This window comes from Rhipicephalus sanguineus, chromosome 1 (assembly GCF_013339695.2).
Source record: "Rhipicephalus sanguineus isolate Rsan-2018 chromosome 1, BIME_Rsan_1.4, whole genome shotgun sequence".
NCBI classification, from domain to species: Eukaryota; Metazoa; Arthropoda; class Arachnida; order Ixodida; family Ixodidae; genus Rhipicephalus; species Rhipicephalus sanguineus.
In genome coordinates this window covers 257,223,913-257,347,985 of record NC_051176.1, presented here as the reverse complement: position 1 = coordinate 257,347,985, position 124,073 = coordinate 257,223,913, and the positions used below count along the sequence as shown (strand labels likewise).

General features: G+C 44.6%; 3 protein-coding genes and 1 pseudogene across 3 annotated transcripts; 2 read left to right on the top strand and 2 right to left on the bottom strand.

Annotated features, from left to right (window-relative positions):
• The first annotated feature begins 24,844 nt into the window (after positions 1-24,844).
• On the top strand, positions 24,845-58,760 carry LOC119378603 (uncharacterized). The gene is made up of 4 exons (XM_049411501.1): positions 24,845-24,992; positions 54,660-54,727; positions 55,829-56,316; positions 57,389-58,760. The coding sequence occupies exons 2-4, from the start codon at positions 54,673-54,675 to the stop codon at positions 57,599-57,601; spliced, it is 756 nt and encodes a 251-aa protein (XP_049267458.1). The 5' UTR covers positions 24,845-24,992; positions 54,660-54,672; the 3' UTR covers positions 57,602-58,760.
• A 5,656-nt stretch (positions 58,761-64,416) lies between these two features.
• LOC119387981 (uncharacterized) lies at positions 64,417-65,110 on the top strand. The gene has a single exon (XM_037655578.2). It carries the CDS (start codon positions 64,612-64,614, stop codon positions 65,050-65,052), a length of 441 nt encoding a protein of 146 aa, XP_037511506.2. The 5' UTR covers positions 64,417-64,611; the 3' UTR covers positions 65,053-65,110.
• Positions 65,111-79,459: 14,349 nt separating this feature from the next.
• LOC119378579 (conserved oligomeric Golgi complex subunit 4) lies at positions 79,460-115,927 on the bottom strand. Its single transcript, XM_037647666.2, has 22 exons — positions 115,813-115,927; positions 115,186-115,268; positions 114,219-114,333; positions 112,559-112,660; positions 112,396-112,471; positions 111,567-111,760; positions 110,350-110,506; positions 106,331-106,437; positions 104,428-104,474; positions 104,253-104,349; positions 102,177-102,219; positions 101,167-101,285; positions 99,298-99,383; positions 98,228-98,456; positions 94,418-94,480; positions 94,250-94,306; positions 93,347-93,493; positions 93,181-93,273; positions 89,965-90,066; positions 87,246-87,374; positions 83,122-83,213; positions 79,460-79,543 (listed from the first exon to the last, which is right to left on the bottom strand). Exons 1-22 carry the CDS (start codon positions 115,915-115,917, stop codon positions 79,501-79,503), a joined length of 2,286 nt encoding a protein of 761 aa, XP_037503594.1. The 5' UTR covers positions 115,918-115,927; the 3' UTR covers positions 79,460-79,500.
• On the bottom strand, positions 106,517-108,569 carry LOC119378591 (tigger transposable element-derived protein 6-like; annotated as a pseudogene).
• Positions 115,928-124,073: the final 8,146 nt, after the last annotated feature.

Sequence of the window (124,073 nt, the reverse complement as noted above, 5' to 3'; positions counted from 1 at the left end):
GAAGCGAAGGCGTAGCCGCCATCGGTGGCGCTGCTGTGCCTTTTTCAAGATCATGTGGGAAGTCGGAAACAAGAAATCAAGTATTGATTATTGTCTCATGACTTAATAAGGTCGAAGTCTGGGTCAGTTGGTACATGACGCTGAGGCAAAAACCAGTAAAAAAAACGCCGGCCAAGGGATAGAAGTGACACACACAACGACTGGAGAAATCGCAAACTGAGAGAAATCAGAACAGATAAGGAAGGGATTAAAAGCTCGGGTAAGTGATCATAAACTAAAAACATTAAAAATGGAATATAAAACTGGAAATAAGAGTATAGAAGAAAACTGTAGCAGCTCGTATTTAAATGTCAAAAATAACAAATATAGCCGCAAGAGTCGAGGAAGAAGTATAATAGTTTTCTTTCCTTTCCTTATCTCTTTCGTCATTATATGTAACACCTCACTATACTCCCAGTCCTTGCCCTAGTATTTTGCCTATAGGCAAAATACCAGGCAAGGACTAGGACTAGGAGTATAGTGAGGTGTTACATATAATGACAAAAGAGGTAGGGAAAGGGAAGAAAACTATTTGCTGGAAAGGAAAGAGGAAGCTACAAAATTGGTGGAACAAGGAAAACAAGGAAAACTGTGTGATTCACGAAAAAAAGAAGGTCGCGCCTAGGTTATCTTGGAGCCACATAAAGGCGTTAGGTAGGAAGTCTGTGACAATGCAACAACATATTGTAGATGAAGGAGGACATCAACAGCGTCTCCAGAATACAAGCACCTTCTATTCCCTTGGCACAGCGATTTAGCTAATTCAGGGTTGATGGAAGCTGCCCTAACAAAAATTCGTTGCCGCGTTACTTCCCTGAATTTTTACTTCCATTGATCAGGTTTTGTAAACTCCTCTCTGTGCCCCTTCTGTAATGAGGAAGAAACGATTAGTCATTTTTTCTTATCATCTCGCCGGTTCAACACATTCAGGAAACGAATACTTGTACCACCTCTTCGAAAACTGGGCCTGGAATTATCGCAATCCATTCTTCTTTCTTTTGGGGCCACTACCCTGGGGTACAGCCACAGGGATGTTTTCTTTGCTGTTCAGGAATACATCATTGCGACTAAAAGAATATCTTGCTAAATTCCATGAGCATTAAAATTTCTCATTACTCATAATTGGCACTTTAATTCAAAACAAATAGCGTAACAAGGAGTCACAACATACAGAAAATATAGGACGAATTCACCATCTACTCGGCCGATCCCCTCCATTGGGTATGTGCCATGACGAGAGGTCAACAACAACAACAACAACAACAAGGAAATCCGGGAAGCGGTCGAGAAGCGACTTGAAGCATCACGGGAGCATAGAAAGGCAAAAAAGGAGAAGCGGCCGCAGGACGAAGTCAACAAATTATGGGAAATATATTTAGAGAAAAAATCCATTGTTCAGAAATTGGTCGGGGCAAAAATTAAAGGTGAAAGTGAACGCTGGGTGATAGAGATTCACGAAAAAAAGAAGGTCGCGCCTATAGGTTATTTTTGGAGCTACATAAAGGCGTTAGGTAGGAAGTCTGTGACAATGCAACAACATATTGTAGATGAAGGAGGACATCAATGGGAAGGGCACGAAGCGCTAGATTACATCCGAAAGGTAACAGCCGATTCATTTAAAAAGATCGTCCAGGGGATTTCCGCGGTGAGTGAAAGTGTGGCGGAGAGAGCAACCGAGGAAGAGCTACTGCTAGTACTTGAGAATTTCAACTGGAAAAAGGCCGAAGGAAAAAATCTAAAGCGCACTGCCCCGGGTTTATATGGGGTTCCCGTTAGCCTCATTAACGAACGAGGACATAACAGCCGACTGTTTGGCGTGTTTCCAGGTATGCTATGGCGATGAAGTTGAGGAGGAAAAACACTGTTACAGAGTATGGTAACATTTAGTCACCCGCAGCTCTCTCCAGGGGCGTGGTCAGAATTTTTTTTTTTTTGGTGGCGGGGCGAGGGGGCACCACTTTGATCTGAAGTGGGGGCCGGGCAGGCAGATGTGGTCGATTGTCGTTTTGGGCTCTGTATGCCATGGTGCCATGGCAAAAAAATTTCGGGGGGGGGGATGGGGCACGGGCCCAGTGTGCCACCCCCTGGCTACGCCACTGGCTCTCTCCATACAAGGTGCTCAGCTTAAATTACGGAGCGAACAATTTAATGATGTTATAGTCTAAGCACATATATAATTAAAATAAGCAAGTTGAGGCACCCTTTAAAGGGGCCCTGCAACGCTTTTTCAACATGGTAAGACAACGCTGCGGATCGGTAGTCGAGGCTCCTGAGAACACGCAGCCAAACATTATAGCGCAGAACGTGGCCTGGAATTTACAATTAATTTTCAAAGTCAGCAAGAAATCGTGCCCTTTTCTCTCGACAAATGATGATGCCATATACCCAAATGACCGCGCCATATGCCCAAATTCACGGTCATTGGCTGATTTGAGCATCGTGAGCTCATAGTTACCGCGACCGCCGTGGGAGGCCGCCACGTGCCCGCGCACGCGCTCGCGATCACACTGAAAGTAAGCCGCGCGTTCGAAGAAATACTACACCATCTCCCGCTAAATGGGACCATGAGGCGATGCGAAGCCGGATCACTTGCACGATCGCGTTCCGTTGGGCATGCTACCGGCCTCGCGTCGTGGAACGCGAAGAGGAACGCTACGCGCGTCGTGTCTTCCCTCTAGCCTTGCCGTTAATTCTCACAGGGCGAGCGAGGAACGCGGTCGTCAGGCGTGCGAGGGGGGGGAGCGTATGAGATGAGAGAGAGGGGGAGGGGACGCGCATGCGGTGGCGCTCATCGCGGCGTTGCGCAGGAGAGGGGCGATGGGAAGCAGCGTTTCGGCATGTCGAGCCCGCGTTTCAGAGGGGCAGTGGAGAGGGGTAGAAGGGGAGGTGGAGGGGAGAGGGGGAGGGGAGGAGGTGTGTGGGGAGGAGGTATGTGGAGAGGGTTTGCGCATGCGCAGTAAGGGTGGTCCCGCCGCACACCACCACCGGTTTGAGCTCCGCTAAAAGAAAAAGAAAAAGTGCTCAAGGTCATGATGTGCGCGTGACGTAACTTCTTTCCCCCGAGCCATCCCTCCCTGCTTAGCTTCCAGCGCGCTCGTCGGAACGAGAGAAGAGAGAAAGCAATTACAGCATGCGACAAATCTCGGTAACTCCGCTCGTACTTGACGGATTCTGCAAATGTTTGCGGCGGTCTATTCGTGAGGCGATAAACGCTTTTAACAAAGCCATTCTGTGGTTACTTGGAAAAATGTTGCACGACCCCTTTAAGTACATGCGAATGTATACAGAAAAAAGGGGGGCCGACAGCTATCAATACGCTTAGGGCCCCTTCTATGACCGAGTATTGTTAAATATATCGTATATTTTAAATCACCCAACGGCAACCCTAGATTTGGTTGATATGCGTTTGCCACTCTATGTCAGAGTAGAATGTGACGAAGTTAACCGAAACTGTAGCGAATATTGCACATTGATGCATGAAATGTCAGAGTTCGCCCATTTCCGTTAAGAAGGAAAAACACTGTATATGTCTAAACAAGGCACTTTCTTTTATAAAAATACCCTATTGACACTTCCTTTTGAGTTTTTGACTGCTGATAGTCGCTAGGTAATATGCACAATCCAACAGGTAGATTGATTTATGGCCCCGAAGAAAGAAAATAAACATATTTATTTACGAGGTAGCTAAGGAGAGGCACGCTTAGACTATAGCATGCCTTCAGCTCGAGCAGCGTCCTAGGCCCTCGCGACCAGACTTAGCTGATCGTCGAGGTTGGAGCTGGCCAAGGCTCTCTCCCAGAGCCCGTCGATGTGGTAAGGGTTGAAGGGTTTTAGTGGCGATTTTCGGCAGCATCCGACCATACGTTGGAGGGACCCGGGTTCTTCTCAGAAGCGGCATTGTGAAGTAGGGGCTACGTGGTGATTTGTGGTTGGTGTGATAATGTGGTGACATGCAGAGCTCGGGGCAATCGCTCCTACTATCTAGGCAGTGTCTTGTGTGCGGGAGGACATGTTTTGCGGGTGAGCTTATAATGCAGTGTAATGTCATGGTACGCGACTGGAGGATGCATGCGCTAGGACTCGGCTTTCTCGGCGTCGGCTTGGTGGGTCAAATCGCGAGCCACGAGGTTGCCGATCTCGTTGCCAGGGACGGCGTGGTGAGCTGGCGCCCTGGCGATAACGACTGGTCTTGTTGGAAGTTTTTGGTTGATGATTTAAGTGCGTTGGTAAGAATTCTGCCGCTAGCGAAGCTGCGACAATCCTGTTGAGAGTGTTGAGAATGGTGACTTTCACCTCAGTTTGAGAGAGAGCAGAATGATGTGTTGAGGATTCGTATGACGTGGTGACATCATTATAAGACTGAATAAAGGCGGTACTTGTATTGTAATAACTTCATATTATTTGGAAGAATATGATGTACCAGTAATACTTAGATTTCATGCAATATGGTCAATGTGTTATTCCCATGGGCAGATAAGTACATAACATCACGCCATGGAATTCGAAGTGGGGTTGTTTATATAGTATAATTGACGCGAATTCAAGAAGTGCAATAATATCATGCATGAACGGAGAAGCTGGTTTAGAGGATGGAATATGAGTGCGTTTACTTTAATTTTTTTTAATATGCATAGAATTTGAAATCGGCCATTTTGGTTGGTCATTGACCGCATTATGTGACGCTTTTAAAAGATCGTAAATGGTAATTCTAGACGGGAAAAACGAGCATTAATACTATAAACGGATGTGTTTTTCTCAGTATTCAACGAACTTTGAAAACAGTGAATATTGCCTTGCGTTAAAGCATATCGGCTGCTGCTTTAAAAATCTTGTCATTACTACTGCTTCAATAAAAGGGTGTAAACTTGAGCTTGTTGGCTTGGCTTCACAGCAGGGAACAGCGCAGTTACACGAGACAAGAGAGACTGACAGGACTTGGCGCTGGCTAACAACATGAGCGTTTATTTCGTATGTGCACAAATATATACGCTTCTTGGGAAACGGAAATAAACCAAAGAGGGAGGGGGGGGGGGGGAGAGGTCAACGCATGCGTCCCAACTAGTCCATGACGGTGCTATGATCACGTGCTGAGATACTTAATTTCCTTGTCGGTTAGTGCGATCGATGGTGTGCTTACACATGATGGCCCAATGGAATGAATTGCGAGTGCTTCGTAGATTTCCCGGGCGCGGCTATCACGATATCTGCGCAAGATGCGCGTCTGATAAAAATTAGGACTGTAGCCACAGTTCTAATACTGCTTCAAGTTTCACACTGTGGTAGTGTACCTGCATGACACGGCATATCATGACAAGCGTTCAAATTATCTCGAAACCACATTAAAAAGATGTCACGTCACAAATTCGTAGCAGCAAGCTATCGCGTAGATACCTGTGAATATCCTCGTGTGCTACGTGTCACAACACAGTGGCAACAAACAGATGCCTTACTAAAAAAAAAAGTAAATTAAAAGGAAAAGTAACGAAGAAGAAATACAGGCAAATCCGACTACATCGAACTCATGTAAATCGCATTATTCTTGATAAAGAACTACTTTCGAACACGACAATGCTTTAATGTCAGTTCATTGGAAAACCCGCGGACACATCGAACAAAAATAGCCGGAACGCTTCATACATCGAGTAGCGCCAAACGCCCCAAGAACTGGGCTTTTCCTCACGAATATTGTCTTTATCGCGGAAGGGGGCTCTCCCGCATGCATTCGGGAGCGCGAGCGGTGCCAAGACAGACTAGAGCCTTCTGGCGACCGACGAGTACGGACAGCACCGCATGAAGATGTAGAGATGCTGTCTACAACCGATACCATATTTTCTCACGTATAACCCGCAGTCCCTGCACCCCCAAGTGCAAAACCGCGAAAAAAATAAAAACTAAAAAATCCCGCGTATTGCCGTGAAGATGCCTTCTTTACATTATCGTCCAGCAGTGCCGTGAAGCCAACTTGCCCACCGAGGTTTGCACCGAAAACACGGTAAATTCTTTAAAAGCTTTGTATCGAGTTATACGATATATAGAACTAATTCCCGTTGTTTGAGAGTTCGATATATGCGCGCTTGACTCTATGTAGGAAGATATAACAGTTTTTTGCAGCATTGGCACACGGGCAGTCCCAAGATTTTTTTCTTAATGTGCGTGCGTAGGAAAAGAGGGCGGGGGGCACATTATAGTCATCCGTTCTTTCGTTTTCGTTGAAGGTGCAGGTTGCCACTCTATCACTTAGTGCTTCGAGGTAATATAGGATACGGCGATGAGCGCCCTCTCCTCTACAGGGGAACGCTGCTTTCAATGCTAAGCAAACCAATGAAAAGGAACACGGATAGACGGGGACAAAGGGCGACACACACACTTCCTTTTCTCCGTCTTCTGTTGCGCTGTGTTCCTTCCAGTGTTTTACCAGCACGCCCAAGCTTCTAGACTAAGCAAAGCAAGTTGGGGTTCGGCGTAGTAATTTGTAGGCGCGCGTAGAACATATCTAAAGCAGCCTGCTTTTTGGGTGCGACAACAGATGGCGCAACAAACCTTATACGAACGCAATGGGCAGTGTCTGTATATAATAATAATATCTGGGGTTTAACGTCCCAAAACCACGATATGATTATGAGAGACGCCGTAGTGGAGGGCTCCGGAAATTTCGACCATCTGGTGTTCTTTAACGTGCACCTAAATCTAAGTACACGGGTCTCTACCATTTCGCCTCCATCGAAATGCGACCGCCGCGGCCGGGATCGAACCCGCGACCTTCGGGTCAGCAGCCGAGCACCGTAACCGCTATACCACCGCGGCGTACAGTGTCTGTATATGAGGCCCGAGCTGGCTGCCGCAGGAGAATAGCATGCAATAAAGTCAGGAAATGCCTGAACGCATTTCAATGGAATGCGAAGATTTTTTACCGAGCAAGAACTGCATGCCAGAGAACGGCCTTCTTCCAGATGCGCTGGGACTGAAAGCATTAACTAGGTAGCAGCTAATTAAGACAGAGAGAGAACAACTTCATTGAAAATGCCTGCAGAATCTATTAGGCTCCCTTCACGCAGGGAGGACAAGAAAAATACCTTTAAGTGTATTCAAGGAACGCAAGCAGGGGATAGATTGATAGAACCGGTGTCGTTAAAGGGGTAGGTAACTGTACAATGCAGTAATTGAGATTTTAATAAATACAAAAAAAAATGAAGCGATGATAGGTATATTTGATGTCAGAACTCTCAGAGGAATACGCTTGTGCCTCGTGATAAAAAATGAGTCTTAGCATGTTCTCGTTGAGGGGGAAGGGGGTACACAGGAGCGGTAGGAAGAGCGCAGTAACATATATCTATATATATATATATATATATATATATATATAATATATATATATATATATATATATATATATATATATATATCTATAATATATATATATATATATATATATATATATATATATATATATATATATCAAGATGGTGCCGAATACAGACAATCCGAGCCTCCTAACTGCAGTATACAACATATTCTTAATCCCCGTGGTAGCCTAGTGGCTAAGTGATCGCTCTGATAAGCTCGAGGAGGGGGGTTCGATTACCGTGGTCACGGCTGCCGCATTTCGATGGCGGCGAAGGGCAAGAAACGGTGATGTACTTATGTTTATGCGCACGTTAAAGAACTCCAGGAGATTAGCTTGTTATTTTGATAATGACATACGTTACATAATAAGTACATACATAAGTCGATAATGACATGCGTTTCTTACCTGTTCTTTTTTTTTATATCATAGCACAGGATGTACACCCATTATTTCTTGACCACACACCACCATTTTTTTAAACGCAACTGCTATTTGGGTTATGAAATATCATCGCAGTCACAGCCTGTGGCGAGCCTTTAGGATCGTTAGATTCTAAAAGGCTTTGACGGGACGACAAGAAGAATTCTGATATCCGTAGCATGGACATTTTTTGCATATTTATAGGTATGTATTTTGCAACCCTAGTGTGACGAAGGCGCGGCACGTACTGCTTAGGTGGCAGCAGCGGTATTCTGGAATCCGTATAATTTTTCTTACCAGCCAAAACCACGATATCATTACGAGTCACGCCGTAACAGGAGACTTCAGACTAACTTTGACCACCTGGGATTGCTTAACGTGATCTTAATCCAAGTACACGGGCGTTTCTGCATTTCATACACACCTAAATGTGGCTGCCGTGGCCGGGAATGGCATCCATAGCCTCGCGCTCAGCAGTACGACACCGTATATCCGCTAAGCTAACATAGCGGATAGAGTTGTCCCTTTTTGGTGTAGACCAGGGGTCTCAAACTCACCTAAGTCAGCGGGCGCCGCAGTCACGCGATTTAGTCCCACAAGGGCCGGGGCAGTGAAAAAGGTAAAAGGAGGGGGGAGGGGGCAGGGGGTTTGTACAAACTGTCAGCAGCAAAACCTTTCCCATATCTCATATACGGGTCATTTCTGAAGGAGATTTGATGCCAGTATTCTAATAACATCTCGACACCGATCTCCAAAATAACGGAAATTTTGACGCCGATTCTGAAATATAGTTTAAGTTTCACGGTTATATATTTCAACACATGGTGACCACATGTGGTGCCTCACGCCGTAACAGGAGCTCAATGCTTTAGACCACTCATGCCTATGTAGTTCACGAGCATGCTTATTAAGAAAAAAAAAAAAAAGCGAGGCGAAGACAGTGATGTGCGGGCCGCAGGTCGCGTGTTTGAGAACCCTGGTGTAGACAGTGAATCGAGGCAATATTCGCATACGTGTTCGAAGGAAAGAATGTAAGTCATCTACAAAGAATATTTGGACTGCTGTCGAACTTACTGTCTATTGATTGAATTACTCACCGTTTGCTCGGCTGATTGATTAACCGAATGATATAGCTTCAATATCAGTGCCATGGTTATGAGAGAGAAGGCAGCAGAATCTTCGGATTAATTTTGAACACTCTGTGACACCTACAGGGACACTATAAAGCAATAAAATATTTTTGAGAGTTATAAATAATCCTTTCAGAAGTTGATTTGGATTTATTATGAGGAAAAGGATTTATCGCTCGCCAATAAAATCGAGACCAACCTTTTTTTTTCTTGAACGTCGCGCTCAAACTGCAGCACTGGTACGTCAGCGTGACGTCAACGGTTTTAAAACTTCGTCTTTTGGACCATTTTTGTAATAAGTTCCGAACACATGCTAGGCTGAGTCTTTGGTTCCTTCGAACTTCAATTTAATTCGCATCTGGGTGTGTCCAGATAAGATCGAACACGAGGTCCCGGTCACCATTCCCGATTTCGATGAAATTTACTGTAGGTCTAGGCATTACACCCAGAACAATGGTTTCGAAGTTACTTTTGCGAAAAAAAAATTTTGTTCGCCTGAAAAAAAAAAATATACAAATTTTGGCCGCAAAAAACACTTTTCCACCAATTTCGCGATTTCTGAATTTTGAGCGCACCTAGGGAAAAAACGGTGCACTTCTTCGTCACAATATTTATTCCCCTTAAAGAAAAAGTGAAATAAAATCTTATGAGTCTATTATTTTTCTTGCTTGTCGACGCACTTTTGAAGAAAAAAATCACAAACTTGGCAAGTCGCACAAAATACCTGTATTTCAGGAATTTATTGTTGCAAACAAGTTAAAGTGAGGATAATAAAAATCGGTACATATTACCTTTGATACTTTCGCTCTCTTTTAAAATAATTTGCGTGGTTTTATCGCGCTCCGTTTTACTCGATAATTGGGCTGAAACGTAAGAACGTAAGTAATTTACCAAAAACGCCGAACTTTGAAAATGATTTTCTCAAAAAGGACATTTTGAATTAAAAAAAATCCCTCTGATTAAAGTCAAGGACGTCATCTACCATTCTGCAGAAAAAAATGTTGCATTATTTTGGTTCCTAACAAGTTATAGTGCGTCAAATGTGACCATGCCATCCTAGCGGCCGCGTCGTTCGTTATGTGCTGAAACTCGGATATAAGTTGTTAAAAATACTTGTGCGTGACATAATCACAAATCAGCAGCTCCACATCAGCAAATGCGCAGCCAGGTGTCATGGTTCAGCAAGCTTTGCCTTGCGATCAGCCGCTTGACAAACCCGCAGCAGCGGCTGCTCGATGCTGCGGGCACTCACATTACATGAATGCCGCTTCGACTGCGGATGAGCTCCGCTTGCGCGCCAAACTACGCTCAGAGGACAAAGGAGAGAAGGAATGCATCACTGTGAAAGATAAAGGCTGTTAAGTGCCAAAAAATATCATACTATGCAACGAAAACTCCGCCGGCAATTTCCCAGTGAGCGCCTTCAATAGAGCGCGCATGTATTTTTTTCCCTGCTGTTTTGCCCGAAGCCACAAAATATCGTGATAAACGCTCGACTTGCGTTGAATATTCTACCTGCGGACGCACAACAATACAGTATTGTAAAAGCGGTTCTTTAATGAAGCAATGGACTTGGACACACCTCTTTTCACGGCCGGCTGACACAAGTGTTCTGGCACGAAATGAAGAACAACTGCAGTTTGAGTTGCTCGACCATCGGAAGCACGTATGACAGCTTTCTTTAGATGTCAATGGCTTTCTTTTGTGTCATATGTTGCTCATAGAATGAACCTAATTATCTTTGGGCCATCAGAAGAGAGAAAGCAACACATGAGCGCACTACTGGAGGCGCTCACTGGGAAATTGCCGGCAGAGTTTTCGTTGCATAGTATGACATTTGTTGGCACTTAACGGCCTTTAACGTTCACAGTGATGCATTCCTTCTCTCTTTCGTCCTCTGAGCGTAGTTTGGCGCGCAAGCGGAGCTCATCCGCAGTCGAACTGGCACTCATGTAATGTGAGCAGGGGCGTAGCCACGTTAGGGCACACCGGGCCCGTGCACCCCCGAAAAAATTTTTTTTTTGCCATAGCATACAGAGCAGAACATGACACTCGACCACATCTGCCTGCTCGTCCCCACTACAGATCAAGGAGGTGCCCCCCCCCCCCCGAAAAAAATTTCTGCCTACGCCCCTGAATGTGAGTGCCCGCAGCATCAAGCGGCTGATCGCAAGACAAAGCTTGCTGAACCATGACACCTGGCTGCGCATTTGTTGGTGTGGAGCTGCTGATTTGTGATTACGTCATGTACAAGTATTTTTAGCAACATATATCCGAGTTTCAGCTCATAACGAACGACGCGGCCGCTAGGCTGTCATGGTTACATTTGACGCCCTATAACTTGTTAGCAACCAAAATAATGCAACGTGTTTTTCTGCAGAATGGTAGATGACGATCTTGACTTCAATCAGAAGTATTTAAAAAAAATTAAAAATGGCCTTTTTGAGAAAATCATTTTCAAAGTGCGGCGTTTTTGGTAAATTACTTACGTTTCAACCCAATTGTCGAGTAAAACGGAGCGCGATAAAGCCACGCAAATTATTTTAAAAGAGAGCGAAAGTATCAAAGGTAATATGTACCGATTTTTATTATCCTCAATTTAACTTGTTTGCAACAAGAAATTCCTGAAATACAGATATTTTGTGCGATTTGCCAAGTTTGTGATTTTTTTTCTTCAAAAGTGCGTCGACAAGCAAGGAAAATAATAGACTCATAAGATTGTATTTCACTTGTTCTTTAAGGGGAATAAATATTGTGACGAAGAAGTGCACCATTTTTCCCTAGGTGCGCTCAAAATTCAGAAATCGCGAAATTGGCGGAAAAGTGTTTTTTGCGGCCAAAGTTTGTATATTTTTTTTTTCAGGCGAACAAAATTTTTTTTTCGCAAAACTAACTTCGAAACCATTGTTCTGGGTGTAATGCCTAGACCTACAGTAAATTTCATCAAAATCGGGAATGGTGACCGGGACCTCGTGTTCGATCTTATCTGGAGTCTGGACACACCCATCTGCTGAAAAGTTAACTAGTTCTGTGCAGACGCTCTCGACGATGGAACCGCTGTGATACGGCACGGTTCCGGCTATGCGCCTTTTATTCTTGGGTGTAATTTCCAGCTCACCAACTATCTTTCGAGAGCAAAAGCGAGGAAGACGACTCTTGTTCGCTTTTCATTTTAAGCAGTAACCGGGCAACACGTTTCGCTCGCATAAAGGAGGGAGAAGCACTGTATTGTCATCCGTCACGTATATTCCTCTTTCTGTGCGCGCCAGCTATCGCGCATATTAAATAACTTCTCGAGTAAGTGATTACTATTGCAGAAAAGTTTTCTAACAACCAAACTTAATTTAATGTTCATACAGTAAAACTTCGGTGATACGAATGTCGCGGGGTTGCCAAAAATATTCGTATCATCCGAAATTCGTATGACCAGAAAACATGGAAAATTAGTATGCGATAAAAGAAAGCTGGCATACGTTTTGATTTAGTGTTTCTCAGGGCCACAGCGACGTAATGAACAGCTCTGAATGATTGCCAGTAAAGTTTTTAGACGTCAGCGATCATACTTGTACTCGTAAATATATGGTGCATGCGCGCGTGCGTAATTAATGAACTAGATGTGTTGTGCCCCGTGACCACTAGTAGACCCTTCCTAAACTTACTACGCTTTTCTGCATGACACCTAGTACTGCGGCGAAAGTGACTTAAGAAGCGCTTTGCACACGATAGATAGAGGCCAGGCTTCTTCGCCAAGACCGTCCGCTTCGTCTCTTGGGGTCTCCGTCCACCTTTAATGGGACTTCATGACGGACCCGCACCCCAAGTTTCTGTCTTGTTTCATAGAACGTCTGATTGTGGGGACATGGCTCGCATCGACGTGGCAGGCACGTGTTAACACTTGGTTAACACAGTACAAAGACGCTGCTGCCTTGAGCACAGGCACACGCGTCAACGCGTCAAAAAAAGAAAAGGCGCGACGTCAACGTCATCTGTAATCTAAACGCGAAGGCGCCTAAAGGCCTCCATGATTCGCGCGCACTATCTCGGAGGTAACGACGCACCGTTGATGGTTGCGCAGCGCGTATGCCCGCGCCAGCGCGTGACTGCCGGGTTTTCCGCGACAGCGCGGGCAGTACCTCTTCGTACCTGTGCGCTGGCGTACGTTCGTATCAAACGTCGCGCCGTGCAAATCGGTTCGCAACAACCGCACTCCAATACATTGCAGGCTAATGGGCCTTGGCCGGGACCACAGAAAAATTCGTATCACCCCGAAATTCGTACGAGCCGTGATCGTATCACCGAGGTTTTACTGTATTGAACGAGCTCTTAGAAAAATGACCTCGACCCCTCTGTAGACAACCTATATAATTCGTGTCAACCCTTTCTGCAGAATAGACCTGTATACTGAGCCTGTAAATTTCCTGCATAAATCCTGCGGATCTTGCGTAGAATCCATCCTGCGCACATTCTGAGGCCTGAGTATACAGACATTCTGTTCCCTTTGTGCATTTGATTTCTATAGACTGCAGGATTTCTGTTGCCTTGGTATACAAAAATTCTAAACGCTGTAAGTTGTTAGCAGATGCTAATTTTGAAACGTTTTACTATTAAGCTGATCTCTTTGCTACCTTTAATTAAAAGTTGCTTGTTGATTCTCGAACTGCTTTGATTTCAAAGAAACAGAACTCACAATTCGAAGGGGAGTACAGATACTCACTGGGCCGCTTGAAGGCGCCTCAGCCGTGGCTATATCGATAGCGCTACTACTTGTTGAGTGCCGTGTGTGTATGGAGTGTTGGACGGCTTTAAAATTCTGTGCTTGGCATTTCTGTAGTGTTCATATATCGCGCTCTATACTCCTAAAGTATGTGTGGTCGTTATGAAAGTAACTATGATGCTATATTAGCAAAATTTACGCTGTTCTTCAGTCCTCTGTCAACGTTTTAAAATTTGCCCCAGACTGTGCAATCCTGTTCGCAATGTTTTATTATTATTTTTTACTCCTTGAGAGTTGACTATTAGACGGGAAGCCACTGGAAGCGATTTACTCTAATTGCAGCTTTCATTTTTTTTTAATTACAGTGAAGGCTCTGCAGAATTTCTGCGGAAGAATGTGTTCCAATTAGTAACAGGGAGGTGACTGAAAGACATCTGGAGGTCATCAGCACGTCTGCAGAAATTTCGCTTACCAGGATCGTCCGCAGAGTTCCTGCAGAAAAACCTCCACCCTATTTGCAAGGCAGTGTTCCCTTTGCGTGCAAACAAATCTAGACACACAAGCTGTTTTTTTTTCATTTCGCCCCTATCGGAATGCGGCCGCCGCTGTCGAGAATCGAGCCCTGCATGACATATTACTTAGCAAGAGAGCCCCATAGCCACTCAGTCACCGCGGCTGGTCGCACGGCCGTCAAAGGGGTGGCTATCAATCAAATACTGATTTCACGGTTTGCCGACGTTCGCACCACCGGGTTAATAACATAAATATCTCGGTGGAGGCAACATGCAGACACCAGCGGAATTCAGTGTGTCGGTGGTACCCGTACGGTCGACCTTGATCACGGCATATTACACAGGGAGAAAGGAACGCAGAAGAAGCTGAAAACGAATGACAGGACGAAATGTAGTACACGTGAAAGAGCCGCAGAGTGATAGGTACACCGATGCCACTTTGTGTCTCACGACTCGACTGGGAATCATTCGAGGAGAGGAAATGCTAGGCTTTCTGCGCCGAATCAAATCTGTTCGTGTATCTCTGACACCACATTAAAATGCCTAAGGGCAAACTGTCGAAATAAAAAAAAAAATTGCAAGTCCAGAGTAGACAAGTCGGGCCCGGTCACAGGAGGAAGACCGAAAAGGACTGCACCGAGAAGGAAGGGGGCGACACAGCTTCAGTCTTATAGTCTTCTGCTCGCTAAAGAGGTTTTAACGGACTTTTCTTTTTTTTTTTTGCGGGAGTCAAGGCGTGAAGTGTATACTAAATATGTGAGGCATAGAGCGTGTTTACGGTAGCACAGGCTCGCAGTTATTGCCACATTCCAGCTGGTTGCCTTACGTACACCGGAGGACGAAAGAAGTCGCGGCTCGCGCACTGGTGGCTGTCGAGCCGACATCTTTGTTTTCTAAATACAACGTAGTGACAATGCAGAGGCAAATATAAAAAAAGGACCTCGCAGGGAATTTTGATTCCGTATTTGCTGCTATCCCATGCGCTCACGGTATATCTTTACTAAGGCAGGAGTTAAAAGTCCGATACGTAGGTTTGGCGCATCCATCCGTCCGTTTTTCCAGTTATACACCGTTGTCATCATAGGCGTGCGCAGGGTTCTACATCAGGGGGGGGGGGGGGCGAAGGTTCATTGCGCCCCCCCCCCCCTTGTAAGTAAATGGACGAGACAGATTTTGCACCCCCTCCCCCTCTTAGGTGACTATAGGGAATCATTGTATGGGCAGATTTTGCGCCCCCCCCCCCCCCACTTAGGTTATTAGGGGGGGTGGCCACCCCCCCCTGCCCCCCTGTGCGCGCGCCTATGGTTGTCATATCGCCGTCGCCTTTTCGTATATTATCCGTCGTCGTTAGGCCTCCTCCTCACCTCACGACCTCCTCACTTTCAGAAAAAAGGATTCCTGCGGCAATGTTCAGTTCGTAGTCGTTGGGGATGCACATGTTTAGCTCTCTGTTGCTGTCTTACGCACGGCGCACGCTATGATAGTATGATGGAGCCTATGCATGCATTTGGGAGGCTACATTAGAGTACTGTACGTACATGGGATGAAGGCGACGTTTGCGCACGGTGGAGTCGTTCTCGATAAGTGTTAACGGACCACTTTCAGGTCTCTTCGTTTCATCAAGTTGTGTCTCACAAAAGAAAAAAAAAATCAGCCCTTGATCTATTCCAATTCTTTCGTCCACCCAATTAATAATTACGCATTATTCGATTATTTCCTATTTCACTTTTAACTAACTCTCCTATTCGTTGCCGCAGTTGTTATGACTGCTTACAACGAGTACAACGACTGCTGGCCTCCCATTGTGAACACGTGTAATTTTTTAAAGAATTATCATCACTGACATCCCAATCATCATCCCCAGCATCACAATAAGATGGCCATATGCCACCTATAAATAATCATCATCGTCATTATGAGACAGCCACGGCCATGTCCACGGTGAAAATCTTGCGCATTAATGTGCTTGCGGCTTTGATGAGACTCGATTAAAATACGCTATGACAACATGGCCGGCGTTTGATAGCGTGCTTCCAGCGCATTGAATGCTCAGTAATACTCTCAGCATTCTTTTTTGCGAAGATGTTCCTTCGCCATCTTGGATGTCAGTCAAGGTGGCGCCGTCATCAAGCTGCAACCGTCATCGATTACATCCTGTAGTCCTCATCATTGTTATAAGAACAGCTCGCTGTTGGGGACCCAATGATAAAAGGAATATTGAATAACATGGGGGAGGGGGGGGGGAGGGTTTTGCGTCTAAGTTTGACCCCATGTTCTTCCGTAGGAATTAATAAGAAGTTAGAAAATTGAAATTCTCGGTGAAGCCAATCACTGCACGCCTTTGGGATGTCTTACTCAAGCACCGTTCGTCTGTATAAAGTTTTCCATCCTCGAGCTAGTTCTCAAATCGGGTGCAGACAACAATGAACCGGCCGCTCGGCTCTGGCAGGCGCTCTGTTTACGGGCCAGGCGCTGTGTTAGCCGACACCGGGCGACCAACGCATTGTCGGTATTCGATCCCTCATGCGTTCTGCAGTCAGATACAGGAGTAAAATGAACAATCAGCTTGACGGAGGGCTATTTATAGGTGCCCTGAGCCACAATTCGAAAAAAAAAATAATAATTGCTTCAAGAAGAGCAAACTCCCTGCCCATAAAGCATATTAACGAACAGGGGCGTAGCCAGAAGTTTTTTTCGGGGGGGGGGGGTTCAACCATACTTTATGTATGTTCGTGCGTGCGTTTGTATGTGTGCGTGCCTATATACGCAAGCAAAACTGAAAAATTTCGGGGGGGGGGGGGGTTTGAACCCCCCCAACCCCCCCTTGGCTACGCCCCTGTTAACGAAATAATATCTAAGTATACTACTTACCATGAGCGAGTATATTACGAACGGAGCGTTTGTCTTTCGTTTCGTTTCGATCTCCTTTTTCTGATGGCGCATACTCCTTGCGTGGGACTGGCCAATATTCGGATATTACTAAGCGGATGCTGATTTATCACTGTGATCAGCAAAAAAATTACAGAAGGAGATGAATGAAAGGTGACACATGAAAAACGTATCGCGAAAACGCCCTGAAACAATCGAGTTCCTCACGGCTGAGCGAACATGTCTGTGGCAGTGTTCAAGAATGAGAGGAGTCGAAATGTTTATATCAGTTTGCCAGAACCGTGTTTCCAGAATGTTTTTCCTTAAATACGGAAAGCGGTGACAGAATAAAAAAAGAGTGGTTGATCTGCATACCTACTTCCCATTGACCACGGTGGGTGCCCTGAGTCGACAAAAAATTAAGGTAGCTAGGCGCCCGACCATGTCAGCGAGTAAAAGTTACTTAAGTTTTCTGGTTCGGAAATAATTCTTGTACCAACGAAGTACGTGATGACGATACTTTGCAGAATTAGCTATAGCCATGGGTTAAAGAAATATTTAATAATTGGACGTTTCCTAAACCTCCAGTAGTTATGTAAGTTCACGTAGGAATCACTGTAATAACGGGCCGCTCTCGCCAAGCTGTCTTCCATCTCCTTCATAAATAATCTTTAACGGTCAGGAACCGAAATCAAACCAATGTGATTAAGTTCATGTGAGCAGGCGCTAGAGAATGGAATCAACGTAGAAGGCACGACACATGTTGAGAACTGACATCTCTTGCGAGGATAATATGCGTCCCTAACAAGCCAAGACACTATCTAGGGCGCGTGTGTCCTGTGCGCCGGAAGGAAAATACGTATAGATAATGTTAAAGGGGTCGCATCCAGGAAGACTGATGCCTTCCCATCCCTTCTAAACTTCCTCCATTCGCCCATAGGCGGTGTCACGTTCATTCCTGTAAGACGGGCGCGGCCGAGCGTGGGCAGGCGATAGACTGTTTCTCTCAGAAGTGGACAGTCATCATCAAAATTCCAGATTCATACTGTCAACTGCATCAATTAAAAACGCCAGTCCTGCATGGAAAGCGCAGCACAGTCACAGCGAAAGCTGGAAGAGCGGCATTTCTAGAGCCCGTTGTAAACTCTCGTGGGGCTACTAATACAAGTACACTTGAGAGGTATACGCTATAAATAATAACTTTTAGTGAAGTTGAGAAGCACGCACAGCGCAATTATTCGTCATTACACAGAGAAGCGAGCTACACGCTACACATCTGTAAAGCATTACGCGCACTTCGTTAGTGCGGTGGCTGACGACGACGAAGAATTATGGCTGAGCCCTTTGTAATGGGTTGGAAGCTTTAAACGACCCACTAGCTACGCAATCCGCATTGTGTGACGCCCAGGTCGTTACTTTACTCTCCTACCACGCTACATTACATATGTTAACGTGAGAGAGAGAGAGAGAGAGAGAAATTACGCAGGTCCCACGCCTTGTGGGAATCGGCTTCATGCGAAGCAGGCAGCGAGTGGTTCTATGCTTCACTTCGTTTGGCTTTGAGCCAAGCGTTACGAGGTGGATCGAAGTGTTTTCTTAAGTGTAGTAGTTGTGTGCACAGGGGCGGATCCAGGCGGCAACTTTGGGGGGGGCGGTTCCTTCGTCTGACCGGGGGGGGGGGGGGGTTGGTAGGGTAGGGATGAGGAGAGAGACAGGCACTACAGGCGGGGGGGGGGGGTGACACATGCTTTGGGGGGGGGGGGGGGGGGGGGGGGGGCGATCGCCCCTACCTTTGTTACCCCGCCCCCTCCTCCCCATTGCCTTTTTTTCTGGCCGGTCGTGTTGCCAGAAAATGCCCTTTCTATCTCCGCAGCCTAAGGACGGTCAAACGGAGCTTTCGGAGTCGCGCTCGATTATACCCCGCGCACGTGCTCTCGGAGGCTTGCTCGGTACTTCGGCGAATATAATTCACAGCACCACTGCCTGCCTTCCTTCTTTTTTTTTTTTTTTTTTTTTGACCAGCCGCTGAAGGTTGACTAAAAGGTAACTTGTTCTGCACGCTTTGTGGGACCACGGCCGGGCTAGACTGCACGTGCGCGCTCAAGCGCGCACGTGCAGTCTAGCCCGGCCGTGGTGGGACGAAAGATGCCAGTTTGAATGACACAGAACAGACTCCTGTCTCTGAGAAAAAGATGGGAGAATTTGAAGACCCCTCGCTTTGCTGAAGAGCTGATGGCCCTGGGAGTGGGGAGGAAACTTTAGCTCGCTTCCATAAAGGCAGCAGTTGCTTTAGCAAAATAGTTGAGGCTTGTGCTCGTCGGTGCCTATTTGAAAGATGCAGGACGCAGAAGAAATCTTTTCTAGAAAGCCTGTTTCGCTCTTAACAAAAGCGCTGGGCTGTGTGAGGGGTGCTTCCCTAGTCACGGATTGGGATGGACACAGCGATCACCTGAAAAAATTCTACGTTCTGAAAAATGGCCTTCGGTGAGGTGAAAAGCGGGGGGGGGGGGGTTGGGTTGGCTTATAGCTTTGGGGGGGGCGATCGCCCAATCGCCCCCCCCCCCCTGGATCCGCCACTGTGTGTGCACACCATGGGCTTAACACACACGTCGACATCACTGGCGTTTTAAGGGTAACTTAAAGTCTGACATAACGTCAGCGCTCACATTAGAGCACATACGTCAGAATTATCGAAACGAAGTGCACTTTACGGTGCGATGATGTGAATATTGTACGTATATTTCGTTAGCGTAGTCCTCCGGGGTCGAGCAACGCTTGAATATAGCTTGCTGAATCATAGAAATACAAATGTAATGTTTACTAGACTGCTATAAGAGAGGAGCCAACACTGGAACCACATACGTTAACCTGATATGACGCTTAATTGTACCGTAGGAGTACATACGTAGTGTTTATTGCTTTCTTATAAAATTAGAAAGCCAGCACCACGACCACAATTGACGCTGCACTGACATTACGCCTGCATAGGGTGTTATTCCAAAGCAATTCTAGCCCTGGCGTGGCTCTGTGGTAGAATACCTGACTGCCACGCAGAATGTTTGGGTTCGATTCCTGCTGCGATCCAAACTTTTATTTTTTTACAGCGAAAGCTGTTATGAGCTCATTTCAACGGCCGTTTTTGGTGCCGTAGTTGTCCGCCGCCGCCGCCGCCGCCGGTGTCCGTAACCACTATCACACAAAATAATAAAAAAAAGGAAATAAGAAAAAATTTCCAGGATGGAACGAGGTTCGAACCTGGGCCCTCTGCGTGGGAGCCGAGTGTTCTACCTCGGGGCCATGCCGGTGCTTGAAACTGCGTTGCAAAAAGACCCTATACAGGCTTCTTGTCGGGAAGGAACCACATTAACATATGTATTGTAGTGTGGTAGAAGAGTAAAATAACAACCAGGCGTCACACAAACGCGAATTCTGTAACCGGGCGTCACACAATGCAAATAGCGCAACGAGTGGGTTGTTGAGTGCTTCCAACCCATTACAAAGGCTTCTACAATAATTCTTCATCGTCATCAGCCACAGCATCAAGAAAGTGCACATAATGCCTTACAGGTGTTTAGCGAGTACCACGGTTCTCCGCAGAATGACGAAAAATTGCATATGGGCTGCCACCCTACTTCACAAAAAGTATGATGATTTATACGTAGTGGGTTCCTGGCAAGTGCACTTCTGTTGGTTGCCAAGGAAGCCCATAAGACTCCCATGATCCATTTCCTCAGGCTCTCAATAAAGTTAATTCCTTCTCTCTCTCGCTCTCCGTTTCTCCGGTTAACGTATGTTATAAAGCGTGGTGGCACAGTTAAATAACGACCGGGCGTCACACAATATGACTTACGTAACTAGTGGGTCGTTTAAAGCTTCCAACCCATTACAAAGGGCTCGGCCATAATTCTTCATCGTCATCAACCACTGCAATAACAAAGTGCACATAATGCCTCACAGATGGTACCTCGCTTCTCCGCAGAATAACGAATAATGTGGCGGGTGCTTCCCAACTTCCCAGAAATTATGATTTGTGGCGTAGTGGGTACGTTGCTAATGTACTTGTATTAGTAGCCACAAGATAGTTTATAACGGGCTCTAGAAATGCCGCTCTTCTAGCTTTCGCTGTGACTGTGCTGCGCTTTCCGCGCAGGCCTGGCGTTTTTTTTTGTGAAGTAGGGAAGCAACCACTATACCATTTTTCGTCATTCTGCGGATAACGATGGTATCCGCTAAACACATGTAAGGCATTTGTGCACTTTATGGATGCTGTGCCTGATGACGATGAAGAATTATGGCAGAGCCCTATGTAGTGGGTTGGAAGCATTCAACGACCCATTCGTTGTGCAATACGCATTGTGTGTGACGCCTGGTTAGAGTATTCGCGTTGTGTGACGCCTGGTTGTTATTTTACTCTTCTAGCACGCTATATTACATATGTTATTGTGGTTTCTTCCCGACATGAAGCCTGTATAGGGTTTTTTTGGGAAGGAGCTTCAAGCACCGGCATGGCTCTGTGGTAGAATACTGGGCTGCCACGCAGAGGGCCGAATCTCGTTTCATTCTGGGTATTTTTTCTTATTTCGTTTTTTTTATTTCGCGCGATAGCGATTACGGACACCGGCGGCGGCGGACAACTACGGCGCCAAAAACAGCTGTTGTTGTGATCTCATAAGAGCTTTCGCTCTAATATATACAGAGACAAAACAACAATAAGACGGAGCGCAATACCCAAGCACCCTGCGTGGTACATCGACTATCGCTCAATGGCAGCTTTCTATAGAAATCTGCCCAATGTCGTAAAAAAGTGTATAAGAAACTGCCTCTTTAATATCGACGTAAAAATAAACCTAAGAAATAACAATAAAAATAAAAAAACAAATGAGAGCTAGCCCCAGCTTCTATTAATGTATGCTCGTGAGCGCATTTCGCGCCGGGTGCTTCAGCAATATTAAACACTTGCTGCAAACCTTTCTAAAAGAAAAATAAAAGGAATGCTTCACTATTATTACGCCATACCCTCTTAAATCAGATTACATTCTGGAAACGCGTTTCACTTACTGTTATGTGAGAAATAAATAAGGACGATTTACATCATTGAGCAAGGTGGGTCGTTGAATATGCGATAATAATCTTATTGCAACATTCTCGATAGCCAAACGGCGTACCAGTTATGTCGCGGATTTGACTTTGGCCTGGCGAGCCGAGAAGTGCCGTGATATTTTGATTTTGCCTCTCCTTTGCGATGCAAGCACGCTCTCGTTCCGACGCGAGACAAACGCCAGGCCCTCAAACATTATAATGAAACATATCGCAAAAACATTGCCGCCAAGTTGGTGCCCACTCAGGACAACAACGAACTGACCTTACATTTTAGTGGCAGTCTGTACGTTCGCGCGGCGATGCATGTGTATTAGCTTCCAAAATTGTCGCAATGGCCGTCAGTTGATTTGAAGTGCTTCGTAAGGTAGTATGCGTTGAATCCAACTCGTGTAATGATGACATTTGCATCACTACCTCTGCCACTATCCACCACTATTCCTTTGGCGTTCGTTCCATTGGCATAATGAGTCTTTCCGATTCGCTTTAAGTGCTTGCATGCATGCCGTCACTTCGACAAGGTAGCCTCGTTCTGACAACGTAAGTTGGCGGCACTTTATGTGGATGAATAGGCTGTGGAACTATAATGCAATATAGCAATAGAACTATAATGAAGAATTAACTAATGTATCGAAGTTTCCTAAGATACAAATAGCGAGTATCGTATCAGATACATTTATTCTGCATACTAGTATCTTTTGTCTATATCTCAAATACTCGTTGTCGCGCTATCTTGTGTCGTATCTCGATACAATTGAAGAGAATCTTTGCTCAGCCCCGGTATACATCCGACAGTGGTATGCTTGACTGTAGCAGTGCTGGTGCGCTGGAGTGCAGGAAAGAGGGAATGGGAAGGGTGTATAGGCGGAGGTAAGAACATCCGCATGCGCTTGTATTCCTAATATACGCGCGTTCGGCACGAGTGACAGTGGCAAGTTGTCAAGTTGGCACACTGCGAAGTCCAGTCTTCAAGGACGTCACGCCTATAACGGTACGCGAGGAACGAAAAAAAAAACAATAAAAGAAGGGGTTCGTACGCAGATGGCTGGTTTCGACAGCGCCGAAAGGCAATTTCTGTCGAGGAAATCCCGCGAACACTCAAGAGAGGGAATGGAAAACGACGAACCAGGTGTATAAGCGACGACGTTCACTTTCGTTACCGGCACGATCACAGGAAGGCGGCAGCATTAGACCGCACCTCGCGTCGACCGGCAGTGCACCAAGTGGCGCGGAAAGGCGGCCCTGTCGACCCGACTTCCTCGTTCACTCTAGCCTCGGTGTGTTGGTAAGTGCGTCGCATTTCGTTCCAAGACAATTCGAAACTGAGGCTTTCTCTTACTACGTACTGCTAGAGAATCTCGGCGTTGTGGAAACTGCTGCTAGTGACAGTCAATCAGAGGTCCGGCTTCAAGACGTTACTCCCGCATATAGAAGAATTCGTTACTGCCCGGCGCCGCCTTGATTGTGGCAGAAATAGCTTCAGCAGTCGTGAGTGGCCTAGCGCACCATTTCACGAGCCATTTTTATGCGCGAATAGCGCTGCATGTGTTTTGTGCCTGACTGACGGAAACCCACCCGTTTTCGCAATGCTGCGCTAATTTAATTACAAAGTGCATTGTGACCATCGCTTTAATCGCGTATTAAGCTTATCTTGACGCGTCGCTTCTATTGTTTTTGACGTGCTAAAACTCTACAGGCGACCGAAGGTGTCCGACTACTTTTGCTACGCGTTTATAGCAAGCAATTTGATACACGAAACAGTAGTGGGCACGGAAGCGGCAAAAATGCTTTCCCGGCACAAGCACCTGTAGAGAAAATAGGGGGAACGATATTCGGAGCGAACGCTTCATGTGAAGCGTCCCATAAGCAAATGAAGGCATAAATGATAAAGGAAGGAAGGAAAACAGGAGAGAGAGGAAAGGCAGGAATACTAACCAGCTAAGCTCCTACGATGAACCATAACGTCAAGCTGATACTATTACTGTGTCATAGAGCTTACGTTAAACAGGTTGGTCAACACAATTTGTCGAAGTCCTCAACCTAATCCTGTTTGGCTAAAATGCGTAAATTCGATTCAAATGTGTCCGTGACCGGCAGCTGTGATCACTACACTATGGAAGGACTTTAATTTTTGAGAGAAGAATTGGATAACTGTTGGTTTCTGCATCTCGAAAAATCACCGCAGTAGGATAACTCCGAAGTGAACGGGGTGCACGGTATATATATATATATATATATATATATATATATATATATATATATATATATATATATATATATATATATATATATATATATATATATAGTTTCCTGCGCCTCCGGCGCCAGGAGCTCTCGACATTATTTTGGAACAGGCGCCGCTCTTGCGGTGGTGCATTCCCCGAAATGCACTGCCGGGCGCGCCGCGTGAGTCAGCGCATGAGTAATAACAGCGTCGCCTTCGTATTTCGCCGTAGCTGGACCCCGGAGCGCACAGGACCCCCTCCTCGGCCTCCATCCGCAGGAGTGGCTGCGGCACGGTCCTTGAGGGTGCGCGCGCGAGTCTTTTTTCGTGTTTCCTTTGTTTCTCTTCGCGTCGCCCGTCGGGAAATTAAAGGATTAGGAGGAGCGAGAGCACACGCACCGACGGGCCGTGAGGGCAAACCGGTCGCCCTCTTTCTCCTTCCGGAGGAACGACGTCAAGGCCACGCGGCGCCCTTACCGCGGCGAGAGTGAACCAGTTTCGTTTTGATCGGAGCGCGCTTCGCTGGGTCAGTGTACCGGCGAAAGGCTCCCACCTCGCGCGCGCGCCGGAACGCTCCCCGCCGGGACTCCGCGCTGCCGCCGCCGCTGCACGACAACGTCCCGCAACCGACGGCGCCCCACAGGTGAGCACGGCCGATGCGCCCGGAACGCGAGCGCCCTGCAGCGCTTGCTTCCGATTCGGGCCCGCTCGGCGTTCGCCGAGACGGAACGCGATGTCCATTCATTGCCGCAGCGCGCGCGCGAAAACCCGAAAGACTAAAGCGCGCTTTGTCTCGTCACCGTTGCACGCTTCGCAAACTATTATCTTCGATAAACACTGTCGACGACTCGCAGCGCAAAGCGTCGCGCGCGACATAACAATGTTGCGCGGTGCGTTCTTTGCGAGCGAGGCCGTTGGTTTCGCCTTAAATGTCTCTTCTCCGCTCAGCGCGCATGCTTTGCGCAGCGCGCTCGCGCGTTGAAAGCGCGGCAGTAACCGACGGGCGAATTGTCCGGTCGCTGTGCGTGGGTGAATTTGGTTCCATTGCGTGCACGTGTATGCCAACGCATACCCTAATGTTGACGTCGCTGATTCCCTGCTGTTTTGAGCATTTTTTTTTTGGAAACCCGTGCGAGACAGAGACTACTTAAAGCTTTTTATTTCCCAGTCAAGTGCCGGAGGCCAATGTACCAGCTAAATTACTCCGTACTTAATTGTGCCTGCTTGATTTGTACTTGTTTCGCTGATTATAGCAAATATTTCATTCTGACAAAAAATACTACTGATGCCAACGCTGCATGCAGCAGCACTTCACGACCGTTGTAGCATTTCAGGGCTGCTGCAAGAGGCGTTAAGTTGGAATATCTAGAAGGAATCATTCAAGCACATCACCGCTACCGCTCCTTTTCTTAATTTTAAGTAACACCATACAATAGTAAATCTGTAGAAATGACACGTTTGTAGAAATGCATCTGTAGAAATGCGTATTACGGAAAATAAATTTTAATGTGTTCTCGTAATAACTTACTAGATCACAGTAGAATTTATTTCCCGTGCAAATTGCGTGCGTTTTAAGCAATAACCTTTTTTCCCATCTCCCTCTATCCGTGCCTGTCGATGTGTTCTTGGGTTTGATGATTTCTTCAGGTTTGAATTATGGTTTTACCTCTTGGCTCGAGTAACCGTACACAGTGACGCGCGCTCACGAGAACAGTTACTTGGATCTTTGGTGGGCACTTTGGATCGGGAAGACGTGTTTATAATAGCGCTGCTGGATAACTCATCTTCCCGTGGGGAATTGCAAATGGAACATTAGCTGAAGCTTGAGTGATGGTGGCAGATTGCCTGGAGCGACTCCAAACCAAACCTGGCACGTCCTACAAGTCGGCAGCGCCTTCCGTCAGCGACCGGCCATGAGTGCTGTAAGACTAGTCCGGGTACCGGTCGCTGAATGGAAAGCCATCCAATCGTGTATTCACAGCTCGCACAGACCCGACCGCTGTAAGTGATCGTGAAAGAAAAAGATACCTTTTCCAATAGCACGGACACGTATTGAGAATCTTGCCGACGTGAGACCTTAGTACGTGCTGTGATGCATAGCCATGTCCTCTTAATCTGTATCTCTCCGAGCACTTAGGTGTGAAAAAAAAAAAAGGTTTTATTTCAATAAACAAAAGAGTCACCTTTATATCTATGGCACGGGGCAGTGAAGGCAAAGTATGCGCATGTTTGTTCTGGCTAAGAAGAAAAAAAAACGAAAAGATTCGGCCGACGGTACACGCGAAAGATACATGCCCATGGAAATGTAAGCTGCTTTCGGTAGGAAAACAAAAAAAAAAATGCGACCCTTTGCTTTCGGAGCGGGCATAGAAAGATAACAAATGTCGGCGTGTTTAGGAAGTCAGTGCTTATTCACCCACATACAAAAAAAAAAGAAACAAGAAAAAGAATGAGAAAAAACTTGGCAGATCCCATGACTTGTGGCAATCGGTTTCATGCGAAGCAATTAGCGAGTAGTTGTCTAGGCTGCATGTTTTGGCTTTGAGCCAAGCGTTAAGAGGTGGATCGATGCGTTTTTGTAAGCGTAGTAGTTGTGTGCACATCGTGGCCTTACCAGGCACGTCGACTAAAATAGCGTTTAAAGGGTAACTTATGGTCTGACGTAGCGTCAGCACACACTTTAGAGCACAGACGTGAGTATTATCGAAACGAAGTGCACTTTACGGTGCGATTATGTAAATATCATGCGTAACTTTCGTTAGCGTATTCCTCCTGGCTCGAGAAACGCTTGGATATAGCTTGCTGTATCATAGGAATACAAATGTAATGTTTATAGACTTCTATGAAAGCGGAAGCAACACTGGAACCACAATTGACGCTAACCCGGCATGACGCCTGTATCATAGGAGTACACATGTAATGATTATTGCTTTGTCACAAAATTAGACAGCCAGCACTGCAACCACAATAAACGTTGCACCGACATTACGCCTGCATAGGGTCTTTTTCCAAAGCAGTTTCAAGGCGTGGCGTGGCTCTGTGGTAGAATACCTGACTGCCTCGCAGAACGCTTGGGTTCGATTCCTGTTGGGATCCTGATTTTTATTCTTTGCATACGTCGGATCAACGCTGCCGATGTCAGTTTTTCTTTACGCTCTTGCATTTAAAGTACCAATGTCTGTTCTCGTCGTTCCTGGGCAGATATAAACTGTCAATCTCCTGTGGCGTATACCCGCTTACCGCGTATACGGGTATGTGCCAGATGTGTCTGGAGGAAAGGGTTTGACGACTTACGCGACAGGATTTTCACGTTATTCATGTCATGACCAGACAGTCATATTCGTCAAACCCTCGTACACTCCAGTTCCAATTTTGGTCTACACAAAGCAAAGGAGGCGATCACGAAAGCACCCAGACGTAGGCAGCTAGATAGATAGATAGATAGATAGATAGATAGATAGATAGATAGATAGATAGATACGCTCAAAGCGCCTTGGTTTCGCTAAGAAATGGTTCGCTATTAAAAGTGCAAGAAACTGGAGTTTCACGAGGACTCAAGTCGAGGATGCCACAAGTTAAAGCCGACAACACTGAGTCGAGGGAAAAAAGTGTCCGCGCCTCGCATTGTTAATAAATGACAGCGCGTGCTTGCATGGACCCATAGCACCTGCGTACCGCCCTCACCGCTATAAGCATCGAGTATGGGCATGTTCGCATATGTGATGAAATGATGACGAGCTATAAGCGCTGCTCGAGGCGCCGCCGGCTCGTTAATCCGCTGAGCGACGAAAAAAAAAATCTCTTTCTCTCTCCCCCAAAAAACCGGGCGTCAGCATCGTCGCATGGAATAACGAGCATTCCTTCACGTGATCGCTGTAGCAAAACAACCCAGCAGCATTTTTTTTATCTAATGGCAACGAAAGAGGGCATCAAAAATAAAAGATCAGGGGGAGCACAAGGACGAAGCATCGAAGTTCATGGGCGTGAATTTCCGGAGCGCGCAAACTCAGCGCTGACGACGTGCGGTGCGCAGTGGGGCGCGCTTTCCGCCAATGCGGGGCGTCCGCGCGGTTGTCGGTAGCGCGCGAATTGGGCCCCGTCGTATAAAGAGGGGCTGCCACCTCCCCGCGTCGTCGGTAGACAACATCACCTCGTGCACTGCATCGACTGTTGGGGCAGTTCGGCGGCTGGTGAGTTACGAGACACGAATAAGAGGTGGCTATGCCAGCTTCCATTTCTTTCTTTCTTTCTTTCTTTCTTTCTTTCTTTCTTTCTTTCTTTCTTTCTTTCTTTCTTTCTTTCTTTCTTTCTTTCTTTCTTTCTTTCTTTCTTTCTTTCTTTCTTTCTTTCTTTCTTTCTTTCAGATATGCGAGAGGTTTTGCCAGTTCCGCGACGTTGCTTTCCAAGCATTCGCTGCTTGCGGAGCAAATTGGTGCGAACGACATATTACAACATATTGTTGATTTGCTGTAGTGCGTATGTTGGCAAGCGCCATGCTTAAGTATACCTGCAACGTTATTTAGTGGCTGTTAAGAGAAATACTGCAGTGCGACGTTGTTTTCGATCGCTTGGTATGACGTTTGAGCAGACACAGATACCACGTCCATCGTCAGCTTAACCTGAGCGCTCAGAATGACCACGTTCTGTGTCATTTCCGGCACATACCACTGCGCTTTTGATCAGCGCAAAAGACATTTGAGAAACGCAAAATAATAATATCCTGTAATCCAAGCCATGATGAAGTACTTCTTTCTTTGGCAGTCACCACTTACAGACACTATTTTACCCTTGTCTATCAGGACCTCATTTGTTTCTGTTTTCTCCTTATTATTTTTCAATATCTGTTTATTTCTGCTCATTTCGCTTTGATGTCACTTCAATATCTGCCATATGAAATGCAAGCCTTGCATAGAGCAGAGGTGACATATTCAGCTCTCATCAATTTCTCTCTCTCTCTCTTTGTTTTACTTCGAAGTGGTCAAGAACAAAAAACTTGTTACTAGGATCAAAGCATTCGCTCTCTGATACCGCGGCCACAATATTTTTTTCCTCGAATTACGTGAAAAACAGTGCGAGCATATTCTGTATTGAAAATTCAAGTTACTCACCAAATGCGGCGGACCCTGACGTTTAGATTTGAGCCATGGCGTGGTTGCCTCACTCGGCGATTACCGCGATGCCCGTGCACTGACCGCACGCACCTACTACGGGTGAAGTCGTGTGCATCCGAGCGGTCAATTCTTAGTCGCCAAGATAACGCTGTCCTTGAGGCGTATATGTTTGTGTGTATGGTGCGAGAGGTAACTAGGAAACGGTAATAGCTCTTATTTGCCAAGCGGGCAGTACGCGACGCGAAATATGTAGCTACGGAATTTGCGCACCGACGCAGCGCAGTAAGGGTGAACTCTCCGCGGACAGAAAAAAAAAAAAGAAGGACACATCGGACGTTACAAAGCAGAGATGTATACTTCTGTGTCACGCGCTAACGGTGCTACAGTAATGACACCACGGGAGACGATCTGCCGTATTTTGTTCGCATGCACGGTCCTGTAAGGGGGTAGGAGTGCAAGCATCGGAAGAGGAAACTAACATACGAGTGTGGAAGGGACGCTCGACTTTTGCGCGGGTCACGCGTAGGTCCCTGTGTCTCGGGGCAGGGCACGAACGACAAGGGGCCTCTAAAAAATTGGCCAAAATATATCCAAAAAACCGGACGCATCCGTGAAAACTACCCCGGTTTGGCAACCGGCGTAACACTCGCCAAACCGGTCACGCACACTTCAGTCGCGCCCGCAGTCGTCCGCTGGAGCAAAAGGCTCGGCGGCGACGCAATAGTTCGGATGTTTCCTTCGGTCAGGTCAGGATTCCCCCTTGTCGCCGTAAAATAATAATAAAGAAATAAAAAAAGGGACACTCCCTGAGACATTGCGAAGCTCGATAATAAACAATAATCCCGTCTTGAGGGGAGTCCTATATAGCCTCAGACGGCGTTGCGTATCGTGCCGTATACTCATCGCCGAGACCATCGTTATACATTGCAGAGGCAGCAACTTTTATTGCTGCAAAATCTGATGTTCTCGCGTAAAGCGTGTTTCCAACGTGTTATCTCCGTGCAGCACAAAGTAACCCCCATCGTACAGCCACGTGGCCTCCTCTTGTCTCTCTGTTCAATCTCTGTCCGGCTAATTTACGGTGGCACCGGACGCGCGTCGAAGCCAAAGGCGCGAGGGTGGTTGCGTCATGCCGAAATGACTCCCGTATAACGGCGGCACACGCAGAGTAATTGCGTGGATTTTGTGCGTGTCTTCTTTATTGTTGTTTCTTCAGAAAAGACTGTGTTAATCGTGCTCAAGACCGCTCAATATTTTTTTATCTAGCCTTGTACTACCCAGTGAACAACGTGATAAAAGAGAGAGAGAGAGAGAGAAATAAACTGTGTATTTTAATAACGACAAGAGATCGCAAGCAGTTCTCAGGCTAGGTTTCGCGTGCACATGAAGACTCGCGGCCGCTACTGGCTTTAACTGAGCGACGCCTTCCCCACCTGTGGCGACGTTGAATCCGAGTGAAGTAACCTCCGGCGATTTGAATTACGAAATCATAACATATTTGGTGTATCCGAGCCGTACCGATAAAACCTAGTCCTTTAAAAACGGTAGTAAAAAAAGGGGGCACAGAAATTATTATCTACTTAGAACGAAGCAGAGGCGATTAAAGTTCCTGACTCCGTATAACTGCGTCTGCACTTAATTGTGCGTGTTGCTATATAGTGAAAGTTTCGAGATTCTTTCGAAACAAATGCGCGTTCAAGAACAACGAAACCGTGCACAGCTCCCATCCAGGTTTGGAAAGGTTTTACCCCGTTCGTTGCCAGAAAAGCCCGCGGAATAACCTTACACTCTTTTCTGAGAATGGCGTCGCCTGACCAAACCAAGTTAGATGCGCCCCCCTTCGCGGCTGCTGCTGGAGTGTGACGGAAGTGGAAAGAGAGAACGACCACCAAGGCTGCCAGGGAGGACTGCGATCTGTCCATCTCGTGAATAAAGATGGCGTAAGCGGAAAGAAACGCTCTGATGGCAGATATTCATCATCGCTCATGCAAAGCTTCGCACGTAGATTCTTGCAGCGTATATATGACACGATGAGACTGAGGGGTGGGGGGGTGGGGGGGGGGGGGGGGAACCAGTTCGCTTTCAAGTTGACGCGACTCATCGCTTCATGGGTTCGCTGAATTGTGTGTTACACTCACTCTGTACCACTTGCATAAACACCGGGCACTACGCACGTTCTTTTAACTGTTCGAAGTTCAATACCCGATGCATGACATAATTCAGCCCATCGGCACACACAGTTATATATGCACGGCAAAAAACAATCCTGGATTTTTATTCGTGAAATTTCGCTGAGAAAAGAAATATTGTCAGAAAATGCTGCACTTTTTATTTATTTTATTTATCTTTTATTATTTAATCTGGTAGAACTGAACTGCAGTATGAAACATACGGCTACATATCTTTTATATTCAAGTGGACAATCAGAATCTCAAGATTTACTTTGTTAGCTTCGTTGGTTTTCACATGTAAACTTTCTTTGGTCCTGATCACCACACCGCGACTTTGGTCACCGCGTCACAGATCCGAAATACTGGTGTCGCCAAGGAGAGTGCGTTCACAGAAACTGTACTTTTTGCAGAGCATGGAAGGGCGTGCTGCTTCTAACGTCTTCAATATGTTTCCGGCAGCCTGTAATTCGCAACCAGTTTTTCTATACATACGTACTTTGCGGAGTGCAGTGATGAAACTGTAATGTAGTGAAAGTTATGACTTCGTTTGGGGAGCATCAACGAATAAAATAATGGAGACATTAAACAAACAATCAATCAAGCACATTTCTCTGTGTATCACTTTTATTGTAGCACTAATAAAAAACTGATCGATCGATTGATTGATCAATCACTAAACTGTCTCGCTATATCTGCCCCTATAGAGTCTCTGAAAAAAAACATGGTTGATCCCTCCGTCACAGGAATCGGAATAACACGAAAGTAAAGCGTGCCCTTACCGAAGTAACTGAATGTTTACCTTACATTGATATAAGATAGTTTGCACAATGTATATTGATGTCTGGCAGCTATAGCGCCGTTTAACGTGGATGTGCCCACTTTGATTATTGGTGGTACATCTCCATCCCGACGACTAAAGTCACTGCTAAATGATTAAACAAACCCTAGGTGTGATAGCCAGAAGAGCGTTGGATATATTGGACGCAGAACTTGGTCGCCATCCCGCGGCATGTTAAAATGTGATTGAACACCACGGCCGGACTAGAGGGAAACGCAAAGCGCGTCGTGCAGCCCCGGTAGCCCGGTCGCAATTTTTCTGTGGGCGAGCGCGTGAGCGGGGAACGCCCTGTTACAGCCAGGTGAGGTAGGCGCGCGTCGCAGAGCTATGAGCGAGGCCAACGCTTTTACGATGCTTGGCTTAGTTTGCCACCTCGCAGTGACAAAATTAAACATCTATTGTAAACGCTCCGAATGACAGGGACGTGTAACGCGTTGCAGGTGCTAGTTGCGGAGGCCAGAGTAATGACGAATTACTTTGCTTTACCGCTCCCAGAGGGCAACACCACCCCGCCAAACGTGAGAGTGGTAGATATAAAAGGCGCGTTTGTAAAGTCTCTAGAGTCCGTGACCGTGGCGCAGTGGATAGCATGCCCGGCATCTGTTGTTGCGGACCGAGCGGTCGTGGGTTCGATGCCCGTACACGGAACTTTTTGCTATCTGATCGCGTATATTTTTTCGACGTCACTTCCGTGACGGAAATACGTCACTGAAGTCTTGGTGGAACCCGGCATAAAACACTTTCGTGTTAAAAAGGACACACGTGTCATAACTTATAAATTAAAAACGATGAGTGAACTGTACGGCATAGGTCGCGCTACACTACGTCAGCGAGAATGGTATTCCTTCGTACCACAGACCACCCAGCAAGGGAGTCAAGAGTGAACATCTGTTGAAGTACCGACGAAGCGCCAACATATATTTGCGACATTTTTTGGCGCGATACTTGGCCTCAGTGAGTGGACGCTCGCCTCAGGTGCTGCAAAGGCTGACCCCCACTATGCACGAAAGGCACCCCCGGGGGAGTATACACTTGCACCATGGGTGTTCGATGGTCTGTCCAATATACGTGCAACAAGGGGCGGCGCACAGGACGGCACGGTGCGCACGCCCGGCAGCGCCAGGCTCGGTGCGCTGCATTCAACTCACGTACACTTCCTTCCGCACGGGCACTCTGCAGCGGCTGCGCAACGCACCAGGAAGACCCTTCTCTTCGGCGCTGAGAGGCCAAAAATTGTTCGCTCCGCTTTTTTCCATTTCGTCAACCTAGAGCTTCTTCATTAGAACGAAGCTTTCTTATCCTCTTCCTGAACTTCGAGGGTATAATCTACCTTCAATCGAATGCGCTGGTACATAGCGACGTCAACACGCGACTCTCCTAATCGAAACGGTACCACAATATATATATATATATATATATATATATATATATATATATATATATATATATATATATATATATAGTTGAAGAAATGAAGGAGCACACTTACGAAAATTGCATATTTTTACTCATTTACGTTTCGGCCGTGGCACGGCCTTCGTCAGAATTTCTGACGAAGGCCGTGCCACGGCCGAAACGTAAATGAGTAAAAATATGCAATTTTCGTAAGTGTGCTCCTTCATTTCTTCAACTACATGTGCACCGGACCTTCAGAACTTTCTTTTGAATTATATGTATGTAGATAGATAGATAGATAGATAGATAGATAGATAGATAGATAGATAGATAGATAGATAGATAGATAGATAGATAGATATACACCCACTCTGTGAAGGCGGGGGAACAGCGGAGCTGACGGGTGCGCTGCTCCTCGGGCGTTCTCATAATGCACGGTCGACCCCTACTTGCCACGCACGACCGCGCCAACGCAGCGCCCAGACTCGAATGGCGTGGCGAAACACGTTCGAAACGCGCACCACTCCACTCAAGCTTTCTGCACCTCACGTAGTGTTGCACTGCGGCCCACCGTTGACAGATCGACGACGTCAAAAGAGGACGTCATGTAGTGAAGCCATCGTATGACGTCACATGATGCTGTCACTGTATGACATCATCGCCCGCTCGGAGGAGGTCACGTGGGTTCTTTTTTTTTTTTTGTGCGTGGACGGACGCTGCAAAATCAAGGAGGTGTGCCATTTATCGCCCCCTTTAAAAACATTTTTTTCGAATCTTTTCCTACTGCGCACAACATGTTGAGTGGAACCACTTTCCTTCCCGCTTAGCATCAGTTGGTGATAGTGAACGTTCTCGCGAGACGGTAACCCCCATTGTACAAGTACTACCCTGTTGAAAATATGTTCATTGTCCTTTTAGCTCACTGTATCTTGTTATTTTACTTTGTTTTTATCCACTCCCGTCTGTAATACCTCTAGCTTTTCGGGTAAATAAATAAATAAATAAATAAATAAATAAATAAATCATATATTTGCCATTTAACTGTGGCTTGAAGACCAAGCAGGAGGAAAAAATTGTGCCCTTATTTCTGTTTTTGCTTTTTCGAAATTTGAACTCTTTTATTGGCAATGCTGCTTATTTGAATGTGAATTTTTGCTTATATAGCATGTTTTTAGAAATGTAGTAATCTTTTGCTGCACTTGTGCGCTTAGGACGGCAGTGGTCATGAATTGAGTCACAGTGTCCAAGCTCTCATAAACCTTCTCCGGCACAACACTCTGCTGGGCAGCGAAGGACTTCACTTTTTCCTAGTACAGCAGTGCTTCTTTAGCTGAAATTCTTGGCGATTCTTCTACAAAGCTTACTTATTCATCCTCCTCCTCTTCTTCCTGAGATAGGATGCTCACTACAATCTTCTGAAGACAGAGTGGCGCATGTCTCAACGCGAGAGTCACAGTTGGCACAGTTTTCCAAACGCAAAGCGTTGTCTGACCCAGTTTTCAGACAATTTCTGATCAATATGACGTGACAGGCATTACACGGTGTCACAAAATATGCTCGTAGAACTAAAATGCGCTCTGCACTAAAGTCGTTAAACTGAAACGCGTTAGCATTGGCGCTTCGACGGGTTATTTAAAAAAAGTTCGTACGACTGAATAGTTCGTTTAACTGACGTTCGTTCAAGTGGTATCTTACTGGTATTTCCAATGGGACTGGTGAGATGAAATTTCAACCAGATTTTTTAAAACTCGATAAGGATTCAGAACATGTTCAAAGAAGAGGAAGTGCCGAAGTATTGCGTGCCTCCGTCTTCGTTCTTTGCCACGTAATCGTGAGGCATTGAGCAAGTGCGCGTGCTGACTCCGTTTTGAAGCGCTGACGTTCCTTAGTTACTGAATTCACAAGACTTGAGCAGGCCACGATCGCTTGGCCACGATCACTCACGGTCGCCGAGGTTTTGGCCCCGTTGACGTCGCGATCACCGTGTTTTCAACGGCGATACCAGACGACAGCATCGCCGCGAAGGATGTGGAACGGCGAAATTTGTTCCCTGCTGCTTCCTACCTGGACATTGGGCCCTACCGCGCTGTTCCCAGGGACCGCGGTGCCCATTGTACGGCTCCGACCCTTCGTGCGCTAAGTCCAGCATTCACTTCATGCAAGCGTCGCTTGATGCAAGTGGACCGACAACGGCGTGCGTTCCTGGGAAGTGCCCGTGCTTGAAAATGCGTCCCGTAACATCGACCAACCACTACATTCAGCATACCATTCTTCCGAAAGGGGGTCAAAGATAGCAGCGTGGACGAGGAGAAACAATGGGGAACTCCCGGATCACGAGTCCAACTGCCGTCCAGCCACCGGCCATGCAGGCAATCCAGACCAACGATCCGCGTTGCGCCCAGGCTGTGATCAGTCATCGTTGGTCCGGCTCGGCTGTCCAGACCCCCGTCGAGGTGAGACAGCAAATGACACCTAGACCCATACCTTGCCGTCTAGGATCCGTCGAGACCGATGCCAGCCAGCCCCGCATGGGCCGCCTGCCATCCAGGAAGCCCAGACCAGCCAGTACCACGGTACCTACGCCTAGGCTGGCCAGCCCCGTTCCCCCCATGCGTCCAGGCCACCCATGAGTGTACTGCCGAGATCAGGGATGCCCATGTCCGCAAGGCCCTGTCTGAAATGGGGAGCAGTGACGTGGACACTCTTGCACGGAGGCTGAAGGGACGCGGAGGTGCTCGACAGTAGTCGAGATGTTCTATCGTTTGTTTTATTGTTTGTTTGTTATTTGTTTTGTCGGCAGTTACAACATCATCGATGAGTTTATGGATGCTGTCAATCAATATCTCGCCGCAGCTCAAAAGGTTTGTTACATCATCGGTTTGTTGATGAATGCTGTCGATTATATCTCGTCGCTGTTTAATGCGTTTATCTTGATTCTTCCAATAAACTAGCGATACTTGAAATCTTTCGCGTTCCAGCTACATGGCATTTGTGTTTCTTCGCAATGAATGTAATTATATGGCTGAAATGAATAGCTGTTCTAGTAGGATTCTCGTGGGACATCTGCCCTTTTGACATATATTATACCGGACTGAAGGTGTCAAGAAGCTCGTCCTTAAGTTATGTGTATGTCAAAAGCTGTTGTAAACAGCAAGCGTTGGTTTGCGCTGTGAATTTTACAAATGGACACATAGGGAGGTTTGCTGACACTTGTGTACTGCGAGCACATAAGTAACGGTCAAGGCGTAAGGTTATGGTCTCTGCGCTAGCCAGTCTATATATACATATATATTTTTTCATGTGCTGGTCAGTCAACTAGTCTCGATACATTTTAAAACTTCAGTCACAGGCACCACCATTTTTTGTTTCTTTTTATAAGGACCATGAAACTGTCTTAAAAGGCCCTTTTAAGCGCTCTGCATAAGCCTCTTTGTGTGTAATCTTTTGATGCGACTTTATGCACATCGCTAGAGGTCGCAGTGACGCTGTCAACCTCGTTTTCAGCCACCGCTGCATGTTACAAGCCGGAGATTTGAGACGTTTCACGCGCTAGGCGAGACGCACGGCGATAATCTTTATTTTATTTGACGTGATTTACTCCCGTGCGACGACGAGGATGTGTATGACCTGTTGCTAAAATGTTCCAAGGAATACCACACGTAGAAGGCGACTTGAACTGGACATAAGTTTGTATGCATTTCGCATCAATTTTTCTCGCTCACCAAAATATTAAACCAATGGTCAACAGCACTTCATGATTAGAAAGCAAGAAAATCCCTACAATGGTTCTTTGATTACGCTGGCATTCGCGATGAGTACCGGCTCGACCACATATTCACAGAGTCTTCTGCTACAGGAACTTTCGAACATGAACTGACCGAACGCAGCGCCATCTTTTTACAGCGGAGCTGTTGAAGCCGAGCTGAAACGGGAGGAGTAACGACCGCAACCTAGAGAAGGAGGGTGCGGAGGAGGGGAGATGTTAAAAGCATAGTAGAGCCGTGTTTAGTATTCGCGGCGAGATCGACCTATAGGTGGCAGCACCGTCACCCCGCTAGTGTGGATACTGGTTTCGTGTAGTGTGTGTAGAAGTGCACGGGGCTTCTGTTTTCACATCGTGATTTTGTGTTCCGTACCCGCAGAAAACTCTTCGTTATCGATGGTGAGGTTTTCTTCGGTGCCACAATGCCGCACATACTACACAGAGCGAGGGATTAGCTTCCATTTCTATCCCACCGACGCGGAACGTCGCCGACTGTGGCTCGTTAGGCATTCGTAACGGCAAGACGCCTTCCAAGTACGCGATGGTGTGCAGCAAGCACTTCGACGACGGTGCATTCTAGCGTTCGCGAACGAGAACGGATGGTGAGTAGTCAGCGATAACTTCACTATTGTGTGCATTTATATGCTTGTTGCTGCTGTGCACTACGAGCGCTGAAGACGGTTGTAGTAAGCGAACGCTCGGGGAAGCTTCCATGTGCTCTGATTTTCCTACACTTCCGCAGGAAAATTAAGCGAGAATCAATCGAGAAAGAAGAAAATTAATTCATCGAATTTATTCTGTGTCATTCATGTACCGTCTGCGCTGTGAATGCAAAGTTTGTTCGCGCTTGGACATGAGTCTATTTAAACGAGAGTCCCCGAGCCCTTTTGTAGTTCGCGCATGTTCCATTGTGTTTACACGGCCGCGAGAACAGTCCTCAGTGTTCCGCAGGGCAAGTAAGTACGTGCACCGAAACGCGGCAAGTGTGTATGCATGATCTGGTGCATAGTAAAGGGTATCGTTTTATGAGCCCTCACTCGCCACGTATAAGCGATGAAAATGCGCGAGCGAGTTTATCGCCACAGCTGATCTTGATGAATATATTTTTCTCGCTCGCTCTCTTTTTTTAAGGGTTTTCGCGGAAGAGATTGAGGCCTGACGCACTTCCGACACTGAACTTGCCAAAGCGCATATTCGACAGGCATAAGCTACTTCGCAAGTACACGGGTGTCTTTGTATACATTTCGCCACAAGTTATAATTGCGCAAGGCAACTCAGTTTTGCGATGTCCGTGTCATTCCATTTTCTGTTCTGTTTAGGGGACAATTTAAGTACCGAAGTGTCAGACGTGACTTGACAGAAATATTTCTCTGCAGTGGGACCAGGACCGTACACAACTAAAGCTCGTCCCGTAACCTATAAACGACAGTCCCGAAGTTATACACCTAACCACAACGCGCAAGTGCATGAGAGCCTTTTTTTTAACCACCGAGCCGCTAAAAGGCTATATTCACATGAGATTTAATACTCTCATCTTTAGGACAACGCCAAGTGCACTTTGTAATGCGCTTGAACCACAGAGCGGCTCCTACACTGATATAACTCTCGTGAACGGAGGGTACGACGACCACACACAGCACTCTTGACAAGTGCACTCACTGATCATTATTGCAGTACATATACAGCCGATCAAGGCCAAACGCTCCTTTAAGTCGCGTTAGGCATACGTACGAGCGGTTAAAGTTGCACCGACGCAACGGAACAAACCGCGTTTTGAGGTACTGCATGACGTACGCGCACATGCAAACACAACGCGGCTAGCAGACGACGCATGGAGCAATCCACACTAGGCGCGCTTCAGCCAGTAGCCGCCAGGCGTTGACTCCGCTCGATCTCGCGGCCAATAGTACAGCAAGGGGTGGTAAAGGGAAGTGAGGGTAAACAGGAGTGATGTGAGGGTGAGGAATACTAAAAGGAGAAGGGGGAGAGGGTAGAGCATAGCATATCCATGTATAGTATAGTATAGCAAGGGGGTGGGAACCGGAAGTGAGGGCAAGGAGGAGGGTAGTATAGCAAGGGGATGGGAAAAGGAAGTGAGGTTGAGGAGGAGGACAGATGGTAAAAGCATAGCATAGCCATGTATAATATAGTATAGCAATGGGAGGGAAAAGGAAATGAGGGTGAGGAGGATGAAATGTAGGAGAGGAGAAGGTAAAGCATAACACAGCCATGTATAATAAAGTCTACAGTATATCAAGGTGGTGTGAAAGGCAAGTGAGGCTAAGGAGGAGAGAAAGCAACAGGCCAGAGGGTAAAACATAGTACAGATATGTATAGTATATTATAGCAATGGGTCGGAAAGAAAAGTGAGGGTGAGGAGGAAGGAAAGGTGGAGGGAGGGTATAGAATAGTATAGCGGAGCCGAGTGGAGGACCGAAGCGAGTTGGAGACATGCAAGTGGTCAAGCGGAGAGGAGGTTCCTTCAGTGTTAAACCATGCCCATCTTCGCCTAGCTTTGCATCACTTTGCATTTCATCGCTGATGCTTCCCCTCTGTTCCGCTGTACGTTGGCCTTTATGGCGTTAAGTCAGGTAAGACCACGCATAATTTTTTTCTAACTTTTATTAAGGTGAAAGCCTTAGATGCCTCATCAAACGCGAAAACTGACTGGCGTCCCGTGTCGGCGTCCCACGTCGGCAACACGAGTGATGCAAAAATATCATCACGTGATGACGCCACAGATAACCACAATTTGTGACGACATATGGTGGCGTCATCGCATGACAGCATTGCTTGGTCAAAGGTGGGCCGATCCCGGAGGCAGTTCAAAACAAGGTGAGGTGCAGAGAGCTTATAATGCCTCCGATCCTGGAGGCCCTGTACAAGCACGTTAGTCGCAGAAAGCTTTCGGAGAGGGGCGCGAGAGTTCCAAATACTTCCAATACATCGACTCTGAAGAAAAAGAAGAAGATGGCTTTCGCTTTCGAGTAGACTGAAGCAGATACGTAAGGGACCCTGTGAGTTTGTTTTGTTTTATGCTAACAAAAACCACAAGAAAATGAGAAGCTGTAGTCAGAAAATCATAACAACGTCTCCATTTATATTTATATTCGATAAGGAAAAGCATAACCGCGACAGACGTATATCATAGAATCAATTCCGAACAAAGCCAAGGACAGATTATTGTACGAAATACGATATGCACAAATTCACATCGCTCAGTTTCACTTAAAAAAAAATTACTCCTAAAAAAGTGACGAGACGCTGTCGTCACCGAGATTCGCTGTTCGTCTCCCATCGTACGCTGTCGCTGTTGCGCATTTCTGCAAGCTCAAACATATCGTGTTTTTCTTTTATACGAAACATTTTAATGCTGAATAAAACTTCTCCTTGCTCATCGTGGTAGGCAAAAGATGCGTTCGTTACTGAAATCTGTTGCGCCTCTATTGTCGTATAGCGCCGTTTTTCCTTTGCTTGCTCGTGAACGCGTTGCGCGTGCACCGATTTCCACAGTGCGCGGAATCCGAATAACCTTCTCCCAATTCTCTACGCGGAAGCTGGTACTATTATACCGTAAAGATGTTTAATTCCCACTTCAGAGCTGCGCCGTGAGAGGGGTTGTGGGTGGGGGGGAGGTGAGTTGTCGCAGCGCAGGGCTGTATGGATCGACTTGCACACACACACACAATATATATGCTGTATATATACAATATAGTGCTGAACGATGTGTTCTCTCGGTGCAGTTGCTGCTTAGTAACGCTGAGCCGCGTCGTTTTTCGAGGCTCATTGTCTCTCTCCCCCTTCGTGACCTAATTCTGAATGCGGGCGAGCGGATGACGTCATTATTTTCCAAGAAACTATCCCGACGTTTCTCTCGGTTGAAATTGTAGCTTGCGGAACGGCTGGGCAACGGGCATGACCGCATCGCGGAGCAATCTGGAGCTGCAGAGTGCCGCTATAAAGTGGGGTTCGCAATAACCTTCTTTCTTTTTTCATCCTTTGTGACATAAAAAGGAATTATTCGGAGAAACGCTGCCTTGTGCGGCTGAAATGTAAGCGTAAAATCCGGGGCTCGCTTTATCAGCCTGCTTCTTTCCTCCACTTTCTGTACCCCTCCTATACGCCATCCACAATACGTATAAGCGACCACATACGGTGCTTAAAGAAACGTAAGCAGCGAAGTGCGCAGGAAGGCGTAGTCGCGGCAGATGTGTCAACTTTACTTACACAACAGCGCCACAACGCCAACTGTTTAACCCAATGAAGCTCATTAGCTCCTCCACTCACTCATATGTTTCGTCCTCGGTTTAAAGCTTAGACGTTAACAAGGACGAGAATAAAAAAAAAAAAGAAAAAGAAAAGAAAGAAAAACAGAAGCAAGCGCAGTTACGTGTCGCTATTAAACACGCTAGCAAAGACAGCTGACGCACGGATAAATACGCCCTGTCGACGCATCAGACCAGAGACAAAACCATTAGTAAATCGCGTGGACAGCGTCAATTGTAGCGAGGTCTCAACGAGCATCATTTCCTTTTCATTCGCGAGCTGCGAAGATTCTTCCGGCTTTCCTTGCGACAAAAAAGAACAAAAAAAATCTCAGGTTACTTGGCTCTTTTCCTTCTTTCCACGAAGTGTGGCTAGCACGGCGTCTGCCCGGTTAATCTCCCTGCTTTTTCCTGAACTTTTACTTTCTTCTGAGCGCAACAAGACTTGAAGCTATATGCCAATGAAGCTATATGCCAATGTGCGTGCATGTGTGAGATCATTAGCGCCCGTTAATTGTGCGTGTTCACGAAATATATGACCTCAGCTTTTCGCAGTAAGCATCCAGGCCAGGGTGTCATACCTTCAACCAAGGTTATGTATACATCAAAAATTTTCTCGATGTCAGCATTCCTCTTCATTCTTCCGAAATTTACAACGCCATAACATGCACGTACAAGCTCATTTATAGTGGTAAACATTGCCCTTTTTTATGACATCGTCAAAAAAAAAAAAAAGCGAAGTCGATGCGTTGACGAATTATTTCCAGATCTCATTCTCAGCCATGATACATCGTGAATATACTACAGCCGGGGGTGCTCGATTAATTTAGCCTACCTGGCGTTATTTAATGCTCAGTGCCATTATAGGATGCGTACTACACCGATTCATCCTGTATTTCGCCCACGACAGAATTCTGTCGCCGTGGTGAGCAGTAACCCCCCCCCCCCCCCTCCCGGAAGGTTCTAGAAATGCCATGCATACTTCGAAGTAAGCCAAATTTTCCACTCCGTTTGCTATGCACGCGAACACTATATCCATTGCAGGGCGACCGATATCTTCGAAGCGCTTTCGATGCCTAATCCAACGGTCTTGTTCTTGTCTATCATATACGGCTCACCACGCCTCGTAACAAATGGTGGTAAGTTGTAACAAATGCAAATGGTCTGCTGTTACTGCAAGAGAAATGGCCCAGTATAGCCTCGCCAACATCTAACTATGCCACTTATCTTAGCCTGCTATAGTAAAAGCGGTTTTGACATGGTCTCGTCCCAGATGCATCTCCGTGCTCACTACAGGTTAGCCTAAAAGCAGCCCAATTGTTATTCAGCATTTGTGCCCCTTCTTGTTCACAAAAGCGCAGCAAACAAGTTCGCGGGTTCCCTATGTTATATTTCTCTCAAAGACGGTGTGCATCCTAAGCGCAGGCGCATATGATACATATGGCTAAGAGCAGCAAAATTAATTATTAAGCTGTGTGACATGGCTAGAGAAAGCTGAGAAAAAAATTGGCGAAGGTTGCACTAAGCACTAAGGCGTGCAAACCTTGAAACAGCGAAACTGGACGATCTTGAAGACTAATCTGGTTGCTTCTAGGTTGTTTCTAGGCCTCAGCTAGGTGATGAGGGTTGTTTCTATAGGTTGCTTCTAGATCGTTGCTAGGCTTTAACTAGGTGATGCCAGGTTGTTTCTACGTTGATTCTCAGCGCAGAGAGGTTCGAGTTAAACCACACACAGTCACAGACACGACGCGGATGTCCAAACTCCAGAGAGAGATACTTGCGCTGAAACCAAGCGTTCGCACCTCTCATAGATCTACGGGCACGTGGTCGTTGGTGTAGGCCTTCCATAGCTTCGGGGTCTTCTCGCAGCCGTCGTTGCCTTTCCTGTTCCCTAGTATTGGGCTAACTGTTGTCTTCTTCCTGTTTAGTGGACCAGTGGTGAGTAGTGGGATTTACCCACTTTCTGTGGCACATACCCGTTTATTTTTCGAGATAGGGTCTGACACATTACGGCTAGCTTAAATAGCTTCGTTGTTAAAAGAATGAAAAGGGAGGCTTGGCGCTAATATCTCAGCACAGACACTTACATCCAGATGCCATGTGCGTTCCAGTTGAATTAACCGTTAAGTTGCTCCCCACAAAGGAGGATGCGATGTCGTATCGGCACCAAGTAGCGGAGTCAAGCTAGCAAGTTATATTTGCAACCTGAACAGTCGTCAGTGTTTGATTTTCTACAGGCCGACAAGCTGAGTAAGACCGGATCATTAACAGTGTGATTTAAGCGCTCAGCAAAAGCCTTGTGTGTAATCTTTTGTAAGATTTTAAATATGCGCATCGCTGCAGGTAGGAGTGACGCTGCAAACTGAGTTTTCATCCGCCCCTGTATGTTATAAGCCGGGGATTTGATACGCTTGACGCGCGTTAGCCGAGACACACAGCAATAATTTTGATTTGATTTGCTGTGTTTTATTCAAGTGCGACGACGATGATATGCAGCTCCTGTTGCTTGAATGTTCCAAGGAACACCTACCTGATGTAGAAGGCGACTCGAACTGGATATCAGGTTATATATTTCGTATCAATATTTCTCGCTTCCCTAAGTATTAAACCGGTGGTCATCAGCACCCCATTACACAGCAATGAAAGCCCTACAATGATTCTTTGAATACGCTGGCGTTAGCGATGAGTTCTGACTCGACTACATTGTTTGTCTCTCTACTTGCGTGCCCCATTCACTGAGTCTGCTGCTACAAGAGATTACGTAAGGCGGGAGATTCAAACAGTGTATTGAGAAGGGAGCTGTTGCGCCTGAATTGACAGAACGGAGACTGGGGGTGACATAGCAGTAACCATCAGTCTTGGCAGAAAGACTTAGTAAAAAGAGAGAAGAGTCTAGAGTGACCCACGCCGACCAGAGCTTTCGACTGGAAGTAGCGACCTGACTCAGCTAAAAAAAAAAAAAGAAGCGATATAGAAATGATTTCGAAGTACAGGGGCAAAACCGAGAGAGACTTGAAGGGGCCAAATGAAAGGGGCAACAGCTGTCCGACGGCTTTCATGGCGTGCAACTGGCTAGACTTTTTTTTTTTATTCAAATAATTTCAACGCTCAATAAAACTTCTGCTTTCTCAGCGAGGTCCATCGCGGTAGGCAAGGGAGGCGTTCGTTACTGAAATATGCCGCGCATCTCTTGTCGTATAACGCCACTTTGCCTTTCTTGCTCGCATATATATATATATATATATATATATATATATTCTGAATTAATGATGCGTTTCGTTTCGTTGATGATGTTGCTACTTGCTTGGTAACGCTGAGTCCGAGGCTCATTGTCTCTTTATTGTCTCTTTCCTTCTTTCCTTCATTCTGAATGCGAGCGAGTGGATGACGTCGTTATTTTTCAAGAATCTATCGCGACGTTTCTCTCGGTTGAAATGGCAACTTGCGGAACGGCATTTGATGCATATGACTGACAGCAGCAAAATTAATTATTGAGCTTTGTGACGTGACTATAGACAGCTAAGAAAAAACAAAGAAAAGTGAGCCCTGGTACTAATATCTCAGCGGACAAGGCGCAGGTACAGACGCTTACCTTCAGGTGCCATGTGCTTTCCGGTTGAATGCTCCGTGACATTGCTCCCTGTAAAGTTGGATGCGATGACCTACTGACGCCAAGGAGTAGCCAGTTACATTTGCAACCTGAACGGTCGCCAGTGTCCAGCTTGGACGCGTTTTGATCGCACAACTACACACACGAATTTTCAGAACAAAGCAGAAAAAGTTAAATGGACTGATTACGTCTCTCGGTGCAAGCTACTCACAAAGAGCGACTTCCGGTTGATACAGCGCAGCACTGCGTTTAGACTTCTTAACGTATTCGGCACTCCATTCGGTATTGTTTTTCAAGACAGCGACGGCGAAGCCTTGTAGAACCATTATGAGTAGCTATAAGAGCACGAAAAGAGCGTACTGTGCCAGCTGGCGCTAAGAAACGAACGCATAGGTGCTCATAACGCAACCCCGTTTTAAAGCTCTATGCAGCTGCCTCATAGCAGCCACCTGATACCCGGTTCGCGAAATCGTTTATGCCCTGTCCGTTTCGTGGACGACGAAGCAAAAGTGAGCATGTTTCTCTTTGTTTTTCTCTCCTTTTCTTTTCAAGTTGTAAGGGCCGAAAAAAGAAATAATGCTCTATACATAAATATATCACTTAGAGCGTAGCGAGCGAGTCATGAGTAGATTAAAACGTCAGGAACATCACGAGAATGACACCATTGTGATATGTACGCCTACTAGAACGCATAGTTCACACTTTAAAACGACTTTTCTTTTTTTGCCTATTCCTTAGGGTTTGCCGTTCGACGTTATTACCTCACCTGATATACTTATGATTATGCTACAAACAACCTGCTGGGCCGCCGGGTACTGGCTCGAACAGACAACTTCGGCATTGAGCAATTGTAACTGTGAACGTGCCCGTTCTAGACCAAACTCGCCAGACTCCAAGTGTCACTGTGAAACCAGGGGTATTATGCGTTAAATGTATTTAGGTATGCGTCGCACTTCTACGTGCATGCACTTCTCGTCAAAATTATTCCATAAACAAACACCATACGTCGCCTTCGTCCTCGTAAGTTAGATAGATAGCAACTTTTAATGATATCTGCGGAGATGTTAGCCCGGTTTATCGCCTGGCTTGCTACACCATGTGTCGGGTGATGACTACGGTATATACAATGCCAACATTTTTCTCGTTCGTAACTTAGGCATCGACATCTACTATAGCTATGCAGGCGTGGATGTTGTCTGTCATCGCCTACCGCTTCTACCTCGGGAACTCAAACATGCTTCGCGTATTTTAGAATCCAACATTGCGTTAGATCTTGGCGTTTTTTTTATTGATTGGGTAATTATTATTTTCATTTCCGATTCATTCTCGTTCTCCTCTTCTTCTCACGTTTTTATAGTTTGCGCTACTTCTTAGATTCTTTTGCTTGCTTTAACTTCGGCCAAGCGAGATGGAACAAGAGGCTAAAATCGATATGAAGGTATACTATACTTCGCAGCGATCAAGTGACGAACAGCTTCCATTCCCGAATCATAAATGCCGAAGTAGAGAGACACTGTAGTAAGACTGACAAACGGCCAAAGTTTTTGAAATGCAGCATTCGCAAGTGCGGCAGCGCTGCGCATATCTTCCGCTGATACTGTTGATCCTGCTGCTGCGGATTCGACATAAATTAGTGAAACGGAAGTCCATGCTTATCTAATAACAGAAAGACAACTGATGCAAACGCAATTGCGGCTTGTGACGGGGCTTCTAAAGGTTAAGCATAGAGCAGACGATAGAACAGACTACACACGTATTAGGCTGCGACGTCAAAACTTACAACGTCAAGAATTCGCCTTTTTATTTGGTGACCAACATCCAGTATCAAATGGGCAGTCAAGCGAATCGCAGTCTGTAACTGCCTTTCCCTGACACAGATCTAAGCATGACGCATGCAAAATGCTTAGAAACGCGTGCCTGCAAGAAGCACGCTAAGCGCGATTGATTGCGTGTGGGTTTAAAGAATCCTTGAGACATGCAAGGTCCCGTTAGTAAATACTGCCAACATGTATCTAGCCGGAACAGTTCTAACAAAGCGTGCGTAATGATTGATCGGTGCGCCGTGGGGTCCCGTGATTTCAGTGCGCAAAATACGTTGGTGCGTTCGCTCCCGGCCATTATATGTCACTTTACATTCGATGTGGAAACAATGTGAACACCGCATTTCTCGCTCCTGCCAAATCACTGCAAAGCGTGCGCCGGAAAAGTTGGTCAAGTACACCGTTGCAAGGAAAGAAAGAAAGGGTTGGAAAGAGGGGAGAGGTTAAGGTGCTCATATTACACAGACATACGTTGAGATGTGGTGGGTCCTCCTTTCTTCTCTGTTCCATCCTTCAATGTCCCCCCCCCCCCCCTCTCTCTCTCCCTTAAGACGCTGCGCCATGCTCTCGAGGGTTACAGAAATAAGCGTCTTTCCCAACTTCAAACCACTATCTGCGTTGAGAAGCTGAAGCTCGGTTGTAGAGGACATTATACTGCCTAATCTCTGCCCAGCTGTAAAGACATGGTTCCAGTATGTCAACAGGCGTCATAAAAACACGGTAGGAGCCGCTCTACCGTGTGCATATATGCTGCTGCATACGCGACTGTCAGGGCTAAGCGCTGCATGCATGTTGGGCTTATTCCTGTGCAGAAGTTTCAGTGATCCGAAGTGCAGTACTGTACTCCTGTCCTTCGTCGTCCTCTCGACTCTTCGCCCTCACGATCCGCTCGGTGAGTGTTGAAAATATCATCCACCAATATTGTAACCGTACAGGGGAAGTAAAAAGAAATGCGGGCAGCCCGAACTTTCGTTCTAAGTCATCGCAGCGCGCTATACTCATGTGCCTTGTTCTAAAAGGCTAGACCCTAGTGCGAGATACTGCTTTTATATGCACGGATTTTGAAATATGCAGTTACAGGGCGCGGTAATTATATTAAAATGCACCTAACTAACGCGCACGTTATTATTCCCCCAGTGCAGCTATAGGAGACACAACACCTTATATAGTTGTTTATCCTAAATTCTGAGTTACCTGAAGACAGAGCTTATCGAGGTTTAAAAAGCGAGGAATTTTTTCAAGAAACCACAAGATTCTTCAAGGAAGAGAGACGAAACTGTCTCCATCCTTATACAAGGTCGTAGCGCAAGAAAAAAAGCAAAAAAAAAGAACAGACAGAAAAACCCGGACGTTTTAGCACTGCTTGCTAAAGGAGAAAGACCTCCCTTAGCAAGCAGTGTGGAATACGCGTAAAGAAACGTATCCCAGGGAAGACACGTTCCTTTACGTTCAGGAAGTGTTTCCTTCATAAATTCTATACTGTAGTCATCTACCAGCCCCACTCGTTCATACCACCTCAATAATAGCTATCTCCGAGTGGCCATAGCGTATTCGTAGTAGCCACTCTAGCGTTTCTCATAACAACCTTGACTTCCGAGTGCAATAACAAACACGAGCGCAGATCTTCCTTTTAAGTATTGCGTCCTGATGATGATGGTTGCGGATGTGTTGGACCACAAGCCAGAGTCAGAAAGGCGAGTTCTAAGCCTTTAGTGATGTGTTTCGGAAACAGTTCACGAGTTGAGACTTGCGCTTCTTCTGAAGTCTATAAGTTTTCTACATACAACTTGACGAAATAAGTCGCACCAAGGCACACCAACCTCAAGTTGGGATTTCTTCTTATTTATTCTTTTATTTATTCGAAATACCTCAAAGACCATGTACGTAGGGTTTCACGTGAGGGGTGGGTGAAAACAAAACAAAACGAAACACGTTAGTCGATGTTGCCAAAAAAGTAACTCAATAGCGGCTTTGAAGTGAGCAGGGTTGACGCGAAGAACCATGTATGAGTAATGACAGTTCCAGTGGATGACTGTCGTGATAAAGAGCGCTTGAAAGGTGCGTGCCGGTGCGGGCACGGTGTGCAGCTTTAACATGGCTGATGTGCTGAGAGGCACGATTACCTGGATTGATGAACTGGACTGATGCAACGGGCGACATAAGCTTAATAAATCTAATTAAAAAACAGACACTGATTTGAGCTGTAACTTTGCTAACACAGCATGGAAATCTCGTCCCACATCGTATCGAATCTTGTATCTGCGACTATAGGCGTGGCTAATTTTTTTTTTCGCACCGTGTTCGTATACCATAGACAAAAGGAATCTTCGATTCCTTCTTTTCTGCATGGTTTTGATGCAAGGGCCACGAAAGGACAAAATGCGAGTAGGCACGAAACCAATATCGCCATGACAACGGGTCACCGAAATGGACACGCCTCCTTGCGTGAGTCTTAAGACACGCCGTCTGACAAGCAGAGGTCAGAGGCGTCGCAGAGCGCCATCGAACTTGTACAATCACGTATTTTGTTTCCAAGCTTCAACGGATGTTGGCAAACACTCTACACCGGCGCCATCATCGTCAGAAGAATACTGTGCGCACCTCTAAGCAATGTCTGCAATGTGAGTTTTCTGCTCGTTTAAGGAGTTCGCTAGTTTCTCGAGAGCAATACCGATATCGGCAGCACAAGGAAGGCTTCGCAGAAGTTTTAGACTTGATCAATGGGTCGCTATGCGTTTATGGCAACATAATTTCGCGGGCTAAGTTCGCCGTAATGGATTAGTTTGTTCCCACATGCATGTCTAAAAGTCGCCCACTTGTCATCGTCAGAGTTCTCACCTCAACTTTTGCATATTAATACTCTGCAATACCCAGCAAGTGTTGTGGATTATGCATAAAAGAAAGCTAACGTCAACAGCTGTATCTGAGCATCGATGGTCTCAGGCACATGGAACATCCACCCTGGAGGTAGGCACGTGCGTTCGATGGTAGCCGGTAGAACAGAGGAAATTCACACGGCCAGCGCCAAAAGATACAAACACTATCGCCATTATAAACTCAAGGTAGTGCCGTTTACAGACAGCAAACAACACCGAAAAACTTTATTTTCCGGCCTAAGCGACGACGACGTCCAGATTTTTCGCCAATACGTGTAACTGGGTCCTTTTATCAACAGATTTTTTCAGGTGCGTTCGTGCGTGTGTGTTTGTTCATCACAGGATGTGTGGTATATATTACACGGGCTAAAAAAAAAAAAAAACAGTCGGACTGTAAACAGAATGCATCTAGCCCTCTCCAAAATCGAGAGCTTATGACAGCACATACTTAGTCTATGCACTCGGAGCACCACTAGGGATCTTGCACGTGACATTGAAAGACGCATACATTTTGGATCAGCTTGTTGAAAACATTGTTGAAACTCGCTCATTTCTTCGCAACTACGATTACATGCAGGGTTGCCACTGACTTTCGAGTAAATGTCGCCGAACGACGAGCAAAAAGTCGCCAAAAGTCGCCACTTTTTTACAAATTTCGCCAAAAAAGTCGCCATTCTAGATATGTGCGTCATACCTAGTAATAAAAATGTCCTATCACATATAGCCCCGTAGAATACAGTACCATTCAAGACCCTTAAATTATATTGACGTTTCTCAATGCCAGTCGTATGGCCCGCTTCACCATGGGAGTGCATGGTGCTGCTTCTCCGACTAGCCGCAAGATGTGCATGCGTGGTGGCGCAAGGATGAATGAATGAAACACTCACGATATCCTTCCATCCCTGTCCGCTTGTTTCAAAGGTAGAAGTGTGGTAAACATTGGGCGAAAACCGTGAAAGCGTTGTTTGTGGCCAGCTTTACGCGAACATTATGAATTAAATGGATTAAAAGGTTTATTGAAGGTAAGACGACAGAATTCTTACAGGAACCGATCATTAGTGAGTCTTGCACCTTTGCAGTGTGAACTAATATAATAAAGGACGTCACCGACCCTTTCTTAAAGTCCCTTATATCTACACGCGTCAATCCGATGCGTTATTAATGAACAGGCGAGCAATGTAAAATGTTATATAGCAATTGTTTTCATTGCACACGCTCACCGAGAGCAGTGGAAAATGCCTGAGTAAATAATTTGTTATTGCACAAACAGCCGCGTATCCGCCTCTCTTCACTATTCCAAAACAGTCTTTACGAGCTGAATTAGGGGTACTGCAACAGCGAATAAGTCGCCGAGCTATTCAGAACATTTGGAGCTTTGACGGAACAGATGGTTGGAACCTTCAGCCCCTTCAGAAGCGAAACTTTAGAGAAGCTTAAAGCGCCGAAAGCTATTAACTTATAGTCGAAGACTGCCCCCTCGCGGTTTACATTTTGCTAGAATGTCTCTGGGGGAGGTTGCCGTATCTCCTGCCTCTAGATGAATTCAGGAGATACGCACGAGTTACAGGACGGACATACGGAATGACGCGTAATGTGCACATTCTACTCTTGGGTCTAAAACCAAGAAAAATACAAAGAATGTTGCCGCTCATTCATTGGGAAGGCACTGAGCTCAGGATGTATAACTCAGTGGAGACCTAAGCCGAAAATCGCCAAAAATTCGCCATGTCGCCATTCATCATTTTAGGTCGCCACGGGCCCCTCAAATTCGCCAATTTGGCGAAAAGTAGCCACCATTGGCAACCCTGATTACATGCGATTACGTGATCGAAGTACGGAGTAACGCGCCAAAGCAACCCCCCCCCCCCTTTTTTTTTTTAGCTTTACCAAACTAACGCCGTGTAGCCCGTACGTTTCGCTGTCTCCGTATGTGCCCAGCGCTTCTTGAAGATAGCTTTAGCGTATCTTCAAGACGTTTCAGTTCGACGAAGCATTACTCATACGCCGTTCAAATCAGGTCGACGCATCGGCAAACGAGACATTCAATATGAAACAGACCCGACTGCTCTCGGACCGTATTCAACCGAGCTGTGTGGCCTTTTATAGGGAGCTTCCGGAGATAAGCGTCTCACCGGTGCGTCCTGTGCATTCATAAACAGCGTGTCGCATTTGCTGCCTGCCTATAAAAAAAGGAGAGACGACGGATGGTGGGGAAAGAGGCTTTAAGAACAAACGTTCGTTCCAAGCGAGGCGCGCGCGCATTTGACCTTGGCACTCCGGTGCCGAAGAGCCGCTCTCCAGCGCTGCTCATTAGTCCGCTCACGTGAAACGAGTCGCCCGAATGGTACGTCGCAGTCATTTGCGGACTCAGTCACTCTCGCATAGCATGAGTCAGCCTAGTCGCTCAAGCGTGCTAACTTGTTAGTAAAAATTACAGCAGTGTACTGATGCGGACTCGAGAATCTCCGGATCATTTGAAAGGTATCAAATTGCTCAAGACGGACAAACGGCTACGGTCCGCGTAAGTGAAATGTTGCTATAAATTTCTTGCTATTCGGGTCTTTTTTATTCTTCACACGTTTATTTTATTTATTTATTTATTTTGAAATACCCGCAGTGCGAAGTGAGCAGCAGAGCATGAGCATAATTCTAACAAGAGAGTAACTTTGTTGTTTATTATTTAACTAACGTCCACTGTTCTGCGAGTAAAAATTACAGCAGTGTACTGATGCGGACTCGAGAATCTCCGGATCATTTGAAAGGTATCAAATTGCTCAAGACGGACAAACGGCTACGGTCCGCGTAAGTGAAATGTTGCTATAAATTTCTTGCTATTCGGGTCTTTTTTATTCTTCACACGTTTATTTTATTTATTTATTTATTTTGAAATACCCGCAGTGCGAAGTGAGCAGCAGAGCATAAGCATAATTCTAACAAGAGAGTAACTTTGTTTATTATTTAACTAACGTCCACTGTTCTGCGAGGCAGCTTGCTGTTCACTGATTCGATTATGGCTGCTCTAAGGCGCGTTCATCCGCTCTAACGCAATTAATTTAATTAATCGCGAGCAGCGCCGTTGTCGGTGGCACCTCGATGTTCATTCGCCGTGCTTCGTACGTTTGTATAGAACCTAAGTTCTACAGAGCTGCCCGAAATATTTTTTTATGATTTCTCGATGCCTGTAGCTTTAGTTGAGATATTTAAGTAAACGTCAGAGGCGTTGCAGTAGAGAACTTCGGAATAATTTTGCTTTCATTTCGGAGTTCTTCAGAAACTAGCAGTACATGAACACTTTAAAGTGGCAGCTTTACATCTATAGCTTTCTCGTAAGCCTCTTATCGCAAAATTTTTCACACATTCGCTTCATAGCTGCGCAGGTAAGAGGCGAGGAACATAACGCAAAAGGTACTGCTGATGCCTAATTGACAATTTAGTCGTGGGAATAAGAGCAGAGTGACAAAAAGTGTGATCGTTTAGCTCCTCACAAGTACATCTTATCTGCGAAAAAAAATTTTGTAGTCACACTGCGGTATGTGGGGAAGCCCAAGGCATTACATGCATTTACGATGTATTTAAACGTTGCTTCCAGAGTTGTGGTGTTGTACATTTGAAAGCACGGCGACCGGCTGGTTCAAGCATGGCTAAAGCGTTACTGAAGCGTTACTGAAGGAAGTCTTCGAAGATCCTGAGCATCAGCTTTTAAATAGTGCGGCGACTGCTTTGCCTCGCAAATTTCTGCTGGCACGAAGCGAAAAGCGCGCGTTATAATGCATGTAAACCACTGCGAGGGATGCGCGTTTGACAATCGGATTGCATTGTAGTTCCTTCTCATTTTCAGCAGTTGTATTAAGTGCCGATCGATCAAGCATTTTGGCGCATGGTTCTGCTCTTTCGGGCCTTCAAACTTCACTTAACATTTAAGATTACATTCTGCAGCTCACAAAGCTGTCCCATACTTTTTCCTGACTGCACGAGAACTAAATATAATAGCACAATACTTACTTAGGAGATCTGAAATCGCCTTATAAGTAGTTGTTTGTCATGTTTAGATCTCATAGAGGCATGCATCAATGCGTTGTGGGGTTCTAAATATCCTCTTTTTCTTCTTTTTACAACAACAACAACAACAACAACAATAATAATAATAATAATAATAATAATAATAATAATAATAATAATAATAATAATAATAATAATAATAATAATAATAATAATAATAGCACATCTCTAAACGAAGTCATCACCATTTATTTGAATCGCTATAGCGACAGAATATCTTACACATTTCGCTGCAGTATTGCTACTTCTATTCTTACGAATAAGCCTGTACGATCGTTGGCCCACAAAAGCATCCTTTACTGTGCCCTCATTTCCTCCACATTTTCTAAATTTGTTTATTTATTTGTTTTTTTCGTTAGCGAGCCGATGCCTAAAGAAGTTGTACTTCTCTCTCTATTGCAGATTCCACATAACCATGATACTACGATTGATTCTCCTTAGCTGGCTAGCAGCCAGCGGTCTCTGCCAAGGTAATCCATTGTTTTCTATACTTTGACTTATTATGCATCAAAAGGGTGGGAAAAGGGCCGATGATAAGAAGTGACTTACGTTACACACACTGCCTTCCTCAACCCTCGCACTGACTCGAACGTTATAATCATCGTAAAACAAAATTAGGAGCTTATAAAACAAGGACTTCAAGAGCAGTGCGGAGTTGAAGAAACATCGCACCGAGGTTTATTTTACTGTACCCAAATCCCTCTCTCCATGCTTATTGTACGCCAGGCGGCTTGCGTCCTATATATTTGACTGCGTAATACTATAGAACTCCCAAATACTTACTCAAAAACAAACGCTAGCACCGCCTGTGCTCTGAGTAATCAATTCCTTGCGACCTTCAAGAAAGAATACAAAGCGATTACCAACAGCTCGTAAACGTGCACGTGTCTAGAATTTCAACCTTTTTACGAGCACCAGCTCTGTCTCTAGACATCAAGAAATCCTTGAAAACTTCAACATTTCAAAAAAGAAAAAAAATTACGCCAGTGTATGTTAAAGTTGGCACGAAATAGAACACGCTTCTCACGGACGGCTCAGGTCCGTGCACAACAGACACGAGCTGCAGCGGCCTTGAGCTGAAAGCAAGCGTGGTTTGTATACAACAGATGGTCTAGTTTTAGCAAATAACTGAACTTATAAGGCAGGAAATAGACGCGTGTGAAGGAAATATATTCTATGTCCGTCCACTTTCTCGAAAAGAAAGGCACAAGAACAGTTTACTGAGTTCTCTGTTATAGCTGTTGGTGTTCAAAGCGCGTGTGCAGAAATGACTTTACCGCAGGTGTTTTTTGTTTCTTCATTCCTTCCTAAGAGAGTGTCTAAGTAAGCAACAGTGAAATGATTAAGCCAGAGCGTGAGATTAGTGCTTCGGGTAGCCACAGACAGATTGCCCAATTGTAGGGCTGTGTCTCACAAGCTCTTGACAACTCTCACGCCACTAGAGGATGTTCACTCTTTCCTGCACATTTTCCTGCACCAACTATCGATGCATATGAAAGTCCAGGCGACGATCTGTAGACCATAAATAAACGTAGCCCTGCTAAAATGCGGCTTAATCTTTTTCTCGCCAGATGAGTCGACCACCACGACGACCCTAGCCAGTGACCTGCCAGCGACGTCGACGTCCACAGCGGCTGGCGACACCACGCAGACCAGCACCGCCAAGCCCAGCGACGATGTCGAGGACGACATCAACGACGCCAACGACTTTGTGGATCAGATCCTGGAGGAGGTGCAGACGAGCGAGACTATCCAGTCCAAGATATCGCCCGCGTCCCTGGGCACACTGCAGTACAACGGCTTCGTGCTTTCCAACGCACTCCTCTACGGCGTGAACTCGGTGTACCGCAGCGACAACTGCACTTTCCGCTTCGGCGACTCCTCGTTTGACGTGCTCGTGCACCTTGGCGCGCGGGACCTGGCACTCGAGTCCGACTGGAAGAGGACCTGGCTCTTCATACCGTTCGGCGGTAAGCTGTCTGCCAAGGTAGAGGACGTCAGCATCTCCATGGACATTAATGTCGACAACAACGGCACACCCTCGCTCCGCAAGCTTAAGGTATGCCTTCTGCAACGGGTGACACTTTCCCCAAGTAGTATGCTTTAATAATAACAATAACGAGACGTATGCAGTGTGAGGATTGCGCTAGTTAGAAACTCATCGTGATATTCATTTCTTTTTAACTTTTTAGCTCGAAAAATATTTGTGTTAGGCAAGTTTTTGTGATTATGTTTGCTGTTTTGCTACGCTAACAATGTTATAATGGCAGTAAAGCGGCATATTAATATCTTTTTAGCCAGGGAATAAAGAGCGTGATCATGCCTAAATTTTACACAGAATGCGAAAGAGTCGGGAAGGTGTAGCTTATAAAAGAGAGAGAGAGAGAGAGAGAGGCGACAGCGTACGTGAGAGTTACTCTGTTCATGCAAATCAACACTCCAACCACGTCAATGTTTATATGGTGTAACATTCTGGGCATGCTGCGATAGCCTTCCAGCTTGATGCACATGATGCGCGTGCAAGTTGTCACATTTTCATGATGTTAAATTTACATACTTCGCTTGCAAAGCGTAATTCTAACCGTCGCCGAATTCAATTCGTGGACGTGCTGTTCTAATCATTAAGCATGAAAAATTTACTCTATGGGTACACCATATACCTAATCAACTTCAACACTGTGTAATGCGATAGCTCAATTACCTCCACACTTTTGTTTGCATCCGCCTTAACATAGCTTACATGCTGGCCCCTACCACAACGAAAACCGAATTTGCGAACCAGCATTCAGTTCAGTTTTGCTAGCTGTTTTTATTCAGATTCAATCAACGTCACTCGGGCGACAAGTTCCGCGTAGCGCAAGGCACAAGTGCGCGCCAATCTTGCTGTTCCGTCGACTAAAACAAACCACATAGCTCATCGCGCGACTTCCCATCGTACGAAGACAGCTTCTGCCAAATGTATGATGTGGCTACTTCAGCTTGTCGAAACGTCTTAATGGTCGGCTCTCAGACGCGCGCAGTTTCCGAGTCGGCTACCGTGAACAACTCGAGCACGTGCAACCTTACAGCGTCCGCGCACTGTTTATATCCGAGCCCGAATCTCGCTGATGCCAGAGCGCGTGTTCACGCAGGTGGCTCGCCTGAGCGACATCCGCATCACCCGGGCAACGGGCGCGAGCGTCCTGTTCAACTGGGCGCTGCGCAGCATCCTCAACTGGGCCGTCAACGCCAACAAAGGCCGCATCATCCAGCTGGTGGAGACCGACGGAGCGATGGCCATCAACGAGGCCATGAAGGACCTGGGCACCAAGCTCACCTCGCTCAATGAGTTCCGCAAGCGCTAGGTCGTGCGCGGCCACGGGAACGAGCGGGGGCGCGGAGGGTCACGCTGCAGAACGCGCCGGCATCTCGAATAAGCGCCCAAGAAAAATCGTGCGGGGCGAGGCACAATAAGCTGCGGCGTTTTCCATCCCCGTGCTCCCGATGAAGCCAAGCTGATACTATAGCCAAGTTGAGGGTCTTCTGTAAAATCCGCGCGTACGTTGTATACTGTGCCGTTATAGACTTTAAGCTGCATGGGCATTACAAATGTGTTCGCGCGCGCCTCCTGCGCCAACCATTAATTTCGTCAGCAATAATTATACACGCTTTGTGAGAGTGCTGGATAATGTTACGATATTCGCAAGAAATCGTAATCAGAAACATTGCACTTCAGCCAATACAGTGAACAGTATGCAAGAACGCCAAGTACATTCAGAAGTAAAGGTAACGGCATCGCAGCGCCGTATGACGGCGCTGCGCTGCAAATCTGTTGTTACTTTGTAGTATCGCAACTTCGAAAAGAAAAAAAAAAAGACTTGATCAGGCTTGGAATGAGACTAAATGCCAAACAAGAGAGCCAAGTGAGAGTTTCAAGACTTGCATTCTTGCAAACACGTATGAAATTACGTGACGCACAAACTTGCCAGAGTTGTATACACAACGGAATGCACGAAAATGGCCGGCCATTCATGCAGTGCCCGTTACAGCAACAAATGCTAAAGTATCTTGACCGAATCGTTGCGAAGGAGCTTCCCTTCTATAGCCCGTTATTTGCCGTTGTGCGCTGTCAATTCAGTCGGTAGCAGTGTGTGCCAACAGTTCGGAGCACACGATTGTGACATAGGATACGTGAGAACGCTGCACTATATCCGTCGCGTTTTTTCTCTTCTTGATGGCGCGATAACTGTGATAATACACAGCTGCGATTCGCGGTTTTTTTTTGTATTTAATGTAATTATATTTTTCATATAGAGTATAGCACACTTGACATATATCAACGAAGCTTTACGCTCAAGCCGGATCATAATCCCATCGCATGCATGATTCACCTGCGCCTTCACGCAAACGAGATGCACAGTGAGACTGGTCAAACACTGTTTCCACGGCACGGAAGCATCAGTGGGAGCTTCTCTACACACAAGCGCTACACACCCGGTGATGTTCTAGTACTTTAATAAATGTATGTGTCATGTGTCCCGAACGTTGAGTTGTACTTCTTTCTTCTTATGGGTCCTGAATCGATAGCCATGTGCTCTCGCTCTCAGCATCGGCCCAACGGTCCTTCAGGCATCCGCTTGGACTAACGGTTTCTGCGGTCTCGCCGCAGCGGCACAGTGTTTTCGGCATAATAATAATAATAATAATATCTTTGGTTTAACGTCCCAAAACCACCATATGATTATGAGAGACGCCGTAGTGGAGGGCTCCGGAAATTTCGACCACCTGGGGTTCTTTAACGTGCACCTAAATCTAAGTACACGGGCCAGTGTTTTCGGCATTGGGGGCTTATGGGATCTATGTTTACTTGAGGGTTTATCCGAAACGTGTCAGAGAGATATTTGAGATTTCTTTGCGATGATCTCAAACATCTGTCTGCCCCCTTCGTGCTGCATGCCTTCTTTCATTGTGCATTGCGTATGTTCTCTTTCCTATCTCTCAGTGAGAGAGAATCACAAACGTCATCATACAAAAGAAAAAAAAGCGAGGTCTCTGTCCACGATTCAAGATGCTTTTTGCGAATGTCAATAAAAATGAGAAAATAAAAAGATGAGGGTATAAAGCGAATTCAACCGTTCCTATATACCTTCCCTATTTTTGGTCGCTGTTTTGCTGGGACATGTGCCGACCATTGAATAGGTAGTACATGATGTACGCTCTTTCCTTCGATTATGCTCCGTATTTCTTCAGCTGTCGACCTCCCGGCCGCCACTAAGCTTGAACAAAACCCAGCATGCGAGCATACGGGACACGGGCGCCGCGAGGAAAACGTTCATTTTCTCGAGGCCTCGCGCTATACGATATATCATGAAATCGACGGGTACATGTCCGGTGTTCGCGCAGTGGATTTCAGGCTGCACCTGCCAGTTCCCATGCAATATATCACAATGTCGCAAGGAGGCAAAACTGTTATATGTATACACCAGCCGCAGTGGCTAGCTCAGTGGCTATATGTCATTACGCATGTTACTGTACAATGTTGCGTTTTCGATTCAGATATCTTCGCGTATTCCTGTCCAAGAATCAAAGTTTCAGAAGTTTCGAATGAGTTTTTGTGTTATAGGGCCAAGCAAACCCTCTGCCTTTATATATATAGTATATATACCGAATACATAACTAGGCATTCCGATTTTGAAAACGGATGCAGCAAGAAGTTGGGGCGCTCTTCAGCTTTTTCGGTGAAAGTGTGCGCAAGATAGCTACACAATTAAAGCCGATAACAAGATGCGTTTTCGTGTAATCGGGATCAGCAGGAAGAGACTCGCGCAGATGAAGTTCTCGCATGCGCATATGCGCGCCGCTGGAAGTAAAACACCGATTCTTTAGAGTCGATCGAGTCATTGTTCATCATAACTGACGGCGCTCTTCGGCAATGCGGGCCCCCTTGTGCGTGCGACAGGCCGGCTGCGTGCTCAGTAGCGGCTACAAATTGCAAGTCAAGCGTCTGCCTTCTACGGCAACAACATGCCACGGTGTTCTACGCTGCGCTGTCTCTTGTTTCTTGCGACATGCATGATGACATCAGGTGAGTGTGCAAAGCAACGCGGTGGCCGTCAGTATGAGAAAAGAAAGACTGCCCTCAATGTAGCTCAGCGCTGTCGAATTGTTATTGATAACAATATCTAGGGTTTTACGAGCCAAAATCATGATATATGATTACAAGGCACGCCGGAGTGGGGGACTCCGGAAGTTTCGTCCATGTGGGGTCCTTCAACGTGCACCTAAATCTAAGTGCTCTAGCATTTCGCCTGCATCCAAATGCGACCGCTGCGGCAGGGATCAAACCCGCGACCTTTGGGTCAGCAGTCCACTGCAGTCGAATTGTTAAGACAGTCGCAGGGTGATTTAACGTCCCGAAACTGTGACACAGTGGGTTGACGCCGTAGTGGAGAGCTCCGAATTTATTCTGACCACCTGCGGTTCTTTAATGTGCGCTTTAAACCTGAGTAAACGAGCGCTTTTGCATTTCGTTCCTATCGAAATGCGGCCGCCGCCCGGCCAGGCATCGGACCTACGACCTCGCGCTGTGAAGCTATATACATCTAGCGATCCAACGCGCTCCCATACATTACCCACTGCAGCCTACCGCCTGCTAAGTCGAAAAGTTGATATCGCCGTAAATAACGTCAGCGAACTCACGATGACTAACAGGAAGCGGCCAAATTAACAGACTCTATCTGAAGCAGTGCAAATGATTATGTATATAAAACCAGTGGATAACACCTTCGTCATGAGGTAAACAAGCTATGTGCAAAGCCAGAAACTTAAACGCGCGTGGAACACGTCTGTTTTGTGGGAGACGGAAAAGCCCTAATGAGAAATGTTGCATTATGTGTACGGTAGGTCGACCATTATTTATTACCAGGGTTTTACGTCCCAAAACCATGATATGATTATGAGGGATGCCGTAGTGGAGGGCTCCGAAAATTTCGACCACCTGGGGTTCTTTAACGTGCACCTAAATCTAAGTACACCGGCCTCTAGCATTTTGGGCTCCATAGAAAATGCGGCCGGCGCTGCCGGGATTCGATCCCGCGACCTTCAGGTCAGCAGTCGAGCGGTATAACCACTAGACCACCACGGCGGGTGGCAGGTCGACCACGTTTAGCAATTAGCCCGGTTAGTTTCTACTTCTATCTATTCTTCACAACAGCGAATGTTTTCTTTTTTTTTAATGTGTGCATGGCCCACTTGGCTTCCTCCCACCCCCACGCACATACACACAAACGGTGTTCTATGTCCTAACGACAAACTTTTTGATCCGTGTAAAACGCGAGGGCCGTCGCCGCCGTTGCCTCACCGTTCTCGTCGACAGGCAGCATTTTGTCTCGTTGTAAAGTCTCGCTTCAGGGACAACCCCGTTTAATTGGACTGCTTTTAATTGCATGCAGTAGAGCGTGGAAAGCGCAAACGAGCCAGCCTTGAACTGAACACGCAGGAGCCATTTCGACACGAAGGGGCGCGCCTTTGTCCGTAAAAACAAGTTGTATTCAACACAGATAACGAAAAAAAGAGTATTAACGAAAAAAAGCTGGAGTTTTCTAGCCTTTACTGACCCGGCCGTTCATATCTGAGTCACGTGCCAGCCGCATTCTAGCCAAGGCCGGCTACTTTGAAATGTAGATTAAGGGGAAAAGCAAACGCTGAAAAACCAAAGGGAGCGGATAGTCGTACCCACGTATCAGGCTTCAGCGGTTTCCAAACAACTATTATTTGCAGTCGGAGGAAAGGGAGAAAAGACGGACGATGGGCGATTGGGGCGATAGAACTGACTGTGTACACACTCACACATGCGTTGACCGGAGATCATCCTTCGACTGCGGACCACCCGCAGTGCATACAGCTGTCAGATATCTTGACCCTGAAGATCAGGACCACCGATGCCCACACATTCTCCATTTTGTTCACCGGTTCAAGATATCTCTACGAAGTGTCAGCTGCCGAAACGCGCAAAGGTGCCTGGCGGTGCCTAGCGGTGCCAGCGGGCACATTTTATCGCGGTTACTGCATTAAGACGCTAAACCAAGACATAGCGCGTAGCGGCTAACGATAACGATCTGGAAAACCGGGCAACACGATGATTTGCCACCAGATCCGATGAGCGGGATAATGATGCCGATTTTAAGGACGCAGCCTCATCAGTCTCCGGAACTTTCTTTTAAACGTTGCAGCCACTTCATGCGCCTTATACTCCCTTCGATTTAGGTGAACTGTCCTACAGGTGCGAAATCCCCTGGATCGCAAAACGAGTGCTCACGAAAGCTGCTATCTTCGCCTGCAACGTTCCGCCAGATATTAGCGCCCTTGCGTTAATAAGACACTTGCTATAGATATTGCCCGGTAAGCTAACTATGTAGTCCGCAACAAGTTTTCCTGACCGTGCTTACAGACAACTGTGGCTGCAGTATGCAAGAGAAAATGTAGGTCGGTAGGAAAGTTTCCCACCCCGCACAATTTTGAGCGCCGTTCCACTGGAGTGGGCTATAACTTGGGGGAAACACGGGGTTACTAGTTCAATAATATAATAATTGTTGGGGTTTCCCATCCCAAAACCACGATATGATCATGAGGGACGCCGTAGTGGAGGGCTCCGGATATTTCGACCCCCTGGGGTTCTTTAACGTGCACCTAAATCTAAGCACACGGGCCTCTAGCATTTTCGCCTCCATTGAAAATGCGGCCGCCGCTGCCGGGATTCGATCCTGCGACCTTCGGGTCAGCAGTCGAGCACCATAACCACTAGACCACCGTGGCGGTTACTGCTTCAATTCCCGGCCGCAGCGGCTGCATTTAGATGGGGCGGAACGTAAAATGTCGTACATATAGTGTATCTAGGTATACATGAACGAAGAGTTCGTCGTTAGAATATATCCGCAAGTCATATAACCATATCACGGTTTCGGCACCTAAAAGCCCAGAACTTAGTTTGAAATTTTGGACAGTGCACTTGCGCCGTGCGCCACTGCACTCGTGTCATTAAATGCGATCCTGTTCGAGTTTCAGTTTTAGGAATTACAACGGTAACCCACCCTCACCTGTACCCCAAAGGTACCCCACCCTTATCAGGTGAAATTAAAATAATCTACATCACCATTGTATAGCAGACGCCGCGCTCCGCTTAGGCTACCGGTGCCCATCCACGGTACTGAATCCACACGAAGCAAACACTTTGCGAGCAGCAGTAAAGGAAGAAAATGCTGCAGGCGAAGCTGAGCTATAGGACTTTTCAGATTCACTGGACTTTGGAAAGCGGTGGACACGAAAGGGAGGGTGCTTGGTGACCGTTCCCAACTGCACCCCCTCCGCTCGCACACACGCACGCGCTCTGCAGAATGACTTCTCTTTCAGATGCAGGTTGAACAATGTAGTGGCATGTAAGCGACTGTTGACTCCCACCCTTTCGCCATCGCCTCCCCATCCGTCTTCACAGTGACTAGTAGATATAGCTTATATATAAGCACGCTTCTGCTATAAGACACAATCTACCCTACATAAGGGTATAATGACAACCTTGTAGGTTCGACACGTTAGCATATGAGTGCAACAAAGTGGATGGACGAATGACGGGAACACGGGACAGGGCGCCAACCCCGAAAGCTTTCATTGGAAAACGGCTTGGTGATGTAGGCCGGTTTTTATGCACTGAGCACAATATAAACAAGGTAAACGAATAAACATAATGAAAACACATTGTCATGTTGCATTTTTCTCTATTTCGTTCCTACTCTGAAAGTACATTGAACTTGCAGTACATCATGAAAGCGTCTTTCAATAGAGGCGCTAGTAGTCAGTCAATGCTACACTTCCCGTCTTCTCGTCCTTCACGACCGTCTGTGCACGTTGTGCCCTCTGCCCTGACTCAGTCATGCAGCGTAGATCACAACTTCGCGGAAGAAACGCGTCAGCCATTGGGAACATGATGGAAACAGCACGCACTAATATACTCGGCAAACAAACAAATAATCATTATTGAGACGTATCATCCAGGAGCTGTTGGCACAATTGCGCGAACTTCTTTTAACCTTCTTTTTTACCTCTGCCATTAGACAATCAATTGTCACTTGCGCGTATCCTGCTAAACCGAGTTTAAATTTACCGTCGAAAAAAATGCTTCCGAAGTTGAATTCCAGAGCAGTGATAAAGCGTGCCCGAGGGGCCAATTTCGGCGCTAGCTGAGTGCGGAAGAGCCTTCGCATCCATCCCGTGCCAGGTGCGCTTTTCTTTTCCACACTCAGTGCACGCAGCAGCGCGGGTCACGCCGCCGCACCACAGGGGGCTGGACACGACGCGCATAGCGAACGCCATCGTGGACGAGATGCTGCGCGTGTTCCGGCTGAACGCGGCGCTGGTGGAGCGTCTGACGCCGCTGCGCGTTCCGGGCGAGCTGCGCTTCCCGGGCGGCCGCGTGCACGACGTGCGCGTGCTCCGGCTGCCGGCGCTCGAACGCCGCGGAGACGTGGCCGCGTCGCTCAGCGGCGGCGTGCTCGTCCTGTCGGGAGGCCTGGGCCTCGACGAGCTGCTCGTGCAGAGCCGGTACAGCGCCGGCCCGCGACAGCCTCTGCAGCTTGAGGGCGAGATCGACGGACGCGTCACCAACCTCACTGCCGGCGTGCAGCTCACAGTCAACGTGGCGCAGGCCAGAGCTGTCCTCGACGTATTCAAGGTGCCTGCCCTTCGCACCGCTCGCGTGAGCCTTTACTGGGACGTCGTGCGCTCGCTGAGCCACTGTACTTCAGTGTGGTTGAAGCGCAGCTAATTCGAAGTTTACGCAAAACTTTCTTTTATCGCAATTACTAAACGGTGCATTTCTTTATTGGTTCAGCTGCGTCCCCGACGTAGGTACGGGCGCAGATAAATCTGATGCTTTTTACTTGGGGTGTGCGAATATTCGAGTTTCGAATTCGAATAGAATAATACCTAATCGAATAATTCGATTCGACTTTCAAATAGCCGATATTCGAAGTTTCGAATAATTCGAAAGGACGAATATCTAAAACGCGACAAACACCAATGCTGCAACTTGGTTAGAGTGGGGTGGCTAAAACTATTGCTAATGTCGTTACAGTAGGCTTTTCGTTGAAACTTTCACCGATATCCTGGTTCAAAAGCAAGCACATGTTTATTTTAAAGACTATTATGTCATTTTCGCAGGTAAAAAAAAAAAAACACGTGAGAAAACTGCCAAGCCCTTCCCAACTTCGCGTCCGAAACGGACTTGCGTAGTTCGGTTGCGTATGGCGCAAGCACCGTAAAACGTCCCACGACTTTGGCCCGCGAAACCCTCTGTGCAGTCGCCACTGCCGCACCACCGAGCATGGATCTGCACTTTATCTATGTGTCGTCGAAATCGCTTTGCGATGTCTTCCCATTCCTGCTACTGAGGTACCCAGTGAGCGCATGTTTTCAAACGCAGGAAACAACGTAACATCACGGCGAGAGAGCCTGAAGACAGGTCATGTGGAACAGCTTGTGTTTCTGCATGACTATTTGTAGTCTTTCGGTAGTAGTCACTCACCGCGTTATGTGCTCGAGGACATGATCAGATTTCACTGCTTTGTCCTTTTCTTTCAATTTTCAATAAAATCTTTTGTATTCGATATTCGATTCGATATTCAATATTTTTGGCCACTATACGGTACTATTCGACTCGAATTCGATTGGAGATGAAATTTAGCTATTCGCACACCCCTACATTTTATTTTGTCTCGCAATACTGCCGTACGTGTCGTGTTGTTTCAGAATTTTACATTTTCTTCTCTGCGCAATGAAAGAGCCTTGGATGGAATTAAACAAGGCTCCCTCTCCAGCGCTGCCATCACCATATTGCTAAAGCAGTTCAACAAAAATTTGCGAAGTGTTCTTCGGTTTCCGCAAACCTTAAAATGCTGCGTTTTAATAATTGTTGGGGTTTAACGTCCCAAAACCACGATATGATTATGAGGGACGCCGTAGTGGAAGGCTCCGGAAATTTCGACCAGTACCTTTAACGTGCATCTAAATCTAATTACACGGGCCCCTAGCATTTTCGCCTCCATCGAAAATGCGGCCGGGATTTGATCCCGCGACCTTAAATGCTACGTTTTCTTCGATAAAATTTATATTCTCTCTCGACCAGTGAAAAGCCGAAATTAGGACCTGAATCAAGAAAGTGAAATTAAGAAAATGGTACTGTCTTGAGTCACATATCATGATCGCAGCATTGAACATTATAATAATATCTGGGGTTTAATGTCCCAAAATCACGATATGATTATGAGGGACGCCGTAGTGGAGAGCTCCGGAAATTTCGACCACCTGAGGTTCTTTAACGTGCACCTAAATCTAAATACACGGGCCTCAAACATTTTCGCCTCGATCGAAAATGCAGCCGCCGCGGCCGGGATTCGATCCCGCGACCTTCGGGTCAGCAGTCGAGCGCCATAACCACTAGACCACCGTGGCGAGGCGCAGCATTGAATAATGTTAAACCGTCGATCAAACGGAAAAAAGATGATCGCAGACGTTATACTTTATTGATATCATGGAAACCTCAACATGATATATAGACGTCGCTGTCTATCTGTTGCATTCGAAGATAACTTTAATCATGATCTTCTGAATTGTATTTATAACGGGAACAACCAGGGTGTCGGAACAAAATGTTTTTGGTTTCGGTTTTAATTTCGTTCCACCGCAAAAAGTTCCGTTCCGTTTCTGTTCCGGAACAAAAAAACGATTGTTCCGTAATGGTTCATAACGGTTTTTATTTTTGTGCAAAAATTTGAATTTAAACTAACGATAAAAAAACACTGGATTTGTGGTATAGTCACTTGCGCTCCTCTTAAGAAAGTGGGACAGGGGTAAAACGCGTTATTCCCACGTTCTCCAGAGCGGAAGTAACTATACCACGAATTCCTACCAACTAGCACAAACAAGCACCCTTCAAAGTCATAGTAATTATTTTCTCAAAAGTCAATTACGAATATTTTGAGCAGGCAGAATGCTTTGTGTCAAGGGAGTGAGCATGATCTCAGAAGCAGCACGTCATCGAGCGTACTCGCTGATGTGCGAGACCGCTGTTCAGATAAAACAAACTTCAACGCCGAGAATGCCCTCTTCACGTTGGCCTGCATGACAGGCACACGAAAGTCCACTTGCGTTAATATAAACGTCCCTGGTTTCCACTGTTTTCGTTTCCCGCAAAATTTCAACACATATTTATTTTGGAATTCCTGCCTGAGGTACGCGCTAATACTGTGCCCCGAGATATGCATTATTGCTCACGTTGCATGACATCGGTTGTTTCGGATGGCCAAGTTTTCCCGTGAATCCAAAAACGATAAAGAAATTTCGGTTTCACTCCGGAACGAAATAATACATACAGTTTCGGTTACGTTCTCGTTACCGTCAGAAATATCGTTTTTTTTTCTCGTTTCGTTTTTGTTCCGTTCCGACACACAGGTAGCAACAACAAGGCTAGCATATTTCGTGTTGTAGTTGTAATAGCTCTAAAACGAGGCGCGCAAATTAGGCAAGCTCGGACGAAGAAAACGGTGGTCCCGTCTCCTTTGTCTAGTAGTTTATAAATTCCGTGTTATTGCAAAGAAAAGCACTCAAAGACACATATACAGTAAAAACTCCATCTAACAAAACCCGATTTCACGAAGCTCCCGATCTAACGAATAAATTTCCATTCCCCGGCAAATACCCATAGGGTTCAGTTCATCAATCTCTGAAGGCGGCCTTGCACCTTTAATGGGACTCGTGTTTAGAACTGCGCGACATATTCTGGGCCAATGGCAAAGCAGCACCTGTGCGTTACGCGCCACGAAAGCGCTGCTGACTTGCTTGCGGGCCACAAGCCTGAACTAAACTTTGTAAACAGTGTAGTCCGTGTGTGGTGTGTGTGTGTGTGTGTGTGTGTGTGTGTGTGTGTGTGTGTGTGTGTGTGTGTGTGTGTGTGTGTGTGTGTGTGTGTGTGTGTGTGTGTGTGTGTGTGTGTGTGTGTGTGTGGTGTGTGTGTGTGTGGTGTGTGGTGTGTGTGTGTGTGTGGTGTGTGTGTGTGTGTGTGTGTGTGTGTGGTGTGTGTGTGTGTGTGTGTGTGTGTGGTGTGTGTGTGTGTGTGTGTGTGGTGTGTGTGTGTGTTGTGGTGTGTGTGTGTGTGGTGTGTGTGTGTGTGTGTGTGTGGTGTGTGTGTGTGTGTGTGTGTGTGTGTGTGTGTGTGTGTGTGTGTGTGTGTGTGTGTGTGTGTGCGTGCGTGCGTGCGTGTTGGCTGTATGTGTTATGTGGTTATCAGTGTATATACCATAATCATCACCCAGCACCTGGAGTAGCACGTGAGGCGAATAGCCAGGCTAACATCTCCAGCTTTTCATTAAAACATTTCTCTCTCAACCCGAATTAACAAACTAACTTGGCCAACAAACCCGATTTAAAGAAGTTTTTACTTAAAAATCGAGTAAAAAAGCAGGATTTTTCTTCTAATTTTGATAGAGCAGGGTTTTTCTTCTAGCGTGCGCTCTAACCCAATCGCGTTAAAACATGTCGGCGCCCGAGTCACGGACATATCTTTATTTTGACGAGGCTTTGCGCCGCACCCATGCACGGAATAACGGACTCGGCAGTCGGTGGCACTCCTACGAGCCGAACGGTGCTATAGACTAGTTTACGGACGGGTTTCGGTGCCGCCATGCTGGGCTGTTAACCTTGCCGTGTTTTACCTTGAACCTAAGCGAACGGTGTTACGGTGGGCGTATACACATGAAAACTGTTGTGTTGGTGCATTCGGCGTTTCCTGACTTCATCAGTTCGCGTCAGATACACAAAAATAAGAAAACATTCGTTTAACAGCCCATGATGGCGGCGCCCATATGCCTTACGTAACATAGTCTATAGGGGCTGCGGCGGTTGCTTTCGTTATTTCATGGTTTATGCGACAGATAGCTCTGATCCTCTCCTCGCATCTTTCTCGCTCGGCCTGCTCGCACAGTCACTGCATTCGTTCTCTGCGTCTTCGCATACCGGTACCGTCTTCACGTGACCGTCTATCCATGACCTGCATCGCGCGGGCATGGTGGCCCCTATGTCTAGGCGACATGGGAGGCTCCATGTTCGGGCTGCCCTCGCGAACTTTTCACACGCGCAGGCGTGGGTTGGCGGCAAAAACAATGCCGTGATAGCTAATGGGTGTCGCTACGTTACAATTTTAGATTTCGACGAACCGAAAAATTCCTTCTCTTCCGAACTTCCCGATTTAACGAAATAACTCTAGCGTAGTCATCACTCCGATAAATCGAATTTCAACTGTAACGGTACACCATTCGGCCAATAAAAATTGCTAGTTTCTGATCAATTTCTGGTAAATAATTCAAATGAAAGGAGCAAGCGATACAGATATTTTGATTTGAAAAAAGTTTCATTCGGTTTGGATTAAATAAATGCTCAAATTTAGACCTGCACTTCTACATACTCCATAGTAACGTTTGGCCATTGAATAGCTATTCATATAAAAGGGGGACCGGTGACTCACAAAGGCTTGCGAGTTGGAGGTGTGATAGCATTATTGGGACACGCAACTGGAATACCTCGTTCATACTCGCGGTCCAGTTGTGCGCCTGGTATATTTTTTCAGAGCCGAATCCTAGTACTATCGGCGGAGGAGTAGCAAGAACGGTGCCTGCGTGGTGCTTTGTGATGTAACATCATTTTGTATTACAGGCGTGTTTCAGAATTCGGCGGACTTTAAACATGCCGCATTAAAGCCTGCGGCAATGTGTTTCCTTCCTAAATAAACAGAAAATGCATGGTTCATTGCTTTTCTGTGTTCTCGTGCACAGCGTCCACAATATACGGTTCTCACTGGAAGTTGGAAGAAACGCTTATGAGAAAGCAAGTGTCAGTGATTGGATGGTTTTAGATATTTGAACAATTAGTAGCGTTAGTTCTTCGTTTAATGCGCCCTATATAAACCAAAACGTCGCAATCTTTCAAAAAAAAAAAAAAGAAAGAAAGAAAAAACGAGGGGGGGGGGTATTGTTTTACGCCGGAGTAAGCACCTCGGCGGAAAAATAAACCATGTCCTGTCGCACCGTCTCGAGAACCTGACAATGCGTTTTAATCCTTCTCTCTTTTTTCCTCCAACAGCGAAGTTCGATACTGGGTTGCAGCTGAGTCTGCTTTTTTTGTAATGTATACGCCTTTGAACTTGTTTGCGCTGTCGCAGTAAACGTGCTCATAGCCTGGGGAGGCGCTGAAGTCTATTAATTCCCACACCCTCTTTCGGCCATAATATTTCCCGCTACTGTCATGCACACATAGCGTTAGCTTTGCTCCGTATATCCTTCACACCTCCTCGCGTCCGCTTCACTTCCTTCTCTTCTCCTCCGAACATACGCGCCGACAGCACGACTCCTTCACAATCTCCTTTCCTTTCTGCTCTTATGCACGTTATTACTCACAGTGCGACGCTGTTGAAGTGCTCTCTATACTGAGAGACGATTACAAGAAACAAAGCTATTGCGCAGTCAACAAGCGACAAGGCAAGCATCGCCTCGCGGCGAAGCCTGTAACCGCTGTCTCGACGTGCGCCCTTCACATGTCCGCTGTCAAACCGCAAGGCTCCGGCGGGAAGCCGGTGCGCTTGCTACAGTAAGCGTTCGAAGTGTGACATAGAAACACCTTTTTTTTATTTCCTTCGCTTTTTCACTGCAGTGATGAAGCGGGACGACCTTGGCTAGAGCTCCCCGTGAACGCACACGGAATAAACACGAGTTTTGCTCCACGCTTCACTACTGCAAATAGAGCAGCGATACATAGAACAAGGGCTAAATCGTTCATTTCCGCAAGATTCGCATTCCACTCCCGTCTAGGTAGTTTCTAAAGTGCACGCGGTACTGGTGTAGCCAGGTGTGTGTGTGGGGGGGGGGGAGGGGGCTGAACTCCCCCTCCCCCTGAAATGTGTCAATTTTGCATGTGTATATATACCCATTCACACACTACAAACGCACGAACGAACATACATAAAGTATGGTTGAACACCATCCCGAAAAAAATTTGTGGCTACGCTATACGCTACTGGCACGCTGTGGTAATGAACGCGTCAATTTCCCCTTGGCGTAATGGCGTAGCCAGGGGGTGGCACACCGGGCCCGTGCCCCTCCCCCCACCGCCCCAGAATTATTTTTTTTTTGCTATTGCATACAGAGCCCAAAATGACACTCGACCACATCTGCCTGCCCGGCCCCCACTTCAGATCGAGGAGGTGACCCCCACCTCTCTCTCCCCCCCCCCCCCCCCTACCCCCAAAAAAAGTTTCTACCTACGCCCCTGCCTTGCAGAGAATGCAAACCATAAACAAATAGTCAAAGTCACAAACCGATTTTGTTGTCAGGCAATAGTAATGTAAACTGACATTGACACGTAAATCAGATGTGTCCCGATTTTCGCAGTGTACTGCCACCTGTTCAGTAACAGGCTAATAATCCCGTAGAACAGTCTCACGGTACTGCACCTGTTGGTACATAGTTCGAAAGAACATAATCGTACGCCACATCTAACTGTTCTTCACACGTGTCGTCAGCCGGTCGGATACCGGAGCTCACACTGAGATTCCGTAGCGGCAGAAAGAGGACCACACGAGAAATGAGTGAACAATTTACGGTGCGTGACAACCCCATAGGAAGGAATCTCTATCAAAACGAAATGTTCAGGTGTTAAAATCATTTTGTTCTGGTTTTGGAGGTCGTGGTCATGCATTAATTTTTCAACCATGCAAGATCGACGCAATGTCGGTTAGTAGAGCAAGCACCTGACGCAAGCCCGATGTCGATCTCCAGCTTAGGCGTGGGCAGGGTTCCTGATTAGGGGGTGCGGGGGGTCCAAGGTTCATCGCTGCCCCCCCCCCCCCTCTATTGGTCGAGTCCAAAAGACAACATGCTTCACATTGGATGAAAAAATTTAAATGAAGCGGCGGTGACATGCTTCTCAGAATGGCCTGTCTTTCCTCCCTGGCTTGCCGGGAGCAAAGATGGGAAGTAAACAGATCTTGGCATGTAACATCAGGGGCCTTCGGCCGCCATTACCGTCAAGAAAATTAAGGCAGCTTCGCCCTGCTGGTGCCAAGCCTGAAGGAAGCTCGGAGCTGGCGAGCTGCCTTGTTCCTCTTTATTATTCTCTCTCTTCAGCTATTTTCTTTCTCTCTGTTTTTGATCTCTTTTTTGTCTCTGTTTATTTCTGTCTTTCTCTTTGTCGCTCTATTTTTCTTTCTCTTTCTTACCTTTCTCTCTCTCTATTTCTCGCTTCCTCTCTTTGTTTCTCTCTTTTTTCTAGCTCTTTTTTGTGTATGTTTCTTTCTATCTCTTTCCCTCTCTAGCTGTCTATTTTTTCTTTCTCTGTCTTTTTATCTTTTCCTCTCTTTCTATCTTCCCCTTTGTTAAACAGTATAGTGACGGGACAGGTCCGACGGAGCAGAGGTATGAGGCAGACTTTGCACCCCCCTCTTAGGCGATAGGGCGGGCGCCCCCCTTCCCCCCTTGTGCGCACGCCTATGATCCACACTGTCCATGGTGCAGTGTGGCCAAGGGGGCAAATGTTACCCAGTGGGATGTGTTTGGTAAGAAAAAGCCATTTGTCGATGTCAAATTTCAAATTTGCTAAGAATTATTATAATTATTTTTTTCTTCGCTTTTTCACCAGGAATATAGGAGCATAGCATACGCAAGAATACTTGATCAACCGAGAACGGTGATGGCTTCTTTTAACCGTTGCGATCACGATGCAGGCGGAATTCTCTTTTCTTCTTATCCAGATACATCGCAAAGCAGCGATACAGGGCGACGGACATCGCAGTGGTTGGTTTGGATCACAAGATCATTTATTCTTGTACAAGTTGGTTGAAACTTGAAGTCATATTTTTGTAGCACAGCTGGGTGTGTCCAGATAAGATCGAACACGAGGTCCCGGTCACCATTCCCGATTTTGATGAAATTTACTGTAGGTCTAGGCATTACACCCAGAACAATGGTTTCGAAGTTAGTTTTGCGAAAAAAAAATTTGTTCGCCTGAAAAAAAATATACACATTTTGGCCGCAAAAAACACTTTTCCGCCAATTTCGCGATTTCTGAATTTTGAGCGCACCTAAGGAAAAAACGGTGCACTTCTTGGTCACAATATTTATTCCCCTTAAAGAACAAGTGAAATACAATCTTATGAGTCTATTATTTCCCTTGCTTGTCGAAGCACTTTTGAAGAAAAAAATCACAAACTTCGCAAATTGCACAAAATACCTGCACTTCAGGAATTTATTGTTGCAAGCAAATTAAAGTGAGAATAATAAAAATCGGTACGTAATAACTTTGGTACTTTTGCTCTCTTTTAAAATAATTTTCGTGGTTTTATCGCGCTCCGTTTCACTCCATAATTGGGCTGAAACGTAAGTGATTTACCAAAAACGCCTAACTTTGAAAATGATTTTCTCAAAAAGGCCATTTTTAATTTTTTTTAAATCCCTCTGATTGAAGTCAAGGACGTCGTCTACCATTCTGCAGAAAAAAACGTTTCATTATTTTGGTTGCTAACAAGTTATAGTGCGTCAAATGTGACCATGCCAGCCTAGCGGCCACGTGGTTCGTTATGTGCTGAAACTCGGATATAATTTGTTAAAAATACTTGTACGTGACATAATCACAAATCAGCAGCTCCACACCAACAAATGCGCAGCCAGGTGTCATGGTTCAGCAAGCTTTGTCTTGCGATCAGCCGCTTGAAAAACCCGCAACAGCGGCCGCTCGATGCTGCGGCCGCTTCGACTGCGGATGAGCTCCATTTGCGCGCGAAACTACGCTCTGAATACCCCTTTCTCAGACGGGGGAGAAATGCTCGGGGGAGACGGGGGGATTGCGGATCACATGACCGCGACGTCACGGATTAGCGAGTGGGCGTGACCCCCCCGCGCCTCCTCGGAGGAGACGGGGACGTTTTCCCCGAAAGGACAAACGATCCCCCTGCGGTGGGGGATGTGGCGGAATTTCGGGCTCTTGTTTGGCCACATTGTTGCACTTGCTCCTGCAGAGAGCGGCAGTGGGTGTCCAGTCTGCAGCTGGATGGTCGTCTCCAGCTCGTCAAACGGGTGGTGCAAGCCACCAGAGTAGTCTAGTAACACTGGTCTCCCCCTCCGTTTGCCTCGTCCGTGTGAGTGGGGGGCATTTGTGGAGACTTCTCCTCGCGAGTTGACGTCACTAGGCTCCGCCTTTACCCCCCGATTATTTCTCCCCCGTCTGAATACCCCTTAATGGTCGTCGCCCCGCGCGTTGCGATGCGAGCGCGCCTTCACAGGGGGTGTCTCTCGTGCGCGCGCGATTATCTCGTGATGAGAGCGGTTCGTAGTACGTCTTGTGCTTTCACTGCAAGCTTCTGTTGACGTTACAGAGAGCCCGAAAGTCACTTCGCTCGCTGCAGCGGTCGCGTTTCCGAAAGGAGCGCGCTGCTCACACACAAAGTAACAATTGTGACAGTTGTTAGTTCGCGCTCGTCCTGTGTATGTTCTTTTCGTGCGTGCTTTCTGCTTTAGAGCGCGCTGCAAGTTTCGAGCTGCTTGCCGTTCTTCGTGTGGCATTACAATTTGTTGCTATAGCATTCATTCCTTCGCCCTTGTGGCGAAACAATGCACAATAAACGCTGAACTACCCCTTTGAAGACATGTTTCACTTTCGTGTTATAATGACTCCTATGAAAGGGGAGTCAGCCATGTATTTTTTTAATTCTTGTCCCTCGCTTGCTTCGCGCTGTTAGCTCAAAGAAAATAAAAAATCACTTGAGTGTAGTAGCGCCCGACCGTGGTGTCCTTCCTGCGCTTGAAGGTTTACCCAGGGGTTTCTTTCCGTTTGTCGTCGCCACTGTTACATCGCTAGCTGGGCACTGCGCTTTGGCGCAAGTGAAGTAGAGACAGGCTCACAGGCTGGTAGGATAGGCGCTTATTTTCAGTGTACGTCGCAATATAAAGGCAGGTAGAGAAAAGAGAGAAAGGGAAACAAGGTAAGCGAAACATTAGATAGCTGTGAGCTACAGCTGAGCCAAGAACTGATAATAAAGTCGACAAGTGTTGGTACAGCGCACCACATCCCGTGATGCGCTGTACCAGTTCAAGTATAAGAAATACACTTTAGTTGCAACATTTCTTGTCCCTCACTTGCTTCGCGCCATTAATTCAAAGAGAAAAAAAAATCACTTGAGTGTAATAGCGCTCGGCCGTGGCGTCCTTCATCGTATTCATTTCTTTTTATTATTATTGAACTGCTTTAGCCCTACTGAAACCGTACAATATGCCCCTAACTGTATTGTGTTGCGATTCAACACTGTGGCGTTGCGCCACATTCAGTGAGCCACTCAGGCGGTGCGGTGTAATATGCGGCCGACCGTACAGCGGAAATACATTGACCCCACGTAGTCAACGGAACCCAGCGCAGTACAAGCTCCTGGACGACGACAACTGCAGCGGTCATGGCTGTGCACAGGGCGCCTCGCTCTCTCCCGCGTCGTGAGGCGAGGAAGAGAGCATTTAGGCACTGTAGAGTTGATCGCGGTGAATTCGAAGTGTTATTCCATGGTGCTTTCATCTAGAACAGTTAAGTGCCCTTTAGAACCGAAGCTTGATAGCTGTATTCCGTGGTCTGGCGCCGTTGACTCAGCCGCGGAGTAAGCGCAAAAGCGCCGCCGTGCTTTAAAGGGACACTAAAGTGAAACAATGAATTAATTTAGACTGATAAACTATTCTTCGATGTCATTATTGTCGTTGATTACGAGCTCACAGGTTCATTATTAAAAGATAAAACGAAGATGAAAGCATTTTTTCTTTTTAATTTTGCGCCGAAATCGCTACACGTTAATGTCATAATTACATTGTTACGTAATTCATGTTATATGAATTATGTAAAAATGTCATCAGTTGAGCAAGTACGCTCAAAATGTCTATTTATTTGAAAAGAACCATGTGCCTTTTCTTCCCTGGGGAGCCACAAATGAATACGGTATCAAAGAGTTCAGCCTTGTATAATGTCTGCAGTAGATAACACGCCTAATAATGTATTAACAAGCCTTATTTGATACAGTGCTAACAAAATCTCTCGTGTCTGGTGCAGTTCAGTGACATCGGCAATATCCAAGTCACACGGATGACAGGAGCAACACCAGCATTCAACTGGCTCGGCGTTGTGATCATGAATTTCATACTGGAGGATCAGGCAGACACACTGCGTCAGAAGCTTGAGGATGAAGCCAAGGCATCTCTCAACGAGTCTCTTGCAAACACCATAATACCATTAACAATAAACTGATTTGGGCATGCCATAGCAGCATCCAGTGTGTGTGATTGAGAAACCCTGAAAAGTGGATACGTGAATAAAGAGGGGTAGGCGGTATCCTTGTCACTAAGAGAAAAAAAAAAGTGAACCTGCGTGGGTCACACAATGCGTAGGACAGATAATCGATGGTCTATGAGTGACAGAATGAATACCAAAGATGGGAAACCTTTCTAAAATTTCATAATTTTCACATCTAGAATAAATACCCACGAAAAATATGGCTCAACAGAATATAGAATATTGCACAAGGAACGTAAACATATACCAACATACAAAAGTGAGCAGATGATCATTGCTGGGCTCCATGGTGGTGAGGAGACGGTCAACACATGAGTACATAAAGAAGCCAGTGGAGGCAAACCTAGAGGCGCCTATATATAGTAGTGGTCCCCACTAGTCTACTTGCTATTCTGCCTGAATGCTAATATATACTACCATTTCATACATAGAAGGCAACACTTCGAACGCTGAGAGACTTTTCTCACTGTTTACATTTATGACCAAAAAATTGTGCATACTAGACAAAAATGCGGGTATTCATAATGAAATTCAATGGAAGCCTTCTGCATCAGATTGTTTTTGCTACTTCGTTATGTATAAACTCATGAAAAAATTACCATAAAATGGACAAAGCACTATGTTTGTGTGACCAGCAGCAGCAGTGCATAACCGGCACTCGCAACTAAAACACTGCGTATTAATATACTACTGGTAGCACAAGGGTGCACAGATAACATGTGATTTAACGTACCCTTGCGTTCACAATTTGCAGTTGTAATAATAATAATAATAATAATAATAATAATAATAATAATAATAATAATAATAATAATAATAATAATTGATGGGGTTTAACGTCCCAAAACCACATTATTATTGAGGGATGCCGTAGTAGAGGACTTGGGAAATTTTGACCACCTGGGATTCTTTAACGTGCCTTTATATCTAAGCACACGGGCCTCAAGCATTTTTGCCTCCATTGCAGTTGTAATCTACACACAATTCATTTCATAGAAAGTGTCCCGCCACATCAAAAACAACTTCATGACTGCACTACTTCCATAACGTCTGGAATGTTGTCTGCTAAGTAGCAAATGGAGTATAGAGGTAAGTACCATTGAATTGCTGGTCATTCCTTGTGACGCTATGAGTGTATAACTGCCAGTATAGTGTGTGTTTTGATATCTAATGATCTCTATCTGTTACCTACCAGCCATACTGCTTTGTCCTCAGTGAAAAAGTGCTGCCCTTCCTCGCTTTGAAAAAAAAAAGGCATGTCAGATGTCTTGCGAGGTAGACATTTTTTGGCAGACGTGGCATATTCAGAAACTATGTTGCTGAAATAAGGAGGGATCAAAGCTTGTTTTCTTGTCAAAATACATGTGCTAAAAAGTGGTTAACAGTTGAGGTGTGGCAGAAATAAGGGGGGGGGGCTATAATTTGCCAGCCTGCCCGGTCAGGTATTTGCAGCAGCAGCAGGAACCATACTGAAGATAAAAGGAGGATAAGCGTAGGGGTGAATGCCCCCCTTGCTTTTAGTAGGCCCTTCTACAGGAAGGTTATGCTGCTAAACAGCATCGTTAAACAAGAGAGCACATGCAAAAGTAGCACATTTTCACCTAAGACATGCTTAGGATGTATGCACCACACGTGCGCTCTAACTGCAGAATTTGTTGACAACGAAACTACTGAATTTTTTGGAAATAAGGAAACAGATGCGCAGCCTTATAGGAGAAGCTTCCTGACAGAATTTTAATAATGAAGCTTGAAGGAGATACAAACATAGCGAAACAGAAAAAATGTTTTCTCTAATCTTACTTGTGCTCATGTGTTCGCTTTCTTTGCCAACTGTTCAATGAAGGACTTAACAATGCAACTGCACAGTGGGTTACGATGGATGCTGTAGTAGAGAGCTCTGGATCAATTCTGACCACCAGGAATTCTTTAATAATGCGCACTGATGTCTAAGTACACAAAAGATGTTTCATTCTACCTACACTGAAATGTGGTGACAGCAACTAGGAATTGAACCTACAAACTTGTGATCAACATCATAATGCCTCAGCCATTGTAGGGGGTGGGCTTCTTGGAGCCCATAAAACAGGGGTGTCAAACATGCGGCCTGTGGACTTTTCCCTAGCGGCCCGGCCATCACATCAGTCTTCGACCCATTTTTAACATTTTATTTACGAGTATGCTTATGAGCCTGCACCCCGCAGTGGGCAGCTGTCTCCACCAGAAAGGAACTTGGCTGGCAAGGCCGATGGATGGGTTTCTCTTCGAATGTTTTTGGCTAAAATGTGATTTCGTAGTGGCCCAAGAAATAGGTTGCCAAAGGCAGTGTTGCCCATCGCGAGAAGGGACTCGACCTGGCGTCTCGCTGCCTCCTCTTCCGGAATACCAGATTTCCCCTCCCTCCCGCCTCGGGAGAAAGAGAAGACAATTTACTTACCCATATACGAAATATGGGAAAGACTTTCTTTCAAATGGCAACGCTAGCTGACATTTTGTTCAAACTCCGAACCCCCCCCTCCACCCACACACACACACGTAACAGCTTACATATGTAACACTAAGTTCATGTGTGTAACATCAAGTTCCGCTTTCTTGGCCAGGTAATTGTGCCTCACAAAGAACTTCCAGGTAAATACAGTCACCCATAGTAGGCCAAATATGGATATCATGCAAACTGAAGGCTGGTTGGAGAGATGACAAAACATACACACCTAACCACAAGAAGTGACCATTTATTTTTTTTAAATAAGCATAGCTAAAAAGCTTTTAGTAGCTTCTCTTTCATGCACCCCAGGTGCACATATATAGAATAACTTTGGTTTATATACAACTCTATAAACAGTGCAATATAAAACTATAGCTTTAGTCTTCTTATATCCTCTTGACGGAAGTCATTCCTGTAAATAGTGAATATAAAATAGTGCTCCATTAACTCACACAGGCTACGAGAGGATGGGACACAGAGACGTGAATGTAGAAGCACAAGTGGCACAAGTCAAATACTGATGCAAAATTGCATGTGATAGATACTAATCTGCAGAGAAGAAAGAAGAGGGTGCACTCAAGTTATTATAAATTTATGGAGTAATTAGAAATATGTCAGTGAAGTACTAAAAGCAAATATAAATTTATGTTGCTAATGTACTAGTAAATCTGATGCCACATCCAAAACAACTCTTTTATATATTAATGGAGCCCATCACACTGAGCTACATGGTGGACACTAAAGCTTTCAAAGTTTAAGACATGCACCTGCAACAGTCAATTTGCCTGCTTTGCACCAAAGATGTGTTGTTAATCTATGTTTCTATGTCTAAAGATATTATGCAACGAATGAAGCAGAACAATACGCCTGAAGTTCCTCAGTACACACTGCTTTTCTCAAACATGATACAACATCCAGCATATTTTTATGTTTATACATTCATGCTGCAGGCCATATGTGGCCCAAGCTGGAATGGATTACTGGAAAAAAAAGGGGGGAGGGGGGGAAGCAATCTGTAAATCAGAAGGAAATCATTTTTAAGCACTGCAGAACTGCTGAAGAGAGTACAGTGCGCTATGTATAATAAATATCTCACGAAAAAATGAGTTTTGATTGCTCAATGTGCATAGAAAAGGTGAGTGTTTAAAGGAGTTAGTAGGTGCAAAAATTGAAGTGAGCCTGTAGGCATGATCATGCCTTGCTTTGCATGTTTTTCTGAAGATGACTGTGTAGATGACAGGATTGTATTTAAAAAAACAACTAAGATGCATATAAACTTTATCCTAGGGTAGGTATCAATGACACTATAAAGACAGTACGTTAGTGGTTTCACCAGTTTGCTTTGAAGGTTATGAAAAGAACAATCCTCTATAAAGATAGCTTAGAGTCCCTTACTTGTTGCTTTTCAAAGTCACTTCCAGTGGAAGAATCCCAGAAAACGTTAGCATATTATAAATGAGACTGTATGATTGGCAAGCAGTTAGCAACAAGGGCAGTTTCTGTTGTTGCAACAGATTATACACAACTGGTGATGTGAAGTGGTGCATATGCAATTGATGTGAGATAACTAACTTAGGTGGTTTGTGAAAATATTATTCCCAATGTACTTCGCCTTTAAAGCTTATTTGGTGCGACAGTAAGGCAGGAAAGAGGAAACAACAGGACAAGTGAAGATGAATGCATATCGACTAGCCCTGTTGTCCATTTTGCACCAATGTAGTACTCAAAACATTCATTATCAAAGAAGGAACTTTTGGAATGATTGACGATATTCAAAGAGATGCTGCTTAATTTGTGATGCTTTAACACATTTTCGGTTTGCAGGTGCAGTTTACACATTTGCAATATCTATTTCTGGTTCAGAGCTAAGCATTTGTAAACTTCTTGCAAATTTTTTTTTACAATGTCCCAATTTTTGCTAATTTTTGTATAATGTATGACATCTAAATCAAATCTATGTTCCATGCAGTTGCCAGGATTTAACTTTCTCTCCTTCTTAAAAGCAACCAATTTCATCCAAGTTGGTCCAGCAGTTGCCGTCCTGGAGCATTTAAGCATTTTACATGTATTGAATAGGAAAATGGAGCTATTCCCCAGATAGGGATTTCTCTTAACATAAAAGTAAAGAAATAGATATAAAGGGGCCCAATCACAATGTCCTGTAAGGCAATAGAATCAAGAGATACAGGAGAGTGTAATGGCCTTCAACATCAACAAACTGTTTACTAAAAGCTACCTATTCTGCTCATTGGCAGGCCACAGCGCAAGATCTGTCTAGTTGCAAAAATAGTGCAACACAAGAGTTTGAATCTGAACCTTCACATGGGAAGTAAGTCACTCCTATTTTAAAAATCAAGAGAATGACAAACACCTCTGCTTAATGTTTTTAACTTTATACGCATATGAACTTTTCTGCAAAGAGAAATAACTTTTTCTCAATTCACATATGACATGCATGATCAAAGTGAAACTGAAAGGCGACTGAAGTGTGCACATTTGTGTGCATGCACACGCACGCATACACATGGAGTGAACGAAAGCTGAACACCATAAATAATCAATGCCGACCCGAGAATTGAGTAAATATTAAAGTTAAATGCAGGAATTTAAACCTGCCCAAGTCCTTGTTCCTATAGCAGTAAGTAAATTTCAAAGTATCGTATTTACACGATTGTAGGTCGACTCCCCTAAAATCGAACGAAAAAAACAATAACAAAGAAAAAAAAATGTGAGCGCATTACCTAAAAGAAATCTATTTACGTAGTCGCTGGATTGACTACACGTGCTCACTCATCATCCCTCTTCATGAACCTCGATGCCCAGGCTCTGCTGGCCTTGAAGTGCATCCTAAGCATTCGCATTTCCGATGCGAAGACGCAGGCATCTTGCGTGACAACTTTGTGTTCCACCAGGAGAGGACCGGAGAGAGAAGTGCATGACAGGACAGGTGCTGACTACACAGTCGGAGTCAGCGCCTGTCCTGTCACACACTGCTCTGTCCTGTCCTCATAAAAAGTAGCGCTGGAATATTTTAAGTAAGAATTCATCACCAACTAGCCCTGCAACGTGTTTTGTAAAGTCAAAACAAAAAAATGCGAATTCCGGTGTGCAAAAATGGCTTCACGGGAGTGCTTCACAGCTATGCAGGGAAGGCAGCTCTGCGGCCATACGCGAAGATCATTTTTAGAAAATTTTCCACGAATTATTGCCGAGGGTGCAGGTTATATGCGAAAAATATGGCATATGTAACAGGTAGAGCCGGAATGCAAACGTAATGTTGTAACCATGCCGCAGTGTCTCTGCTTTCTTGTTTGTCCCGCCGTAACTGGCAGTACTAGCTTCGGTTTCGATTGTAAGTTGACCACCAACTGCGGATTTAAAATTTACATAAATTGGGTCGACCTACAATCATGTAAATACGGTGTAATAGTGTCATGGCCAATTATGGGAACTCCTGTGACATACATGCAAGGGTCGTGGTATGAAGTTTACTTGCTGCGTATTTCAATATGTAGAGTTGTACAAGTTGACATGCGTACTTGTTTTCGTACTATTGTTTTTTTCGTGGTAGCAGGATTTCACTGTCTAAAGCTCTTACAGGTATTATCCTTTGGCGCAGGCCCTGGATGAATGTACAGGAACCTTTGTCAAATGTTTCATAATGTTCTGCTCAAAGAGCATGTCCGATGCACACAGTTGAGTAAATTATGGAACTTATGGGATCATCAGTAATAATGCTGGAATGTACGACGACACATGTACATTCCACTGAATGTACACTGAATGTCACATTTCACCGAAGATTATTGATGACTCACGGCCGCACTCACTGCTGTCATTGTACTGCGAGTGTTACTTCCTTTACTGGGCACAGGTTCGCTCAATGAAGAGTTCAATCTTTACTGGTTTGATTACTGCGTTCTTTACTGTCACAACCACGTGACAATATACTCCTTAGGTTTCATACCAAGCAAAAAAAGTCATCCTCACCTCAGACTCAAGACTTGCCTCACTTCAGTGGGAGTAAGCCTCCATGTCATCGGTCCAGCATTTGTTCCCCAAATGTCAAGAATCTCAGACACCTATGGTTTAGAATGGAACATGTAAAACTGTACACATGACGGAATAGCTCAGAAAACTAATTTTTGATGTAACTAAAACCAGTAAAGCTTTTGTAAAAGAGAATTTTTCATGCAGTTATTAATAAACAGCTCTCTTAAAGGGGCCATGCAACACTTTTTCGGTATGGTCAGAAGACGCTGCCGATCTGTAGCCGAGGTTCCTGAGAACATGTGAGCCAAACATTAGAGCGCCACATGCGGCCTGGAATTTAAAATTAATTCTCAAAGTCAGCTAGAAATCTCACGCTCTTCTCTCGACAAATGAAGCCATAAACCCAAATTACACTGCCATAAATGCTAAGCCCACGGCCACTGGCTGATTTGAGCAGTGTGAGCTGCATAGATATCGCGACCGCCATGGGATACCACGATGTGCCTGCGCTCGCGATCGCACAGAAAGTAAGCTGCGTGCTCGAGGAAATAAAAGGAAGTGCTGACGTGCGCTGACAAATGGACGTAGCTTCTTGCCTCCTTGTCATCCCCCCTTGACCCCCTGCATAGCTTTCGACGTGCTCACTGGTATGAAAGGAGCGACAAACCCCTGTAGCTCCGCTCATACTTGACGAATTTAAAAATTTTTGCAGCAGTCGATTCGTGATGCAATAAACTCCTTTAATGAATAAACTCCTCGGTGATTACATGGAAAAGTGTTGCAGGGCCTCTTTAAGAATACACAGAAGTACTGGAATGTGTAAGGGAGCGAATGATACAACTGTGCATAAGCTGTGTGCACCAATTGCAGTCAATGCAAATGATGCATTGGTTAAAAGCCATGAGAGAAGATGCGAATGACACGTTAATGTGCAGTGAATAAGCAATCAAAGAATACATTGAAAGAACAATGTTGCTCACACATAGAATTTATACCATCTATACCATTGCTAGGTCGAACACGCACCAATGAGGGCACCGAGACCACCAATAAGTGTGAGGCACCCATCTCAACTACAGCATCTCACACAAAACATAGAAGGTATTATAAGGTATATGTGGAAACAAAATTACTAAGGTGTGAAGTTTGCTTATTCATAAGTTTACTTATTTATTGTAATTTAAGGGTGATCTTTTGTTTCTCAGTGGAATGCGAAGCCTAGATGACTCATTATAGACCATCCATGTGAAGTTCTAGGCAACCCTGAGGAATGGCTACAATTGCGTTGATTGTGGCCACTCAGGGCAGGGCTAACATGAAGGAAGTGGTAATGTAAGTAAAATTTATTGGGGGCATGGTGCGTTGTGTAGTTCGACATACTGAATGTGCTGAAGGGTGGTGTTCAATGTAGTTGTTACAATGCCCGTCAACTCTTATGGTCTTCAGGGGAACTGAACTGTTCTGTTACCAATTTGAAATGTCATGGTTTGATATCACAGGTCTTTTGAGACCCTACTTGGTGACCTACAAAAAGAAACAGAATTTTTAAGTTGCCTGATTCCCTGATACTCCTGCTTATCTGCAATGCACCCCATGACCTAAGTGTTTATTATATGTCGATGCAATGAACTTTCAGTTTTCGGTTCAGCGCTTGAGTCACCCGCTGTTCCTTATCTGTGTCACACTACACATATAAGTAAAAAAAGTGCCCCCACAGGTTCCTAGAATAGTCCTGCACCTCATCAGTAAGCATACGAAAGTGTGGCAGTTGAAGAAGAGAGTGGAGTAGTGCGACTGTTTACCATGAGAACCTTGACAAAATTCAAAGCCGACAAGAATTCTATCTCACCCACACGTAGAGTGCCAGTAGCGTTACCGAGGAGAGTTTAGGAATCTTTACAGAGAAATGGCAGAGCAGACAACTCATCCAGCTTTCCCCAATGTGTGTACGTATGTACACGGTGACCCGCTACTGCGCAGAAAATCTAGCTGCTTCATTAAATCGTGGTACCTACTGCAGCACGGAGCCTGGAGCCAATCATCCCTAGCTAAGTGCGTGCAGTGCACCGACAACTATGCATATGCCGTACAGCTATCTTTTTTGTACTGAATGTAAGTATGCAATTGCCATGGGAGTGTGTGTGCAGTGAGTGGGGGTCTGTGAATATTAAAAAATTTTCAATGTCGAATCGATTGGTGTCCCCATCTGATTTGGTCTTCAAATTAAATAGCCAATACAGTAGAACCCCGCTGTTACGTTCCTCACTGCTGCGTTTTCCCGGCTGTTACGTCGTTTTCTGCCGGTCCCGGCATAGCTCCCATAGGATACAATGTATTGGGAACCCCGCTGTTACGTCGTAACTGTCGGACCGTTCCCGTATGATACGTCGCGAAGTGCGCCCGGAGCCGACCGAGCGACTACCAAAGAGAGCGGCCATGGTGCATTTTCACGCAGCTTGGCCTCGTTTGACCGTAATATTAGCCGCATGAGAGGCGCAAGCAACAGAATCTTTCAATTGATGCAAACAAAAGCATGGCCTTCGAGATTCAAATTGCAAAAATGGCGTCTATGACGTAACTGCTCGCGAAAGCAAGGCCTTCGAGATTGGCATTTACTATTGACAAAAGCATAGCCTTTGAGATTTGCATTGCACAAACATGGCGTGTATGACGTAATTGTTTGCGAAAGCAAGGCCTTCGAGATTGGCATTCACTTCTGCCATCGCATTGGCGTAGACTCATCATCATCGTTATTTGTCGGAGAACGGGAGGAGTTCGAGCTGGTTGGAGCTCACATGGTCGTGCGTGCGGTTCGCGGTCGGACTCGCCGCGCCGGTCGTGATTGCGTGTGCTTAGCTCTTTCATGCCTACAGCTGTTGGTGTTCAAAAAATCACATACGTTGATTACATTTCTGTGGATGAGGCTGTCCTAAGCTCCGCGTTTCTATCCATGACTAGATCGCGGCTGAGCGTGCCAATTTTCGTGCTGCTCGTAAGAATTGAAATAAAATTCTGTACCACTAAATATTTTGCCGTTTTTCCTGTTTTTCGGCTCTTACGTTTCCCGTCTCTTACGTTTATTTCCTACGGTCCCTTCAAAAACGTATCAGCGGGGTTCTACTGTATTTGTAAATGTGAATATTTTATGAAGATTTGAGAATGTCAACTGCAGCCAAACAAACACAAAATTGGTGCAAATTAAGATTATAATATCATTTCCGCATGCACAGCATAGCACTGAGAACCTACATATGGTGTAATGGGCTAGTTTGCTCGTGGAGCTGCACTTTGCCACCTGCTGATTTGTTCCTCATGCTCCATTCGTGCTTTTATTAGCAGATGAATGAATAGTACTAGCATGCGAACAACATTTCACATGAATTGTAAAGCTGGCCATTCCATATTTGAAAACTATTTGAAAAGTATTCAATATTCAATTCGACTGGCTTCTGGCATTACTCATGTTGCAGGGAGCACTGCAATTCTTAGATAATCCTGATAATTCTTAGGCATGTTCAGTGCTTGGTCCTATTGCAGGGTCGGCACGCAGTCATTACCACTGTAAGTACCTCTGTATATTGGGGAGGAATGTGCTGAGCCCTGGAAAATATTTTATGCAGTTGTTTTGCAATGACAAAAGCAACTAAATATTTGCTGTTGGACCTAATTAAAGAGGAAGAGGGCAAAGAAAAGCAAGTGGCCATTCCCAACTTCTAGAATTCATCCTGATGGTGTGCCGAGTGAACGCCATGTAGAACTTTATGACATCGATAAATACAATGGATGAAGACAGGGATGGGGAGCACAAACTACCAACTGGCTTGTTGCCACTGCAACATAGCCCTCATATGGAATAAGGTCAAGCGAGCATGTGCAGATGTCTCGGTAAAGGATATAAAAAGTGGGTTAAAGGGGAGCAAATGCAAAGAATAATCAAATATGTCATGACAGTTTGCTCAGTGAAACATTAAGATGAATGAAAAAAATCAACTAGCCCAACTTATACCTTTGTTCTTCGACAAGCTGACCTGCTTTTATCTATATAGCAATAAAGACAACAGCAAGTGAGCCGAGATATTCTTTCAAAACACTGCAGGTAATATTTTGCAGTCTTGACTCACCATCTCCATGTTGAGAAGAGTAGAAATTTGCGACACTCTGGAAAATTTGTCCCTAATCGACCACGTTGTGACGGAAGTCATGTAGCTAATCAGATATCGCAGCTCCTTGTCAAACTGTAGACCGCCAAGCTGGAAATTGTAAAAAAAATTTAGGTGAATTGCATGTTGTTATATTCTGTAGACAGTGTAACAGTAGTTGTGAATAACAGACACCAGCATGAACATGTGCAAGAGTACTTGCAGCAGAAACATTTCTAATCACAGATACACAGTGTGTTTCTTTTCAGGCAATACAGATTTTTAATAAAAATGCTATGACAGTTGGGCCCCTGCCGTCTTTGCAAATGAACTCTACGCCAGGGAGGAAAAACTTTGTCACACCTAAAGTTTTATTGAAATAAGTAATTAGCAAAAAACTCGCTAATTAAATTTCCAATTATTAACTTGAAGGAAGTTGTTTATATGGGAAAGTTGTCGGACATGACAATTTATGACATACCCATTTTTTAAGAATCCCATAGAACAATTGCAATTTGAGATACTACTAATAATCGAAATTCAAGGCACCAATCCCGGAGATATCAAAACTGAGCGCACCGGGTGCACAGGAAATGCAGCAGCTGTGTTACGTCAGACTGGAAGTTCACGTGTCGCAGCAGAATGTGGTCAGGAAAAATGGCAAGTCGTCTAAAATGCACAAGTGGACTACGTATTCTTTGCGCTTAATGTGTAGTGCTTATCCATTTCTTTGTTAAACTCTGAAGAAGTGCGAAGAACTTTTTCGCTTGTCTGTGAGAAGTAGCGCCGCAGTGGCTGCTGCCTAGTTTTACGCTGCACAGTCAAAGAAAAGATGGAAATTGCGGTTTTCTTAATAATAATAATAATATCTGGGGTTTAACATCCCAAAACCACAATATGATTATGAGACGCCGTAGTGGAGCGGTTTTCTTGAGTACAGCACGAAAGAAACAGATAAGCACTGCACACCAAAGCAAAGAATATAAGTGGTCCAATTTGGTATTTGGAACGACTTGCCATTTTTCCTGACCAGATCCTGCAGCGGCATGCCTTTTTTCAAAGTTCGCCACGTCAGCTTCTGGTCTGACGTAACACCGCTGTCACATTTCCTGCATGCCTGGTGCACTCAGTTTTGATATCGCTGGGACCGGGGCCTTGAATTTCGATGATTAAGTCTCTAATTACGTGTTTTTTGGGATTTAAAAAAAAATGGGTATGCCATAAACTGTCAAGTTCTACAACTTTGCCATATCAACAGCTGCCCTCAAATTAATTAAAAAGTTAATTAACGAGTTTTTGTCAATTATCCATTTTATTGTAACTTTATGTGTGGCAAAGCTTTTCCGCCTCAGCGTAGAGTTCCTCTGCCAAGGAGACAGGGGTTTGACTGTCATAGCACCTTTATAAAAAATTTGTATTGCCTAAAAAAAGAAACAAAAGAAAAAAACACACACAATGTATGTGTGTATCTGACACATGCAGATGTTTTAATATGTGGCTAGCACTGTGCTTGCCTGATTCCCTGTTATGAGCCACGAGATGCAGTCCCTGCTTAAGTCAGCTATTGTTCACCGTGGTTTGTTTAATTATGAACACAACAATATGCCAGACTAAAAGGCTGGTAAATGAATGTCAACACCTTCTGTGTCTGTCTTGCTGCTATTCCAACAAATTCTTTGGCAGCTTCACTGGTGGCACTAATGACAAGTAGGTTTTGGTCTGGCTCACACTCATTACAATGTAAAACACCATCGCATTACTGCATCATTTATCAGCATCATTACTCATCGCAAGGCACCCTTGTAATCACTGGTGACAATCGATTTCAGGGAATATTCCCTCAATGTTTCTTCCACAAATTCAGCTATCTTCAAAAGAATGCACAAGTATATAGTATACGAAGCATATTACATAAGCACAGTTTTAAATACAGTCTTTAAATAGAATGTTCTGCTGGTTGTCCGCTATTTTTTAACATGCTTTGCAATTTATTTTGAAACTGTTTACAAGAGAGGAATTCGCTTGCTTCTAATTTATCTGGTCCACAGCGTTTCTTACCAAAAAAAATTCCCAGGTGGAGAACTACTACAGCCATGACACAGTAACCAGAAACTAGTCAGTGTAAACACACAACGATCAACAGAGATATCAAACTAAACGTTTTGAACCAAACTTAAAGATCACAATGTTAAACAACCACACATGCAGTGTAATGAGAAGATCTAAAACCTACAAGGTTTATGCTAAAAATACATGCATTTAGAAAAATATTGCCTGAAATGCACTCGGAATATGAAAAATCCTGTTCAGTGACCGGTTGTGAATGCAGCAGCAAGTCCCTTTAAGAAAAAAAAAAGGGGGGGTGGTGGTGAGGGGGAGGTATTTATATGTGTTAGTTAATCACTTATTTTTCCTCTTGAAAAACCAAAGCCCATGAAAAAGCACTGGAGACAGTGAAGGCAATCTGAAAGGACTCGTAAAAAATTAAATCTGTGCTACCACTGTTAATTTTATAACAAAAATGCAGTGACTTTGCAAGGAGCGTTAAACTGAGACCTTCAAGTAATGCATTTTTTTTTAAAGTTATGTACACATTAAAAAAAGAAAAGAAAAGAGCTATGAACTACCTTCCTAGTAAAAATAATACTACAGACTTTGAAAATTACTGCATTTAGATTGACATTAACAGAATTTCTCCTACCCTGTTGAAAGAACACTTGAAAACTGCTTTCTCAAGCTGAAATGTAGTCTCTGCTGCTGTAAGATTTACCAGGCTGTCATAGTTGGCAGGAATCAAATCGCCCTGAAAATAAAAAGTAAAAATAAGACAAATGAAAGCAGTACCGTCAAACAAACTTACACTTATTTACATCGCTAAATCATACTGCCTTGAGCGCAGGCACATGCGAAATATTATGTTTTAACTGAATGATGTGCAGATACAAATGTGCATACATCATATAAATATACAGCCGAACTTGATGCACTAAACAATGATATATAGAAAATTAGTTATGTGGAATCCCACTAGGTGGAGGAAGAGTTTATAGAGCGACTGCCACCAAAAAACGCTAGTACTGGGTTTGAACCCCGGACGAGTATGGATTTTTCGTCTACTAAGAAGCTTTTCTTTCCTAGAAATGCATATGAATGTCCTTGTAGTTTTGTGCTATAATCGGGCGGATGCAAATTTTCCCTTTAGTAATAAACGTAGATGTAACAAATTATCACATGTATAATGAAGTTAACCTATAATGTTTCTAACCTATATCAGTGGGTAAAAAATACACTCTTATAATAAATATAAGACATAATGAAGGCACTTTCATGTAGGATGCAACTTCAGTATAGTGTCATTTAACTGTACTATGTGGCTGTTGTTTCATCTTGCTTTTGTGTGTTACATGTTCACTGCAGCCTGGTGCATACAAGATATTATTTGACATAAAGTTATCCTATGCTAAGCCTAAATCTTCTTCATTCTTTATTAAAGCCATGAGAATACGGCGATACCACAATTTGTTTACAATGCGCCTTTTTCATAATGCCACGGCACATGTGTCATCCCCTAGTGGAAAAGCCACGAAATGTGTCTTGATATCGGAGGCTTTCATTCTGGCGATACCGGTTGTCCAGGCCCCTACCAAAACAGTAGAGGGCAGCACAGGAAAATGAAAAAGGCGCATTGAGGAGTGCTTTTTCTGTCTAAGCAAAGCTGTGCAGAACACTAAGCACATAAACTGACAGAATACAATTACTGGAACAACTTTTCACTGTATACCTTCGTATACTGTACATATTACCATTAACAACAGAGCAAGTAATAAACATTGTGCAAGTAAATGAATGTGCAGTGACATTAACATCACACAACTGTTTTTTTTTCTGCTCGCACTAAATTTGACATATATTCTTCAGGTGTGCAGCTGTTCATAGAATTTATTTCTTACATGACAGGCATTCGTGTTTTCATATTGATGCACTCCTTTTTTCCTAATGAAGGGCATATTATGCCTTTTTTTCTGACAGGCTTTTTACAGCACTCATTAAATTAAATTAAACAGGAAAGCTTTAACTAAAACACCTACAGTAAGCACAGTTACCTGAAAGTGTGATGACACACCATTTATGCATTTGGTCACTATAGATATCATTGACTCTTCACTGAGCATAAGAGCAAAAACTGCAGCAATATAACATAAAATTGTGGGGAGATGAAAGTATGCCTATCGGCAAGGCATAACCTGAAACATTGCTTTCCTTAAGTACAACAGATCATTACGAGCTCAGTAATGCTCAACTCACTGCCTCTTTCTGCCACGTCAAGCCTAGCACACCACGCTGCTACTTATGCACCTCTAAATTAAGGTATTCACAGATATTTTTTTAAATGCATAAATATGGTAAACTGAGAGACAAGAGCTAAGAATTAAGGAAACTGAACTCTCATATATGCTGTTTCTGGCTCTATCAGCTTGAAAACTTGCTCATGTGCATGTACAAGCTAGTGTTCACGGAGGTAATACTAGATGCTGTTCCCAACAAAAGTGGTATGACAAAGCTGTGAATTCAAGTCTCATTTTAGAGCAACCACCTTGCTTCGTTAAATTCAAAATTTTGTCCCACTATAGAACGGTTATCTTCCCACACACCATTACAAGTTAACGCTAGGCAAGTGTCACATGGCAACAGTTCCTCTTGCATGTGCTAAGCCTAGATGGTATATATACTAGTAGCCACTTGTTAAGCTACTTAGTTAAGTTGTTTATGAGGTAATTAATTGCTATGAAAGTAAGGATGTCTGAATAGAGAAACTCCTGATTTGATGTGAATACCAACTTGAGAAACAGACCACCAAATATGAAATCCAATACAAATTATTTCTCATTTTTAAACAACATGAAATGCAAAGCTTGAGCCGAGTACTCCTGGTTAAAAAGGAAGTCAGGCACTGGGTACATTTTTTTTGACACACTGCATGCAATACTGTTCACAACTTGTTGTCCTGAGAACTGAGGAGCTTGTGAATTGACAAAGAGCTACTTTTGGTTATTTGTGGCACCATTAAAATGACAGAAGTGGAATAAGAGAACAACAATCAACATATTCACATAGAGTGCTGTGTTCATTGAAGAAGAAATGCGACACTGCAGCACCACAAATTTTTTTAAAAAGAATGTAATGATAAAATTAAAAATTGGGACAGATTTATATGTAAAATGCCTAGAAGTGAGCCATTCTAATTGAATAATTGGAAAATACAGGGAAGGAACTGCACAACAACCACAACTATGCACCCTGTAGCAGAATAATACAGGTTAATCCCTACGTGTATAATGGTCTCTCCACCAATACTCCGTTAAGTGTAGTTATTCCTTATATATAGTACAACAGAAACGAATATCTGACAACTTCAAATAGTGAATTCTCCAATCAAATATAAATTGAATAGTAAGGACTATCAATACATAAGAAAGGAAAATTGACAACCACCTGTTTGTAGCACAAAGCCACAAGGAAATCCACATGGATTTCTCAGAAATAAAGCTTCTTAGCTGCCAAAAAATTCCTCCTGATCCAGGGATTGAAACTGGGGCCAATGCTTTTCCAAGGCAGCCGCTCTACTAACATTTCGACAACTAAGAAGCTTTATTTCCGAGAAATCCATATGGATTTTCTTGTGGCTTTGAGCTACAAACGGGTGGTTTTCAACTTCCCTTTCTTACCCCTTCTGCCCCTTCGTGAGATTCTGCAGAACTGATTTGCAGTACTAGTATCAATACATACTCAAAGTTCTAAATATTTGCATGTCCCGAATGAAAAATTATAACTCATGACATGTCACAAGCATGAAATCCCTATATAGTAGTGGAATAAAATTCTCGATGATGCATCATTTCATAACAGTTGCACTCGCCTTGAAAGCCTTCAACGCGCCGTCAAGTGTAACAATGAATGTCTGCAGAAATGGCCTGATTCCATCGTTGGCTTCGTAAGAGGTGAAGTCATCCTGGAATTATTAATGTAAAGGTTACCCTTTAAACCATTAGCAAACGCCAAAATATACAAAAGCCTCAACTTACTTCAGTCAAAGAATGGTCAGTTGACTGGAATGTATCGGCCCAAGACTTCACATGCGGCTTGATTGCTGAATTGCAAAGCTCTGCCACACCATAGCTTAGAAGGGATTGGAACTTCAGTGAAGAGTTGCTGAGGTCAGTTAGGCAGCTCTGTATAATGAGAAGCATGAGAGTACGATAGAATGCATAAGTGAAATATTTCCTACCACAACAATGCACTTTCAAAAGTAAAGTGAGCAGCTAATGCAAATACAGCAGCAAATAATCTGAATTTCCACAATGAACAGTCTTTAACTGCCTTGGTTCCACTAGTCAATTCGAAAATATACACAGCTATCGTCACTGAACAGAGAAGCCTATTCAAACATGAAAATTGGCCTCTGAACAAATAAGAAAGCTGTGTGGAGACCTAACTAGGACGGGTCAGGAGGAGTAAATAGATTGTTAGTTTCCATACAAAAAAAAAGCCCACCAAGAATTAGCCTTCTTTAATACAGGCTATGTCAAATATGTATGCACTGTGGCTGAAAGGATGTGATGACTCAATTTCAAACAAACTTGTTGTGACTTCAGTAAAAACCCTAGGCAGGATACTGCTAAAGTGAATCACGGTGACTGAAGATGTGCAACTATGAATGGGCAGTTGTGGTGGATAAAAAAGAAGTGTTAGAAAAATCTGAGTTATCCTGGTGTTACATTAGAGAAAAAAGGGGAAAAGAACTGGCACAAAAAATGTAATTTGGAGCACTATCACGACTGTTAGGTCTCTAATGTTGCTAACTGAATGTAGACCCTTCCATTTCTAGAAATGTGAAGGCTGCATATTCAAAAGATGGTTATGAACATAAATAAAAAGGGCCCATTTGGAAGAGAAAAACGTTCACGCACTTAATAAAAGAAACATACCTCCAGTTTAGCAGTCTCTTGCTCCGTAGCTGAAGCAAAAGATCTGGGAAGGTCTTCCTGAAAAGGTCATCACAATATCGTTTTTAGAACTACTGTTCAGGCAGAAAACTAATAGAGGATAACTACACTTTAATTTAACTACATAGTCTACACAGAAAAATGGTTTACCTGAAGAGTGCTGGCAAGGGTCTTCGTGTATTCTCTTGCCATTTCCACATTGTTCAATGTTGTCTAGAAAATACAAGTTACCTTTAATTCATTTAGGAATATTTAAATAGACAAGCAACTCGGAGATTTGCATAAAAGCTCCCTTGTTCTCAAGGTGCCCTTAGGTACTGCAACCATTGGGAACACCCAATTGTTGAACTGCATGAATATTTTATATCCATGTGTGGTGTCTGCAACAAAGCGTTTTGCCAGATGCTTTCCAGTTCTTGTTTCCATTAACTAGGCTTATGCGAATAGTAAGTTTTAGGTTCGAAGCGAATAGCAATTTGGTCGAATAATTTCGAATTGAATTCGAATGGTATATATCACGTATTATAAAGAAAAATGAGCATATTTGTCATGACCCAGCTAACCTGCAGAATTTTTTTTTAAATTGAAACAAGCTGTGTGCAAATGTCATTCTTTTTGGTCCAAAGGGAAGTGGAAGCAATTTTGAATAGTACAGGATTTGACTTTCGGTAGAATGCAAGTGATAACCTGTAAATTATGTTACGTTTTAAACTTTACTATAATTAGAGCATATAAGCCAGTATAACGAGCTTTTAAACTTAAAAAATGATGATTCAATGTGAGGGTAATTTGTTCATTTAACCTTGAAGTGGGACTTCGCGGCAGTGTGGCTTTCCCCTGGATAGGTATTTTCATGGCATAGCACCCCTCCGCTACAGTGAAACCTCCTTTACAGGGGGTTACATGCGGTTTATATATGTCTATTCGTTCATTTCGAAGCGAATTCGGACACTGTAATATTCGTTCGAATATTCGAACTGCTCGAATGTTCGCACAAGCCTACCAGTGACCCATAATTGCCAAAAAATGGTGAGCCTCATTATGACTATCAATTTCTCTTTTGGCTATGGGACAAGTCTGGGCCCACAACAATTCCATGTGCCAGTATTTTTAGTGTCTGTCATGGAGAAAGAAGTATTTGAGGAGGAGAATCTTCTAGGCCACAGCAGCGCACGAAGGCGGCGTGATAGCGTCAAGGAGGAAATGCAGTTGTTGCCGCTGCACTACAGATGACACTTTCGGCATGTTGCCATCGTTTACATGTGACACATAAAACTCGTGATACCACCTCGTACATTATAAAATTTCTCAGATTTCCTTCTGTAACATCAATTGGTAGACATGACATATTTTGGTTGCAGCTACTAATAGATACTGCCCGAATTACAAGCCGTACAGTGCTTGAAACGAGCTGCTAGTTGCGGCCGCTGAGCAGATGACGTCTGGCACATGCACGGGCCCCTCGCTCCTCGCTCGCATGTTGTGCGCACGCGTGCGCAGGTGGCCTTGGGAAGGAAAGTTCCCGATGCGGGCGAGCAAGCTGTAGTGCATTCCTTCGCGATTTGCACACTTTCTGTCTCTTTAGCATGCTCAGTGGCTTTTGCATTGCGCCGGTGGTGCTGACTTCTAGATCTTTGCGCACGCTTTTCACGCTGCAATGAAGGAGAGCACTTTGCAGATTTCCACCAGTGCTGCTTTAAGATGGGGAGGAAATGTGTCGTGTCGAACTGCAATAGTGGGTTACCTTCAAAGTTCCTAGTGACCTAGTGAGGTTGGAAGTGTGGGCTTGTGCTATACCAAGGAAAGATCGAAAGCTCGCACCTCGTGACTACGTTTGTGAGAAGCACTTCTTGGAGAGTTAGTCCCATCATTCGTTGAAAAAACTCACAGGGTTCCTTATGCATTAGGCTAAGACGACTCGAAGGCGAAAGCCATCTTCCCCTTTTTCTGCAGTCCATGTGTCTGTCCTGCCCCATCCCCCTGCAAAAGCTTTTTGCATTGAACGTGGTTTAGCACTGCCTCCAGAATTGGAGGCATTGCAAGCTTTCTGCACCTCACCTTGTTTTGCACTGCCTCTGTGATCGGCCCACTGATCACAGAGGCAGTGCAAAACGATGATGTCATGTGTAACATCGTCATATGATGTCATACTGCCGTCATAAATTTCGGCGATCTGTGATGTCATGATAATGTCATGGCGTGACGTCATCACGTGATGATGATTTTTTGCATCACTCATGTTGACGCCGCCGACGCGGGATGCCAACGGTCAAGTTTTGTGTTTGAAGAGGCATCTAAGGCTTTTACCTTAAAAATTATACCTAACCTATTGAGTTCACATTATCAAAAATTAGATTTCGCATTCTACAAGATATATCACTCAGGTAATTTTCCTGTATGTGACACCATTTTTCGCGTTAATTTGCTAAAAAATTTATAGCCGGCAAGGACGCACAAGAAACACACCAACTTGGGCAAAAGTGTGAACAGCGAATCGGCGCTGAATGGCCTTGAACCGGCGAGGTTCGTCGAAGAGCGCGACGCGTGCGTTTTTCCTTCTCCACTAGCGGACCCTCACGACAGAGGGTGCGTCAGTGCTGTGCCAATTTCCGTGACTTTATTAGGACGCCCGAGCGAGTGCAGTTTCGCCTCCTCAAGAATTCTTGCTCCGTGGTTTCCGCAAACATAACTAGATCTTGGAGTGTTCCCATAAACAACGGCAGATAAGTTAAGGAAAGAAGCGTTCATTTTAAGGGCTCGTTTTTCTTTGTTATACACAATATATGGAGCACTAACAGACAATAATGCCAAGGAAAGTATAGGGGATGTTATTAGTAGTAAATGTAAGGTAAATGTGAAGAAAGAAAAGTGGACGAAAAGATAACTTGCCGCGGGCAGGGACCGAACCTGCAACCTTCGAATAACGCGTCCGATGCTCTACCATGCTCTACGATGTTTAGCAGTATTCCTTTTCGTCCACTTTTCTTTCTTCACATTTACCTTACATTTACTACTAACATCCCCTATACTTTCCTTGGCATTATTGTCTGTTAGTGCTCATTAATATTGCAGATAAGTTAGATTTAAATGCTGAATGTAACATCACCACACTGTGATTAAGGGTGTAGACACCAAAGACTATACAATATTTAAGAGCACCGTGAGAAATAAAGAAGAAATTGTTCCAGCTGTTGCCTAATAAAATTTTTGCATTTCATCCGTATCATAATAGAGAAGGTTCCAGATAAAGTGCCCATTAGGTTTAGCAGTATTCCTTCATACGTTGATTACAGAGAAGAAGAAGTAGTCTGTCAAGTGTATAAGAAATGTGTATATACTAGTATATCCAAAGTAACAACAATGTTACCTTCAGTAGTTAAGTCATGCTATTACAGTGACAGCAACTTGTCTATATACTAGTATACTGTATTGAAATTTATGTATATTGTTCTACAAGACAACGTCGGGACTGGATTATCAATGCCACATAATCCAGAAGTCATTTGCCCTATCCAAAGAGTGCCATAAAGGGCTTCTTCAGCACTGCAGTCTATGAACGACACACGATTTCTCTACTAAGGCTAGCAACAAAATTCACAGTGCAGAAAACACACCAAAAGCAAAGAAAACGACAGAGCGTCTCTTAATCTTTTTTCTTTCTCACCTTTAATCTGCTTATTTTTATTAATATAAAGCAATCACTGGCCCTGCTGCAGCTTAGTAAGGTATTACTCCAAAATCCAGAAGTCATCTGCGATGGCCATCAATCACGAAGACACTAATGATATGTATCATGCTATCAGCCTCAGCATGTTTGAATACTCCTTTTCAATAAATGCCAATCACATTATACTAAATTCGTTTACTATAAATAATTAGTTATATTAGAGATGCTATACCTGTATCCCCAAAGGATTTTTGAACTGAGAACAGAATTGGGCAAGTGCCTGATCTACTTACCACAAACACAGCTCTGGCTTTTTCCACAGTTTCAGCTGGTTGTATTCTTCCCTGCTGAAAGCTACTTTGAATCATAGAATATGCCTGACTGAGGTCCAAGATGCCTGATGGTGGAAAGCCCATTTTTAAGCGTTCAGAGAGCTCATTAGCAAAGTCTGTTTCCAAGAGTGAACAACTATGGTTCAGCATGGCGCATACCCCATCCACACTGCCACTTGAAAATGCTCGCCTGAAAAGAAAAAAAAGAAATAAAAGACAGAAAAAATGCAAGTAACCGAAATCAGCATGAAAACCCCATATTGTCAATAAAGCATGCATTTAGATTACAGTAAAGAAAATAATCCCCACTGCACTAAGCTTCTGCCAACTGTCACCGTAATCTGTGCTGATCATTCAAGAATTGGCACCCACAACCTGACTGTTATCAATTTCAACCAATCTCAATCATTTCTCCATCACCACAGCTACAATTTCTAGGATATAATAAATTAATCCGACTTGATTTGACACATTTTCATCTTTCTTCACTGTCCCTTGTCCCTTAAAACTACTAAATTAACAAACAGACTTCCTTGCACATAAAAAAAAGTTATAGTTTCACCCCAAAGGTGCATCGAGTGTGACATCAATGCATCTAACAGCTACAAAAAAGGTTAACAGCTTTATTGGCCATATATCTAACAATAAACATTAGTGTACTACTTATGACAATGAGCATGGTGTCTGTGCTACAAACACATGCACACCTCCCTCAATGAATGTGTACACTGGTTTTTCACAACACTGGCATGATGAACAGCACAAAAAGAAGTGAGCAAGCACAAAAATCTTCTAGCTTTTGTTTTTTACATAACATGAGCTGGAACAATATTCCAAATTGGAGGTTTTGTGCGTAGTCTCTCATGTATTGCTTTCTATTGGCATATGCAAGATTATTGTAACTTGCTCTCATTTTTAACAAACAATCTTCTCCATTGGAAATATTACACTTTTAGAATGACTGCTCTAAGGACAATCATAATTTCAAACACATGAATAAATTAGGAAAATTATAACACAACATGTCTTACTTAAGACACTTCTTCAGGATAAAAAAGACATCATCCAACATGCTAGAGCACTGGGAATTCTCCTCAATGGTATCAACTTCAATTGCCTGTTGAAAGAAATGAAACAAAATCAAGCCACACACTAGAGAAATTGGAAGCTGATGTGACAAACAATGCAACATAGTAAATACACTGTTACAAGTAAAAACCAGTACATAAAGTAGTTTGCTTTGTTTTTAATATGCATATTTATAAAAATTCAAGGAGTATAGATTAGGTTACGTCTTTGTGTCCAAAACTGAAACATTTTAATTCCCTTAATAACTATTGCATCAATACCTGACTTGTAAGCTTTGATGTCCCAAAATTATGAATTGAAACTGCATTTGCTCCAACATGAGAAATAATTAATGTAGTTCAAGTGTGAGCAGTTCTTTCCTCTAAAAGAAGTGTTCAAAGCGATAGACAGCCAGGAGCCACACAGCGTCCACCTCAGCTGATAATCAAAATTCAGCCATGATACTTAAAATACTGACAAGATATGATATGCTATAGAGTAATGTTCTGGAAAAATACCAATTATACCTGGAGCCTTATTGCACACCCAAAACCATGGTGCACAAGCAGATGTTAATTTCGGAAGCGACTTGTCAGTACTAGTGCACCTGATTTCAATTTATCACTATAGACCACAGCACGCTGCCCTTTGTGCGGTTAGCTGTATTTGATATTTTCTATTTCTCAACAGCTGTGATTAAGGTGGCGCACATCTAGATTAACTCTGCCTTTCTAAAGAACAGATGTATCTAAACGAGTCCAAATGCACTGCTCTTAATGGAACTAGAGGGCAATGAATCTGTCAAAGACAAATTAATCTTCAGCCATAAACACCAGTTTTCAGCAATCACTTGACTGAGTTTTTAGTGATAATTGCAGAACATGAATGATTATGCTATATTTACCAAACTTCAACACAACTTTTTTTAAAGAAAATAGTTCCAACTTCTGTTTGTACATTACAATAAAATACAGGACTAAACACAGTATCAAGGCATTACTAATAGCCTGCTGTTGGTTGTCAGCAATGACATAGTAAGATGGTGACTGAACAAGTTCTGGCGTAGTATGGCAGTGACAATGTGTCACTTTCCATATTCAAGCTCATTCAAAAGAGAAGTTATTTTAATAGTGAGCTAGTGGCAATGTACCTAATTCACACATTTTCAACAAGTCAAATTGCACTTGTTATATGCTCTAGCAAAATGGTTAGTCTATGCATGAGCTACAAATTTATTCATCATAACTGCAGGGTTGTTTAAGAAATGCAGAATACTAAATGCAGCAAATTACACAGAGAATGGGACATCGTAGCCCATAGATGATAAAGACCTGAGAGTGACAGTGACAAACATTAAGCATAAATACATTTCCATTTTGTGAAAGTAAACTTTCTTGGTTTCATCTTTTCCTGTTGCTGGAATTGGAGCATCTTTACAGGGCCTAAATGTCTCAAGCTTTTCAAATTCAATCACTAATCATTAATTACTGACATCTGTGGCAGCATGGCATGCCATAGTCACATTTATGTGTTATCGTTGAAGTACTCTTGCAGTTCAATGCAAACTAATCTTCAAGACTGTCTCGTACATAGTAGCCAAACTGTAGTGATCTCAGCAATACCTTGGCTTAAGAGCTCAAGCAGCCTTTCCGTATAACTTCTCCACATGAGGATAAATTTTCCAGGAAGGCAGATTTTCAACAACAAACTCCATTAAAAAGAAAAAAAATTTACAAACCGGTTTAAGGTGCAAAAGTAATTTCAGAAAAAAAATGAAGGGGCATATATAATGTCAACTTGCATGACAAATAAAAATGAAAATGACACCTCACCTTTCTAACAGACTCGATGAGGAAATACTCCTCCATTACTATATATGTGCTCACAATTTCTTGCATAGACTTGCACAGGTCACTTTCTTTGATTTTTCTGTCAAACTGCTGAACTTTTTCTGAAAGCACATAGATATAAAACAGTGCAACGTTTTACTGCCAACATATGCACACTGAGCATATCATTGTAGCAAAATGATGACTATGAAAGCATAAGGAAACACCATAAATTTCAACATTAGTTGGGCGCCAGTGTGAAATGTGTCTTGTACATGAAAGCATGAGGCTAAGGTATGCACTATAATGCAAATTACCTCTCACAATACGAATTCATAGTTGCAGTACAGAGCTTTATTATATCGGGTTTATGTCAAGGATCCCGAGTTTCAACAGTAAAAATTACCTCAATATTTTAAACCAGTCCTACATCTCATTAGTAAGCGTACCAAAGCATGGCAGCCAAAGAAGCCAGTGGAGGACCGAGAGTGCTTGCTACAAGAACTGGGACAGAACTCGAACAGCAGAAAAAAATCCCTCTCTCGCGCAGCCCTGTTATAGCAAACTCTTTCAATACCAAGGAGCATGCGAAAAAATGATGTGGTTTCAAAATGCTCCTTGGGCTCTACAGGCTTGTTACATCAACATGTCATGCTGCCTCTCCTCCAGCACTTGTGAGAACACAAGAGAGGTATGCTGCTTGCAGCTGCTAACCATAGCAAAGGACTTGGCTCTGGCAGTGAAGTTCACTTCCCGAAGGCATGGTAACAGGAAAGTTCAAGTTCTAACATGTACAATAATGAACCAATTTGAAAAATTCTTTACATAGAACATTCCTCAGATGACATCCTGCACCTTCCTGTGATTGTCCAGAATTCGCGATGGGACCCGGCGAAGGGGCCCTTAAGCAAAAAAAAAAAAAGTATAGGACAAATGTGCTTGAGCAGTGTAACATGATGCAATGCTATGAAAGGTAACAGTAACATAACTTACAGCTCATAACTATCACTTACCAGATTTCACTGTAGGATCTTGGTACGCAACATCGAAGTCACTCTATGAAAACAAGAAAGATCAAGAGATCAAAAACAATCGCCCTCACATTTAACCTTAGATGATATGTTAAAATTATCTTGGAGAAACAAGACGGAGGCTAAAAAAAGATAAAATGACAGTGAAACTATTGAAATGTGGTCAATAGGGGCAAAGAAGCCAATGTGGCATGCTCAAAGTGTTAGACAGTGTACTGCAGGTAAAGAACTGCCACTGCCAACACTGTATATCAACATGAATCTTGCCCACTTTGTCAACAAGCAAGCATGTGCGGGTGAACAGGTGTTTGTTTTGAGGGAATGTTTCTTTTCATTATGAATGTTTCAGTGCCAATTTGTTTGGTCTCTTTGCTCACCTTGGTATTATAAATGCAGTGTCACTTATTTTGAAGTGTTTCATAACCACAGCAAGCACACTGAGAGTGCTGCACACCCTTTGCTTCTGGATGGAATTGCCTGTCACTGAAATTTCAAGTCCTGATAGTACCATATTACTAGGTGAACAGTGCCCACAGCAAGAAACTGCTTGTGAAAGTTGTTTACAAGGAACAGAAATGTGCACAAGTTGGAGTGGATTAATAAATGTGCACAAGTTGGAGTGGATTAATAGCTGTGTACTTCAGAAGCTTGACAACATAAGAACAAAGAAAAAAAAACAACAGGATGTGTTTTGTTTACAACAAAACATTGGGCAATGTGACATGTTTCTTGAAGTAGACCAGTGACGAGAAAGTGTGATCGCAATGATCAAAGAGGGCAGAAGCCTCAACAGAAATTTGAAAATAACATGATGACGGTAATGAAGTATTGCATCACAAAAGCAAGGAAAAAGACAAAAATGTAAAGCGTGCAGATGGTCATGCTTTCAGGACACGAAATAAGGAAGAACCTTTCTGACACTGGAGCTATTCTGCCATCTGGAGCTATTCTGCCTACTACCTCAATGCCTCCTTTCCATATGCACGAAAATGTATGTAAATGCACAGAACCAAACATGACACCCTATGCATCAATACCACAATATGCTCAACTATTCAAGGGCAAGTGGCGATGCATCCTCCTGATAGAACGTCACAGATTTTCTCTTGGAATACCTGTCTAACATTCAATTGCATTACACATGAGAGTGCTGTAAATGGCTATTCTCAGCAAGAGGCTGCACACCTTTCATAAACAAAGCCTTATTAGTAGGATAATTCATTGTAATGGTACGTTAAAGTAGCAATTACAATGCCTCAGAGAGGTTGAGTGTTCTATTTTATGCAGGGCATGCACAGCACATCTTGGTGGCAGTGTGCAATGCTACAGGCTTTCATCTGAAAAAATTTTAGACTTGTCAGCTAGAAATGTTCACCTAACTAAAGTGTATACTAGAATAGCAGAGTGTGCCCAGTGGAGCCGGTAGCATGTGGTGAGTGAAGCAAAAAATGCAGAAAATTTCCGGTGGCAGTGCAGTCACCTTCACCTGATGCTCCGGTCTGCTCCGGCGGTCTGGGGTGTGTGGTGAGATGGTGGGGCTTTTCATTCTAGCTCTTTCTTTTTATATATTGGTGTGAAAAACAAATAAAATGAATACTAATGTGACCAGCTAAGAGCAGGGTATTTTGCGAAATAAACACTGCCTTCCCATTAGTTGAATTAGTCCAAAAACATGGTTTGATGCCCGTCCAATGTGCCTTGCACAAACGCAGCTGCAATACGGTGTGGCTATGCTTGACACGTGACTGCCAGGCTGCCAGCGGCCGCGTGCGGTTTAGCACAGATGCAGCCACGGCAACCACGCCAAGTCTTCAGGTGAATGCTATGGTGGCATCGCCTAGATTTTCAATAAAAAATGCCTTAGCATGGAGCCTGCTGTGGACCCATTCCCCATTCTAATAGACTCTAACCTCATATATATCCCATAGCCATAGAAGAAAGTACTGCTGGACTCTCAATTAGATGATTGAATGCAAAGAGACTATGCTAGCCACACAAGTTCCACAGCAAACTACCACAATGAACAGGTTAGTAGTAGTAAATCTTCACTAGACTTACAGCTACTCTTCTTCGAATAAATCGTAAGTAGAGTTCTGCACGGCTGTTCAAAAGAGCCACTTCAGCAAGAAGGACGTCCAAGTCCCGTGGATCCAACCTAAGAAATTAAAAAGGTCCTTGAAGATAAGCTAAAATGAAGAATACCTGCACTGATACAAGAAGAGAGGATACTTACTTGTCAGTCTGTTTAGAACTTCGAAGGTATGTTTGAACTTGTTGTGCCTGGTGAAATAAAGGTATGTTACACATTGCGCAAAGGTCAGATATGCCATGTCAAGTATGTAAATAGTAGAGCTGTGCGAATAGCAAAATTTGGGGTGCGAAGCGAATTCGAATATTGAAGTGTGAGTGCGAATTGAACCGAATATTTTTCGAATATTTCTCATATATTTCTAGAATATTTCTAGAATACTTCGAAGCAAAATTGCAGAAAAGAAAAGTTGGAGAGGATTCCTAAGCATATTCTTATGAGATAGCAACATGAAAGTGTTTCTTTTTGCTAGGTTGATGAAGCGCTGGTGGTATGGTGTTTCATAGTTGTCTTATCAAGAATGAGGCAATGTAGAGGCCAAATTGTATTTATGTACATGATTTGGTGCAACCAAAGTGTTGTCGACAACACTTACACGTGACAGGCAAAGATGCCATTTCCTCAGCCTCTCCTCCTCTTTCAACTTCTGTGGAAGCCCAACTGATGTGGCAGACAAGGGTGTGCTCCCTCCAAGTCCGGAATTCCAAATCTGCCTCGTAGACGTCGATATATAAGAACATCTGAAATTTTGGATGCTAAAAAGCTTGGGCTTTTGATTTTTCGGACTTCCTGCCCAAATTTCAGGTACAAAACAGCATTAATTGAGCCCCCACCTCTGCCACATCTTTCATCTCCATATTGGAAACAGCGTTTTCTTGAGCTAGTACATTTGCGACCCTAGCAGAGCTTGGAAAGCAGCTCTGCCGCAATACCGGGGTGTGATGAGGTGAAGCATATCGAAAATCTAGGGACCACTTCCAATCGGACGTTGACTGTCTCTTGGCAAAGTTCGACCGTAACGGAGCTTGAAAGGCAGCTTTGCCGCAATACCGGAGTGTGATGAGGTGAAGCATATTAAAAATCTAGGGACCACTTTAAATCGGACGTTGACTGTGTCTTGGCAAAGTTCGACCGTAACGGAGCTTGAAAGGCAGTTTTGCCGCAATACGAGAGTGTAATGAGGTGAAGCATATTAAAATCTTAAGGGGTCACTTTCGATCGGACGTTAACTGTATTTGTTTTTGGGAAGTTCGAATAGTAAAATTCCAGTGCGAATCGAATCGAATCGAATAGCAAGCACTATTAGAAAAATATTCGAAATTTCGAATATTCGCACACCCCTAGTAAATAGTCAATTTAGTGAAGCCAAACATGAGTGAATAGTCAAGCTTGCAAGCCAAAAAATATTCAATCCTAAGCCTTTGAAATGTCACTCTGGCCCTTTAAATATTAATGCATTGTATCTTTTTAATAATTTATATTCACACTATAGTTAACACAGTAGACACTTGCCCATTGTTTACACAGCTATACACAAAATGCACAGTCTCAACACCACTCAGCATTATTTGGCTGGTGTTAGAGAGTCCTCCACCAGGCCCAACCAGAAATTTTGGCTCTATACTGGAAGTTGCAAAGCATCATGCAGAGAACATTCTCCCCCAGAAGTTTTTATAAAGCATTTAGTAATATTGTTAACAGGGAGACAAATGAAATGTTGCACAGCAATGGTCTGAACTACCCTTTCTGTTGCAGAAGCTCTCTCCCATTGCTGTAATCAGTCTCCACAAGCACTAAAGTAGCTGTATGGCCTTGTTAGTAAGACATGACGAAACCTTTAGGCAAACAACCAGGGGAGGACTGAGCTTTGCAGTGAGCTTGTTTTTTATGCAATCTAGTGGGAGGTCCCTTGATGAAGACATCAGTGGTGCCTAGTGTAAATATATCCATCTCGTCAAAAAATGAAATACTGTCACAGAAGTCACTCATAACATTTTTCCTCTATAGCGCTGATTTGGATTAGAAAAGTTGGCTGACAAAGACTTACCCTTTTCTTGAATTGCCTATTTTTCTTGAAATCCTCTAAGATTTTTTTCACTTGGCAGTCGCACTCCTTTTGTAAGAGCTCCACCACGGTGTGAAGTCTGCCATGACCTTTCAGGGCCGAAAGAACACAAAAAAGTAGGGATGGGCGAATAGCAAATTTGAGGTTCGAAGCGAATCCGAAGCGAATAGTGATTTGGTCGAATAATTTCGAATCAAATAGTTCGAATAGTATATAGCGCATATTATTATGAAAAATTAGCATTTTTGTCATGACCCTTGCACTATATTTTTAAGAATGGGAACTAGGCATGAGCGAATGTCACTTTTTTGGTTTGAAATGAAGTGGAAGCAACCTTGAATAGTATCAGGATTTGAATTGCAGTAGGGTGCAAGTTAGAAGTGGTACAATATGTTACAATTTAAAAATTACTATACTTAACGCATATAAGCCCATATACAGTGCAGTCCACTTATAACGATATCAAGAAAAACGAAAAATATGATTGTTATAACCGGTGATCGCTATATCTGGACTGCCGTTAAAAAAAAAAAAAGAAAAACCGCGGAACGTACCTTTGTAGCTCCGATCCCGAATTTACCACTTGCACTAAAGAATAGATGCTCTAGAAAGCAGGATGTCAAAAACAAAGCTTTATTTTAAGCTCCAACGAGAGTGCCAAGCTTTAGGCGCACCTAAATAGTCTGGTATTTTTGCCTGCTTTCGCGGCAGTCGCAGCTTCACGACTGCGGCGTGCATAGATTCCAGCTGCTGCGCGAACACTTCCGGCAGTCCTTTAGAACGCATGAAGTCAATCAACGAGTCGATCGACGACAGTGCACTTTCCATGGACATGGAGGTTGGGGCCAAAGTGCCACTGCCAGCCTCGTTGTCACTGTCGCTGCTGTCATCGCTCAACGCTGTCGTCTGCCGCGACAACACATCCCCGGCGATCGCCTCGTCTGTGACTTCGCAGGATGATGCAGCACAATCTGCCGTCAAAAACTCGTCCATCGACACAGCACCTGTGTCACAACCAGCGACGTGGGCCCAGAGCTCGGCGGCTTCAGCTGTGTCGGTCGCGCTATCAGCAGGCGGGAAATTTTCGTCCTCGTGCACGAAGCCCACCTTCTTGAAACAGTTGCTGATCGTGGACTGTTTCACCTCGTACCAAGCTCCATACACGAAGCGCACGGCCTTCAGAAGGCTGATCTTCAACTCTGCGTCGGCCGACGTGCCAGGAGCTGAGCGATCAATGACCATTATCAGCCACCCCAGCACGCGCCGCCGATACAAGGCTTCAAAGTTAGCAATGATACCGGCATCCAACGGCTGCAGGCCTGCCGTCGTATTGGGAGGCAGAAACATCAGTTTGATAGATGTTAGCTTGGGGCTGACGACATGTGCGCTACAGGTGTCGAGTAGCAACACCACTTTTCTGCCCTGACCTTCTATTATCCCGTCCACCTCGAGCAGCCATTCCTCAAACAGTTGACGGGTCATCCACGCCTTCCTGTTGCTGCGATAGCGGACCAGGATATGCTGGTTTTTAAAGCATGTCGGTTTCTTTGATCGCCCGATCACGAAGGGCTTGAGGCGGTGGCTCCCATCCATGTTGGCGCACAGCAACACTGTCACCCTCAGCTTGGAATGCTTCCTGCCGGGACATGGGTCACCTTTTAGTGCGTGCGTTTTTGACGGCATCATTAGAAAAAAAAAGAGCGGTCTCGTCGCAGTTGTACACGTCCTTGTCCACATAGCGCTCCAGGACGGCGGGCAGCTTTTCCAGTAGCCACTCCTGTTCTGCCTAGGAATCCAACGACGACGCTTCTCCTACCACGTTTTTGTAAACAATGCTGTGTCAATCTTTAAAACGCTGTATCCAGCCTCCTCCAGGCTCAATATCCGGCCATCCGAGAAGAAAGGCGAAATTTTTAGCCTTTGCAGCAAGTATTGGCCCACTGATGGGCACGTTACGGGCACGAGTGGTCAGAAACCAATTGTACAGCGCCTCTTCGACGTCGGCGTACAGAAGCTCCCAAACCCTTTTCCGCTGGTCGGCGTGGCCGCTTGTTCCGGCCTTGGCAATCGCTGCGCTCCCAGTTTTCAAAATGGTGGATATTGTCGACTGGGCAAGCTCGTACTTCTCTACGAGGGCGCTCACCTTGAAGCCGCGCCGAGAATCCTGCAATATTTGCAGCTTTGTGTCAAGTGACACAGCTTTGCGCTTGACCGGCGCCATCTTCAAGGATGTCCGCTGATTTCGTGAGGGGCTACTTGCTTCTGCTGATTTGGCCGCCGCTCGCATAGAGACTGAGTGAAGGAGAGGACGGGCGGCACCGTCGCGCCAAGTTGCTTTTCGCCTTTTTTTTCTTTTCTTCTCCCTCTCCTTTCGGTGCGATTGTGGGCCATGCGCAAGTGGCGAGGCACGGCAACGTGAAGCGGCTAGCGCCATCTTGTGGCGTGCTGTGCAAGCTCGCGATAGCACTCGGCACGTGGGCTGTGCGGGCGGGTGGCGCACGCAGCGCGGAAATGGCGGCAGATACGAACTCGTGTAGGTAAACGCTTCGCCCCGTCTCGGCATTGTTCGTTTCAGGGGAACTTGGAAACACAAATGTAACGATTATTATACACAGAAAATGCCCCCAAGCCGGCAAATTTTGATTGTTATATCCGATATGCGGCCAATAACATATCGTTATATATGGTTTTTTTCCTCATAGACTTAATGCATAAAATGACACACTTAACTCGACCCATCGTTATAACCGATATATCGTCATATGTGGTATCGTTATAAGTGGACTGCACTGTAACACGCTTTTGAACTTCAAAAAATATGTACACTTAACCTTGAAGTATGGCTTTGCGGCAGTGCAGATTTCTCCTGTAAAGGTGGTTTCACGGTACAGCAAACTGACGCTGCAGTGAAACCACCTTTACAGGGGGTTACGTGCGGTCAAACATACATATATTCGTTCATTTCGAATACTTCGAAATTTCGAACAATATAAATTTGTATCGAAGCGAATTCGAATACTGTAATATTCGTTCAAATATTCGAAACGCCCGAATATTCGCCCATCCCTACAAATAAGTGAATATGTTGCTTTTACAAAGCAAAAAGAGAGTTTAACATATTGAATGAAAGCAAAAGTTCTGATAAGTTATACCTTAAAGGGCCAGTAAACAACCCCACAGCACAAATTTGTGATGAAGAGATGACTGCACAGTTCTACTATGTGAACATGCTGCCACAAGAATTTTGCGAATAAATGCTGTAATAAGGAAGTTAAAGGGTATAGAACAACCCGCTTCGGCTGGTTTTGCTTTCTCGCTCAGCCTCCCTACCCTTCTCTAACGTGAAGAGGGGTAGGTGTAGCCCGTTGTTGTGACTACACCCACTTTGGCAATGTAACACAATGTCAGCAGTTACGTCATCGGCGCCAACCAACGGCCGAACAAGGCTTCCTCCACGTGTCGCTTTTGTTAGAGCAACGCGGTGAGTAAGTCCGGTGTGAGGGGTGTGAGGCACTGGTGAGGTAAACAAATATGTGACACATGCGACAAGTGCACAGCCAAAACCATCATCACAGGGCCAAGGCACCGTTTCATAGTGCAGAGGACCGATCAACAAAATCAGTGCTATGTAAAGTGGCCCATGCGCAATATTACGTCCCACCATGGACAAAGAGGACTAGACAGGCACTGGAGAAAGGGCGTGGGAATTGTTTTTTGAAATGGAGCACATGCGCAGTGTCCGGCAGTGGCAGTAATTGCAAAATGTGATTGCAGCGGCCTTCTGTAAGAATTGGCGAGCTTGTTTGGGAGTTGTAAAAAAAAACCAGGGCCTGTTTACTGGCCCTTCAATAATACACACAGGCAGGGGGAAACATATCTGTAAAAATTTTGGCTCAGAACTAAAGTAGCCAGACTTGTGGTTACTGTTCTCTAAGTAAATTTATGCAAGATTTTCTGAAAGCGATATTTTAAAACAGAAAGTGACTATGTGTGAATATTACCATAGTAAGTCTCCACTAGAGGTTGATGGATCTCGATGGTCCTTGCAATTCCCTCAAACAACAGGGTCACTGTATCAGCATAAATAACATTTGCACGCTTATCTGTGGAACTTGTTGCTTGAGCCTGCTTGAGGTTTTTGTGTGCAGTTTCAGAGATCTGCAAAAGAGCAGAGAATTAAAACTGGTAACACTGTCAAAACTAAGGATAGCAATAAGGGCCCCTGAGAGAGGAGAAAAGGGCTTGCAATCTAAGCATTGCCCTTTCAATGCACAGGCCAGATTACAATAATGAGACAAAAATGATACACTGGACCGGACTAAAGATTGGGAGCAAAACCGAGTAATGCAGGGGCAGAGAGGCCAAGAAATGTCTCACACCAAAAAGAAGCAAGGTGGAAGTCTAAACGTGACCATGTGTATGCTCAGGCTGTCATGTAAATACAGTTGCACATTAAGGCGAAAACCTTATGTATCTCGTTGAGCAGCCCTTGGAGCAAGACATGGCAGGTGAATGAAGTGGTACAAACACCCATGTCCTATGTTACTGTTGACGTCGTGTTGTGATGTCACCATTTGATGTCATAATGACATCACAGATTGCAGAAACTTGTGATGTCATTATGATGTCATCATGACGTCATGTGATGGTATCATCACTTGGTCAAAGGTGGGTCGATCTGAGAGGCAGTGCAACACCCCGTGAGCTGCAGAAGGCGTCAGAGGAGGCGGAGGAACAATGCAATTGACTGAGAATGTCAAGGTAATTTAATGCGTGTCTCTCATGCGACTCGTTATGTGTTGCAAGAAGTGTAACTTTTTGCAACACATAACACGAAGTGTAACCCGATAGTATAACTTAATGCACTACCAAGTGTGCAGCAGGCTTTCGCCTTCAAGTGCTACAGTGTGTAACATGCTGCCGAAGTTTTTCTTTTAGCAAAAACAAGGAGGATTATTTGCCCTTTCTCTTTCACAGACATCAAAAGAAAGTTCAGTACTACAACCACTGCCGGAAGACTGGCCAATGATGGCTTTCATATTCAGTGACATGAGTGATTACTATGACTGAAACATAGTAAAGGAAAACAAAAGCTTCTAAACGTATTTTCAAAGCTACTCAAAGCTTTTAAAGCTAGTATTTTATACATAATTTAACAACACAATAAAAAAGCTAAAAGCAAATATGATTAGTGTTTTGCCACATGTAAATGCATTACCTGTGAACTCAAGTAAAGCGAGAACTTGTGCAGCCCTTCATCGTGTTGGTTGAGAAGAGGAAAAATTTTGAAGAAGCGCTCCACAGAAGCAATGTCTCCTTCATTGACTGCCTCCTTGAACTTCTTCATGACTATATGACGAAGCCTGTTTTTAGCTTCACGAAGTGATGAAAAAGCCTCCTCTAAGCTGCTGCCTAAAATAGCAAAAAACATAGATACAAGGTTATCTTAGAAAAAAAACTACTGTGTTTATGATGTGCACAAGTGGGGCTAAAATAGCAGATTTACTGAATTAAAGAACAGAAGAAAGAGAAGAAAGCATACAGTCAGGTAATCACTCCTAAAATAACTGATTCTATGATATAAACAGGCATCCTGCCACCAATACAGTGTAAATGACAGATTTGTTGTTTTAGGCACTACTTTCCCATTAACAACACACGAACATAGTAGATACGCATATTTAACTTTCAAAAGTATGGATAAGCATTTGTCTACGGACATCAGCCTTTTAATGTGGAATGCAACTAACGGGACAAATGGAGGCGAAAATGTTTGAGGCCCATGTACTTAGATTTAGGTGCATGTTAAAAAACCCCAGGTGGTTGACATTTACGGAGCCCTCCACTACGGCGTCCCTCATAATCATATCGTGGTTTTGGGACGTTAAACCCCAGATATTAAAAAAAAACAAATGAGACAAGTTTCAAAGGAAGACTGCACAATTTGAGCACACACTATGAACTTTCAGTACCCACATAAATACAAGTATCCTGTACTAAACTGCAAAACTATTGCATCTACATGTAATAGATGCTCGTACGCCTACCTTCTTGAATGTCAGCTGTCGATCGTTTCAGAACAGACTCGTCCAGGCTCAAGAATCTGTGAATGTGTGCGGCTGCCTGCAGAACACACGACGAACATTAAAGATAAAAATGAAAACACACGTTGATTGCCTGCGCAGCCTATTTTTACTGAACAGTAAGTACCTGTTCATAGTCCTCATTTTGTAAGGCAGTTTGTACACCATCAGTGCAGAACTTCAGATCCAAGATGTCTTCGACTCTTTGAACGCACTCTGTCACTCGACTCTGTGTGAATAACAACAAATTGAATGAATGATTAAAGCAGGTATACTAAGCAGCATGTGCAAACAGTGAAAAAAGGTTTATCAGCTTTTTTTTTTTTTTTTTTAAACATTGTTGTATTCAATCAAAAGGTCTCTTGTTCAGCACTACATTCAGAGTTAAAGAAGTGTAGACATAAATTTTAGAAGCTAAATTATCTGTAGCATAGGGTTCAGCTGATTATATGGAACACTGTAACAAAGCAGCAGATGGCTAGAACATAATTTACTTCAATTTTAAAGCAAAGAAATGAAAGGCACCTCACTTCCTCAGGCTTATCCAATAGCCATCATGAAAATATCAGTTCTAAGAGGAAAACAGTGTGACATTAAGCATGCTATTGGCTACAATTTTTCTAAACATCTGCACATGCATTTTCAGAAATGAGATTGGGAGACACAAGTACAGATCTTCGAGATAGCCCTAAACATGAGCTAATGTGTGAAATCATGCAGCCAGTGGATGAGCTCGTTGCCATCAACGTTTCCATGGATCACGCGATCTCCATGACATCAGATATTTTTTATTTAAGCCAATGAAAGCCACTGCTGGCACGGATGTTAAAATTGGGAACTGTGTGGTAGAGGTTGTGCAATATTAAATGACTGTCTCCACTGATGTCATTACCATTTGTTAGTAAGTGGTAATTATCAGTAATCCCTAGCAAATTGCCATCTGCTAATTATTACTACTAATCCTGCATATCAGTGAGCATAAGCAATGAGCAATCATGTGAGAATGCTTTACTGCGTTGAATTGCTGGCAAAAGTGCCCTAAAACATCAGTGAAAACATCTAAGCACTTCTCACAATTTGTGAATGTGAAAGCACCAACGTCAAATTGAATGCCTGCGGCAGTAAGCAGCAGCAGCCACCAAGGCCAGCAAGTGCACGAAGCAGCTAAGCCCAGTGGGCATGAGAGAGAGGGGTATATGGGCAGTGCACAATGCCTCCTAGATAGCAGGCCTGTGCACTCTGCTTCATCGCATCATGCTACTTGGACTGAAATTTCCATTGCCAAGCCCGGCACGACAAAAGCAATGTTGTCAAAATTTCGGTCCAACGAGCATGATGTCATAAGGCAGAGAATAGAGGCCTGCTTTCTAGGAGGCGCTGCTTTAACCCACAGAGTAAGACACTCGGCTTCTGAGTGCAAGGTTGTAGGTTTGAAACTTGCTACCGCCAATGTTATTCCTTTCAAATTAATTTTTTTTATACGTTCATTTTCTTTATAGCAATTACCGAGGTGAAGTTCGAATGCAAGCGAGAGATTGCGTGGGCAAGGAATGTGGATAGCACACGCATCTGAGAGCAAGGGTGACGTGGCACAGTGGTGATGCCCTCTTCCCACACACAGCACCTAGCGCGCCAGCAAGTAACCCCTTTCCCCAGTTCTGCTCTGTCAAGGTGCGCACGATATGGTGTCACAGCCAACGGGAATTTGTGTGCTGTTTTGCAGACTTTTTTGCTTAATGAATAATTTGATGCTTTCGCATCAACACATGCAAAAACTATTACATTACCTTTGCTAGGTCTAGCTGCCGAACTTTGCTGCTGATGTTCTCGGCAAGTGTGGAAGTAAATGATATCATGTTTGCAAGTTGCTCTGCATCCCCAAAAACAAGCTGAAATGTTGGCCTGCAAAGAATTATGAATATATTAACTGAAATAGCATTTTATTTCAAAACATGAGCACTCCAACACCTCTCCACATATGTAATAGGCCAGATGGCAAAAGCTACTTCATTTTAAATCCTTAAGTGGGTGCACTGCTAAGATAGAGTGAGTAAGCACGACTTGACATGGATGTAGAAAGAAAACAGACAAGGACTAGTCAACAACTAGATTGAATTGAATATATGCATAAACTATAGTAATGCTACACTGCGCAGTTACAACATGCACTGCTATGCTTATAGAGAGCTTTTGTAAAAGCAAGAAACAATCCGCAGCTAATGCTGCCATAGTATCACGCAAGTTATCAAGACAATGCTAACAATGTTACTAACGCAGAGAGGTTCAAGATGAGAGTTTATTTTAATGGAATGTTAGGAAGTGGTTCTTGATGCCACAGTTGAAAGTGTCAGTTATCCACTCTGGATACAATCTTTGTAAACAAGCCCTGTTTACTGTCGGGAGGTCCCAACAGTTACTATTATGGGGCATCTGATTTTATGCACCTGTTTTTCAATATCCTACCAACCCTATATCTACAAGTAAATGACTAGATTCAAGTATTTACTTTTGTTTATACCACTAAGATCTGGCGGGAATTTTTGTATACAGACGTAAGACTTTAAGAGAAACACTATACAGCATGTTTCAAAGGGGGCGTGGCACATGACACTTTGCGCCGGCCAAATGACACTTAGCAACATAGTTACCAAACACGCATTAACCTGTGAGCTTTAACCTGCGAGCTTTGTAATCGAAGAGCACAGTTTCAACTGAATATATGACTAAACTACTGTAACGCTACTGCGCGCTTACAAGATTTGATGAATTTTGGTGATCTTCGATTCCAACTCAGTTCTTTGGGAGACCAAATCATCCAAAGTTTTGGTAGCTTGTTCCTGCGGCAGAAAATGATGCAAGAAAAAAAAAAGAACATTTCATTCACCCGATCAATCATCTTGCAAAATTTAGACAAGTACTCAACTTCATCGCAACTCAGTAAACTGACGGTTAGAAGGCAAACCAATATTAAGCAATGCAACCACAGCACAAGAAGTTATGAAGGTCCGTGCGTGAACTCTGTGTTAACTGTTTAGCCCATGCGTCTTTGTATCGTCAAATGTAACGATGTAGCAACAAGCCGAAAGCAAATGACAGGTGGTGACATAGCAAGGAGTAGCAAGGAGCCAGCTGACACACATGCTGCAAAGACGGAAGGTTTCGCACGCAGTGATGACAACGGAAGAAACTGAGCTGCATGACCATAAATCAAATAATAAGCCTGAATAAATAACAAAAGGACCTAAAAGTAATCTAGTTCACATTCGTTGATCGGCTTACGCCTGCAAGTTCCTCCGTACACACCAAAGTACAGCTGCGGCATTCTTTGCACCTAACCAAGTACATGCAGATTAAAGCGCCCGCGAAAAATACGGGTCTCACCTCTTCTAAGCAGAGCTGTTTGTACAAATCTTCGGCTTCTTCAACGGAAGATACATTGTAAATACGATCATCGTTCATTTCTAATCCGTGTACAGAAATCGCCATAGCGACACGTGACACGCTTCGGCTCAATGTTGCTGAAGCCTGGCCTAAGAAACCACCAACAAAAACCTGCCAAGGACATTTTATATCTATTATGTTCTAAAAAACGTTAAAAATTTACCATTTAAATAAAATAAACCTATTTTTAATCTTAAAACATTATTGTACCTACTTTATTTTTGTTCATCCAATTCCTTTTGTTTCATTCAGTTTCGTTTTCAAACATACTGGGCTATCTCTCACTTCATGCAGGCAATGACTGTTGTGGTGGCGGGCAGAGGTTACGACTACAGTGTAATAGAAGCTAGTTACGACGTATGGTGCCGCATTTGACCGACTGAAGCACAGTCGATCAGAGCAACGTCTATTTGTACAGAAGAACATGGGCATCTCTGAGGCCATGCAAAACTCACCAACACCAAGAATTCTGTCGCAACATTGTCAACTTGGAGAGAAACAAAAATATGACATTTGCATGCTACTTGCAGGTGTGGTTAACTACCGTGAACCAAGGGCGCATCCAGAATTTTTTTTGGAATGGGAGGGGGGGGGGAGAGGGGGGTCCAACCATACTTCTTGTACGTTCGTGCGTGCGTTTGCACGGAAAGGTTTGACCCCCCAACCACCCCATTGGCTACACCAGGGCCGTAAACATATCACGAAGCGAATGAGGAGCCGCTCCTACAAACATTTGTCGATCACTTCGAACCCCATTGGTGTTTACTATTTGTTTACGCGTTCCTGCTCTTCTCTCCGCTCCTATTTCCATCTTTCCGCATCACGCTCCCCTTAGTGTAGGGTAACAAACCGGGTGTTATAATTCTGGTTGACCTCCCTGTCATTCCATCTTTTTTTTTTTACGTCCCTCTCTTGAGGGAGCCAGCCCTCTCACTGCTATCCCTGGCGCGAATCTATCCGAGTCGCTATGAATCATCTATATGTGGCTCATTGGCGTTGATTTATTTGCAGATGGCAAATACCCATGAAGTGAATGGAAACATAAGCAGGTTTCTACTTATTTCTTGAAAAATATCAATAACACTCTCAATTAAGAGAGAAGTGAAGCAAGCTTCTCCGGTTTGAAAAGAAGATGCCTTATTCACTAATTTTCCGAGTACTGAATAAAAATTTGGCGAGATAAAAAAAAAGAAGAAAGGAGATAGGGGGGTTGGGGCATCAAAAAGTGCATTAACTGAGGAAAGATGGGGAGAATCTCTGTGTCCACACACACACACACACACACACACACACACACATATATATATACATATATATATATATATATATATATATATAGTGGATAACGAGAACTTCCTCTGGCTACCGTAATAAAAATTGTGAAAGACTTCGTATTACAATATAGGAGACAAGTATTTATTTTACCCTGACAGTTTCGGCTGGAGGACCAGCCTTCTTCAAAGGATGTAAGTTTGAAGAAGGCTGGTCCTCCAGCCGAAACTGTCAGGGTAAAATAAATATTTGTTTCCTATATTGTAGTACGAAGTCTTTCACAATATATATATATATATATATATATATATATCGGTCTGTGTGTGTGTGTGAATTGTGGTCGATTAATTGAATGTCGCATATAGCTCGAATAGTATGTAGCACACGTTCTAAAGAAAAATGCGCATTTTTGTCATAATACAACTAACCTGCACAATACTTTAAAAAATTAGAACTAACTAAACTAGGCTTGTGCAAATGCCCCCCTTTTTTTTTGTTTGAATTGAAATGGAAGCGACTTTGAATAGCAGTAGGATTTTAGGGTGCAAGTTATAAGCGCTAAAATACGTTGCGTTTAAGTTTGCTATACTTATTTACGTACATAGTCAACCCTACCTCACACCGAAGTTTGCTTTGGCGAATTTTTAAATATTTCAAAGAAAAAATTCTGACAGATTCCATGCACTGAGGAAATCGATATCGTACGAAGCAGTCGGCGAGTAGCTGCCTATGCCGCATCCTTTTACAGCGGAGCTGTTATACTTTTCGTTATGCCGTTACGCGTTCGCATGAGCTATCATCATCATGAATGGCCTCTACCTTTCTAGCGCGTGCAACGCAATAACTCGGCCGGCGCCCGCTCTCTTCGTCATCTTCTGCTTCGCCCACCGAGCTGTGTGCGCGGTGCCTTCTCCCGCTACGCCAATTTCTCCGGCGTGGGATGCAATAACTCGGATGGGCGAGAGAACGAATACAAAGAAAGAGAAAAAGAAAAATTCTTGTAGAAAAATGTTTTTGCCGAGGTGGCATTTGAAACAGCGTACCCACGATCCGAAGGCAAGCATCGTAACCACTCGGCTATCCAGGCACGCTAGAAGAGCAAAACATGGCCTTGTATAGTATAGTATACAAGTGGTTGGAAAGGGAAGTGAGGGTGAGGAGAGATGTGAGGATGAGAAGGAGGGTAGAGAGCAAAGCATAGCATCGAAAGAGAGAAATAGAGAGAAAGAAAGGGAAAATAAGAAAGAGAAGGAAGAAAGAGCGAGAAGGAGAGAAATATATATATATATATATATATATATATATAGAAAGAAGAAATAGAAATAGACATACGCACCCAATACACACTCGCTGAACGGACGCTGGAAAGCCAACTGGCAACCCTAAGTCAGGCCCGCCGAGCCGCTATAGCCAGTGGAGCCTTGGAAAGAAGGGCCCCACCCGCAATGAACGACTTTTTTTCCTCTCAATAAATGTTGCCTCTCTCTCTACGTCTTTATGCTTGAGCAATGCACTGCAAGTGTCGACAATGGAGAATCAGATACTCTTAGACGTTTCTTGTTTTTTTTAAACTGCGGTGCGTGGAGTGACCCCCTGCGTTTCCTGCCACACGGGGTCGTCTGATGCAAGGTGCGCTCGGTGTTCTTTGTTTTTTTTTCTTCCACATTACGAGTGGGTACAGAAAAGGGCCACTTTGTCGTGCGCGTCTCAATGGCAGTTATCAAACTGAAAGAAAATTAGGAGCGTTGCGTGATAGAAAACATGCTCAAACTCCTCCGAGATTTGCTTACCACCAGCGTTAAATGGTGTATATAAATAGCCCGCCGTTATTTCGCCAGCGCATGCATAGCGTGTGGTTAAGTTGTCTAACGCCGTGCGCTGGGGAGCGAGGGGTTGCTGGTTCGAATACGCGGTCGGGTACTTCAGAATGTTTTTCTCCTGCTATATTTTTCTTTGTGCCTTTTATATATATATATATATATATATATATATATATATATATATATATATATATATATATATATATATATATATATATATATATATATCCGGGGCATGACGGCTACGGCGACGGCAAAAATCAGCCGTGAGTGTCCATATAATTGCTATCACAATAAAAGGAGAGAAGAATGGAACGCGACGTAAATAAATAAATTATACCATCTCCCACTAAAGGGAACCATGTGGGGATGCGAAGCAGCGCATGGGTCGACTTAAAGTTCCGTTCATCACGGGCACCTTGCCCGATGTTAACGCGTCCTTGCAACTGGAGCACACCATGAATTCACCGTAGTTGCTGTTACTCGTCCGGAACTCTTGTTGGAGCACGCCAAGCGGTTTCATCGCGTGTCTGCAGAATCTCGTTCGTCGACACCATCCCGTGATTGCTGAGAGTGTGTCTTACCCAGCCCCTTACAAAGGCCCGAACGCGCTAGTGCATGCCAGCACACATGTTTTGTATGCGTTACACCAAGCTAGGACAGCATACGGCAGCCCGGGCCCCTAAAGTGCTCTGCACGTATCATCATCAATGTGGTCGAAGAACAAGAGGAACAATACTTTTCCTTGGCGCGAGCGCGCGCTCAGATGGCTATGCTATAGGTGGGACGGTCGCCAATGGAACTACGGACACAGTCCAGCGCAAAAGCTGCTTCGAATCTAAAAGTCAGAGTTTCGCCGCAAGGGCGAAGCAATGAATGCGATAGCAAGAAATTGGAATGTGACATGAAGAACGAGAAGCAGCTCGATACTTGAAGCCAGCGGCTGCTGCTTGCAGCGCATCGCTGAAGTACAAAGAATGACGCCCGAAAAGAACGCACAGGCATGCACTGCGCAAGCGTGAACTAACAATTGTCGCAGTTGTTACGTCTTTGTGCTTGAGCAACCGGCTGTAAGTGTCGACAAAGGAGAATCAGTGGCGGTATTTTGTAAGCATTCCTAAAACGGACGCCGTCCGTTTGAGTCGCACGTGACTAGTCATGTGAGCACGCGATTCGTCGCGGCGCTCGTCACGGCTCACATTGACCAGTCGCGTGCGACTCAAACGGACGGTCCGCCTCCGTCCGTTTTAGGAATGCTTACAAAATACCGCCACAGTGGTGCAATCTTGTACGCATTCCAAATGAGCACGGAGGCGTGGCGTTACATCCAGCCGCACGCGATTGGTCAATGTAGGGCCGTGACGTCTGTCGCGGTTCGCATTGGCAATTTGCGTGCGGCTGGATGTAACGCCACGCCTCCGTGCTTATTTGGAATGCGTAAAAGATCGCACCACAGATGCTCTTAGATATTTCTTTTTCTTTTGAACTGCGGTGCGTGGAGTGACCCCCTGCGTATACTTAGATTTAGGTGCACGTTAAAGAACGCCAGGTGGTCTAATTTTCCGGAGCCCTCCACTGCGGCGTCCCTCATAATCATATCGCAGTTTTGGGACGTGAATGCTAGATATTATTATTATCCTTCCTCCATGGTTACAGAGGGCATTGTGGCACTAGCCATTTCCCCGATTCAAGAGGATGCTTCTAACATCCGTCCACATATGTAGAACGGCAACGATGTAGTGTATCTAGGCTTCATAGAGTTTCTTACAATGTATGAAACTCTATGCTGGGCTCCAACACTGTTTCCGACACATGCGCATATCAAAAGCATAGCCTTTGAGATCCGTTCCGCTATCCAAAAATAATCGTTTGTGGGGTGAAAAAACTATTATAGTGAAAGGTTCTCTAGACCATACCAACCATACCTTGTTACCCTATTATTTCCGATGGTATGGGACGGGTGAGATGCCCTTTCATGCAGATATCTTTTTTGCTGAATGAAGGATTGAGGATATGTTCAAAGAAGAAGAAGTGCCAAGGTATCGCGCGCCCTTGTCTTCTTTTTTTGCCAAGTAATCGAGAGGCAACGAGCGAGTTGCGCGTGCAGACTTCGCTTAGAAGCGCTGACGTTCCTTTGTGTCTGATTTCATAAGGCTTGAGCAGGCTGCGAACGCTTGGTATTCTTCACGGTCGCCGAGGTTCCCGCTGACGTAGCCACCGTGCTTTCAACGGCGATACCAGACGACATTATCGCAGCGAGGACATGTGGAATGACGAACTTTGTTCCCTGCTGATTCCTACCTGGAGATCGGGCCCACCATGCTGCTGCCAGGGACTGTGGTACCCATGCCGCGGCCCATTTTGCGGCTTCGACCCTTGTGCGCTGCAGTCCAGCATTTGCTTCACGCAAGTGTCGCTTGATGCAAGTGGATCCATACTAGCGTACGTGCCTGGCAAGTACTCATACTTGAAAGTGCCTCCCGCGCCTTCAACCAACCTGACGTTCAACGTACGGGTCTTCCGAAAGGGAGTCGGAGATAGCAGCGTGGACGAGCACAAACAATGGGAATTCTCGGATATCGAGTCCAACGCCGTCCAGCCACCGGCGGCGCAGGCAATCCAGACCAACGATTCGCGCTGCTCCCAGGCATTGGCCAGCCATCGCTGGTCTTACCAGGCTTTCCAGGCCCGCGTGGAGGTCAGCCAGCCTAATGTAACCCATACGCATACTTGGCCGTCCAGGATCGTCGAGACCCATGTTATCCAGCCCCGCTGGGCCGCCTGCCATCCAGGCAGTCAATGCCCAGACCATTCAGTCCCGTGGCACCCAGGAGCCCAGGCCACTCAGGCCTTTACTGCAGAGATCAGGGCCGCCAGTCCACAACACCCTGCCTGAACTTGGGAGCAGCGACGTGGACGCGCTTGCACGGAGGCTGAAGGGGCGCGGAGGTTTTCGACCGAAGTCGAGGTGCATTTGAACTCTGCAAATGCAGCCTTTATGGAAGTCTTTTTTGTTTAATGGATCGATAATATGTTCATGACCATGATTTGTTTTTGGGCTGTTACATCATCACTGTGCTGATGAATGTTGTCTATCATATCTCTACGTTGTTAATGCGTTTCTTACCACATCATCGGCGTGGTGATGAATGTTGTCGATCATATCTCGTCGCTGTTTAATGCGTTTATGTTGATTCATTTAATAAACTAGCTATACTTGAAAACTCTCGCCTTCCTGCTACCTGGATTTTATTTGTTCGCCATGAACGCAATCATATATCTGAAATGGATAGCTATTCTGGTAGAATTCTCGTGAAACATCTGCCCTTTTGACCTGTAATATTATAACGGTTAGAAGGTGTCAGCAAGCTCTCCCTTTGGTTACGTGTGTCAAAAGCTGTGGTAAACAGCAGGGGCCGCCATTGTGCCCAGTGCATATGGTCACTAATACGTCATTTTCTCCACACTTTTCTTACAGTGCGCGGGCTGGTAAGGCCCTTTCCATATTTCTTTGAGAGCTACTGAGAACAGAAAGGACCAATACAGGGCATATTGGCACTAGTCGATCATTACCATGATTCAAGAGGATGCTAATAGTGCAATGTATCTGGGCTCCGACACTTTTTTCCAACACATACACCCATCAAAAGCATAGCCTTCGAGAACTGTTCCGCTATCGAAAGATAACTGTTTGTGGGGCGGAAAGAAAAAAAATATTTTTTTAACGCGATAGCGTTGAAGAGCTCGTTTGCAGAAATTCCGGTGTCGGCGTCAGCGTCGGTGTCGGTGTCGTTGGTTGTGAGCAAAAAATCATCTTGTGCGTGACCGAAAAATCGAGAAAGCTGCAAATAAAATAAATAAAAAAAATCTTGGTCAAAGTGAGAATCGAACCCAGGCCCTCTGCGTGGCAAGCAGGTGTTCTAGCACACATACACGCCTCTTTTTTTTCTTTCTTTCATGGTATTTCTTCAACATACACATGACACTTGAACGTAATTCAATACAGACAAAGAACTAATATGTTGATTATGCTCTTATCGCGACACAATGACTAACATACGGCACTATAGAATTCACAATCATCTCTATAGCGAATACATCAAGTAACGCTATAGTAACGGCCTTTTCCAATTATATGCTAGAAAAATTCGGCAGATCTCACGTACCGTGGGAGTCGATATTATGCGAAGCATGCGGCGGGTAGATGACTGTGGCGTAAGTTTTTTACATAGCGACACCTTATAAAGTGACGCTAAATATATGTATAAATTTTATACGCACACACATATATATGTTGAAGAGCCTCATATGTGTTATATAACCAGTTGTTTACGGTTCAGTAACGCTGCTAATGGCAACGTGGGTATTACCAACACCAGAAGCGGTAAGCTAATATGTAGTGCTTATACGTGTCCCGAAAACGCACGCATGTTTCACGAACCCGTGTGCATGTGTTAAAGAAGTTCTTGACAGTTCTTGAACAAGGGCATCATCACCGTGATCAGTGAGCACCAGCAGCTGGTCATGAATTGGTATAGGATTCGGTCGTGATCGTGGTGACGAGGGGTCCATGTGTAGTGAAGTATGTGGTACAGTAGAGCTGTTGGAATTTGTGGATGCCTCGGGCATTGTGTCGACAAATTGTCTGTGGACAGAGCCGGCGACGTGTCGGAACCTGAAGCCACCCTTCGCGTTGGTGAGGTATAGACCGTCGAGGCTGGTAGGCCTGGATAGTGATACGTAGACCAACATCAGTGGATGGTGTTTGTCGTATTCGTAGACTATACCTGGTCGTATGTGGCCTACGTAGCCTAGTTTACCAAGCGGCTGTCAGTCAATCTGGCATCGTCCTCGCTCAGCATGAGGCCATCGCACAGCCTCGTAAGAAATGAAGATCGTAAGAAATGCTGCGTCGTTCTGGCGGTCTAAGTGCACTTTACGGTGCGATGATGTGAATATCATGCGTAACTTTCGTTGATGTATTCCTCCGGGGTCGAGCAATGCTTCAATATAGCTTGCTGAATAATAGAAATACAAACATATAGTTTATTAGACTGCTATAAAAGCGTAGCCAACACTGCAACTACAGACGTTAATCTGATATGACGC

Coding starts and splice junctions, on each gene's coding strand:
- LOC119378579 (XM_037647666.2), bottom strand. CDS start 115,917: ATGGCGATTTCTGTACACGGATTAGAAATGAACGATGATCGTATTTAC. Junction 104,350..104,427: donor AGTTCTAAACAGACTGACAA/GTAAGTATCCTC, acceptor TTAATTTCTTAG/GTTGGATCCACGGGACTTGG. Junction 90,067..93,180: donor GCGCGTTGAAGGCTTTCAAG/GCGAGTGCAACT, acceptor TTTTATTTTCAG/GGCGATTTGATTCCTGCCAA.
- LOC119378603 (XM_049411501.1), top strand. CDS start 54,673: ATGATACTACGATTGATTCTCCTTAGCTGGCTAGCAGCCAGCGGTCTC. Junction 54,728..55,828: donor AGCCAGCGGTCTCTGCCAAG/GTAATCCATTGT, acceptor TTTTCTCGCCAG/ATGAGTCGACCACCACGACG. Junction 56,317..57,388: donor CCTCGCTCCGCAAGCTTAAG/GTATGCCTTCTG, acceptor GTGTTCACGCAG/GTGGCTCGCCTGAGCGACAT.
- LOC119387981 (XM_037655578.2), top strand. CDS start 64,612: ATGCTGCGCGTGTTCCGGCTGAACGCGGCGCTGGTGGAGCGTCTGACG.